This window comes from Puma concolor, chromosome B4 (assembly GCF_028749965.1).
Source record: "Puma concolor isolate L17-30 chromosome B4, mPumCon1.1.hap2, whole genome shotgun sequence".
NCBI lineage: Eukaryota > Metazoa > Chordata > Mammalia > Carnivora > Felidae > Puma > Puma concolor.
Window position 1 is genome coordinate 122,529,637 of NC_141673.1, and position 144,179 is coordinate 122,673,815.

The 144,179-nt window shown below is 40.4% G+C and overlaps 1 long non-coding RNA gene, 1 other non-coding gene and 1 pseudogene across 2 annotated transcripts; 2 read left to right on the top strand and 1 right to left on the bottom strand.

The window, feature by feature from the left end:
• The first annotated feature begins 26,444 nt into the window (after nucleotides 1-26,444).
• Nucleotides 26,445-26,518, top strand: TRNAN-GUU (transfer RNA asparagine (anticodon GUU)). Its single transcript has one exon. It is a non-coding gene; the product is annotated as a tRNA-Asn (tRNA).
• Nucleotides 26,519-27,000: 482 nt separating this feature from the next.
• Nucleotides 27,001-114,161, top strand: LOC147579478 (uncharacterized). Its single transcript, XR_015253176.1, has 3 exons — nucleotides 27,001-27,120; nucleotides 27,758-27,865; nucleotides 114,068-114,161. It is a non-coding gene; the product is annotated as an uncharacterized LOC147579478 (long non-coding RNA).
• A 12,346-nt stretch (nucleotides 114,162-126,507) lies between these two features.
• Nucleotides 126,508-129,164, bottom strand: LOC147579479 (L-lactate dehydrogenase A chain pseudogene; annotated as a pseudogene).
• Between the last annotated feature and the right edge of the window lie 15,015 nt (nucleotides 129,165-144,179).

Consider the following 144,179-nt stretch of genomic DNA (forward strand, 5'->3'; position numbering starts at 1 on the left):
TCAACGTTTTTTATTTATTTTTGGGACAGAGAGAGACAGAGCATGAACGGGGGAGGGGCAGAGAGAGAGAGAGGGAGACACAGAATCAGAAACAGGCTCCAGGCTCTGAGCCATCAGCCCAGAGCCTGACGCGGGGCTGGAACTCACGGACCGCGAGATCGTGACCTGGCTGAAGTCGGACGCTTAACCGACTGCGCCACCCAGGCGCCCCTTTTTTTTTTTTTTTTTTTTTTTTTTTTTTTACGTTTTACTTTCAAGTCAAGTTCACACCTGAAATCTCTAATTCATTCTTTTTCCATTACACCTTGCACTGATAACTTAATTGCTCAGATACAAACACTGGTATAAAATGAAGTGCACTGTAGATCATTTAATGCTACTATGAAACGGGGTGTTTTCTAGGCAGTTACTTTGGACCAGGCCAGATGGAGGACACGGAGGTGGGTCTCTATTCCTCAATAATTCCCATCCTCAGCCTGTTCTCTGTCCCTTCCTACCCCCTGAGTTCTCTTCTTATCATGTTACTCAGTGTCCTGCAACTTTCTCTTCCTTCAACTGACACTTGCTCTGACACTCATTCCAAGGTATAAATAATTGATAACAGCTGAGAATGTGAGGTTTTTTTTTTTTTTTCAGTAGCGCTTTGGTTTTATCTAGGTTCTACCTTGTAAACTATAAAAATGTTGAAAGCATCAGGAAATGGTAACAGAGGTTATTTGGGGAGGGTATCCTGGGGAGGATATACTCTACAGTTGCCCTTGAAATTATACCAAGTAGCAATTTGCCTACCCCACCTGGTAGGAAGGCAGAGGAGAATTCTGCACCAGCCCTCACTTCCCATGAGACTCTCCTTTCTTTGGCATACCCAGAAGATACTGATTTTAATTATCTACCTATTTGTGTCTGTTTCTCCCGGACCATTGGAAGGAAGGACACGCTAAAGGGAACCATGTAACTAATGTATTTTATGCTTCATATTCTAAGTTAAGAACTAAAATCACAATTTGTAGATGCCGGTTCAAATGATTAATTTTACCTTACGTTGCTCATAAGGATGATCTATCACTTTTGGAGTTTTTTCCTACCAAGTGGCTTAGTTAAAAAAATAATTAGGTAATCACTAGTTCCTCCATGGAAAATAAATTATGTAAGGAGACAAAATACAATTAGAAAAACAATTGGAAAGCTCCACTCTAGGCTGCCTTCAGTACAATGTACAGTATGCAAATGTTCATTCATTTGTTAATTTTAGAGGACAGCATTTCAGCGCAATAATTGGAAACAGCTCATAGCCTGTTCTGTGAAGAAACAAAACATTGTTTGCACTGGCGTCAGGTAAGTTAATTATGCTTCATAATCATCAAATGGAGCATATAATTGATTTATGAAATTCTGTTATCATTGTGCTTAGACCCTTGTTAGTAACCAAGAATTCTAGTAGTTTCTTATTATTCCTAATGTACAAAAATCAGCTGGCTATTCTGTAGGTTGAAAAACAATACAATTCAGAACACATGTACCAAAATAAATAATTTAAAACAATATATTAAAATGTACAAAAACCACTGAAAAGGCTTTTATAAAATATTGCATTTATTGTAGTAATCATTTTGTGTTCATTAAAAAACTGTGATTTTTCTGTATTGCTTTGTGGAATTTTCCTTGACACCATTTAAGATCAGTGGCTTGTATACAATTTTTATTTGTGACATGAAAACTATAAAATTTTTGCCAATCAATATTCTTTTGCTCTCTTATGTTCAGGTCTTTATAATTCTCTGAGTAATTGTCTGAAGCACTGGATATATTGTCAAATATTTAGCTGAACACAAACAAAAAATGTTTTCAGGCAAACATGTAGATAAAAAAGGTGTAAGATTACCTCCGCCAATACCACACACGCTTTTTTTTAGTATTTGTGGTATCATATACAGCCCCCCTAAAGCAAGAGATAGTATTAAAATAAAAAGAACACTACTTGTAAATTCCCAGTTAATACAGAATTATAATCCTTGAACTTCCTGTCCTTCAATATTTATTTTCAACACATTAATTGCTTAGGTGATCTTGGACCTCAGTAAATTCTCTCTCTCTGATAAATGAATGCGAGTTTTCATCTTAAGTTTAGATTTAAAATGGTTAGTATCTTTGAACTATATTGATTTTTCATGAAACAAGAAACAATACCAAACATTAAAAAGGGAGATAATTAAAAATTTTCAACTCATTTCATTATCTAAGTGTTTGATCATGCTTGGTATCTACTAGATGTAATCAGAAGGGTATTTAGTGAAGCACTGGACAGGGAAGGGATAGCTAGAGAATTAATTGTATTACTTTTAAAAATTTCAATAGAAAAATAAGGTTGTGACAAACTGGAAATTCACTATGTTTTTAATTAAATGTTCTTAAGATGCCAATAGAATTATAGTAAAATAAAGTTATTTTCTTTGCTGCTTCCTGTGCATGTCTTATTTCAGGCACTTAAATTTGGGCCCTATTAGTATGAAATACCTGAATGTGTGTTCCTTATGCTAATATGTGACAAAATCTGGCATCAAAAAAAAAAATGTACTTCAAAATGTAAAAATTATAGATGTTTAAAATTAGAGGTAGTCATAATACAAATAAGGACCATTTAAAAGACGCTTAATATAACATATCTCAGTGGGTTAAACCAGTTACAACTTGTAACAGTTATGACAATCTAACAAAGCAGGCAATTCTAAAGAAAAGCCTTAACAGTATTCAATAAGTTACCAATATTAAGACTTTGAAAAACGAAAGAGATAAGTAATGCTAAAAATAATAATCAGTATAGTTTTGTAAAGCTTGTATTGTGATAAGTTGATCACTTATAACTTATAACTATCCTATATTGAACATTTCTGAATTAGTTCTTTGCATTTTTAAAGAACTATTTTGCCAAAAATTTGCTCTGCAGGTAAGTTGTATCACCTTATCTTTCTAAAATGGATTTTGAGTACAATATGAGAGTCCTACTTAAAATTCTGCCTCTTCTTTTAAGTCTAAGACAGTGATTGTTTGACTTCTCTTAAATGGTAAATCTGTCAAATAGAGATGCTTTTTCTTCTTAAGTTGCATATTACCCAGCACTATTTAACACATGAAATGCTGGAAGGGGATACATTAAATGGTGATCTTTGTCCTACTTTGAAATTAATCAGCACATGGATTTATGAAAAGAAACCCTAATTTCTCTTCAGAGTTTGAAAAATGCTTTACAATGATTTTTTTTTTTTAAGTAGGCCTTAATACCTAATCAATTGCATTCAGTGGTTAGATGTAAGAGGATAGAGTACTTACCAAATTACAACTTACAACTTTTATTTCTGAAAGAAGTGATCCTGGAGAGATAAGAAAGTAACTTATTTTAAGCTTTATTTGCCCTTGTCTTTAGCTGCCATAAATATCCTTTTCTAAATGGCTTTAGGGTCTGTACTTAAAAAAAGAAAGATCATGACTAAATTGAAAGGAAACTGGTGACTAAAAAGTAAGCTTTCTCATGAAAGAGGAAAACACAAAAGACTGTTGAGTGTATCCAAGAAACATAATATAAGCCTGAGTCTTATGGGCAATGCTCACTCTAAAATTTGTCAAATGATAAATGCCTATTCCAGACTCTGAATGCTTTAATTTTCAAAATGTCCTATAGCTCTATTTTATCTGTCTCAGACACAGAGGTTGGAATGTTATTTGTGAGCTAGGCCTAGAGCTGGTCAATATTTTTACTTCTTAATTTGATGGAATATTCTGAAACCATCACATAGGTGTCTGAATTTGAAGTTTTGATTTTAGTATTTCACACACACACACACACACACACACACACACACACACACGGATCACCTTAACTAGAGATGTCAAGACTCACGTTTGAGTTTAGTCCTCTAGCTTTCGCTCTTAGGGAACAGTTCAATGCTAAAGTAGTTCAAAGCGTGCATTTTAATGCAACTTCTCTAATAGAAGAATAGAAGAAGAAATCTGGGTGGTTTTTGTGGTTTTGTTTTGTTTTGTGTGTGTGTTTGTGTGTTTGCTGTTTGGTTCGTGTAAAGCTGTCGTCTGAAAAACTAGACGTACAAATAATCAACCGTCGATAGTGACTTAAATGTTGTTTCAAATTTTAAAGGTCAGTCAGTAAATACATCAGTAGTCATAAAATAGCAGGGTTATAATGACCGAGGCTCACCCGCAAGTGGGCATGCGCCGTCGGTGGCTTTCAGGGTGACTGGGTTCGAGGGCCGCGCGGCCCGCCGCAGCGCAGCTTCTAAGGCGCCAAGTCTGGGCGGCGCCTGTGATGTATTGCGGGGTCTGGGGTTATCCGAGCACTCCGGGAACCGGTGACACGCACCATGCTCTGCTGTTAGAGTTGGCCGGGCAAGGAGGACACAGTGGTCCGGTGGAACACGGGAGTGAAGACGTTTCCTTTTAGGTGCAGAACCAGTGCAGCGCTGACCCACACGCCCAAGGACAGTGGGGTTCGGTTACACTCTCTGCCTTGACCTGCTGCACCCCATCAGCCTGAAGGGTCCGTCGCTTCCAGCCTCCAGCCACCCCACCTCTGCAGGACGCAGAAGCGAGGGCCCAGGGAAGTAGCAGGCGGCGCAGGGCCATGCGGAACCCGACGGCGCGGGGGCCCCCCGCAAGGATGCCCGCTTCGCTGAGGCCGCTCTGCACCGGTCAGCTCGAGGAGCCGGGCCCAGACCCGCCGTAGCCCCGGGACGTCCTTCCCGCCCCGGCGTCGTCCTGCCCGGGGGGGGGGGGGGGGGGGCCCTCGGAGGCTCGGGGGTGGCGGGGGACAGCGGACCCGGAGGCGGGGGTGCAGACGCCGCAAACCCAGGGCTTCTGCAGCTCCAGCTAGGACTTAACTTTGAGACAAGGACAATGTCAACTACAAAGGGAGTAAGAGAGGGGAGGGGTGCGAACAAAGTGTACTTTGGATGCGTTTGGCACTCTCACCACGGGCAGAGATCTGATTTGACGGAAACCGGCATTTGGCGGGGAGGGGGGTCCGGGGCGAGATGACCTATGATTCCTGAACCGTCGTCAGCTGCTCTGGAACTCAACCCCGAAGGAGCTTCGCGACAACGACCGCACCTAAAATCCCTGGGAATGGCACCACGAAGACCAGTGCTCCGGGGCCGCCTCCTGGACGCGCGCTCCGAGGCTGGCGCTGGCCGGTCCTTCCCTCCGGACCCGCCCGGACCGCGACCGCGTGGACATTCTTCCGGCAGCCGGGAGAGGCCTGGCGGCCTGGGCCAGGCGCCGCGTCGGGCAGCCCGGGCTCCCGGCCGCGCTGGACGCGGGCCCCCGGCGCGAGCGCGCGGCCCCAGGCCGGGCCGCCCCCCGCCGCTCCCGGCTCGCAGGTGGAGGTGGCTCCGCCGGCCGAGTGCCGGCCCCGAAGCCCCCAGCTCCCTCGAGGAAGCCTCTATTTTCGGGCGCCGCTCCCCGCAACCCCCCACCCGCCACCCCGGCGTGCGTGCGCCCCCCGCCTCCTCCCCACGGGTTTAGTTCGTCTTTTTCGGGTTCTTTCTTCGACGCTTCTCGGTTCCCCAGCCAAGCCCGTGGGCCGACCTGGAGGGCTGCGGCGGGGCCCCTGCGTGGCGCGCCCTCCCGGCCCGAGGGGCCGAGGGGAGGCCGGCGCGCAGCGGAGAGGCGCGGGGGCGGGAGGTGCGCGAGCGGCCCCGGCCGGGGAGGGGGCCGCGCGGGGGCCCGGGCCGCAGGCGCTCGTCCCCGCCCGGGCCCTCCGTCCCTCCCCATCTGTCGGACCGAAGCTGCTGAAGCTGCAGAAATGTGCTGGCGCCTGTCCACCGGCTGCAAACAAAACCCAACCAAACGCGGCGAGGGGGAAAAGCGAATATGGCGCTGCTGAAAATGGAGCCTCGGCATCTAAGAACGTGTCTCTTTCCTCCGTCGCCTCTTGCTTCGTCGATTTGGCCCCCTGGTCCTTCAACGCGACGCCTCCTTCGCGGCCCTCCGGGTGCTGCCAACCCCACCACCAGTGTTCCTGTTCTTATCCGCAGCCTCCTTTCCGCCGCTTTTCCTTCTTTTCTTTCCCCTCTCGGTTCCTCTTTCTCCATTTTGTGTCACAGGCGCTTTTCTTCTCAGTTCCCTCTCTGGGCTCGCAGCACCCCCCCCCCCCCCCGTCTCACTTTAGTGTGTGTGTGTGTGTGTGTGTGTGTGTGTGTGTCTGTGTCTGTGTCCGGGAGCGGCGCCGAGGGCAGGGCTGGCGAGGCCAGGTGGTGGGCTGGTTTGGCAAAGAAAGGTCTTCTCCTAGGACCCCAGAATCTCCTGGAGAGACTCGCGCGCTTGCCTGGCAGCTGCGGGGACCTTCGCCTCCTTCCGTCGCCCACGGCGCTGCCCCCGGACTCGCGCGACAGACACCGTGTCACCAGCCGAGGGCCACCCGCCCAGGAGGAGGCTCAGGGTGGACGCCGAAGTGAATACCTTTAAAAGAGAGAGGGGGGTGGGGGGGGGGGGGGTGGGAAGGCTTGGACTCTCGAATCTCGCTTTTGCAGCGTTCGAGGGCACGGCACGGTTTGGGTAGATGTGGAATCTGAATCTCATTTTCCCCGGGGGGACTCCCAAGGACCATTGTAAGAGGAGCGTGCAAAGGACACAGCAATGTGAATCGTATTTTTCTTGTTTTGTTTTGAACAGAGGGAACCCCAGGCACTAAGATAGTTATGTTTCTAAGGATAAACTTTTTTTTTTTAATAACTTTTCTCTTTTACACTTATAGCTGACTTTGATCCCTTAAGAAAAAAAAAAGGATGAACTCTTTCGGGAGACTAATGCTTTTTGAATACCTAACGCCCCCAAATTGAGGTTCTGGCACAGTTTCTCTTCTGATTTTGAAGTTCAAGGTCTCTAAGAGCTGTTCAGTGAAACAATGAGAAATATGTTGCTACATTAAAGGTAAAGAAGAAGGTGGTGTTTTCTGCCTTCTTAGTGGAGACGCTTGGATTTGGTTTGGGTTTTTTTTTTTTTTTTTGGTTTTGGATGGGAACAGTTTGCCTGGGTTCCATGAAGCCACTGAGAGAAGCTGCGTCAAGTGAGAGACTTCATTCAGTCAACACAAACGTGAGAAGCACTGACATCATTTTCTGACCCGAGTGCCTCTTTCAGTCTTAGTAAAAAAAAAGGTTAATCCACATACAGTATTTGAAAACAAAATGATTTTGCCTCCCAGTACGCTTTTTTAACCAACTGTATTTCACTTTGTTCATATTTGCTAGTGCATCATCATCATTATCTGGCCAGTTTGGTCTCCTCACTGTGGTCTGTCAGAACCTCATCCTCCAGAAAAAAAAAGAAAAAAAAGTAATAATACAAATGTTCATCCCTTCTGTGACTCTAAATGCTCCTGGAATTATTTGAAAAGATCAAATTTTTATAAAGAGACGCTTTTTAAAAAATGTATTAAGGAAGTGTTCTTTGAAGGAATCTTAGAATGTTCCTTTTTGAAAAATTAACTTCCTTGGTTTTTCATGAATTGCTTTTGATTCAAGTTAGGTTACGTATCTTACTTTCAGATTATTTCTCTGTGAAAGAAAGGAGAAAGGAAGCAGGTCTTGGCAGGAACTAAACCAGTGTAACTAGGCCTTATTAAGAGCCTAAATCTGTAAATTGGTACCCTCACAATATGCTTATCAAACTGAGTTTGGTGTGTGTTTTCTTCTGACTAAAATAGTTGACTTACAAGTCTTAAAAAAATGGGTTAAAACTTGTTTTAAATTCAGGTCCTACTTTGTTAATGTTTTTCTCCTGGTGGATAAACAAGAGTCTAACTTGAAGGTAGGTAGATTTTGTTTTTTTCCCCAGACAAGATTTCTTAAAATGGGCAAAGTTAGGAAGTTATTAGTACCCTTTAGTTTAATTGGAATGATTCAATACTTCGGCCATGTTAATCCTATTAAGATGTTATTTCCTGTTCAGGGGTGGGGGTGAGGTGGGGGATAAATTAAGGCACAACTTGGATTAATCTACATGGACCATTTTGTATATCCTCTAAGCAGTGGGGGCTAGAAAAAAGTATCAGTTATCCAAAATAATATATATATTTTGAGAACCAGTAACATTCAGAGTCCACTGAGGTAGTATATGGAGGAGGATATAGGTAAATCATGGAGTATGTTGTCGAGGAGTTGACTGATTATAAAGGAGTAATTAATTCTTTATTTTCTTCCATTAGACAAATTCATATTGAAAAACCAATCTTGACCTTATCCCACTCACAAATTAAAATTCGATCTTGATCTTATCCCACTCACAAATTAAATTTCAGACAGATGAAAACCTTAAATTAAAAAAATAATAGAACTTCAAAAATATCGGAGGGGCCCCTGGGTGGCTCAGATGGTTAAGCATCCAACTCTTGATTTTGACTCGAGTCATGATCTCACCATTTGTGAAATCAAGCCCCACGTTGGGCTCTGGGTCACCAACTCGGAGCCTTGGAGCTTGTGTCTCCTCTGTCTCTGTCTCTCCTCTGTCTCTGTCTCTCCATGCTGGTGAGTGCTCTCTCTCTCTCTCTGTCTCGAAATAAATAAACATTAAAAAATATATTAGAATGTAATACAGGAGAATATCTTCATGACCTTGGAGTAAGGGAAGATTACAATAGACAATCTAGAAATGAAATGATAAATTACATATTCTGTAAGTGAGAGTATAGTCTACTGACAGGAAGGATACATGCTGACTTCAAAAAAAAAAAAAAAAAAAAAAAAGATTTCTTCTTAGGGAGAAAGGAAAGGAAGGAGGAGAAGAAGTCCAAAGTGGGTGTCTCTTTGTAAAAGGGCCGGAGGGAACAGTTGCAAGATGTTAACCCTTTGTGTTCTTTGTACTTTTTTATAAGCTTGCTATAGTTCATTTAATATTCTGTCACAGCAATTCCTAATCCAAAAAACAAACCAATGACACATTTCTTTTTCTTAGCCCATTAAATCCTTGTGAGCTGGCGTTCACATGTATGGCAACAAAGTAGACATCATTCCCCTGTAGTTTTCCTGAATAATCTTTAAAGGGTATGTGATGTTCACAGCCGAGATTTTCCCCTCATATGGTGTCTTTCTGTTGTATGCTTGTTTTCTGAGCAGATCTAGTGGGAAGAGAGAAACATGTTTGAAAGTATGACTCAGCATAAAACCATTTATTCTCAAGTGATGAAATCACTCAAATTGTTTTTTAAAAGTGAGCAAATTAAAAGCCCTCCATACCGTTGTAGAAAAACCCTTTAAAAAAAAGTTTCATTTATTTATGTAATCTCCAAACCCAATGTGGGGCTCGATCCCATGACCTCAAGATCAAGAGTTGCATGTTCCTCTGAGTCAGCCAGGCATCCCGCTGTTGAAACACTCCAGAAAAATCTAACAGTTTCAGGCCTAGCCTGCAAAATTTATTATTTAGGCATGTCTAGTATTTTTGTGCAGATCACATATCAGGAATTTGGTCTTTTGGAAGCATATGTGTGGTCCCATTCTCTCATTTTATATGGCAGGAGTTCATATGATGTTAAACTCTACCATTGGTACTTTTCGTGAACAGAAGTTTTGTTTACTTGTAACTTCCTCAGGGGCTATTCATATCTTGGCAGCGCTGAAATGATGTAACAATTCATTTGCTTTGAGACCTTACGTTTGTAGTAGGTCAAGACAAGCATCATGAAGCAACATGGTTATTGTTTGGCTTCCTCAAGCGTGAACCGAGGTGGTTTTCACACCCACTGAGTCACACAGCGGGCACCGCCAATACAATCACGCCCAATAAAGGTCAGAAAGTTAGACAAAGAAGAAGCATCACTCTTCGGCACAGGTGGACCCTGCTAATTTTGCCAAAGTAATCTTCCGAAAGTTCCAAAGCTACTCCAAAACCTTCTATGACCCCCGATTGCCAACACAATTGCAGCCCGAGTCTCTTTTTGGGTATTAGAGGCCCCAGTAGCCTCATTTCATTTGCATTTCCAGCCTCATTTCCAAATACTCCCAAAGAATCTCTGTGTCCTGTAGCAGACAAACTGTAGTGTTTGTAACATGTCCATTAGAAAGAGTGATCGGTACTTACGGTCTGTCTTTTCTTTCTTTCTGTATCAATGAGTGTAACAGAAAACCTAGCTAAAATAGACATTTATATTTCCATATGACAAGAAGTCTAGAGGTAAAGAGTTGCTGGTGTTTTCTCGATGATGTGATGTCAGAGCTCTGCAATTCGTTTGACCTTCACTTCATGGTTGCAAAATGGCTGCTGCAAATCCAGGGATCACATCTTCACCCTGGGTTCGAAGGCGGGAAGGCAAGCAGAAAGTGTATTCTTCAGGAGCTTTTCTCAAAGAGGTAAAATGTTTTCCAAACTATCGCAACCACTAAGGGAGTTCCCCTTCCATACCATTAGTGAGCACTTTACTAGATTATCATCCCTAGTTTAGGCTCTGGACCCACCTTTCTACACCAAAGGGAATCTTCTCCATGCCTAAAGAAAACTGGAATTCTGGTTAGCAAGGAATAAATGGGGGAATGACTGGAGGCAGTGAACACTGCCACATTTTCCAGTCTGTTCCTCAACAACTGTAAACCAGCCTCTCCCGGTCCCTCTCTTGAAACATCTTTGATTAATATCATCAGTGACTTTTAGACCTTTTCATCCATGTTTATTTTTCTAATTTATCACTTTTTGTGGTTCTCAACCACACCCTCCCTCTAATTTCTTCATTCATCACATATCCATTCTTCTCCTCAGTGTAGTGGTGAGTATCCCCACCTGTCATCAAATATCCACTCATCACTTACTGTGTATCAGGCACTCTGCTAGGTGAAGAGGATATAGCAATGAATCATGCATAGTCTTGGCCCTCCACAAGTTTATGGTCTAGTGAAGGAGACAGGTGAACAAATAAATGCAGAAGAATCTCTGTGATCGAATGAAAGAAAATAGAGCACAAAGAAAGGCGCAGTCATTTATGTCACTCAGGCGCTATGCTTCTTTTCAGGGAAGGGAAGGGGGAGTACAGCCATCAACAAAGACAGTCTCACTGTTGCCTGTTACCCACCCTAAGAAAATACAGATCTCTACAGAAAATGGGGAGCAGGATAGGAACCAGGGGAGGGCTACCTCTTCTGTTGCCCTCACAAATACAAATAGCATTCCAAATAAGAGCCAGTCAATTGTTTCTATGCTTTCCTTTCCCTTCCCTTCCCTTCCCTTCCCTTCCCTTCCCTTCCTTCCCCTCCCCTCCCCTCGCCTCCCCTCCCCTCCCCTCCCCTCCCCTCCTCTTCCCTCCTCTCCTTTCCCATACCCTCCCATCCTCCCTACTCTCCTCTCTTTTCTTTTCTAACTTCTAATAATGCAACTCATACAGAGTCCACCCAGTATAGGGTTTATGGAGCGACATCCCTGATTTATTGACTTCATTCTGTGTTCTATCGAAGGGACCAGCTCTTGTTCCTAGACCCTGGATAGACCATGTCTCTACTCTCTTAATGTCAGAGCCTCGTCACTGGGGATGGCAGGAAGGACACATTTGAGGAGATGTAAGCCTGTCTGTGGAGTTGTAGAGTAGGATTGGGGGAGAAGGAAAGGCATGACAAGGAGAGAAATGAGGCTGGAGAGGTGGGTAAGGGCCAGTTCATGGTGTACTGAGGGGCCAAGTGAACACACTTGGTAGGTCATAGGTTCCCCAACTTTCTCAGTTCATTGTACCTTTAGCGTCTCCATGATTTTTTCATGATGTCTTAGGCCAAAGGAAATACCCAACAGTTCTCTTCATGGAGTAGTTATGTTCAAACGACATGATAGTGATAGTCTGGTGTCTAATAGATGTTGCACTTGCCTCACAAACAAAAAAATATCCTGCCGTAACTCCATGAGTTCACCGTGGCACTCTAGGGGTGACTCATGGGCAGTTTGGGAACCATGATACAGGTAATCAAATTTGTTGGCATTTGGTGAATTAAATATTTGCTTTTGTATTTTAGAAAGATCACTCTCTCAAGCGTATTGCCGGGTTAATTGGAGTAAAGTCACGATGGGAGGTAGGGGGACCATGACTTAATGGTAACCATTTAGGAAAGAAATGGTCAGGATGTAAAATGAGATGAATGAACGAGAATGTCATTGAATCTAAGATATGTTACGGTGGTGGAGTGGATAGGCTTGCCTTATCAATTGGTTTGGGAGAAGGAAAGAGGGTGATTCCTAGATTGTAAGGTTGGGTTAAAAGGTACCTGAGGGTAGAGATATAGGAAGAAAAACATGTTCCTGGGAGGAACAGTTCCTGTTTTCATGTTGTCACTGAATTTGATGTCTATAAGGACAGGATGGCTATATCGTGTTGCACATCAGGAATGGAGCTGGAAAAGAAATAGAAATCGATAAGCTATCAGTATGTAGAGATGACAACATGAGAGCAAATGAGAGTAGATGAGATGTAGATCAGAGTAGACCAGACTAGAGGAAGCGTGCCCATATTTAGACTCAACAGAGGAAGAGGGTCCTGCAAAGGAGCTGGAACCAGGAGAGGGGTCATGAAGCTTGTGTAAAGTATCTTGTTCCAATGAAACCTGGACTCTTCCCTACAATCGCTCTGTTGCACTAGATATCACAGTCTACCTTTTCTTCTGTATGTGTTGGAGGGTGTGGTGGGGGTGCCGAGTAAACCTTCATAGAGACAGAATCACAGAGAGCCATGCATGGGCTTCATTCTGCGGTGGAGACTGCAGTGGGGGTTGGGGTGGGTGGGCAAGGGGCAAGGGGAGGTGAGTCGCACACGCTGAAAGGAAGGTTTTGTGCAGGGGCACCTCAGGCACATGTCCAAGGAGCTGCCTTTTCTGAATCCCCAGGAAGGAAGCACCATTTTGATGCTGCCATTTTAAGAGAAAATAAAGCAATGGTCTGTTTGCAGAATCAAATGCAAGACAGTGACAGAATAAGGACTGGAGAAAGCCCCTGCAATCTGACAATTTGGAGGGTTGTGGTGACTTATTTAAACACGTTGCAGTAGAGGAAGGCAGAAACTGGAGGAGATCAGGGAATAGCAGACATGTAAACAAATAATAACAATGTAATATAATAAGATACGTTTTATATCAGGCAGGGTGACCTTCTCCTACTTCTGTATTTACTAACCACTTCTTATCAATGCCTGTTACTAGTAGAATAATTTCTGACCGCTCTGAAAAGTCTGTCCCCAGGGTTCTGTCCTAGTTCCTTTCTTCTGTCTGCTTGCATTTCCTAAGCAATTCCATCCAATTTAGGACCTTAACCAGCACCTACAGACCCACGATATCTCAATTTATATTTCTTTTTTTTTTTTAAGTCTATCTTTATTTATTTTGAAAGAGAGACAGAGAGCAAGCAGGGGAGGGGCAGAGAGAGAGGAAGAGAGAGAATCCCAAGCAGGCTCCACGCTGTCAGTGCAGAGCCCGATGCAGGGCTCAAACTCATAAACTGTGAGATCACGACCTGAGCCAAAGTCAAGAGTTGGACCCTTAACTGACTGAGCCACCCAGGTGCTCCTCTCAATTTATATTTCTAGTTCCCTGACTTTCTGAGCTTGAGTTCTACATGTGCACTACTGGGTACATGCTAGGTATTTAATCAATGTATACCAATTAATTTAAAAGTTGACCCTAAATGCATCGATGACGCAGAAGGAAATTTAAATGTCAAGTCACTGCATTTTACATAGTGAGTAGGGGAGAAGTGTTTCCCGCCAAATTTGTCATACAATTTCAGTAAATAACTGGAAGCTACGTGACAGTTTCAGCATGGGAATTGGGTTAGATCCAGTGAGTCGCAGTGAATCAATAGGTTAAAAGATGCAGATTTGCAAATCAGAATGCAGGTTCTGTTGCTAACTTGGGGCAATACAGCTAATTCTCTGTGCTTCATTTGCAAACTAGTAAACAATTGGAAGGCACAGTTTTGTTTCCTGTTTTTATTTATTTTTACTGAGATGTAGGTCGCCTGCCACCAAATTTCCCCTTTCAAAGTGTACGATTCAGTGTATATACAGAGTTGTGTAGCCATCACTAGTATCTAATTCCAGATCATTTTCATCACCTCCAGAAGAAACCCCAAGCCCTTCTCAGTCACCTTCCAATCCTCCCTCCCCCACTTCCTGCCTTCTCCTTTCCATCTCCACAGTTTTGCTTATTCTAGACATTTCAGATAAAAGGAATCATACCCTATGTGGTCTTCTGTGTCTGGCTTCTTTCCCTTAGCATGAAACAAACAAACAAACAAACAAACAAACAATCAAAAAACCTCAGCATAAAGTGTTCAAGGTTCACTCATCCTACAGCATGTGTCAGTACCCCATTCCTTTTTATGGTTAAATCATACTCCATTCACTGGACACCCCACACTTTGTTGATCAGTTAGTTCATCACTTGATGGACTAGGTTGTTTCCACTTTTTAGCTATTATGAATAATGCTATTATAAACATTGTGCAAGTTTTTGTGTGGCTGTTTCCAATCGTCTAGGCGTGGAATTCCTGTGTCAGATGGTGACTCTGTGTTTAACATTTTGAGGCACTCCCGAACTGTTTTCCAAAGTGCCTGCATCACTCTACGCTCCCAGCAGCAATGTTTAAGGGTTCCAGTTTCGGGGCACCTGGGTGGCTCCGTCGGTTAAGCGGCCGAATTCAGCTCAGGTCATGATCTCGCGGTCCGTGAGTTTGAGCCCCGCATCGGGCTCTGTGCTGACAGCTCAGAGCCTGGAGCCTGTTTCAGATTCTGTGTCTCCCTCTCTCTGACCCTCCCCCGTTCATGCTTTGTCTCTCTCTGTCTCAAAAATAAATAAACATTAAAAAAAAAATTAAAAAAAATAAAGGTTCCAGTTTCTCCACATCCTCATCTACATTTGTTCATCTCTTTTATCATTGACATGTTCGTAGATATGAACTAATAGCTCACTGTGGTTTGATTTGCATTTTGCTGATGACTAATGATATTGAGCAATTTTTTCACGTGTCTGTTGGCCAGTTGTATATCTTCTTTGGAGGAATGTCTACAAATGCTTTCCCATTTTTAAAGTGGGTTATTTTTCTTTTCATGAATGCATTGTAAGGGTTCTTTATATATCCAGATGTTAAACCCTTATCTGATATGTGATTTGCAAATATTTTCTCCTATTCTGTGGGTTTTATTTTCCGCTTTCTTTAAAAAAATTTTTTTTAATGTTTATTTATTTTTGAGAGAGAGAGACAGACAGAGAGAGAGAGCGTGAGCCAGGGAGGGGCAGAGAGAGAAGGAGACACAGAATTGGAAAGAGGCTCCAGGTTCTGAACACAGAGAGACTGACGTGGGGTTCAAACCCATGAATTGTGTGATCATGACCTGAGCCAAAGTCAAGAGTTGGACACTTAACTGACTGAGCTCCCCAGGTGCCCCTCCACTTTCTTGATAGAGTCCTTTGAGGCACCAAATTTTTTAAATTTTGATGACATTCAATTTATCTACTTTTTCTTGCATTGCTTGTGCCATTTTTAAAAAAGAAATTATTGCCTAATCCACAGTTATAAAAAACTACGGCCATTTTTTTTTCTACCAGTTTTAGCTCTTACATAGATGTTCTTTTTTTAATTTAATTTTTTTGAGTAGGCTTCACACCCAGTGTGGGATTTGAATTCATGACCTTGAGATTCAGAGTCACATGCTCTACCAACTGAACCAAACAGGGGCCCCACATTAATGTCTTTAATCCATTTTGAGTTAATTTTTATATACAGTGTGAGTTAGGGATCCAACTTCATTCTTCTTTATGTGGATATGTACTTGTCCCCTTTGTTGAAAAGACTGTATTGTCCCTATTGAACTATGTTTGCACTCTTGTTGGAAAGCATTTGGCCACGGCATTTGAGAACTTATGGGTTCTCAATTCTATTTCATTGATCTTTATGTCTATGCTCACGCCAGTAGCATAACTACAGTTCCAAAACAGTGAAGTGAATTGCATTGAAGAAATTCTCATTCTCAACCTCCTTGGTAATTCAAGGGATTGCGAGTCTGGATTTTCTTTCATAACTTTTTAAAAAGAATTCTCCATGTCAAATCTCCCATTTAAAATAACTAAATTGTATGCACAAATCTAAATTTAAATGCTCACTGGCAGGGAACTTTTATATAATTCTACTTATGTTGATGATGTGGGCTTTGGCAATCTCTTTCTCTGTGTATTCTGTGAAGCAGTTAAAAAGGCAATTATAGGGAGGCCTGGCTGGCTCAGTGGGTAGAGCATGTGACTCTCTATTCAAAGTGCAAGTTCAAGCCCCACGTTGGGTGTGGAGCCTTCTTAAAAAAAAACAAAAAAGTCAATTTTGAATTGAGGTATTCAAATTCATATTGTTAGGATACTTAATGTTAATCTAACTTCGATGCTGGGGTTTCACTTCACACAAAACCCTTCAAATGATTAATTTTAGAAAAAAATACTTTGTTTATCCTATGAATTTACACTAGGAATTTAAAATGCCTTTCCTCTAAATGCAAGAATTCTCAGAAACCCAAAATCTCAACTCTAGCATAATAGAATGTGCTGATTCAGTTGTAGTCTCTGTACTTCTGTCATTGATACATTTCACAGAAAAAAGAAAAAGTATAAACAGTATTCCCTAGGTAGAGGAGATATGATAGCAAGGAGAGTCTGACATGAAGGAGAAAAAATAATTCTCTCGGACTGTCATAGACAGGTGTATTGGATTCTTTAAGAACAACTTTTTTTTTTTTTTTCAACGTTTATTTATTTTTGGGACAGAGAGAGACAGAGCATGAACGGGGGAGGGGCAGAGAGAGAGGGAGACACAGAATCGGAAACAGGCTCCAGGCTCTGAGCCATCAGCCCAGAGCCCGACACGGGGCTCGAACTCACGGAGTGTGAGATCGTGACCTGGCTGAAGTCGGACGCCTAACCGACTGCGCCACCCAGGCGCCCCTAAGAACAACTTTTAAAGGAGTTAAGGGAAGATCTTTTTTCTTAATAAGAAAAGGCTTTTTTTCCCCTAAGTAAAAAGATCAAAAGTTCTTTTTTGTTTGCACAAAGGGAGCACTTGGCACAATGTTTCTGTTGAGATTACTGGTTGAATTGTGCATGGATCCCCTGTTATCTCGGAGAGGATTTTTTTTTTTTTTATCTCTGTGATTAGACAGTGCTAAATCTTTGGCAAAATCTCTGCTCCCCGTGTTTTCTTGGTCATGCTTAAGAACTGTGTGATAGTTAATTTTATGTGTCAATTTGACTGGGCTAAAGGATGCCCCGATAAGCTATTAAAACATTATGTCTGGGTGTGTCTGTGAAGTTGTTTCCAGAGGAGATTAGCATTTGAATTAGTAGACTGAGTAAAGAAAATCCCCCTCACCAATGTGGGCTGGCATCATCCATCTGAGGATGGATGGCTGGAGGGCCTGACTGGAACAAAATGGCAGAGGAAGGGCAAATTTGCTTTCTCCTTAAGCTGGGACAGCCATCTCTGCCCCAGACTTTGGCAGCCCTGGTTGTTAGAGCCTTTGCGTTTGGACTGGAATCACCAGCCTCCTGGGTCTCCAGCTCGCAGACAGCAGCTTGTGAGACTTCTCAGCCTCCATAACCCTGAGAGCCAATCCTTCAAAACGAATCTTTTTCTGTATATCTGCGTATATCCTTTTAGTTCTACTTCTCTGGAGAATCCTAATACAAACTGTGGGAGGCAACCCAGGACTAGAGGAGGCGCCCTTGACTACACCTTGACATATCCCAGCAGGTCTATGTGAATCTTAGAATTGCAGTCTTAGAAATTCAAGTTGATCTGTTCACCAAGGGGCTAACAGGTGTGGAAGACTTGATTGTTCATAAGCAAGTCTAAGAAGGATTTGGTTTTTAAACTCTGCAACACTCAATGACCATTCATCAAGGGTTGCATCTTACCAAAAAATCAGAACCAATTCCATGCAATGGTTACTCCCCTTTCCAGTGGGTGTTTCTCAAAAGACGCAGTGTTGGATCAGAATTCTTTGGTGAATATGTAACTGAAACAAACAAACAAACAAACAAACAAACAAGATGTGGTTCAGGGACTCCTACGTAAAAACTTAAATGATTATTTCAAGAATATTCCTGTTTAAGTGGTTGAGACCATTCACATAGTATGATGTAGAGATACTAAAAGTTCTATTTCTGCTGAATAGAATAGAATAGAATAGAATAGAATAGAATAGAATAGAAATAGAATAGAAAAGTTCTATTTCTGCTAAACTCATGATAACACCACCCATCTTTGTGCTTATTCTAGCCCATTTTATTTTATTTTATTTTATTTTATTTTATTTTATTTTATTTTATTTTATTTTATTTTACTTTACCAGTGTTTCAGATTGATGTTACAATGGCCAGTTTACTAAATGTGTCAGAGGGAGCAAAAGTACCTAACCTGAATCTAGTCATGAGGAAACACCAGACAAGCTGACATTTAGAGACATTTTACAAAATAACTGGCCGGTATTCTTTAGAAATGTCAACACCATCATGTGCAAGAGAGAGAAAGAGGGACGGATTCAAGAATGGTTACAGATTTAAAAAGGCTAAAGACACGACGATTGAATGCAAATCATGATCTTGAATTTTCTTTTGCAATAAAGGACCTTATTGGAACAATTGGTGAATGCCGAATAAGGTCTATATATTATGGCCTAACTGTAACAATGCTGTTACCAATGTGAAAATGCTAACTTTGAAAATTGCACTGTGGTCATTTAATAAAATGCCTTCATTTTAGGAAACACACTGAAGTATTGAGGGGTTATCATGTCTGCAATTTACTCGGAAACAGATGAGGGAAAAAATATCGAGAGAAAGAAAGAGAACAGGGTAAAGTCAGTGTAGTAAGATATTACCATTCTGGAAAATTTGGTTGAATTCTTCCTGCTACTCTTGCAACTTTTATTGGAGTCTGAAATCATGTCAAATAAAAAATTTGTGAGTAATGGGTGACTTTAAAGTTTCCCAATTGTTAAAAATAAGTTTGGGGCGCCTGGGTGGCTCAGTCCGTTAAGCGGCCGACTTCGGCTCAGGTCATGATCTCGCGGTCCGTGAGTTCGAGCCCCGCGTCAGGCTCTGTGCTGATAGCTCAGCGCCTGGAGCCTGTTTCAGATTCTGTGTTTCCCTCTCTTTCTGACCCTCCCCTGTTCATGCTCTGTCTCTCCCTGTCTCAAAAATAAATAAAACGTTAAAAAAAAAAAGTTTAACTGTAAGTACAAGATTCATTGCGTAATTAAAAAAAGAAAATCGAGGGGCGCCTAGGTGGCGCAGTCGGTTAAGCGTCCGACTTCAGCCAGGTCACGATCTCGCGGTCCGGGAGTTCGAGTCCCGCGTCGGGCTCTGGGCTGATGGCTCAGAGCCTGGAGCCTGTTTCCGATTCTGTGTCTCCCTCTCTCTCTGCCCCTCCCCCGTTCATGCTCTGTCTCTCTCTGTCCCAAAAATAAATAAACGTTGAAAAAAAAATTAAAAAAAAAAAAAAAAGAAAGAAAATCGAGGCAGCTTAGCCTAGTGGTTAGGAAGGTAGTGTGGAGAAGGTTGCCTTGATTTGAATCGTTGCTCTGTCACTTACAATTCTGTGATTTTGGGTAAGTTATTATGTTCTGAGTTTTCCCATCTGTTAGACAGTGATGAAAATAATGGAACCTACCTCACAAGATTATTATAAAATTTAAACTAGTAAATATTTGCAAGAGATTTGAAAGAGCCCTTGACACAAAGTACTATGCAGGTATTTGTTAAACGAATACATTTAGGATAGCATTTTAGTCTTCATGGTATCGAAATCACCTTTAAGGATAGCAGTATTTTTTTTTTAACTTTAAAAACTTTAAAATTTACAGAAGTTTTTCTAGAAACAACTGATTTGGATTCTTATTGTCTCTTCTTGAACCAATGTCAGATTCTTGTCATGACCCTTGATAACCTCTTATACTCATTTTTGGCCTGCTTCATTATTAGGAATCTGTAACATCTGCTAATATTTTACCAAAAATATTTAATACAGTTCACTCATTTTCACTTTTATTTTCAATTATCCAATATACTCATCTAACATACTAAGTCAAATGCTACAGGAGGCATAAAGATGGTCTCATTTCCTTTTTTTTTTTTTTTAATTTGTATTTATTTATTTTGAGATGAAGACAGAGAACCAGCAGGGGTGGGACAAAGAGAGGGAGAGAGACAATCCCAAGCAGGCTCCGTGCTGTCAGCACAGAGCCCATTGGATATATTGGGTTAATACTGAATGGTGGGAATGAGTGTGCAAAGGAAATGAAGTGAAAGTTGAGAGAAGTTATGAAGGTGGAATCTGTGACTTTGGGCCCGACCAAAGGTAAGAAAGAAAGGAAACTGAGATGATGTCAAGGTTTCAACTCGGGTGCTGGAAGAGTAGAAGCGTCCTTACAGGGCCACCAGCTACCTTGTCAAGGGCCAAAACCTCATAACTTTGTCCCTCATGAACGCTGGACATTGGGCTAGTACTTTACTCATGTTATCACATATTTGAAAAATATCCTTTTCATGGGTTCCTACTTTAAATATAATAAATAAATACGAGATTTAAATAAATAATTTAAATAGGTATTTCAATAAATGTAATTTAAAAATATAATTAAGGGGCGCCTGGGTGGCTCAGTCGGTTGAGCGTCCGACTTCGGCTCAGGTCACGATCTCGCGGTCCGTGAGTTCGAGCCCCGCGTCGGGCTCTGGGCTGATGGCTCAGAGCCTGGAGCCTGCTTCCGATTCTGTGTCTCCCTCTCTCTCTGCCCCCTCCCTGTTCATGCTGTGTCTCTCTCTGTCTCAAAAATAAATAAACGTTAAAAAAAAAATTAAAAAAATAAATAAATAAAAGATACAGTCATCCTAATGACTTAGTTGACTTTAATTCGAGGTTTCCTATTCATTTTCTGGAAAGCAGCTGCAAGGAGAGAGCTATTCTTGGGGCGTTAGTCTGCACCCTACCCCTATACCTGAAACTCCATTGGAACTGTGGAAACGGGGGGGCAATGGCTTCACCCTACATCTTTCTCTGCCTTTACTGGGAACATCTGGAGTTCACCAGGACCGTGACAGGGACTGGCATTGCTCCTGAATAAATCCTCTTGGCCATAATGACTAGAGGCTTAGATCCTCTGGTTTAATCTAAGTTGCACCTTCTGATTGGATTAGATATTATTCTTCCATTTCCGTTACAGGAGGTCTAAAGAGTTATAACTTTTTGAAAAATGTAAACAGTGTATCTGCATAACGTCTTAAAAGTGAGAGAAATATATTCATGTGTTATTTTGCAACAGCTCTGTGAGTTAGGCAGTGCAAAGATGATAAATTCTCAAGAGGAGGAAGCAGAGGCACACTGACTCCAAGACGGGCAATATTTAGCACTCTTCCTTCTCTATCTTGCTACCTTGCTGAATGAACTCCGTCCACACTGGTTTTCTCCTATTTCTGAGTTCCTCAACTGACTGACCGTTCCCTCCCACCTCCAGGCAGTTCACAGCTGAGAAACTGAGTCTCCCTTTGGCAGTTGCCGATTTTCTTTATTCTTTTGAAGGGAATGGAAAGGGGATATCTGTTCTGATTTTTTTTTTTATGTTTATTTATTTACTTTGAGAGAGAGCGTGCGAGCGGGGGAAAGGGGCAGAGGGAGAGAGAGAATCTTAAGCAGGGCTCCACACACAGTGCAGAGCCTGAGTGGGGCTAGATCTCACGAACCCCGAGGTCATGGCCTGAGCCGAAATCAAGAGTCGGACACTTAACTGAATGAGCCACCCAGGCATACCTCTTCCGATTTTTTTTTTTTTTAGTGTTAATTTTTAATAGGTAAATTCAGACTGATACGCCTGCCAGTTCAGCAGCACATTCACTGTATAGATGGCATAGCAAAAAACTATTGCCTCCAAGTGTTTCTGTGAAAGCATCATGGGAAATACAAGGCTGTGGCTTTTGTATTAACAGTGTTGTGGTCAAGAAATGGACTATGAAGTAGAACCTATCCAAATTACTGAGATAACCGTAGGCTTCTTTTCCCAGAGAAGTTTCTGGCATATACTAAAGAAAGTTAAAATCCATGCTGTCCCCCAACCCCCATAATTTCTAGCTGAGGCCAAGATTCTTTTGGTCTGGACACAGTTGAAATCATCAACACAGTTTGTGAATAATACTTTCCCACTAATGAAAAAAGCAATGACTAAAATTTTAGATCTGTATAATTTGGCAAAACCATACAGATGATTTCCATATACAAACGAAAGCTTTGTGATGAATAAACTATAGTTTTAATAATTTTCGTCCGACACGTTAGGTAGTGTATCAATATATTATTTCTGCCTCTCTACCTTTTCTCTTAAATCATGTCTATTAAATTAAAAGTGAAATGGAGATAATTATCTGAGTAATTTCACAAAACTTTCCCACTAAGTGAGACAATTTTAAAAATGAAGAAGGGGCTCCTGGGTGGCTCAGTTGGTTAAGTGTCCGCTTCGGCTCAGGTCATGATCTCATGGTCCGTGAATCCCAAATAGTAGTAGCATAGAATAATCTAGCATTTCATTGTCTTCAGTAACTAACCATCATACATCTACCATTAATTACTATGAAAGGGGGAACCCGGCTGGCTCAATCTGTAGAGCATGTGACTCTTGATCTTGAGGTTGTAAATTCGAGCTCCATAGTGGGGAGAGAGCTTACTTAAAAAAAGAAAAAAGTTTAAAAGCTAGATCTAGATTTTTATGTTTGAAATACAACATTACAAACAAAACCAGCTATATATAGTATTTTCCGAGTGCCAGAAACTGTTCTAAGTGCTTGTCTGATTTTACCCTCAAGATGAATGCTAAGAATGAATCCTAACATGCACATACTATTATTATCTCCCTCTTACAGTTGAGGAAACTGAGGCACAGAGAGGTTAAATGACCTGCCCAATGGCACACAGCCATTAAGCATAGAGCTAGGTTCCAATCTAGGCAGCCTGAGTACAGCATGCATGCACTTAACCATTACGCTCTTTACCAATTCTGGCTTTAAAATGCAGAAATATTCATGGGTGCCTGGGTGGCTCAGTTGGTTAAGCGTCCGACCTCAGGTCATGATTTCATGGTTCATGGGATCGAGCCCCAGGTCAGGCTCTGTGCTGACAGCTCAGAGCTTGGAGCCTGCTTCGGATTCTGTGTCTTCCTCTCTCTCTGCCCCTCCTCCACTCACTCTCTCTCTCTCTCTCTCTCTCTCTCTCTGTAAACATTAAAAAAGAATGAAATGGAGATAATTATCTGAATAATTTCACAAAACTTTCCAGCAAAGAGACAATTTTAAAAATGAAGAAGGGGCAAGCAGGTGGCTTGGTCAATTAAGCATTCACTCTCTGCTCAGGTCCTGATCTCCCAGCAGGCAGCCTGCTTGGGATTGTCTCTCTCCCTCTCTCTGCTCCTCACCGACTCATGTGCGCGTGCACTCTCTCTCTCTCTTAAAATAAATAAATAAAAAATAAAAGTGATGAAGACACAATATTCTAAAATATCTTTCTTAATTTTCTTAGTTTGTGAGTAGACCCACCTTAGCAGTAAACTGTGGAAGCAATTGTTCTCTGTGAACAGTGTTTTGGACCCTGCCATTGGCCTGCTAACCTGACAACTGGCCCTTAGTCAACAGTTTTGAATGATACTTTTTGTGAGTAGGAAATAGAATTTAAACTTGAAACTGGCCGCAAGGGTTCAACTCTACTATAAGTCAGTTTTAAAACATGACTTCAATGGCTTTGGAAATTGGTCTCATAGTTTTCTTGCTCTCAGTGACACTTGGTTTAGTGTTCTCTTTTAACTTGTTTCCCGGTGCCGCAATCTTCCATTTATTGAGATAATTTCTCCAACTCGCTGTATTTACACAAAAATCCTGACCCACTGGGTTTTTCATTTTTAACCACTCAGTCACCATCTTTCTGAAATACAGTCATTCAAAAGAATGAAGGTCATGTACCAGTGTGTTAATGGGAATCCTGTGAGTTGCCTATTCTGTTGGTCTGAGGCTGGAGGCACGTTATTCGAAAGCATTGGACTTGTGCTACCTGGAAGGTCTATAAATCAACGTGGTCCATCTTGCCTTGTCTGGTAAGACGGGTGGATCCCATTTGCACAGATGTTCTTTCTCTCCCTCTCTCTCTTTTTTCCCCTCTAAGAAGGAAATAAAATATATAGGCCCATTAATCTGCACAGGTCAGCCTCTTTGATAGGGCACATTCTTGGAAGAGGTAAAGTTCAATTGTGTATGATACACAAAAAGGGGGCAAAATGCTCAGTCCTTTTCACTTTTAGTAATTATAAAGACCTAAGTACTAACGAAGCCATAAAACTTGTTTATCTTAGGCTATCCTGAAATTTAAGAAAAGATAATGTATGCTTCTAAAATTACTCCAGTGGGCTTAATTTGGGTTTAAATACTGGGCATAGATAGAAGGCCTAAGAGGAAATAACTGCCAAGGTTTAGAGGACAATACATACTTTTATTTTTGTAAGGGGGCATTTTGCATAAAAGCTGTTTGATAGACAGCTTATTATTGGAGCAAAACACTGAGGTTCCATTTAGTATATTTAATATTTACACGTTCTTTTGAAGTATTTTCAAGAAATGACACCAAAAACAAAAAACACAAAAAACAAAAAAGAGCCAAAGCTAATGAGCCGTGGAAATAGCCATTTATTTTATTAAAAAATATGAACAACAGAACCAGACTCAAGACTGAGTTTAAAAACAAATGTGGCATTCCACATAGACACATTTTTAGCATGCAAATTAATATTCCTTTTTGAATCAGTTTTTCTCATCAGCCGCTTCTCATCGTCTCTCTTTTTAGAAGTTAACCTGTTCGTATGATGACTGAAGTGAGCCAAAGAGCTGAAGGTATTCACATGAAAAGAACAGCTTCCAATATTATTTTAAGCAGGAGGGTTAATGCTGAATGAAGGGGTGATGAGGGACCTCCTTGCAGTTTGCTCTCACTGAACAGACACAGGAACAACAGCAGCCGAAAGGACACTCACTTTGGTATCCACAGAAGTAAAACCAGCACGGTAGTCATAGCTCACAATAACAGGTGCATAAAATACAAACGAAGGTTTCTCATCATATGTGAAGGTAGCAGCATAAAACGAAATAAAACTCATTAGCTATTCTTTAGAAGCGCTTCCTGGATTTTTTCCCCCCCCAAACTCAGAATTTTCGAGTCCATTTCTAAAAAGTTTGTTTAAAGACGACGGGTACAGCTGGGTGTGAATTCACAGCTGTTTCATGTCCCAGTGCTTTCAAGGAATCCTGCTAATTGTTTTCCAAAGCCAATTTAAATTGCCTTATCAAGCCACAGGAACTCCAAATGTTGATTGGACTGAGGATGTAGCCACAACCTCTATAAATCACAAAACGAATTCTTTCTCCAGGCATTCTGGACAAAGCAATGTAGTGACTGTTCAAAATTTAAATACAGAGTTGTCAAGTGGAAACGAGCAGTTATTTGAGGAGAGAAGAGGCAAAAAAGAGTGTTGAGCGTTTTGAAGAGTACCTCAACGGGCATCTGGAAATAGTCACACAAAGGGGAAAATTTTCAGAGAGAGCATCTACAGAGATTTTTGTCAACAGCTAGGGATTTTTAGGAGTTAGAAATCATTCTTTTTTTCTTAACTTCTTTTTCCTCAATTGGGCTATAAATATCCTGCGAGACGTGTGTTTCAAGTGGCATGGCTCAAATGTGCGTATTTAGGCTACATCTTAGGGAGCATTAAGGGCGATTTAGCAATGAACTAGAATGCACAGGACTAATGAATGTTACTGTATGTAGCTTTTTCCTAGAGCTCTTTTCCAATAAAAACATGTCAGTGACAGATAATTGCAAGCAGGCCAGTACGTGACAAGCAAATGGGGATTGCCTATATGCACTTAATAATACCTGGAAAATAAAAATAAAGAAGGCAAATAAATACAATTCAGATAACCTTATGAATGCCACACAAGTAAATCATGAAGATTAGCGAACAAAACACTGGACAAAGAGTTTGAAACAAAAGGCAAGTTTCTCAGCTCACAAGATTAAATTTTTTATTTCCCTATAAAAAGGAAACATCAGAAATAGTTCTCTTCTTGGAACAGAACGTTCCAAACGGGAGCTGGGGGAAAAAACAAACAAACAAACAAAAAAGCGACGGTATTTTAATTCACGCTGCAATCTGAAATTCTGCTCGATCTTGCTGTATTTTATAACTTCCCAATATGCTTTAAAGGCTGAAAATAAAATGAAGACACGTAGATACACTGAGTGAAAGATTCTGATTTTAATAATATGAATCGGGAAACAGCAGAGAAAATAACAGTCGCGCATTGCCTTTACACTTCCCCATAGAAGCTATAGCTGGCGCACCAAGTGGCACCGGAGTCTCTGTGGCGCAATCGGTTAGCGCGTTCGGCTGTTAACCGAAAGGTTGGTGGTTCGAGCCCACCCAGGGACGGCCCCGTCTTTTGCGGGTTTGTCGCCGGTACTTTTGCACAATTCTTGGGAGTTCAGACCTACAGACGACTCGGAGGTGGATATCCGGGGGTTGAGGGAAAAGAAACCGCCCAACTCCCTTCGCCGCCCACCCTGCGTGCGGCTCTTCAGCTTCCGGGAGCGCTGGCGGCCCCTCCCCCAGCCGTCCCCTGCTGGAGACGGGCAGGTGGGCTGTTCCTGCCGTTCCCCGGGGTCGGCGGGAGGGTCCAGCGCCTTAAAGCCCGCGCGTACTTCCACTTGTGATCTTCCAGTTCCCAAACTCGGGCCGCTGGGTGCCCAAAGGAGCCCTCGTCCTCCTCGCTCTTTCCTGAAGCTCAGGCCGCACAAGTCCCTTCCCTGCCTCGCCAGGCTCCCGCGGGCTCCGAGCGGACCGACAGACTGGCGGCGAGCGCCGAGAGCGCGCAGAGCCCGGGCGGGCCCCTCAGCCGCGCGCGCGCGGCCGCGCCGGGGCTCGAACCCGCCTCCGCAGCCCCGAGCGGCCCCGGAGGCCCCGGCGGCGGGAGCGCGGCCCGAGCTGCTCTCGTTCTGCTTCAGGACCCCTGAAATGTCAGAGGTCGCGTGCATGTATGTATTTAAAAGGTGCCAAGTTCAAGCTGCACATTGATTTAAAACTCTTCACGGTTTTTAACACTAATGTTGAATCGTGCGTGCAACGTTGGTCTCTTCCCCGTCCGCGTAAGCATAAACTCCCGTATAATAACTTCAACGTTGACTCTTCCTGGTACTGGTGAATTCAGAAATGTTTGTTCTAAAGCCTTTGAGGGGGCTCGATCGCAGGCGCATTTATGTATTACATTTCACTTTTTATACTCAAGGGCCAGAATTTTATAGAGGATGCAAAGGACCTGCCACATTTCCCATCTGTTCGGAAAGGGAGCAAACCTGCTTTTTGTTTTTGTCTTTTAACAGCTGTGTGACTGTGTTAAACTTAAAAAAAAATTATGAGAAAGATTCAAAGTGAAACTGCTAACATATTTTGCTTCGATAAGCATATACGATGTAGTTCACAAAATGCAAAGTCCTCTGAAAATAGTTACCTTGTACTTCATTCTCTAAATATATGCTGCCTTTCAGAAGTAATCATAGTTTCTTCATAATTATTGTCTTGGGTCTAGATTACAGAAATGTGAAGGATGGTTCTGGAGAAAAGGGATGTTTTATTCCCGCAAATGAATAGTTACGCTTTTCTTTGTATTTTCAGGTGTACATGTTAATTAGGGCTCACATTTAGTGAGTGTTCAGTCCTGGCCAGTCACTGCTCTGAGTGCTTTCATGGAAGAAAGTGCGATCCTTACAACAACCCTTCCAGGTAGGTCCTACTGTTGCCACCGTACAGATGAGCTACCGGAAGCAAGGTGCAGCGGGCCGATTTGCCTGAATCTGCAGTTAGTCACTAGCGTGGTACAGATTTGAACCCAGGCAGTCAGGCTCCAGAGCCCATGCTCCTCACTGTTTTTTTTTCAAATTTTTTTTCAACGTTTTTTATTTATTTTTTGGGACAGAGAGAGACAGAGCATGAACGGGGGAGGGGCAGAGAGAGAGGGAGACACAGAATCGGAAACAGGCTCCAGGCTCCGAGCCATCGGCCCAGAGCCCGACGCGGGGCTCAAACTCCCGGACCGCGAGATCGTGACCTGGCTGAAGTCGGACGCTTAACCGACTGTGCCACCCAGGCGCCCCTCCTCACTGTTGTACTATACTTCTCCTTCTGACTTAGAGCTCCTTGATTAGTTAATTTAAAACCAAAGGTGATATTTTTAATGAATTTTTATGACGTTTCATTAACATTTTGTTCCAGAGTTCATGAAGGAAAAAAGAAACCCATCGAACATTCATGGAATACTAAAGGGCATTGTTAAATTGCACATTCATTGTGCTGCTTCGTTTTATTGAAATGAAAACTGGGTAGGAACATGAAATCTTAATGTGAAATGGATCTTTGGGAAACAATTTGATAGCATTTCCTTGGAGAAGGCAAGATTAGAAACAAAGACAGGCTGGAATAGCCCAGGCAAAATAGGGAAGAAAGATAGAATAGATTCAAGCATGGGGGCTAATGTAGAGCCTAAGGATTCTTGGACTGATGTTTGGCCTTTGGGATATACCCATACAGACCCCGATTTCGGGACCCTTTGGGGAGATAGCACCACGGTTGGCCCTGGACAGGTGCCTAGGCGGCAGTTTTAAATTTGATCCTAAAATTTTTTCCGTATGTTCAATCTCATCCTATTTCGGGGATTAATAGGATTTAGAGGCCAGAAAGTAAAGAGGAGGGATTAAGTGAGAATGGAGGCGGGACAAGGAGTGCCCTCTAATGTAAGTAGTTGATTTTATTATGTAGGCAAGTGCTTAGTGCATTTCCTTGTACTCGCTGTTGCATACAGAGAAGACAGGTGGGAAGCCTTTTAGAAAAATCGCTTAAATATTTATGGAGAAATTGGCTTTGTAAAATTTCAGTGTGTACTACTTATAGATGTTGCAATTCATGCTACTTCTGGGGAGCGTTACTTGGTTTTCAGTGTCTTGGTTCTGTGATACCAACAAAGCCCAGAAATGTGTCGAGATCATTCAGATCATTAATTGAAGACTGAAGAGCCTTTAACAGTCTATGTCGAGCATCTGAATATGTAAATATGTTCCTAATATTGTTATCAAACAGTTGTATCCTTAAACTTCATGTATAAAGTATGAGAAAAACTCACTAAAGTAATGCAGTAAAAGGTGAACATAGGTGCTGTGGCTTACAAACTTATTAGAGAAGGTGAGATTCAGGTAACTTGTAATAAATAATAATTTAAAATATTTTGTATATCACCGCATTTCTTTAAATAATGGAGGTCAGGAGGAAGCCACATGGGTACTATGTCTCTGTTTTCATTTCTAACACCTGTGTCTGATGTCATACGATACAAGGTTTGGGGGGGGGGGGACTTTTAAACTGCCAAAGAAACACAAATGCCTTATTTCTGCATACATGATACATCATAATGAGTAATGCCAACATGATTTTTAATTTTATTTCTCGGAATTTTGCTGGGCTTGAGGCCTAAACAATTCAACTTCTAGCTATAGCCGGCGGAGCAGGAATAAACTGGTGGTAGGATAAACTATAATACGTTTAGCTAGAAAATAGTTTAAGAAGTTGAAACCTTTTAAATAACTAAGAATGTTAATTGTATCGGGGCGGGGCGCCTGGCTGGCTCAGTGGAAGGAGCTTGCAACTCTTGAGCTCAGGGTTGTGAATTCAAGCCCCACCTTCGGTGTAGCGATTACTTAAATAAATTAATTAAAAAGAACACTTGCCCATTCCTGTTAAAAGAATGTTAATTTTATCAGCCGCAGAAAGTCATTAAAAATTGTTTAGACTCATATACTTTAAGAAAACTCTTAAAATATAATTTTATAGGAAACTCTTTGTAACCTACGTCTTGATTAATAAATAGAATAATTATCAACATCCCAGAGACTCCCCCCTTGTTCTCCTCCCAGTCACCAAACTATAACTTTTAAATTGCAAACATACGGAGTCTCAGGTTACAATGAGCATTTTGCGTTGTCTTAGATCGGGAGTCAAAAATAAATCTACTACCAAACGCTATCAGATGAGTACTTACACGTGAAGATCAGGAGAAATGATAGAAATTGAAAATCAGTTTTCCATGCCTGCTCACTTTTGATCTACCATCTACGATAAACTTGGTAAGAATAAATTTGTGCTATTAAGGCGGAAAATATGGGAAATTTACTATCTATCTGAAGTTTTGAGTTTTGTCTGTAAGCAAATAAAAACGGCTCCTACCCCCACCTATTTAAAATCATGAAACATGGGGCACCTGGCTGGCTCAGTCGGTAAGGGGGTGGGGAGCACGGTGGGACTCTTGACCTTGGGATTGTAAATTCGAACCCCATGTTGGGTATAGAGATTACATAAAAGTAAAATGTTTAAAAATATGAAACAATAATAACCTAGAAATTACTGTGACATTTATGTTAATCAAAATTTTACTTTTGAAAACAAATTAAAAAAATAAAATAAAAATTTGAAAAACAATAAATTTTAAAACCAAAATGAGATTTGAGATTAAAAGTGCAGAAAGAAGACGACGCAGTAGTTTTCAAAATAATATATTCTCAAATCTCAAGGATCCAGAGGCCTCTGTTGGAGGAAAACACATAGTCATCCTGTTATTTGGAAACTATAAATAACTATAAAGGAAAATCTAATTTGTGTGGGGAAAAAAAGGCCATGTTTAAAGCCGTGGAAAGTTCAGTTTTTAATACCACTAAGGAGAGGCTTCGCAGAAAGGGTCAGCATGTAAGAATCCAGAGCAAAAATTTTACTTTCTTTCTTCAAAGAAAATTCTTCATTGTTATCAAAGTAGTGTATGTATAAGGTGATAATAATAAATACGTGTAGAATTTACTATGTGATATTTACTATATACTATCTAATAGAAATCATAAATAAGATAAAACATGCAATACTTATGGAAGTAGTGAAATAAATTATGGTATATTATTTAGACATTAGAATACTATATAGCCATTTATATAATATTTTTCAGGAAAAAGGCCTTTGGACAATGTTAAAATATAGAATCAGGTATAAAAAGTTAGATACAAAAACTGTCCAAAAAGCATGATCCTAATTTTGTAATGAGTCTAAATTACCTACATAGGTGATCTCTAAATATTTCTTGATGGTGAATGAAATACACCAAAAGAAGATTATTAGTGATTTTTCTTTTTTATACTTGACTGTCCAAATTATCTGTAATAAGCTTGTATTCTCTTATTTGTTAAATAACATGTTTATAATATAAAATAATACCTGAACTCATACTATGTATATAATTTTGAATTCTACTTTTCTCTCTTAAAACTAACACTGAGGAGTTTAGGGAGCTCATACATAAACCTTTGTGTACACGATCAAATGATTTTCAACAGGAGTTCACAGACCATTCAAGGGAGAAAGGACAGTCTTTTTAACAAATGTTGTGGAGAAAACTGGATTTCCACATGCAAAGAATCAAGGTGGGTCCTTCCCTTACATCATAGACGAAAATCAACTCAAAATGGATCAAATACCTACATGTAAGATCTAAAATTATAAAACTCTTAGAAGAAAACATAGGGGGAAATCTTCATGACCTTGAATTTGGCCGTGATTTCTTGGATATGACAACAAAAGCACAGGCAACAATTTACAAGTAGATAAAATGGACTACCTCAGAATTAAAAACTTCTGGCAAATGAATGACACTATCAATTGAGTGAAAAGGCAGCCCATGGAATGGGAGAAAATATTTGTAAATAGTGTATCTGTTAAAGGGTTAATATCTGGAATATATAAAGAACTTCTACAACTCAACAATAAAAAGCAAACAACTCAAAAGTGGACAAAGCGGTCAAGTAGACATTTTTGTAAAGAAGATCTACAAATAGGGCACCTGGGTGCCTCAGTCGGTTGAGCGTCTGACTTCGGCTCAGGTCATGATCTCACGGTTCGTGAGTTCAAGTCCCACATGGGGCTCTGTGCTGACAGCTCAGAGCCTGCAGCCTACTTTGGATTCTGTGTCTCCCCCTCTCTCTGCCCCTCCCCCACTCACGCTCTGTCTCTCACTCTCAAAAATAAACAAAACATTAAAAAAATTAAATCAACATAAAAAAAAAGAAGATATACAAATGGCCAGTAAGTCCATGAAAAGAAGCTCAACATCAGTAATCATTAGAGAAATGCAAATCCAAACCACAGGGAGATAACATGTCACCTACATTAGGATGGCTACCGTTAAAAAACAACAGAATAGTAACTACAAGCTGTAAATAAATAACAAGTGTGGGTGAGGACATGGAGAAATTGGAATCCATGTGCGTTGCTGGTGGGAATGGAAGGTGATACGGTCACTATGGCAAACGGTGTGGTGGTTCCTCAAAAAATTAGAATTACCATAAGGTCTGGCAATTCTGCTTCTTGATACATAACCAAAAGGTTTGAAAAGAGAAATATTTGTACACCCATGGTCATAGTGGCTAAAGTGTGGGTATAGAGTTTTAGTTTTGCAAGATGAAAAGAGTTTTGGAGACTGCTAGTACAACAATGGGAATGTCCTTAACAATACACTTAACATGATAAAGATGTTAAGTTTTGTGTTCTGTATATTTTAACCATAATTAAAAATTTTTTTAAATTATTTTGAGGGGTTGTGTTCCCCCTCCTATGAAGTATATAAGACAGTAGAGTATCGATGCAGGGATAGATACGTAAAGCCAATGGGAATGATTGAAAACCCAGAACCATACTTAAAGACATTTAAACAATTTTTTGAAGATTTTATTTTAAGTCATCTCTGCACCCAGTGTGGGGCTCGAACTTCCAACCTGGAGATCAAGAATCACACGCTCCACCAACTGAACCAGCCAGGTGCCCCAAGGATATTTAATTTTTTAAGAAGGTGGCTCCTCAGGAAAGGGGGAGCATAATTCCCCGCTCCTTAAGTGTGTGCTGTGCATAGTGATTTTCTTCTAAAGAGTACAGTACGGAAAGGGATGGAGAGAGCAAGGAAAGGGCAACTTTACTGACAAACACTACCTCAGCCAGGTGATCAAGGACAACATCAATAGAAGTCATGTTGGTAGTATGTTCCCTTGATATGATGGCACTTCGCCTCTGTGGTCTTCCTTCTCCCAACCCATGATCTCAGTCTACTCATGATGAACACATTAGACAAAGTTCAGTAGAGGCTCATGTTGTAGAATACTTGCCTGGTCCTCCTCAAAACTCAAAATCCTCAAGAGCAAGGAACGTCAGAAATTATTGCAGCCGAGAGGAATCTAAGGAGACAAGACAAGTAAGTGTAATGTAGTATCCTAGATAGAATCCCAGATGGAAAAGGTCATTAGGTAAAATCTAAGGAAATATGAAGAAGCTATGGACTCTGGATAATAATGTGTTGATAATGGTTTATGATAACGAATGTACTATATTAATGTAAGATGTTAATAATAGGAGAAACTAGATGTGGGGTGCATGAGTACTTTGCACGATGGTCTCAATTTTTTCTGTAAATCTAAACCTGTTCTAAAAAAGCGAGACGATTAAAAAATATAGGGTGGCCCTGCAGAACAGTGGAGAAAGGACTGAATTTTCAATATATGGTATGGGGACAATTGGTTATCTATGTAGAAAGAACGAAATTGTATTCCTACTTCACACTTCACACAAAAATTAATTCCAGATGAATCATAGACTTAAATATGAAAAATAAAGCAGTTATGTTTTTAGAAGATAATGCAGATAAAAATCCTGTGGCCTCATGATAGGGACTTTCTTAAATAAGACACCCCCCCCCAAAGACCCCCAACTCATCACAAAAGATTGATAGGTTTTTAAAAAGATTTTATTTTTAAGTAATCTCTACTTCCAACGTGAGACTTGAACTCACAACCCTGAGATCAAGAGTCACATGCTCACTGACTGAGCCAGCCAAGTGCCCCAAAGATTGATAAATTGGGTTACATCAACATTAAGAGGTCTCTCTCTCTCTCTCTCTGCTGGGAAGGGAGAAGTTCTCCCCCTCTCAAAAATTAAAAAAAAAAATTAAGAACTTATGTTTATCAAAACATTATTTATTTTTTTTAGCAAGCGAGCGAGAGGGAGAGAGAGAGAAGGAGTGCGAGTGGGGGAGGAGCAGAAGGAGAGGGTGAAGGAGAGAGAATCTTAAGCAGGCTCCATGCTCATAGTAGGGCCCTACGTGGGGCTCCCTCTCACAACTGTGAGATCATGATCTAAGCTGAAGTCAAGAGTCAGATGGTCAACCGACGGAGCTACCCTGGCACCCCTCAAAAGACGTTATTGAAAGAGCGAAATGGCAAGCCAAGAGTTATAATTCATAAAACCAACACTGGAATCATATGTAGATTAAGAATCATATGTAGATTAAAAATCATATGTAGATTTAAAAAGAAGAAGAGAAATACCTAATAGAAAAACAGTTAATGGATATGAACAGGAAAGTCAAGTGGCCAATAAATATCTGAAGAGATTATTTCATTAGTAGTCAGGAGACTGTAAATTACATTTGGAATGAGTTACCATTACACAGGCACCAGACTGGCAAACATTTTAGCCTAACACTTGCAAGAGTTGGTGGGGCGGGGGTGGGGGGGTGGGGGGGTGGAGGATAGAAAATAATAGGAACCCTTAAACATGGCTGTATTTGGTGGAAAACAAAACTTTGGAATTATCTGGTAGAGATGGTTTGGTATCTTATTTTTATTTAAAATTTTATTTAAATTCTAGTTAAAATACAGTGCAGTATTGGTTTCAGGAGTAGGATTCAGTGATTCATCACTTACATACAACATTCAGTGCTTATCATAACAAGTGCCCTCCTTAATACCCATCACCCATCTAGCCCAGCCCCCACCCACCTCCCTCCATCAACCCTCAGTTTGTTCTCCATCATTAAGAGTCTCTCATGGTTTGCTTCCCTCTCTCTCTGTCCTTTTTTTCCCCCCTTCCCGTATGGTCATCTGTTTTGTTTCTTAAATTCCACATATGAGTGAAATCATATGGTATTTGTCTTTCTCTGGCTAACTTATTTCACTTAGCATAATACGCTCTAGCTCCATCCATGTCATTGCAAATGGCAAGATTTCATTCTTTTTTTTTTTTTTAATTTTTTTTTTCCAATGTTTATTTATTTTTGGGACAGAGAGAGACAGAGCATGAACGGGGGAGGGCCAGAGAGAGAGGGAGACACAGAATCAGAAACAGGCTCCAGGCTCTGAGCCATCAGCCCAGAGTCTGACGCGGGGCTCGAACTCACGGACCGCGAGATCGTGACCTGGCTGAAGTCGGACGCTTAACCGACTGCGCCACCCAGGCGCCCCTAGATTTCATTCTTTTTGATGGCTGAGTAATATTTCAGTGTGTGTGTGTGTGTGTGTGTGTGTGTGTGTGTGTGTGTGTGTATCACATCTTGATCCATTCATCAGTCAATGGATATCTGGGCTCTTTCCAGAGTTTTGTTATCGTTGAAAATGCTGCTGTAAACATCAGGGTGCGGGTACCCCTTGGAATCTGTATTTTTGTATCCTTTGTTTAAACACCTAGTAGTGCAATTGCTGGATCATAGGTTACTTCTATTTTTTACTTTTTGAGGAACCTCCATACTGTTTTCCAGAGTGGCTGCACCAGTTTGCGTTCCCAGAGATGGTTATCTATTTTATGAGACTGACGCACTGCCCACCGCACCAAGAGGGCTGCTTCATTATTTTATTTTATTTTATTTTATTTTATTTTATTTTATTTTATTTTATTTTATTTTATTTTAATTTTTTTTTAACGTTTATTTATTTTTTTGGGACAGAGAGAGACAGAGCATGAACGGGGGAGGGGCAGAGAGAGAGGGAGACACAGAATCAGAAACAGGCTCCAGGCTCTGAGCCATCAGCCCAGAGCCTGACGCGGGGCTCGAACTCACGGACCGGGAGATCGTGACCTGGCTGAAGTCGGACGCTTAACCGACTGCGCCACCCAGGCGCCCCCTTCGTTATCTATTTTAATACGAACTTGGATTCATTGAGCAAGTTGACACAGATCAAGTTCCTAGGGAAATGGATCCTGATATTGGGGTGTAAGAGATTTTTGAAGATTGCTCTATGGAAAGACACCTCTGAGGGAACAAGGGGAGTGAGATTGAGCAGAGGGCAGAATTGAAATGAGACACAGTTTCAGAATCCCATGGGGAACTCTGGAGCTGAGGAAGCCTTCCCAGAATATCCCAAATCAAGGCACGGGTGCCGGGCTTTTGTACCTCCACGTTAAGTCATCATCTGATGTGGACCATCCATGGGGAGAGGCCGGAACCCTGGGTAAAACCTCTTTCTTTGGCCAAGGGAAATTCTTGAGGAGTGACAAAGCTGGAGTTACCAACATCCAACATTGCCAGCAACAGCACGAATAAGTGCCTTGCTCCGGAGGGTTTCTCTACTGCCCAAATTTACTTGCTTTGTATGGTCAGTTCATTCCATCCTCTCCACAATCATGGACAGCCTCTTTTTCTGGGAAATTCACAAGAGGAAAGTTAGTGGGATGAATCATAGCCCTAACCGTTGTAGCTGGTCTTGAAGCTACAATCGATATTCGTCATCTCTGTCCTGATCCTTTGCTAACACTTCCTCTGGTCTAGGAAGCTTGTCTCGTGGAGTGATGCGGACTTCCAGCCTTGGTGGGGGGGGGGGGGGTTCTGAACTCATGCTCATTGGACCCTTTGTAAGCTGTCAAGTCTGCATTTCTTTATTAACAATCAAAATTGGACAGGTGTCCCAAGAGACACCACAAGTGAGTCACCTGGCTGTGAATGCATTCCTCTCCATACCACGTAATAGCAATCCTTCCTCCTCCTGGTAATCACAGTCAAGTACTCCTTCCAGAAAGAGGACTAGTTTTCTTACCTGATGGTGTCTTGACAAAAGGAGCTTGAAGTGACCTGGAGGCAGCTATGCTTGAAGTTTAATGACAGTCTCGCTGTATCCCTTGGTGGAAGCATTCGGCTTAGGATCGTGGGTACAGGAAGTACAAATTTCTCAAGTAGGTTACTGAAAGGATGGTAAACTGTTGACTCCTACTTATAATCCTTGGTTTTCAGACTCCTGTATTCTATGTATTGGGGACACAGTACCAAATAACAGTCATTGATTTCAGCTATATATTACTATGTCCCATGGAGTGGCCATCCAGGGTATCATTTCCAAGCTGTCTTTGGCTTGGGCTCAGTTATGTCTTTCAGCAGCCATTCCACTCTGCTCTCAGGCCAGCAGCTTCTGGATGATGTGGTCGTGAAAGGCTAAGTTGGTCCCACGGTCATATGCCCCTCCTGTTGCAGTGGCTTAATGCAATGCCATGCCACCGTTTGAGCACCAGTCTTAGATAGGTTTTGTGGGTTGCCAAAGGGAAATCACTGCCCCTGTTGGGGTGCAGGGGGTCCAGGGTAGTCTGTTGGCCACCAGTGACCAGTTGATATCCTTGACTGGTTGCCATATTAGGGGCTTGGTGTTAGTTTCTCTTATTGACAGAATGAAACGTTCAGCAGTGGCAGCAGCTGGCCTGGCCTTAGTGGCTGCAAGTCCGTGCTGTTGGGCCTGTGCATACATAGTCTCATCCCTAGCAGCATGGCTGTTCCATTTATGAGCTCATTTGATCTGCGCTGGGGTGGCTGATGACAGATGCAGGCTGGTGTCAGCTGCCTAAGGTGTTTTGCGAGTGTCTCTTCTTTGGTGGATGTTTTCTTGTGGGAGGTAGCAGACAACACAAAGAACTCCACTTTTCATGCCTACTACCATTTGCTGGCTCTTCCACATTCCTCTCCCCCGGATCTCCCTACCCTATTTTGTGGTCCGTTGCCACATAAAAAGCCACACCCAAACTTAGTTATGACACTTTAGTTGTATCTCATGATTTTGCGGTTTGGCTGGGGGCCCGCCTGGGGCTCCTGTGCTGGTGTTGTGTGGGGTCTCTCACTCAGTTGCAGCGAGATGGGGCTGGGCTGGTCGTCTGGCGTCTCAGTACTCCTCCATGTGAACACTCCATCCCGCAAGATAGCCAGAACCTCTCATATGTTGTCTTAAGGGACAAAGAGGGAGGAAGTAGAAGCTACTTGGCCTTCTGAAAGCCTGGGTTCACGAGTTCTGGAGCCTCACCTCTTGCATTCTGTTGAGCAGCCCCAACCCACATTCATTGGGACATTAGCTTGGTCTCCTGTTGAGTAGCGGTATGTGCATGCAAGGAAGGCCAGAGTTATTAGGGTTGTCCTTGAAGAGTGGCGGCCACAGTCCATCCTCTGGCCACTTTTCATATTCCCCCCTCATATAAAATATGACTCACCCCTTCTTCCAAGACCGTAAGTCTCATCTCATAATGTCTCCACCTGAATCCGGGACTTTATCATTAAAATTAGGCATAGGCGTTGATGGGGCTTCCCAGATGTGTTTCCTTGAATGTAACATCTTAGGTATGGCTCCTCTTGCTCTAAAGAATTATAGAAGAGATAAGTTGCTTGCTCGACACTCACCCAACGATGATGAGGCAGGAACAGGCAAATCAGAATAGCCCAAAGGGGGAGATACAGCGGGTATTGCACAGTTACAGATTCATATAGTAATTTTGAAATCCAGCAGGCAACGTGTTGCCAGTCCTTCATTTTAAACCAGTCCTGATTTGTGCGAATAGCTCCCAAACCTCTTGCCTCTGCCCTGAATCATCCTTCCTTTTCCATAATAAATGGCCTCTCTTTGAAGCTAGACAGCTTTCTTAGTCTGCGTACCGCCTGTGGAAGTCTGAGGACCCAAAGACCGTTTTTCATTACGAACAGTCTCTGTCCCTTTTGGTCCAAATGGATTCAGTTCCCTGAGAGACATCGTGCATTTTGTTTGTATCGAATCATAATCAACTCCATTTGGCAAAAGCCATACCTGCCTTCTTTCTGAAACAGGACTGGGAAGTTGGTCTGGAACAACTTCCTTCTGGTTCTTAGAAGCCCTGTTGGCTAGTTGAGAGGTACTCCCTTCGGATTCTTAGAAGGCTTTTTGTTCCGCCGGAAGGCCCTGTGACACATCACCTAAAATCTTCCTGAGCTTTCAACAAAGTGTCTCCTAGGTCCATCCTTGACCTGAACTTTACGCCGAGGCAGGTTTTACTCTCAGGGTCCTGGATTTGATTTTTTTCTTTTTCCCTCTGGGTCCGTTTCTTACCTTGAGAGGCTTTCTTCATCTGGAGAGACAGCATTGCTTTCAAACCTATTCAATCCTGGTTCCTTTATGTTCCCTCTCAGTTCTGCTTGAAAACTATACTTCCTTTTTTTCTTATCTTACTCTTCATGTACTTTTGTCATAGGCAGCTCAAAACAAAAAAAAAAAAAAACAGTTGGAGCTTTTCCACCGTGCCTACAAATATCCCCAGCCGGACCCGTGAGTTCCTTGGGTACCTTTTCTATTTCCCGCCTCACTGTACATGACAGTTTGGCCTCTGTGTTGTGTGTGTGTTGGCACCACATACTGTTAATACAGAATACTCAGGTCCCCTTGCCTTTAGTCTCCAATGACGATTTTGTCCCTGTCTCTCAAGCCTTCACGAATGGTCTCTTTAAGGAGCTCAGCCTTCTGTTTGCCACTTGGTCCCAAAGCTAATGCGACGTGTTTTCATTTTCTGTCCAGGTAGACACCTTATTTTCAGACCCCAAGTTCCGCTTCAGTCACCTATCGTTGCGTAACACACCACGATAAAATCCAGTGGCTTAAAACAACAGCCGTTTTACTGCATCCCTTGATTCCATGGATGGACTGGGGCTCAGCCAAGCAATACCTTTACCGGCGTTGCCTGGGGTCTCTCATGTGTTTGCGGTCGGGTTGGCACTGGGACTAGATGCCTTGCACCTCGGGCTCCTCCATGTGGCCTCTTTCTCCACCCGGCATCTCATCTTCCAGGGCCCGTCTCTCCAGCAGAGTAGCCTGGTTTTCTTCAAATGGCAGCTCAGGGCTCAAAGAGCCAGAGGGTGGAAGAAGCCAGGCTTTCTTAATGTCTGGGCACAGAGGTCTCAAAATGTTGTTCCTCTGCATTCTGCTGGTCAAAAACAGTTCTCGGTTGTGCCCAGATTTACAGCGAGGGCACGCAGGCCCCTCTTGTTGATGAGTATAGCACCATGTCTGTTGAGGGCGTTAGAGAATTATCTGGGGTCTTCTTTGAGGACTTGCTACCAGGCCTTTGATCTTTTACCTTTGTAGCCCCAGACTAAGCAGCCAAGCCACTCACCGCTGCCATGAGTCTATATGTATACATTACCTTGGGCTATGTCCCTGTCCACAGAGAGGTACCATCTGAGTGAGACTCCGCCCATTGAAAGGCTTTGTCCTCATTGCTGCCTTTCAGGGTCACTCCTCAGGGGGGCAGTAGTATAGTTGGTATACGTTTTTGGCTTGCACCTGCATCCTGAGCTGACCCATTGTGACTACATGCAGCCTTCTTCTTCCTTTGTCCTCCGGTCAGAAGAGACCTCCTCCCACCCCAGCTTCCCAGTATGGCCATAGATGTTGACTGAGGGAGAGGCAATGCTGGTGGGTGAAATGGGGATTTAGGGCCACCTGCCCATGCGGCTTGCTTATCTCCTTTCACCCTGATCCCAGAGGTATCCCTGCCATTTTACAATGGATGGCTGCAGGGCCTGTGCAACCTTAGAACACTGGGGGTCTGCCAGAGCCCAGTTCAGGCTGGGCAGTTCTGGTCTCATGATCACTCAATGGCCTGTGGTCAGGCATTCTGTTGCCAGGGTCCCGGCGCACGTTCGAAGGTGGTTTTTCAATGATAGGCGACAGTTTGCTGCCGATGGCATGGCCTTGGTCCAGAACCGTGGGGGTCTGTATTGTGAGATTCTCATTTTTGGAACTGCCATTACTTGGTAGGCATCTTTGCCTACCAAATAAATAAATAAATAAATAAATGCATGCCAAAAAACCAAGACTCATCTAATACCACAGCGTATGTTGAGTTGTGTAGCCCACAAGGCAGGACTACATGCGTTGCAGCCCAGACTTACTGCAGGGCCCTTTCCTGCCCTAGACCCTACTCACAGCTGTTCTGACGGCCTTTTACTTTATTTATTTATTTATTTATTACGTCACCTAATAAATAGGTAGAAATGGTGTTTTTGAGTCTCTAGCAGACATTTTTGCTATTTTTTTTTTTTTTTTTTTTTTTTTTTTAGCGGTGGGAATTGTGAGATGCAGTACTTTGCCAGTTGCTTTCGGAAGGGACGCTTGAGACCACAGGGTTCCTTATAACTTCACCACTGGGGTGGCCCCTGAATCTCTGTGGGATTCGTTTCCCACGCTCTCTGGATCGCACAGGTGTTACCAATACCTCCGAGGTTTTTTTCCTTCTTTCTTATCTGGTCTGCCTGAGGTGATGTCATCGGTAGAGCCAACCCCGTGATGTTCTGCACAACGTCCAGACAGTCCGGGTCCCCTCTGATCATACTATGACTTGGAGCGAGAGAATGAACATCGCCCCGGAGCTAGACTGGAAACACAGTCTCATGTGTGTCCCACATCAAGGCAAAGTGCTTCTGACCTTCCTTCCTTCCTGGTGGGACGACCACCTGCCATACACCCAGGGCCGTGGTACCAGTGAGGCGACTGCTTAAGAGGTCATCTTCTGGGAATCATGTGGGTTTTGTAAAGGTCGGACCAGTAAATCGAATGGAGATGTGATGAGGACCTCCACTGCATCCTTTGGATGTTCAAGGGTGTTGTTGATCTCTGCCATTCCCCTGTCACATGATATTGTTTCTGTTTACCAGCTAGGCTGGGGACAGGAGGGGACACTTTCAGAGTTTCTGTTTGGCTTTTCCCTCAAGGGTCCCTTTTGCCCCACAGGGCAGGGAACCAATGTGGGACTTTGTGCCAGCTGTCAAGTACATCCATTCCGGTTCTACATTTATGCATTCAGCACTGCTGGTTCATGATGTCACAGTGCCATTTATTACCCGGGTTGTGCCAGTGCCCACTCTGCTGGGAGTAGGGGGCGGTGGGGATGGTGTGAGAGCATGATGATAATTTAGGTCTTTGGGTATTAGTGTTAATTCTGACTCGGTCTACGTCCTTGAAGTGTCTGGGAGTTCCTCTTTCCCCCAGTGTACCATAGCGAATGGCTCTACGTCTCCCTGGCAGAAGGATTGGGAGAATCTTTATCTTATATACTGGACAGGAGTGATAGGATTCTTCCACCTGGGGCCTGGGGTCCATTCTTCAGTCAGTGGGCTTTCAGCCTGAGTAATGACTCAGATCCAGAAACTGGGCAGAGTACAGCAGTTCTTTGTCGGGATGGCTACTCTCTGTCTCTAGAAGGTCCATCCTTACCTTCTTTTGATTGTACGGTTTGACTAATATGCTTATTGGCTGCTCACCCATCTCGTCCCTGACGATGCTGTGTCCTATGAAGCATCTCCTTATCTCAGTGGATCAGACTCCCACACCTTCAATCTAACCTTCCCAGGCATTGCAATAATTGTCCACAGTCTGGCCTCCATTATTTCAGGACTCAATCACCCAGTTGCTACCAGGGAAACCAGTTCTGTCAGAGTATCCCCAGTATCGGTCCGAGAAGTCACTACAGAAGACAGTAGGACTGCCCTTCACCCCGGTGCATTCCCTTTTTATTAAAGAGTGTCCTCTGGGCGCTGCCACTGAATATTGTCGGTGGGTAAGTCTTCTGGCCTGAAATAGTATAACCACTCTAGACGATTTTTCTGAACACCCTGAAACCTTTATTCTCCTGTTTGTTCTCGCATCTCTGGCATTTCCTCCTCACCTAATGTAGCTGTGTTTCCTACCTGATTCTCAGAGCCATCTCAGGCATCATCTCAGGCATCATCTCCCAGGGTGCTTGTTGTAGGTCATAGGATCGTCGGTATTGATCAGCTTTCCTTTATCCAGCTTTGTTTTCTATCCGCCTTGATCTGACACCCAAAAGATCTGTCCCAAATCTTGGCTTCTGCTGGTACATGTTAGCTTGGTCCTATGGTTCCCTTTGCCGGGCATAATCTCTTTTCTCCCTCAGCAAGTTGGGTTCTGTTATGCCTTTTAACCCTACTGATTTGTCTGATGACTAGAGGGGAGGTGGGGTTAGGTCTGAAGGGAGTGCAAGGTCTTGCAAGGCAGATGACTCTGCATCATCTTCAAACAAGGAGTGAGTGCTGGCCATTTACAGGAGGAATTGGGCCGCTCCTGCAGACCCAGAGGCTGAGGAGGGAATGTAGGAAGTCAAGATGTCCTCATCCCATGCCCTAGGGCAGGCTCTGTCCCAACAGGTCCTAACTTTGGGTAGCAGATTGGCCTGGCTTGAGAATTCAACCTCTTCTGAAGCTCTGCTACTCTTAGAATGAGTCCTGGGCTTGACCCTGAGACTTTTCTGGTCTCTACTCATAGGAGATGAGAGTCTCTTTATATGGTGCCAACGAGGCATGACTTTCATGCTGACACTTAATTGGTGATTAAGTAACTTCCACCTTTCATTGTCCTTGCCTAGTTCTTCCATTGTCCTCAGCAGCAGCCAGTTTCATAATCCTTGTAATGACCACCTTCTCTATCTCTCAAACTCCTGAGATACTGCCTTTACCAGTGCATTCCCTCCCACCAGTAACCTACCCCCATTCACATGGTGAGCATTTTAATACTTGCACAACTACCTCGGGCTAGAGACTCTCCATGCTCCGGTTACCACCAGTTATGGGTCTTCATTGCCACCTGGCCAGAGGTTGGTGCAGCTCCAAAATTTCATTTTAAAGCCTGCTTCCTAGGACCCCTTCCAGCACTAGCCGTTGCAGGTTGGATGATCGTAGTAACTAAGATTCTGAGATTTGCACGTGCCAAGTTTGAGAAATGCTCTCAGGAACAGCTCTTTTGAGGGACCAAGGGAGGTGTGGGCAAAGGGAGGAGTTGAACTGCAGTACAGTTAGCAGTAGCAGCCCCAGCTGATTCCATGGGGAGTTCTGAGGCTGAGTAGCCCATCTGAGATGGATTACATCAAGGCATGGGTGGGGGGGTGGCTGGGCCTTTGCACTCTTGTATCAACCAGCCATCGGATGTGGGCTGCCTTTGATGAAGGGGCATAAACTTAATGCAGGGCAACTTCCTTTGATGAGGGTAATTCCAGAGGATGAATTCAACTGGAATCATCAGCCGCCAGTACTCCAAGCAGTGGACTTGAACCTGAGGGGGGTCTGGTGGGGTGGGGCATACCATCAGTGGATGCACAAGTCTAGACATTTTTTTGTGTTGTTTACTTATTTTCCCTTTTATGTTTGCTATTTATTAATTCTTCCTGTTTTCCTGAAGTCATTGCTACTTTTGCTTTTTCTTTCTTTCTTTCTTTCTTTCTTTCTTTCTTTCTTTCTTTCTTTCTTTCTTTCTTCTTTTAGTTACATGCTTGGTTCTTCTTTTTTTTTTAAATTCCAGTATAATTTACATACAGTGTTTTATTAGTTTCACATACGACATAGTGATTCAACAATTCTACATATTTCTCAGTGCTTATCATGACAAGTGTTTTCTTAATCCCCTTCACCTATTTCACCCATCCTCCCCCCACCCACCTCCCCTCTGTATCCACCAGTTTGTTCTCTATAGTTAAGAGTGTGTTACGGGGCTCCCGGGTGGCTCAGTTGGTTAAGTGTCCAACTTCAGCTCAGGTCATGATCTAGTGATTTGTGAGTTTGAGCCCGCGTCAGGTTCTGTGCTGACAGCTCAGAGCCTGGAGCCTGCTTCGGATTCTGTCTCCCTCTTTCTCTGCCCCTCCCCCACTTGTGCTCTGTCTCTGTCTCCCAAAAATGGAGAAACATTAAAAATTTGTTTTTTAAATAGTGTGTTTCTTGGTTCATCTCTTTCTCTTTTTCCTATGCTCATTTATTTTTGTTTCTTAAATTCCACATATCAGTGAAATCATATGGTATTTGTCTTTCTCTGTAGATCTATCCATGTTGCAAATGGCAAGATTTTACTCTTTTATGGCTGAGTAATATTCCGTTGTGCACATACACCATATCTTCTTTATCCATTCATCTATCAATGGACACTTGGGTTGCTTACGTACTTTGGCTAATGTAAATAATGCTGCAATAAACAGAGGGGTGCATCTATCATTTCAAATTAGTGTTTTTGTATTCTTTGGGTAAATTCTTAGTGGAATTACTACCGTATCATATGGTAATTCTGTTTTTAATTTTTTGAGGAACGTGTATACTGTTTTCCACAGTGGCTGCACCAGTTTGCATTCCCACCAACAGTGCATGAGGGTTCCCTTTTCTCTATATCCTCACTAACACTTGTTTTTTGCTATTCTGGCAGATGTATCTCATTGTGGTTTTGATTTGCATTTCCCTGATGATGAGTAACGTTGAACACTTTTTCATGTATCTGTTGGCCATCTACATTTCTTTTTTGGAAAAAATGTCTGTTCACATTCTCTGCCTGTTTTTAAATCAGATTATTTGTTTTATTGGTGTTGAGACATAACTTCTTTGTATAGTTTGGATATTAACCCGTTATTGGATATGTCATTTGCAAATATCTCCTCCCATTCAATAGGTTGTCTTCTGTTTTATTGACAGTTTCCTTTGCTGTGCAAAAGCCTTTTGTATTTTGATGTAGTCCTCATAGTTTATGTATGCTTTTGTTTCTCTTGCCCCGGGAGACATCTAGAAAAATGTGGTGACAGGTGATGACAGAAATGACTGCCTGTGCTCTCTTCTGGGATTTATATGGTCTCAGGTCTCACATGTAGGCTCTTAATCCATTTTGAGTTTATTTTTGTGAATGGAGTAGGAAAGTGGTCCAATTTCATTCTTTTGCATGTAGCTGTCCAGTTTTCCCAACACCATTTGTTAAAGAGACTGTCTTTCTCCCATTGTATATTCTTGCCTCCTTTGTTGTAGATTAGTTGACCATATAATTGTGAGTTTATTTCTGGACTCTCTATTCTGTTCCATTTGTCTGTCTATTTTTGTGCCAGTACCATACTATTTTGATTAGTACAGCTTTGTAGTATATTTTGAATTCTGGGATTGTAATACCTCCAGATCTGTTCTTTTTCAAGATTGCTTTGGCTATTCAGGGCCATACAAATTGTAGGCCATACAAATTGTAGTTCCATACAAATTGTAGGATTGTATGTTCTAGTTCTTTGAAAAGTTACAAGCTTGGTTCTTATATTTTAATTTAAAAAAAAATACTGAAATCATTTAGATCTAAACTTGCCAAACAGAGAAGAATTTTCCGCTTAATTATTTATAGGTAATGTATAATTATTGCTTGCTTTTTTTACTTAAACGTTATTCAGAAGAGGTTTAAAATCTTTTTTCAAGTGGTGTATGTCATATTTTCAAAATTGATTTTATAAATTTACAGTCCTATCATGGTAGTCAGAGAACATGGCCAGTATACTATCTACTTTTGTAATTTATTAAAGTTTTCTTTGTGGGGAGCCTAGGTGGCTCAGTCGGTTAAGCGTCCAACTTTGGCTCAGGTCATGATTGAGCAGTTTGTGAGGTCGAGCCCCGCATCGGGCTCTGTGCTGACAGCTCGGAGCCTGGAGCCCGCTTCCGATTCTGTCTCTCTCTCTCTGCCCCTCCCCTGCTCATGCTGTGTCTCTAAAAAATAAATAAACATTAAAAAAAATTTTTTTTAATTAAAAAAGGTTTTCTTTGTTTCTCATTGAAGTTTTGTTTCCATTTGTTTCCATTTTTTTCACGTAGGCCACGAAAGCTATAAACTAATTGAATGTAATTGAATCTGACAAATACATTTGTATGTAATGAGATACATGCTACGCAGTGCATACAGACGAAGAAAGTCAGAGCGTATACTATTTCTTCTCTTTATATTGCCGAAGTTTTGGGGGAACAAGAAATGAATGACAGCAAGGTGAAATGGTTCTCCTACTCAGAGCCCTCATATAACGATATTAGAAAGGCAATTAGGATAATAAAAAGTTCCGTTTTGTATTTCCTGAAATGTTGACTGTTTACTCATAGATTTTAAAAATTATTTCTGCGTAGGCATTTAGTGCTTTAACAATGAAGCAACAGTTATTTTTGTGATAAGCATGAGGGTTTCCATATATATATGTTTATTTCTTTCTTTATGTTGAGAGAGAGCGAGAGCACGGGAAGGGCAGAGAGGGAGGGAGAGAATCCCAAGCAGGCTCTGTGCCGACAGTGTGGAGCCCAACATGGAGCTCGAGCCTGTGAACCACGAGGTCATGGCCGGCACCCAAATCAAGAGTCAGAGGTTTAACTGACTGAGCCACCCCGCCCCCCGCTCCCCGCCCCCAGGCATGAGGCTTTCTAAGGCAACATTAGATTCTGATTGGCTGAGTCAAGGTAAAGTGAATCAGCACACACACTGTGTTTCTTTGATTCGAAGCTCACGTGTATTCACTTAGCTTTTGGCCTCAATGAAAGAAGCGGTGTTGAGGAAAGTCGTACAGCATTTTGATTACGGTGATTTTTGTAGAAAGGAGATGGGGTGGAAGGAGGACAAGAAGTACTTTGTGGAAGCAGTGATTCCTGATTCAACTTTCAGTGTTTTAAAGCTCAGATTAAAATTTCTGAAGGCTTGGGGGCACCTGGGTGGCTCGGTTGGTTAAGCGTCCGACTTCAGCCCGGGTCACGATCTCATGGTTCGAGCCCCACGTCAGGCTCTGTGCTGACGGCTCAGAACCTGGAGCCTGTTTTGGATCCTGTCTCCCTCTCTCTCTGCCCCTCCCCCATTCACGCTCTCTTTCTCTTTCTCTCTCTCTCTCTCTCAAAAATAAACATCAAAACATTTTTTAAAAAATTCTGAAGGTTTGTACTCTGTTTAATGTAAGTTATATTATTACGACTTGCAAATCGCAACTTTTCATTAAAATCCTGTCCTTCCTCAGCCTTCTTTTTATGATCTCTAATCTGCCTTTCTTTGAAGTTTTGTGTGCCAGGTTGCCAATGATGAAAACTATGGGAACATTTTATCTTTTGTTTCAAAGAAATATTCTAAGCTTCTGAAATTAAGCAACGAATAAATCAGCTATTATATGTAGAATGTTGCCACCTGTGTTTTTTTTTTTTTTTTAATTTTTTTTTTCAACATTTTTTATTTATTTTTGGGACAGAGAGAGACAGAGCATGAACGGGGGAGGGGCAGAGAGAGAGGGAGACACAGAATCGGAAACAGGCTCCAGGCTCTGAGCCATCAGCCCAGAGCCCGACGCGGGGCTCGAACTCGCGGACCGCGAGATCGTGACCTGGCTGAAGTCGGACGCTTAACCGACTGCGCCACCCAGGCGCCCCTGTGGTTTTTTTTTTAAATCAAGAGTATTCCATTCTGATTGTGAGTGGCTGTCTTTAAAAGAGGTTGCCATATTTGATTCTATTTGTAATAATTAAAAAAAAATTTTTTTTAATGTTCATTTATTATAGAGAGACACAGAGCGTGAGCTGGGGAGGGGCAGAGAGAGGGGGAGACACAGAATCTGAATTAGGCTCTAGGCTCTGAGCTGTCAGCACAGAGCCCGATGCAAGGCTCGAACTCATAAACTGCGAGATCATGACCTGAGCCAAAGTCGGTCGCTCAACCAACTGAGCCACCCAGGTGCCCCTATTTGTAATAATTTAAAATATTTTCTTTTTTTTTTTTTAATTTTTTTTCAACTTTTTTAATTTATTTTGGGACAGAGAGAGACAGAGCATGAACGGGGGAGGGGCAGAGAGAGAGGGAGACACAGAATCGGAAACAGGCTCCAGGCTCCGAGCCATCAGCCCAGAGCCTGACGCGGGGCTCGAACTGACGGACCGCGAGATCGTGACCTGGCTGAAGTGGGAGGCTTAACCGACTGTGCCACCCAGGCGCCCCTAAAATCTTTTCTTTAAAAACATATTTAACGAATCTAGATTGGAAGTAGTTGGAGGGGTAAATATTTACTGTAAACGTAGTTGTAAAGCGGAGTTAAGACTGGAGGAAAAATACATCTCATAAAACGGATGGAGGTGTACATGATCACTAATTTATTCTCTTAGATATCATAAGACGTTTCTAAATGTGGCATATTCAAGATGATTTAAAAATAGAAAGAAAGAAGAAAAAAGTTAAGCTTAGTTCTGAGCATACTGTTTCCATAATTTGGGGCTGTTGTTTTTTTTCTTTTTTTTAAATGTTTTATTTATTTTGGGGAGTGAGAGCATGCGCGAGGGGGTGGGGGCAAACGAAGAGGCGGCAGAGGATCCGAAGTGGGTTCTGCACTGACAGCCGCGAGCCTGATGGGCTGGAACTCGGGAACTGGGAGATCATGACCTGAGCCAAAGACTGAGCCACCCAGGTGCACCGTGCTGTTTTTTTCCTGATATCATGTACGTAATAGTAATTTTCCCATATGAGCATGTCCTATATCTTTAGCTGCTGTACAATATTCCATCTAGTGTGTATACCACAGCACTCTTAATTATTTCCCTGTCAGTGAACATTTAAGATGTTTCATTTCTTGGGGCGCCTGGGTGGCGCAGTCGGTTAAGCCTCCGACTTCAGCCAGGTCATGATCTCGCGGTCTGTGAGTTCGAGCCCCGCGTCGGGCTCTGAGCTGATGGCCCAGAGCCTGGAGCCTGTTTCCGATTCTGTGTCTCCCTCTCTCTCTGCCCCTCCCCCGTTCATGCTCTGTCTCTCTCTGTCCCAAAAATAAATAAACGTTGAAAAAAAAAAATTTAAAAAGATGTTTCATTTCTTCAGTATGATACAAAATACCGAAATGTGGGTCTTTATATATAATGATTTTTCCCTCATATTTAGGATGAATTTTCTGGGTAATATTTCTATAGGCAGCACCACTGGGGCAGAGTATGACTGTATTTAGAATTCTTTTTTTTTTTTTTTTTTTTAATTTTTTTTTTCCAACGTTTATTTATTTTTGGGACAGAGAGAGACAGAGCATGAACGGGGGAGGGGCAGAGAGAGAGGGAGACACAGAATCGGAAACGGGCTCCAGGCTCCGAGCCATCAGCCCAGAGCCTGACGCGGAGCTCGAACTCACGGACCGCGAGATCGTGACCTGGCTGAAGTCGGACGCTTAACCGACTGCGCCACCCAGGCGCCCCTGTATTTAGAATTCTTAACACATATTGGTAACCTGCCTTCAGAAAGAGCTGTGCCAGTCCGCACCCTCGCTGACAATACACGAGAACATCTGTTTTGCCGTACTTCTAGCAGCAGTGAAAATTATTATTTAAAAAATTTCCCCCTATTTTTTGATAATAATAGTATCTCATTTATCTCATTTTTTTGATTACTAAGGATGTTGATAGTTTCCTCGTGTTTGTTAGCTTGCTTTCTCTTCTGTGATCCGGCTGTACATTCTTAACAACAACAACAAAAAAGAGTGTTGGGGCACCTGGGCGGCCCAGTTGGTTGAGCATCCAACTTTGGCTCAGGTCACGATCTCGTGGTTCATGAGTTCGAGCCCCGCATCGGGCTCTGTGCTGACAGCTTGGAGCCTGGAGCCCGCTTAGGATTCTGTGTCTCCCTCTCTGTTCCTCCCTCACTTGCACTCTGTCTCTCTTTCTCTCACAAATTAATAAAGATTAAAAAATAATTTAAAAAGATAAGAGTGTTGTTATTATAAAGCTATTTATAATATTGTATATTGATATAGTATGTAGTATAGTGATATCATGTTATATATTGCATATTGAATATACCGTATTGTATACTGTATATTGCCTATTGAATATACAGTACTCACCTATCATATAATTCACCCAGTTGTAGAGTACAGTTCAGTGAATTTTAGCATATTGCTGTGGTGTGGTACAACCATCACCACAATCAATTTTAGAATATTTTCATCAGCCCAAGGAGGAACCTCATATGCATTGGTAGTTGTTTCTCACTTCCTAACCCCCTCCCAGCTGGGCAACCCCTAATTTTAAATTTTCTGTCTGATTATGTCTGCTATTCTGGGTATTTCACAGAATCACGACTGTTTCATAGAATATGATATTTCATATAACTGCATAATCTATCTTCTTTTCTGACTGGCTTCTTTTTGCGTAAGTTTTCACTGTAATATTCCACTGGATGGAAATAACACATTTTATCTGTCCAGTCACGGTTGGTGGTTATTTGGGCTGTTTCCACTTTTTAACTATCCTACGTAATGCTTCTTTGAACATAAATGTACAAAGTTTTTGTGTGGACATATATGCTTCCCTCTCTTGTGTGTATACTGGAAATACAATTGCTGGGCCATATGGTAAATCCACGTTTCAATTTTTGGAGTACTGACAGACTATGTATGATTTTTGCATAGTTATCTGTTGGGGTCTTAGTACTTTTCTTATGGATTTGTGTGAGCTCTTCATATAAGGTTGATACTAATCTGGCATACTTGAAGAGAGTATTTTATCCCAAAAATTGCTTCCCTTTAACTTGAGTATGTTTTTCTGTGTGCGAATTAATTTTAATTTTTATCCTGTCAGTTCTGCCAGTATTTTATTTTGTAACTCCTTTCATTGTTTCTATGCTTTAACAAATTATTCTTCTGTCAAGTTTGAGAAATGTTAATGTTCACTTTCTTATAATTTTTATATAATTTAATCTTTTTAATAATTTTTTAGGTGTTTATTTTTGAGAGAGAGAGAGAAACAGTGCATGTGGAGGAGGGGCAGAGAGAGAGACACACACGGAATCCGAAGCAGGCTCCAGGCTCTGAGCTGTCAGCACAGAGCCTGACGCAGGGCTCGAACCCCTGAACTGCGAGATCGTGACTTGAGCTGAAGTTAGTGCTCAACTGGCTGAGCCACCCATGTGCCCCTATAATCTAATCTTTAAAAGTATTTCATCACTTTATCTCTTTAGTTTGAGTGAATGGTGTAAGATTAAGATCTAAATGGATTTTTAAAAATTTTATTTCAATCCGAGTTAGATCTAAATGGATTTTCACTTTCAAAGATCTAACCAATTATAACATTACCATTTTTCTAACACTTCTTCCCTCTCCTGTTGAATTTGTGTGTCTCTTTCATCATTTCTTAATCTTTTATATGTACTGATGTCTGTTTTGTTCACTGTGTCTATTCCTACAGCAGTAGCATTGTTTAAATTGTTGAAGGTTTGTAGTATGTTTTGTATCTGGACGAACAAGTCATTTTTTCCCCAGCCCTGTACCTCACATTCAATGAGTCATTCTTTTCAAAAATTTCTTAGTGATTCCTATTTTTTCCCAGATGTTTCCCAGGTTGGTTTTGTTATGCTTTCTAAATACTAGTGGAATATTTATTGCACTTGCATTAAACGCTCAATTTGATTTTGAGAGACTTGACATTTTAATAGTATTGAGTTTTGTCATCTAGGAATCTGGTATATGTCTCTGGTTATAGCGTTTTGAAATATTCAGCCAAGTATTGTACTCACTTATGGAAATCATATTATTTATTGCCTCACTGGGACAGATCCGGGTTTTGTGGGGTCTGAAGCTCATGCAACGTTGGAGGCTTACTTTAAGCAAAAGAATACCCCATTACAAATGCAAAATCAGGTGCTGATGTTGGAAGGTGACCACGCAGGAGAAAGCTGAGTTTCACAGTTGACCTCTTGTCAGAGAGGTATATCTTTGTTGCTCTTGTGGATGATACCTCATTAATTATGTATTTTTAGTATTTATTTATTGCCTATAGGAATGCAAGAAACCATTTACTGAACTTAGAAAATATTTTTCAAAACTTTTCTAAAAAGCTTTCCATTTTGGATTTTCTATCCCAATGTTCACACTGTATGCGACTAGCAATAGATCTGTGTTCATCTTGCTATTTCTTCCTACATCTCAAACTTCTTAAGGGAAAGACCTGTATTTGTAGGTAACTAATAAATGCTTAATAGTGATGGCTGATAAATGATCATAATATTATATTGTACTTATCATATTGTGTTCATTGAAGACATAGCTAGATAAATTTATAGTCACCAAATTTCATACTTCAGATGGCACATAATTTTGTCCATTCAGCAGAATGGATGCTGCAGACCTGTAAATTTGCCTTAAATACATATACTATATTGGAACATATAATATACTTTGAATTATAGAGAGGCTTTTAATATAATTTCAATGCTCTAAATTCAGATTATATTTGTAGAGAATTTTCAACAGTTTTTATTCCAGAAATTATTCAAGGAACCTTGTATTTGGCCTAGATTCTCATGCCAAAAATAAATTGCCCAAATGGGAAAGAAGGCTTCCTAATGAAATAGTCTTGAGACTATAAATCAATAACTAGGTTAAAAAAAGTCTCACTGGGGACATATTCTATTTACAAAAAGAAAGAAAGAAGAAAGGAAGAAAGAGAAAGAAAGAAAAGAAAGGAAGAGAAAAAGGACAAGAATAAAGAAACAAAGAATTGTTTATATCTCCTGTGGCTCTAGCATTTTACAAAATAAGCGATCAGATTTTTTATGGGCAGTTTGAAAACTGAATATTTTAGGAATTTCAGAAAGCAAGTAATTTATTTAGCCTCTTTAATGTCTTTGAACTCTGATGTAAAATATTACAGGACAACAGAAAAATGGGCAATTCAAGTTACCTATCGGTTAATTAAACCAGCTGTCTTTTTGTGGCTGGAACAGGTTTTGGAAAATTCACAAAATCCTAATCATACCCACGGAAACCTACTGAGTGCTCTACAGGTGTGCAACACATTATTGTTCATGCCACTGTGAACACCAGCCCAAATTCTTCATTACCCAAAAAATCAATAATACAGGAATATTTTTAGTAAACATTCTCCATTTTGATCACCTAAGACATCTATTCGCAATAAAGAATGCTCAGACTGCTTCGATTATAACTGTTAGTTAAATTCATGTATGTGGGGGCACCTGGGTGCCTCACTTGGTTAAGTGTCTGATTCCTGATTTCAGCTCAGGTCATCATCTCACGATTCCTGAGTTTGAGCCCTGGGTTGGGCTTGGTGCTGATAACGCAAAGCCTGCTTGAGATTCTCTGCCTCCCTCTGTGTCTCTGACCTTCCCCCGCTTGTGTTCTCTCTCTCTCAAATATAAATAAATAAACATTTAGAACATAAGTTAAAAGTATGGTTAACTAAGTGTTGGAACATGGGATTAAGAGGTTACGTGGTAAAATGCATGCACCCTTAAGTGGCATTAATTATCACACCATTAAGATGGAAAGAAGAACTCACGGGCACCTGAAACTCCTTTCAGTCGATCTGATTTGATACCGATTAGATTTTGCTATTGCCTAAACAAAACAAAACAAAACAACAAAAAGCCTAGGGTTTATATACGCTTTCAGAATTGGTAACCACAGCAAAATCCGTGATGTTTTAGGATTCTTGTTTAATGTATGGGGGTTTGGGACATTCCTTCTCATAAATCTTACCTTTCCCACCCCCCCCCCCCCCCCCGCCCCCGACAAACGGACTTTCGGACATCAAGAGTTGATGGCTATTGTGAATCAATGCAATAGAAATAATTTGTTGAGATGCACCGATATACTACCAACATTTAAAAGCCAAAATTTGGAACAACAACAACAAAGGGTAAAACCATGACTGAATAAAACATAATAACCCTTAATTGCATTTAGTGGCTAAAGGAAAGCAAAGAGTGACAGTATAGTTACTGTGTCTCTTCCTTTGGAGAGCTTTCAGTAGAGTGTTGTGATTAGCGTTGTTGTTGCTTCGGCTTTAAGCATTTATCATTGTCTGGTTTTTAAAGCAGGGCATGCAGGATTGTATCTTAAAAGCTCTTTAATTTTTAAAAGCCCCAGAGAGCCTTCAAGTGTGACTTTAATTAAAGTTCAAATCAACCGTGGATGTGTATCCGAGGGCAATTTTCAAAACACACGTACGCGCAGCCTGTGCTCACTTGACTCACCTCTTGACGTTACCTCTTCAGTTGTTCTCGCTGAGGGCAGTGCTCGCTCAGTGCCAGCGAGTTTGGAAATGTGAGGCATTTGGGTCGACATGAGGATTTGCTATGTGGGGGTACCGCTGGCACTTAGCAGAAGGGGCCAGCCATGCTTGATGTCCCCAAAGGCTTCGATCCAGTTCCGCACCATGAAAACTTTTCCCGTGTCTTGCTAGAATATAAAAAGATACACTGAACCAGCATCCTGCTGCGAATATGTCAGTAGACCTTTCATACAAGTGCAAATCAGTAGCCCATCAGTAGAAAGTATTACTGAACAGTTTTATAAGAAGCTACCCCCCAAAGGCTCATAATTTAGGGAGAAGTCATTATGGAGAAGGATTCTTTTTTTGATTTTTTTTTTTTTTATTAAATTTTCAAGTTAGTTAACATACAGTGTAGCCTTGGCTTTGGGAGTAGAACCCAGTGATTCATCTCTTACATATGACACCCAGTGCTCATCCCCAAAAGTGCCCTCCTTAATGCCCGTCACCCATTTGCCCCAGGCCCCAACCACACCCTCTCCATCAACCCTCAGTTTGTTCTCATATGTGACATTTGAGAAACTTAGCAGATGAACATAGGGGAAGGGAAGGACAAATAAGATAAAAACGGAGAGGAAGGGAAACCATATGGAGAGGGATTGTTAAATGGCATGATATTGTGTCAGAATTACCGAAAACCTTAGTCACTCTGTAGAGACTGTGCATATTTAAGGTTCTGTTTCTTTGTTCATGATCGGTTGTCTTGGCATTCATTAGAGGCTTTAGTAGATTGCATATTGTTTGTCTTGATTACGGAGTTTATATCTAAGAAGCCCTTTACCTTTTATGCCCCAAGTGAATGCCTTACTATTCACCCCAGTCCCAGCTTTGCTGCGCACAGTTAGTTGAAAAGGGTATTAATGCAGTCAGCACAGTTACTGCAAAAGCAAAGAGATCCATCACATTACATAATTAAGAAGATTTAAGAATCCCTTTACCAGACTAAGAAATCGAACAATATGAAGAGGCATGCGAAATGCAGGAATCACACTAAATTTGAATAAATATTATTTAAAAATATTTCATATTGTTGCCCTTCCATATACAGTTGGCCCTTGACCTACGTGGGTTTGAACTACGTGGGTCCGCTCACTTGCAGATTTTCCCCCAGTAAACACAGTACGGTGCTGTAAGTATATTTTCTATTCCTTATGATTTGTTTAATCACATTTTCTGTATTGTAAGAATACAGTATATAATACATATAACATACAAAATGTGCTATTTCAGTGTTTATGTTATCAGTAAGGCTTCCGATCAACAGTAGGATATTAGTAAAGTTTGGGGGGTGAACAGTTATATTTGGATTTTCAGCTACACGGTGGGAGGTGTGGGGGGGGTTGTGCCTCTAACACTCAAGTTGTTCAGGAGTTCATGAGTCAACTGTATTTAATTTTTTGGTAGTGAAATAAATTAATGATGTGAAAATCACATTTTAAACTTATTTGAGGATTGCCTGCCACTTTTCAGTTTTGCTCTTTCTCTGACATGTATAGTTTCTACAGTCCTTTTTGTTTACTTCTTAATGGGGCGCCTGGGTGGCGCAGTCGGTTAAGCGTCCGACTTCAGGCAGGTCACGATCTCGCGGTCCGTGAGTTCGAGCCCCGCGTCAGGCTCTGGGCTGATGGCTCAGAGCCTGGAGCCTGTTTCCGATTCTGTGTCTCCCTCTCTCTGCCCCTCCCCCCTTCATGCTCTGTCTCTCTCTGTCCCCAAAATAAATAAACGTTGAAAAAAAAAAAGAATTAAAAAAAAAAAAAACCATCTGATATTCTGTATGGGTATTCAAAGATGTGATCACCAAAGTTTTTTATTTTTAAGTATTGGAAACTGAATATCTGCTTTGACCTGCGGTAGAATTTTAAAATAGTTGATATATTTTCTGTAGTCACATAGGGAATTATTTTGATCTTATGCTTTACAGATAAGGCCCAGATCATTTTGGAAAATATTGTATTTCCCCTCTAATTTATCTTGATTATTTTTGCTTATTATAAACAAAAAAACCTGATGTGTTACTACTTACCCTAACATTTTTGTTGTTCTAGGGTCCTCTTGTGTCTCTGTTCGTTTGGTTTATCTCTCTTAGACCTAGAAGAGGTCTAGAGATGACTTAGTATCTTTTCTTAAATCAGAACTTCATCTCCAAGTCAATGTAAGAATCTAGATGCTTCGTTAGATCTTTTCGTGTAGTCATCGCTAAGCATATACATATTGAAATACAGATTTTATGAATTATTTCCCTTTTATTTCTCTGTTAAACTATTGTTGAGGTGCTATTTTCACTTTTCCAAATATTGTGTGTGTAGTTAGAATATATTATCTAAAAATTTCATTTGAGGATATGTGCTAGATTATTTCCAAAGACGGCCACAGCAATCTCTCTCATTCCACAAGCACTTTTACCATATAATCTTGCCACTCCTACCTATCAAAAGGTATTCTCTTTCTCCTTTCCTTGAACTTGGACCTGGGACCAGTTTTGGGTTTTTTTTTTTTTTTTTGTTTTTTTGTTTTTTGCTTTTTTTTTTTTTTTTTCCCTGGGACCAGTTTTGACCAGTTTTGACAGTGTGGAGCCTGCTTGGGATTCTCTGTCCCTGCCCCTCCCCCACTCTCCTTCCTCTCTCTCTCTCTCAAAATAAATAAAGTTTTACAAAAATGATAGAGTTCTCATATTTGAAATACTGGGAAAACCACTGGTGGAGGTCCCTATGTTTGGCTGCTAATGGATTTGTAGCTGCTAATTCAAACAAATTGCTGTCTGCTGTTTGTTTGGTTTTTGTGGATCTTGAAATCATTTGATTTCTTCCTGTAAACGGAACAGCGAGTATAGGAAAATTAATTTCTTGGAAAAGTTTGAGAAGAAATTTTGGTGGCCTTCCTAAGTTAACAGAGCCTTTAATTAACCATCACAAAGAAATTGCTTCATGGAGCCATTTTTAGAAGGCACAGACTTTTGTATAAAGGCCACTGGTAGAAAATAGAAAAGTTAGTCATTGTACATGAAAGGAAACTTGTAGTACTTTATGGTATTTCGCTTGGATGCTATACACAAGCAAGGATGTTTCTGGAAGTGGCAAAGCAGTAAATATTTATTGAATTGGAGCAAACATTTAAGTATTTTTATACTGCTTTGTAGTTTTCAAAGGACTTTCTGGACTCCGCTCCCTCACCAGAGTGTCATGAGTTATTATTAGAGATATCTAATGAGATATTCTTCTCCCCATTTAGAGGCGAGACACCGAGGGCACAAAGAGGTGAGGTTCCAAAGTGAAACGCAGAGCTAAGACAGGAGTTTCAGTCTCTGAATCCTTATCTAGCTCTTTTAGAGTAAAAGTGATCTTTATGATCAAAAATTATAAAACATGTGTCCTTGTCAGGCACTGACCCTGGGTTTGCCAGCCCCCATTGGTATTTGCTTGAAGTATCTAGCCAGTGAGAACTTACTGGAATACCCATGTGAGCTCTAGGTCTATGTCCAACAAAAGATGGACAAAACCAAGGTGAGAGCATCATAGTTTTGAACATTTTTATATCAAAGCCGTTTCACGTAATTATTGTTCTTATTTTTTAATATGGACAGTTGACATTTTCTGAATCTGGTGGAGGGAATGAACAAAACACCTTAGAGACCCATTAATGCTATCGTCATTAGTTTATAGCATACAAGTAGACAAGGTGCTTACTGTATAATTTCATCTTCATGATGAGTCCTGTAGGCTGCCATTACCGGGTGTGTAGATGAGCCCTAAAACTACCTACCACAGTTGACCTTCAGTTGAGTACTTGTTGCATTTTAAATTACTTTTTGGAGGCATCTGGCTGGTTCAGTTGGTGCAGCATGTGACCCTCAATCTTGGGGTGGTGAGTTCAAGCCCCATGTTGGGCATGGAGCCTATTTAAAAAAATTAAATTAAATTATTTTTTCTTTCATAATTTAAATATACACCAATCAAGAGGTATAACAATGTAAGAAAAAGACCCAGGTTTAAAAGAGCTAAGAGATCTGTTGAGATCTGCTGGTGCAAAAAAAAAAAAAAAACTAGAGGGCCATTTGGAATTAATTTGCATTGATATTGGGAGAAGCTTTAGATATATATCATTGAACAGTAGGTGGTTTTCATTTTTTAAATGTTGGCGACCAATAGAAATCCATCAAATCTTAAATTCTGGTGATAAGAACAATCCAGGGGTGCCTGGGTGGCTCAGTCGGTTAAGCATCCGACTTCAGCTCAGGGCACGATCTCACAGTTCGTGGGTTCAAGCCCCACATCGGGCTCTGTGCTGACAGCTCAGGGGCTGGAGCCTGCTTCAGATTCTCTGTCTCCCTCTCTCTCTGCCCCTCCCCCGCTCACGCCCTGTCTCTCTATGTCTCTCAAAAATGGATAAATGTTAAAAAAAAGAAAGAACAATCCAAAGAAGGAGTTGAAGGGAAGAAGGAAGAGTTGGGAGGGGAGAAGAAGGAGAAGGAAAAGCAAACAGCTATTTTCATCACTGTTTCATGCACGATGGGACACACTCTCAGAGTAAAGACCTGGTGTTTGGATTGGGTCAAGTTGGCTTCATGACAGCCTCACCATTTTCTCTCAATTGGTGGAGATTTAATGACAGAAAAGTGTGGCTTCACCTAGTGGCATTGGTAACCACAGATCTAGGCCCATCTCTTCATTTTACTGATGAGTAAATAAACATTCCTCTTCAAGGAAATCCGAACATACTTAAAGATGCATAGTTAGGTGGTTGGTTGTTTGTTGTTTTCTTTTCTTTTTTCTTTAATTAAAAAAAAATTTTATTTTTTTATTTTTTTATTTGGAGAGAGAGCATGAGCAATGGAGAGGGGCAGAAAGAGAGAGAATCTCAAGCAACCTCCATATGCAGCATAGGGCCTGATGCAGTGCTCAATCTCATGACCCTGGGGTCATGACCTGAGCTGATATCAAGAGTTGGATGCTCACTGATTAAGCCACCCAGGAGCCCCTTCTTTTCTTTCTTTTCTTTTTTTTTTTTTATTATTTTTTTTAATGTTTTATTTATTTTTGAGACAGAGACAGAGCATGAATGGGGGAGGGTCAGAGAGAGAGGGAGACACAGAATCTGAAGCAGGCTCCAGGCTCTGAGCTGTCAGCACAGAGCCTGACGCGGGGCTCGAACCCACAGACCGTGAGATCATGACCTGAGCCGAAGTCGGATGCTTAACTGACTGAGCCACCCAGGTGCCCCTCTTTCTTTTTTTTTAAAGCAAGGGCATCCTGCTTCAGTTTCTCTGCTGGTGCTAGCCACTTGCCTTAGGCAAACGGATGGAAAGGTCCCATAATAATGTCCAGTAGTCACGAGGATTTCTTGCTTATATGTCAAATACAATGCTATCTTTCTGGGAAACACTGGCTTCTTTTCCTTTATTATTTGCTCTGGAGTAGTCCATAAAAAACATGGTTTCCTGATCCCAAACCTGACTTTTCTAGCCACTGACATCACTAACCAGAAAACTCAGGTCACTTGTTAACATTAACTAGGTAGGGGTATGTGTTGAATTTGGGACTCTTTTATTTTATAATTTTTTTCATGGAATACTGAAGAATTTTCATGGTATTTGTACCTTCACAGTGTCATGTCTCCTCTTACGGTTTCTGCAATGTATAGAATTTTGTTTTCTTAATTTTTTTTTTTTTATTCTGGCTCCTTCTGGATTTGCATATATGGGAAGAAAAAGATGAAGTTATCTCTTGAATTATCTCTTGAATGATCACCCATCTATCTTCCTTGTTGGTCCTTCATATTTCACTTTCTCTGCCCCTTCTCTCATTTTTCACTGTACTCCACTCCTCTCGCAACGCATTCCTGCTTCCGGAGAGAATTTCCAAAATTTATCTTTGGAAATTTCAGTTTACCTTAATTTTAGTCCAGGAGTTTTCCTTGTATTAATGCCCTGGGACACAGCTCTTAATGGTGTCAATCATTTACACCCTAGTATGAATAAGTTCATTTGTTTCTCTCCTGCCCATAGATCTATTTTCTTGGAGTGAGTGAAAGAGGAGAGAGATAGAGAGACAGGGAGAGAGAATGAGAGGGAGAAAGAAGGAGAAGAGCAGGGGGAGGGAGGGAGCGAAAGACAAAACATGAAGATAATGGATCTTGGAGAAGGGTGCCATCAAGTGGGGAAAATGGCAAAAGAATGGGGGAGGCTAAAAACATTGAACATGAATTTCATCTACTTTGCAGTTTTACTTAGGACTGAATGTTGCCTCCACTTAAAAAAAAGAATCCAATTAGCTCTTCAGACTTGCCTACAGACAACTTGGAATGGACAAAGAGAAATGGGTGTGATTATGTTAAAAAAGTAGAAAATCATGCTTTAGAAATAATCAGTACCAATACTTCCGGTTAATCATGGTGAATTGGACAGATGCATTTATTTGTGTTCCCTCTGTAAACCACACTGAAAGGATATCAAAGGATTAAAAAGGAACAAACCCACGAGAACAAAGGAGAGGGAGGAAGTGACAGCAGACAAAAGATGTCAACAAAGATTGGGAAAGCGGGCGAGTGACACCTGAGTTAGCAGTATGACTAAGGTTGAAACCCAAGACTGTGGGTGGAGAGCCAGCTTCTCTAAGAACTCCAGAAAGCCACAGGAATTTGGCGGAAGCTGAAACCTCAAGGAGACGAGGGCGTATAGTAGCATTCGGAGAATTGTTTGAAGGACTTTACAACTGGATTCCCAGATCACCTCTCTGTCCTCACAGAGTGGGGCAACTACCTCTCCCCAGCTCTTCAGAAGGCTGGAGGTTTGGTTGTTTTGGAGATGTGTGTGCATGACTCAGGTAGATGTAGAGCAATCCACGCAAGGAAATACCTGGGGGAAAGTTATCATTGAACCTGGTGTGGCTTAGTTATGTAGATTTGTGATCAGAATAATGAATCATAGAAGGTTGACTCATTATGCCATAACTTTAAATTTTTTTTAGTGTTTATTTTTGAGAGGCATAGAGACAGAGAGACAGAGTATGAGCAGTGGAGGGGCAGAGAGAGAGGGAAAGACAGAATCCGAAGCAGGCTCCAGCCCCCGAGCTGTCAGCACAGAGCCCGATGCAGGGCTTGAACTCACAAACGGTGAGATCATGACCTGAGCTGAAGTCAGAGGTTTAACTGACTGAGCCACGCAGGCACCCCATCGTGATGCTATAACTTTATTGGGAGGAGGGAAGAGGCTTTGTTTGGTGGGGTGGGTGGGTGGGAAATTAATTTTCCACAGGAAGAAGTCGAGCAACACTATTAAGAACAGCAAACAAAGTCAAGGAATGGCAGAATATAAAAGTTATTTTGAGTTACATAGTTACTATAAACTAGAAGAAAGCCAAAGGCTGAGGAATGGTATCTCCACAGAGCGAGATCCCAGAATGAGAAGTAAAACTCCTTACAAAGTTTCAAGTGTAATTGAAATTTAAAGAAGAAGTTTAGAAATTACTTTTTTCATACCCTTGTTTTACTCTCCGCTTTTCCGTAGACACATCATAGTGTGAATGTAAGAAAACAAGATGTTGCTTTAAAAATATCCAGGGGCTCCTGGGTGGCTCAGTCAGTTGAGCATCTGACTTCAGCTCAGGTCATGATCTCGTGGTTCACGGGTTTGAGCCCTGCGTCAGGCTCTGTGCGGAGCCTGGAGCCTGCTTCTGATTCTGTGTCTCCCTCTTTCTGCTCCTCTCCCGCTCATGCTTGTCTCTCTCAGAAATAAGCATTAAAAAAATTTTTTTAATAAAAATTTTAAAATATCCGTCTCGCTCTGAACTTTGACATAAATAAAGATGAAACTAAGAAAAATATTTGAGAATGAATCTTCTCTGGAAATGTTAGACTTGATTGCTTGTCTTTAGTCCTTTCTTGATTTTATTGGTTTCTTTGATTTTGTTTGCTTTTTACTCTACTTGGTTCTACTTTCTTCATCATCTTAAGAACCAAAATAGTAACTTTCCAGGTTTTGTGTTTGTTTGTTTTTTTTAAAAAAGAGTAATGACATGTGAGGAATTTAGAAAATCTGAAGTTTTTTGTTTTGTTTTGTTTTGTTTTGAACCTGGAGAGTAAAGAAGGTTAGAGAATAATCATAGTGACAGTGGAGGTTTTGTAACTGGCTGTTATCCTTCAAGCTTAGATAGGTTCACTATTGTTTTCCATTTAAGCAAGGTAGAGAAGTTTAGATAAGAGAGAGAATTAAGAAACAATTGAGAACAAGAAAGATCCTACCACCGAAGCTTCTGCTATGGATTGGATAGATTTTGAAGTTGAAATTTACTCAAAGAAGTAACAGGCCATATGGCTGATGGAGTCCTTTACAAAGGAAACTGATTGCTGAAATGGATGTTGTAAATCAAAAGAATTCATTTATGCACAAAGGAACAAAGAATTGGAGAAGGTACAAATAAAGCTGATAATAGTGGTATTTGTATTGTCCCTAGAATTGTCACTGAGTTTTCTAGCCAGTTTGTGAAATTGGAGTTTGAGTTTTTATCTTAAATTGATAAGCTTATCAAATTCCAGGCTGAAAAAAAATCTGTTATCAAAACCAAATGTAAATTTACTTTAGGAAAAGGAGGGCAGGTACTTTAGATACTGGAAGATGAGTGTGGGAATGATTGTTTTGGATAAACATCACAATATTTATTTTAAATTCTTTTGGAACATTAACTAGGTCATTGGTAAAAAAAAATACAACTATGTCTTACAATTCCCTTTTTGGAGTCTAAGTCAATGAGTTGATTTAGTACTCAGAATTCTCAGTAAAGCACGTGAATGTTAAAGTAAATATTCCCGTACAATGTGTATAATTTTAATGCCTCAGATATACTCAGTGATATACTGAGTGATATACTTAGTAACTGAACACTTCTTAACTCTTTTGTATGACTATCATTTCAACTAAAATACCTAAGAAAGTGTTTTTGGTCTCTCGTTGATTCGTGAGAAACAGAGGATTAAGTGTCTTGTGTAAAAGTGTTTGTTAGGAAGGAAAGCCTGGACAGTCCTTCGTAGTATGCTATTTAATACGGTCCGTGGGGAGCTGTTTTGTGTAGCTGAGACTATGTGATGAGTCCATGATAACGAAGGTAGCATGATGTTTGATCAGGAGCCTTGAGCCAGTCCAGTCATGTGCTAACTTGTAGAGTCATGGACATGCCCTTATGCCTCTTATCCGCTCTGTGCCTTATACCATGAATGTTTGGTCTAGATCATTCCACTTTCATCCCTCAAATTCTCTGGTAATTTTTTTTAAAGTTTTTATTTAAATCCCAGTTCGTTAACATAGAGTGTAATTAGTTTCATTGGTACAATTTAGTGATTCAACACTTACATATAACACCTGGTGCTCATCACAACAAGTGCATTCCTTAATTCCTGTCACCTGTTTAACCTGTTCTGGGCCACACCCCCCTCCCCGGCCCCAACCACCTCCCCTCTGGTAACCATCAGTTTGTTCTGTATAGTGAAGAGTCTCTTTCTTAGTTTGCCTCTCCCCTTTTCTCTCCTATGATCATTTGTTTTATTTCTTAAATTCCACACATGAGTGAAATCATATGGTATTTGTCTTTCTCTGACTTGTTTTGCTTAGCCTAAGACCCTGTAGTTCCATCCATGTTGTTGCAAATGGCAAGATGTCATTATTTTTGATGGCTGAGTAATATTCCATGGTGTATATTTACCGCATCTTCTTTTCCATTCATCAGTCGATGGAAATTTTGGCTCTTTCCGTAATTTGACTATTGTAGATGGTGCTGCTATAAACATTGGGGTGTAGGTATCCCTTTGAATTAGTAATTTTGTATTCTTTGGGTAAATACCTAGTAGTGCAGTGGCTGGGTCATAGGATAGTTCTATTTTTAACTTTTTGAGGAACCTCCGCACTGTTTACCAGAGTGGCTGCACCCGTTTGCATTCTCCCCACCGCCAAAAAAAGATAAATTAATTAAATAAAATAATCTCGTAATTAATAGGAAACATCTGATTATTTAAGAATGAAGGCAGGAGTTGATTTTTCTCGATTAAAGAGTTATTAATACTTATTCAGAGAAATTTCTGAAACTGTACCATGGTTGAAGAGGAACAGTGTTAAAGCTGGTTTAATTTCATGCTGTCTGTAGTCAAGCGGAGATTAAAATGCACGTTAGGTTTGGTACTAATGTTGAGTTTGGATTCTGGAAGATTTATGTGATACTAACATTGTCAGAGCTTGTGAATAAAATATCCCAAATACAAAGTGCATGTTGGCAAAGGTGAGGTGGTTGATTTGATGATGTCTTGGCCATGATGCTGTGCACGCCCTCCCTGAGCTCTTACCCTATGCCACATGCTTTAGGCACATGGTATCATTGACTCTCCTCAACACCGTGAACGGTAAATAGTACTATCCCTGCTCATCTAGTCGGGGAACTGCACAGTGCAGAGCTCAGTTCACTTGTAAATTACCTTCCCTTTAAGTAGGCGTATTCCTTAATTTCGTTATAGCAGACATACATAGAAAAAAGAGTCATTACACATATACCAAGTAAGAACTTTTTCCGAGCTCTTATCTCCGGGTCTTCACCAGGAAGAAATCCTAATTCCTATTATAGTTATGTGAAGTGTGTCGATAACACTGTAGCGCCTTGTTCTTCCTGGGGAATCCTTGAGACTTTCGTAATAGAAAGAATAGGTAGTCTCTTCCTCTAGCATTTCATTCGTCCAACTCTTCTAGAATTAATATGGCTGTCTTAACTGCCCCTGCAAGGCTGTCTTAACCCATCCTTCCCTGCCACACTTCCCTGGACGTGGGGAGTTCTTATTAATGTCCCATGGTTGATCGGTCATTATATTAATTCCCAGTGACTCAAAACACTGCCTCATTCGCTTCCTCAAAGAACTGCCTTTGCCACTAGAGCAAGGTCTGCTCCAAGATGCTTCTTTCAACTTTTCACATGTAGGTTTAATTAAAATGTTTTCGTTTATTTAATTGACTGTTCACAGCATTCGGAGACCTCTAAAAGTGCAGTGTGTGAAACTGAAGGAAGATTAGACAAAATCTTCTGACAGGAAATCAGACCGTGCTCAGTGAGAAAGGCATTCATTATACACTTGGGAGAGGTTCCAAAGGGCTTCCACGCAGTTATTAGGAAATGGTATGTTATATGGTTAGAGAATACTTACACCCTCACAAATTGGTGTATTTGGTTCATATTTTAATATGATTGAGTTAATTGTTAGATCTATATCAGAAAAACTATACATAAACTTAATTTTTATAAATAAGTTTATTTATTAGTACCTTTTTTGTTGTTAAAACTTGATAATTTTATTGGAGTGGAGAAGCCAGGCAAATAATCAATTTTTGGAAAAATCAGCCCTAGTTCTCCTCAGAGGTTTTATTATTTTTTGATTATTTATTACTGACATATAATGGATATACAATATCCTATTAATTTCAGGTGTACATCATAGAGATTCAACATTTTTATACACTATGAAATGATCCCCATAATGTCTAGTTACCATCTATCCCCAAAGTTATCATAATATTATTGACTGTATTCCCTAAGCTGTACATTACAACCCATGACTTATTTATTTTATCCCTGAGGTTTATACCTCTTAATCCTCATCACCTAGTTTGTCTGCTCCCCAACCCCTCTTCTTTCCGGAACCAACAGTTTCCTGTACCGATGAGTCAGTTTCTGTTTTGTTTATTCATTTGTTTTGGTTTTTAGCTTCCACGTATAAAGAAATCATATGGTATTTGTCTTTCTCTGTCTGACTTATTTCACTTCACATAACCCTCTAGACCCTTCCATGCTGCCCCAAATGGCAAGATTTCACTCTGTTTTATGGCTGAGTGAGATTCCATTGCGTATATATACCTCATCTTCCTTATCCATTCATTTATGGATGGACACCCACAGTGCTTCCATATCTTGGCTTTTGTAAAAAATGCAGCAATGAACAGAGGGGTGCATGTAGCTTTTTGACTTGGTGTTTTTTATTTCTGCAGATAAATACCCAGAAGTGGAATTGCTGGATTGTGTGGTAATTTTTTGAGGAACCTCCATACTGTTTTCCATAGTGACTACTTTATATTCTCGTCAACAATGTATGAGGGTTCCCTTTTCTCCACATTTTCACCAATACTTGTTAGTTTTTGTCTTTTTGATAATAGCCAATCTGACAGGTGTGAGGCGATATCTCATTGTGGTTTTGATTTGCATTTTTCTGACGCTTGGTGATGCTGAGCACCTTTTCATGTGCCTGTTGACATATATATATGTCAATATATATATATTTGGAAAAATATCTATTCAAGTCCTCTGCCCATTTCTTAATTAGGTTACTTTTTGATCTTAATTTATATAAGTTCTTTATATATTTTGGATGTAAACCCCTTATCAGATTTATGATTTGCAACTATCTTCTCCCATTCAGTAAGTTGCTGTTTGGTTCTGTCGATAGTTCTCTTCACTGTGCAAAAACTTTTTAGTTTGATGTAGTCCTGTTGGTTTATTTTAGTGTTTGTTGCGCTTGCCTGAGGAGACTGGTTCAAAACAATACTGCTAAGACTGATGTCCAGGAGTTTACTACCTATGTTTTCTTCTAGGAGTTTTATGGATGCAGGTTTTACATTCAAGTTTTTAATCCATTTTGAATTTATTTTTGTGTATAGTGTGAGATACTGGCCTAGTTTCATTCTATTGCAGTTTCTGTCCAGTTTTACGAGCACTATTTATTGAAGAGAGTGTATTTTCTCCATTGTATATCCTTGCCTCCTTTGCCATTGATTAATTGACCATATATGCATGGGTTTTTTTTTTTTTCTGTGTTCTCTCTTCTATTGCTCTATGTGTCTGTTTTTGTGCCAGTACCATACTGTTTTTATTACTGTAGTGTTGTAATATAGTTTGAAATCAGGGAGTGTGATATCTCCAGCTTTTTTTTTCTTTCTCAAGATTACTTTGGCTATTCAGGGTCTTTTGGGGTTCCACACAAATTTGAGGATTGCTTGTTCTATCTCTATGAAAAATGCCAGTGGACTTTTGATTAGGATTGTATTGAATCTATAGATTGCTTTGGGTAGTATTGACATTTTAGCGTTAATTCTTCCAATCTGGAAGCACAGAATCTCTTTCCATTTATTTGTGTTGTCTCCAACTTCTTTCATCAGTGACTTCTAGTTTTCAGAATATAGGTCTGTCAGCTCCTTTGTTAAGTTTATTCCAAAGTATTTTATTCTTTTCGATGCAATTATAAATGGGATTATTTTCTGAATTTATCTTTCTGGGATCTTGTTATTAGTGTATACAAGTGCAACCAATTTCTGTATGTTACTTTTGTGATATCCTGCATTTTTACTGAATTCATTTATTAGTTCCAGTAGTTTTTTTGGTGGAGGCTTTAGAGTTTTCTATGTATAGTGTTATGCCATTTGAAAATAGTGACAGATTCACTTCTTTCTTTTCAAATTGGATGCCTTTTATTTCTTTTTCTTGCCTAATTACCGTGGCTAGGGCATTTCAATGGCATGTTGTATAAAAGGCCAACTCTCACCAGAGTGGGCATCCTCGTCTTGTTCCCAGTCTTAGAGGAAAATCTTTCGGCTTTTCACCATTGAGTATGATGATAGCTCATCACATATGGCCCTTATCATGTTGAGGTACATTCCTTCTATACTCACCTTGTTGGGTTTTTATCATAAATGGATGTTTGAATAGGTTTATTAAAAACATTTCTTTTACATTTATTTATTTTTGATAGAGAGAGACAGAGCACAAGCGGGGGAGGGGCATAGAAAGAAGGGGACACAGGATCCAAAGCAGGCTCCAGGCTGTCAGCACAGAGCCCGACGCAGGGCTCGAACTCACAAACTGCGAGATTGTGACCTGAGCCGAAGTCTGACGCTCAACCGACTGAGCCACCCAGGCGCTCCTGAATAGATTTATTTTTAAGTGACATAAACTACATTTCTAAACCCAAAGATGATCTCTTTGTAATGTGAATATTATGTTCTATAATCGGGTCTCCTAGAAAGAAGCAACTATTAACTTTAATGTTCCCCATGGAAGATATATTAAAATATACAAAAGTTTGCAAATGAAAATATAATACATTTCTTGTGCAAATGTCACATTGTTTGTACCATGGAATTTAAAGTTGTACTAACTAAAAACATTTATGATAGCACAAACCTCTATAATCCTCAGAATTTTAAATCTACAACAAACTTGAAATATTCCAACTTCAACTTATTCAAAGTTTAACAGTCAAAATTTCTTGCTAAATTCTGGAATTAGTGGCTGTAAATGATAGGCTGTTACATGGCTTTAATTTGTTCTGCGTTAAAAGAAATCAAAGAAAATAACTTTTAGAAAGCTGCTAAAATTGATGTTATCTTTTGAGCCCTTGTTTTAAGAATATTTTTTTTTAATGTTTATTTTTGAGAGAGAAAGAGAGAGGCAGAACGCAATTGGGGGAGGGCCAGAGAGAATCCGAAGCAGGCTCCAGGCTCTGAGCTGCCAGCACGGAACCCGACACGGGGCTCAAACTCATGAGCGGTGGGATCATGACCTGAGCTGAAGTCGGACGCTTAACCATCTGAGCCACCCAGGGGCCCCTTGAGTCCTTGTTTTAAAACAAGCCTTAAGATGGCTCAGAGCCTGGAGCCTGTTTCCGATTCTGTGTCTCCCTCTCTCTCTGCCCCTCCCCCGTTCATGCTCTGTCTCTCTCTGTCCCAAAAATAAATAAAAACGTTGAAAAAAAAATTTAAAAAAAAAATAAAACAAGCCTTAAGAAAACTTGCTTCAGCGTGCATCAGAATCATCTGCTTAGACTACAGATGGCAGGGTCTTTCCCTGAGCCTTTCTGGTTCAGTAGCCAAGGTGGGGAACATATAACTTGCACTTACAACCAATTGACACGTGATGCTGATGCTGCTGATATCTGGATCACACTTCGAGAACCACTCACATTTCCCTCTTTATTTCCGCCAATGATGACCTGGTGTTTTTTTTCTGGTTTTCTTTGTTTGAAATCTTCCTGGTTGTGAAAAGTCTGCAAGAACAGTACTGCCTAATGTTAGTATTTAAGTCAAGGAACTTCATGCCAAAGACTTCCATCGTTTCTAGTTTTGATTCTGAAACAGCGATGGGGTAACCCTGCCCACCAGAGGGTCCTGTTACATCAATGCCCGTAACTATGGAAATAACACGTTTGGTCACCCGACTAATGTTAGTTGGATGACTGCTTAACATATCATACCATTTATCCCTGTGGCCCATCTGTTTTTCCAACTTTATTATCTAACAGTGGCAGTGTTTATTTTCCAACGTGTTTGTTTCTGTGTGTACTTAAGTGGTGTTGGTATCTGGTCCACATTCGGCCAATGAACACAGAAACATTTACGGGATTCATCGCGAGGAACTAATAAATTAATGTTCGTGCAAGGAGTAGTTAATTAGCTCTAATCTTCACAGTAAGGATCATTAGCATTTAATGAGAATTAATAATTTCATAAGACATGAAAATATATTGCCCCAAGCCAAATAGTTTATAACCATAGGTTTGCAAATCGCTACTTAAATTTAATGAATAACATTCTCACATATTGTTAGATGATCTATAGTATTTTTATGTCATACCTCGAGGTGCAAAAGAATGTATACTAGGGTCATGCAATTTCTGAGTATTACCATCAACCAGACCTGAGATTCTGTCCTGCTGTGAAATGCTCTTCCTCTTTTCCTGGCTAACTTCTATTTCGGTTTAACTACCACTTTCTTTGAGAAGCTTTCTCTGATTTCCTACGTCCATTCATCTCCTCATTCTCATGACGCTCAGTTCTTAAACTTGCAGGGAACTTACTGCCATTTATACACACGTATTTACTTGCATGTTTTTATGTGGGTAATGTTTCTCTCCCTATTTGATTACGAGTGTCATGAAGGGCCAAGAACAAAGGTGAATGATTTAATGAGCCAAGACTCCAAGTGTGAAGGACACCAGATACCCTCAGAGTCTCATTTTTCTTCATTAGCTATAAATGCAGCGAGGGTCAGTTGGAGGCATCAGGTTGAATCATTTTGAGAGTTTTAACAGCCAATATTGGAATACTCTTAAAAGTCTGTGGCTGTGTTGCCTAATATTACCTCCGACTTAGTCCTTATATACTTACATAAATACTTCTATAGAACCAAATACCTATCCAGTTAACATCATTTGCCATTGATTGCGGTGTTGAATAAAGATCAGTTTTGATTGTTGTTCTCTTTCAGTTACCGTTCTTGGGAACAGAGTGCTACAACTGAAAAACAAACCCTAATGTGTCCTGACTGTGCCATTGGATTGAAGGGTTGAAAATTGTTCCCTCTGCTCTTTGAAAGTAGTTGACATTGCCATGTGTGATTCTCCCATGGTGTCCTTTGTTTTGGCAGAGTTACTTTATGAATATGCTTGATTTTTAAGAGTAACTTAACTTTAAAAAAATATCCTTAGGCTAAAATCCATATTAGGACAGAGAAAATTACCTGTCGTCCAACTTTGAAAACATCACCATTTTATTTATTTATTTATTTTAATTTTTTTTTCAACGTTTTTTATTTATTTTTGGGACAGAGAGAGACAGAGCATGAACGGGGGAGGGGCAGAGAGAGAGGGAGACACAGAATCGGAAACAGGCTCCAGGCTCCGAGCCATCAGCCCAGAGCCTGACGCGGGGCTCGAGCTCACGGACCGCGAGATCGCGACCTGGCTGAAGTCGGACGCTTAACCGACTGCGCCACCCAGGCGCCCCTAAAACATCACCATTTTAAATAAAGCATAGCTGCATGATGACGTGTTGACAATGATACTCTATATGACATATCATCCCTGCATCTTAATTGGGCAGAGCCTCATTTCTACTCCCCTCCCGGCTTTCTACCGCCTTCCATCTGACAGTTGCCATTTCATCTTCCTGGAACACAGCTATGATTGTGCCTCCCCTACTGCTGAACCTTGAGAAGATCTCTCCTGGCTTCACAATCAGTGCAGACTCCTCAGGACATGATCGTGGAGGCCGTCATGACCTGAATGAAGTCAACATTTCCGGTCTTAAAAGTCTCTACTCTTGGGGCGCCTGGGTGGCACAGTCGGTTAAGCGTCCGACTTCAGCCAGGTCACGATCTCGCGGTCCGTGAGTTCGAGCCCCGCGTCAGGCTCTGGGCTGATGGCTCAGAGCCTGGAGCCTGTTTCTGATTCTGTGTCTCCCTCTCTCTCTGCCCCTCCCCCGCTCACACTCTGTCTCTCTGTCTCTCAAAAATAAATAAACATTAAAAAAAATTTAAAAAAAAAAAAAAAAAAAAAAAAGTCTCTACTCTTTTCAGTCAGTCCTGCCCTTGGCTCAAACCAAACACTTGCTTTTCCCCACCCGCAAGCTACATTTCCCCAGCTGTGTGCCCTTGCTCCCTTCGTTAGTGACAGCCCTCTCCTTTACCTCTACGTTCCAAATCCTACTACCGTTCAAGGACCAGTTTAGTTGTCTTGTCCTTCATCAAGCTGTCCCAAGCACCTGAGCCTCCATCTCCCGTCTAGAATAGCATTTTGTGTTCCTGTCTCATGACATGACTTTCTACCCTATCTTAGGCTTATTAATATTCATCGTTTACATCTCTATCTGATTTCCCTTACTGTGAAAAATGATCACTGAGAGTTGGATTTCCGCTTCATTTTTTCATCTCCCGAAGTGCTTAGGATAGTTCTAGTTTGGCAGGATCGTGCAGTTCTGAAGGAATTAACTATGAGATAAATACTATAATATAGTAATGAATACTTCTGGTTTCAGTATGTATCTCTTTCATATTGTGCTCTACGTGGTACACATGTGCTAAAATCTTGATGTATTTATGTTATATTTCACAAAATTGCCTAAGCCAGGGTTGGCAAACAAAGGGGTCAGAACATATTACCCCCCCGAATGCCACTGCAGCATATCGATTATTTTGAGCTGAAGGCGGTTTAGAAATGGCAGGTGCAGGATGGGCTGTCTGCCCTCCTCCTTTCTACTCAGAAGTAAGGCAGAAATGTCCCATGAGAAAGGTGCCCTCCCCATGACAGGAGAAGAACATTCTTATTACCCAAGTCAGGGGATTGATGCTGAAATGAATTTGTGCCAAAACCCTACTAAAATAACCCTTATCTTTCATCAATTTCCCCCTGATACTTCTGAGACACTTTCCCCCAATTTCTTGCCTCTAGCCCAAACCCTGTTTTCCTTTGTCTTGTCGCATCTCCTCAATTTCTCACTCTTTGTTAAAATGGTATATACACTCTCAGTATGTACTTCACTGACTCTTCATTTCTTTTATACGAAGACCTCTTTGAACACAGAAATATTAACATCAGATAAAACCTGCATGCTTTTCTCTGTCTTTTGTCAGTTTAATTGTCAGTGTCAGTCACAGACCCTAAGAGGGTAGGGGAAAAGCCTTTCCTTCCCGACACGGACATTTTATAACCAAGATACATCTTCTTTCCCTAAAACCTCGTGCACTCTGGAGTGTGTATGTGTGTGTGTGTGTGTGTGTGTGTGTGTGTGCACGCGCGCGCGCTCTGTTGTTGTTGTCTGTGAAGGAGTCCTGATGCTAAAGCTTCTAAGTATGGTGGGGGAGGGGATTTGCAGGTACCTGTGCAATTATTATAATTTGCTGAGGGACTGAGATCGGGTACTCACCCCTCAGATCTACCTGGTGTCTTTCATAGCCTCAGTGATCTCTATTCCGATGATTTGCTTACTTAAGTCCTAATGTTACCTTCTGTAGTACCAGTTCTGCCTTTCCCACTCTATGCTGAAACTGGACGTCCTGTCAATAACTTAAGTTCAACGTCTTTATTTTTTTTTTAAGTAGGCTCCGCGCCCAGTATGAAGCCCAGTGTGGGGCTTGAACACCTGAGTCTGAGATCGAGACCTGAGCCGAAATCAAGAGTCAGACATTTACCCAACTGAGCCATGCAGGTGCCCCTAAATTCACGTCTTTAATATTGAATTCGTTATTCCCTATCCTTTACCCCTTACCTACTTATCTTGACCTGCCAAGATCCCATTGGTGTCTCTAAAGAATGTTAGGATAATTGCCTCATTTACGTCTCTCTGCTGCCATCCGTATTATACTCTGCTGCCAGATTAGCCACTTTCCAAACCATGAATCGTATTACCTTTGTTTGCACACTTCCTTTTGTACTGATTCAGGTTTCCAGCCTGGACTTCAAAGTCTTTGATGGGCACAGGGCCACTATGACCCAAGCAGTACATGACCAAGTCTACATGACCAGAATGAAGCTGATCACAGGGCAATTATCCAGTAATTTCTAGAACATTAGCGACAACTTGATGTGGAACGCTGGACACGACCATCACACTGGCATTTTTCTTTCTCTGGTTAAGCTGAACGTGATCAAAAAGGAAACAACCATGCTCTGACTTTTGCAGTGCTTGATGCTTTTGTTTACGGGAAAATATTTAATTTCCACACCATTGTCAGCTCAACACACCATTAAGAAACTTACTTTTCAGTTTTACCCTTAAAGAAAAAGAGTTAAATGGAAATTTAAGACAAGTTTTCCCGAAGAGTAAACCTATGGAGAGGGAAGAAGGTGGACAACGGTGTCAAACAGCTGTTTCTGAGAATTCATTGTCCTTGTGTGATTTAGTTTGGCTCTCTATATTGGTCAAATTCACAAACAATTATTTTTAAGGACGTTAAAAGAGGAGCTCAATTAATGAAAGGAGAGGGGAGTCCTTTTATTTAATTTAATTTTATTTTGATCTTTTTAGTAATCTTTACACCCAGTGTAGGGTTTGAACTCACAACCCTGAGATCAGGAGTTGCATACTCTTCCGGCTGAGCCAGCCACATGCCCCCACAAATGATTACTGGGCTCCGTGTTACTTTACCTGAGGAACCACAGCTTTAGTCTGATACTGACCAATCATTAGGAGAAAATTTTAAACATGATCTGAAGGAGAAAAACATTTCCCATAAATCTCACACTTGGTTTTTACCTCCACTTCCACCGAATCCCTGGTCACATCAGTGAAGAGCTAGGGTGAAAAAAAATACATATTTCTTTGGTGTAGGTGAGTCTCCCATATCACGTGATACATTATTTCAAGATCGTATTCATTGGAGATTGAATGAAAGAAAGAAATGAATGAATGAGAATGAATGAAGGAAGCCTCAGCCTCACCTGTTACCGGTCTAACTTGTCAAAATGTGACCTAAGATTTAGCTTCTTAATCAGATAGCTCCTTTATTACTAAATTGTGTTAACTAATCATGCTTACGTCAGTTATCGAGGATTTGCAAATTCTCAATTACCAGTGAAATGAGAATTGCACTCATTATTAGATGTTCTTGGTTCGTTGATTTTATTCCGTCAATCTAGTATATTTGGGAATGGCTATTCTATTTAAATTTGTTCTCTACAAAGAGAGAGAAAGAAATAGGAGTGTTTATTGTATCCGCCTGCCTAAGCACAGCTTACAAAACCACCTGCACTTTCTTCCTGTTACAGGGGAGGAGGACGTATTGGACCAGGAGCCCAAACCCCTGGTGACAACAGCTTTTCTCTTTTGTGGGAGTCTAGAACTCTAGGATCAGAAATTTTTGTTCTAGTTCTAGCTCTGCCTCCAACTAAGTGTGCTTGCTCGTGTATTTATTACATTTTCAATACTGTAACAAACATCCTCACACCCACTGTGCAAAACAGAAGTTAGGACCTTGACAACCCAAATCTTAACCATAATTTCTTTAATTTTTTAATGTGCATTTATTTTTGAGAGAAAGAAAGAGACAGAGCATGAACGGGGGAGGGGCAGAAAGAGAGGGGGAGACAGATCTGAAGTAGGGTCCAGGCTCCGAGCTGTCAACACAGAGCCCTTCGCAGGGCTCGAACCCGCGAACCGTGAGATCATGACTTGAGCGGAAGTCGGACGCTCAACCGACTGAGCCACCCAGGCACCCCTGGGTGTGTGTTTTCTGTATGTTTTCTTGAAAGAATTTTCTGTTTTAGTTGTTTTTAGCCTTAAAAAGACATTAGTCTAGGATACCTGATGACTCGGTCAGTTAAGCGTCTGACTTCTGCTCAGGTCACGATCTCACGGTTCGTGGGTTCAGGCTCCGGCTCGGGCTCTGTGCTGACAGCTCAAAACCTGGAGCCTGCTTCAGAATCCCTGTCTCCCTCTCTCTCTGTCCCTCCCCTGCTTTGCTCTCTCACACTCTCTCAACAATAAATAAACATTAAAAAAACAAAAAGGGCATTGGCCTACCTCCAGGCTTATCTTTTACACGCCAGTGTGTTTTTTTGTTTAAACCAATACGAGTTTCGTTTCTCTGTACTTGCAACATAAAGATTCATAACGGATTAAATGACAGGCTTAACTGGAAATGAAGGACATGGTCTCTTCACATTTGCTTAAATGAGCTGAGCGTGTTTATGGATGGCTTGGAGCAACATCCTTATGCATTCATGCTTCTTATGTGGAAATGATGGGCTCTTAGAGCTGGAAGGGAATTCTCTTTCCATCCCCTAGACAGGGTTTCAACTAGACCATCAGTGCTAGCATTGCTTCCGTTTGTGGACTTCCCTCACTACTCCTAAATTTAAGGGTTGGGTTGAAAGACGACAAAAGGGAAAGGGAGCAAACTAACTCTCTTACTGCATCTGAAATGCACGTCATATTTTTCTCTTACATTTCTGGAAGTAAACGATCCTGGAACTGAACACTGAAGTAAGCGTTATCTAGACAAGAAAGCGAGTGAAGAGAAACTCCTGCCTAGAAGAGCGCCTGAGTAAAGAATGGAGGCAAGCAGCATGGTTTATACGTAGAATTGCAAAAACGTAGTGTTGAAACTTAAGATCTAAGGTAGAAGGATTTGAGGTTGGAGTTGTAGGCAGCGATGAAGTCCAAGAGGGCTTTATCTTTCTTGAGGTTTTTAATTCTTGTTCCATGGACCAGAGTCACATCGAACCATGTTTGGAGAAATGCACTTATGTACTATGAGGTGGTTAATAGTGCTTATGATTATTTTTTAATGTTTTATTTATTTTTGAGAGGTAGAGAGCATGAGAGGGGAGGGGCAGAGAGAGGGGAGGACAGAGGACCTGAAGCAGGCTCTGCACTGACAGCAGAGAGCCTGGTGCGGGGCTCGAACTCACCACCTGTGAGATCATGCCTTGAGCCGAAGTCAGATACTCAACTGACTGAGCCAACCAGGCACCCCAATAGTGCTTAGTTTTAAAAGAAGACTTTATTCAAGACTATTGCAATAGGAGAGAGAGATTGAACTAACTCCCAGGCAATAGTGGGGTTTTTTTTTTTTCAGCTTTATCGAGATATAACTGTCGAATAAAAATTGTAAGATATTTAAAGTGTTCTGTATATGATTTGACATACATGTACATTGTGAAAATATCTCCTTCTGTCAAGTTAATGAACACGTCCATCACCTCAACGTATTTACCTCTTTTGGGAGGGGGATGAGAACATTTAAGTTCTACTCTCTTAGCAAATTTCGTATATTCATATATAATATATATATATCCAGTATATAATACAATATAGTTATCATGTTATACATTAGACTCTCAGACCATATTTATCTACTAACTGAAATTTTGTGCCCTTTTTACCAACCTTTCTCTATTTCCCCCATCCTTCACCCCCTAGTGGCCACTTTTTTTACTCTCTACCTCTATGAATTTGACTTCTTTTTTTTTTTTCTTTCTTTCGGGTATTAGTGTTTTAACTTACACCCTCCTCCCACTTAAAAAAAAGAAGTTTGGCTGGTTAAACATACTTGAAAATCTCTATAAATTACATTCCTATCAGAAATCCATGATGCCCGTTAGTATGTTAAAAGTCCTGAAGAGTCACAGAATAAAACAAAATTTTGCTTTGTGGAGTTCAGTGACTCTTAGATTTATTTGACCACAAAATGTCTTTCTTCCCCCATAGAATTCAGTACACATCTTGAGAAATACTACAAGTCAGCGGTGACCCACTGAACAGTTTGACACTAGAGAAGGACATTGTTAACTTCGAATCTTATAGATTGCTTTGTATTTGATTCCAGCTCTCAGAAATAGCAGAAATGATAGGAATGGAGAGAAATAAATTTAAGAATTATTTAAGAATTATTTAAGAGATAAAGCAGTGCTTTACTGATTAAGTAGTGGTATTGAAGCCAGATTATGGGAAGCATTACAACATTTTGGGTTTTATGTAACTTTCTGACCTCCAGGTAGAGACATTCATCAGGCAGTTAGGGGGGAGCTTTTGTGGAAGAGATATATGTTTCAAGCTGTAAAACCTTATTTGATTTCACTGGGAAAATTTACTGAGAAAGAAAGGCATTGGACAGAGCACAGACCCCCAGAGAACCTCAGCTCTTAAGCAAGAGAAGAAAGAAGAACCAAGACCATAGAAGGTAAGAAATAGTCAAGAATGTAGGAGGGGTCTCAGAGGCAGTAGTATCATGGAATACAAGAGTGAGAAGTTGAAGGAAGAAGGAGTGACCAACGGATTCCCATGTAACAGAGGGTTTTAGGAGACTTGTAATGGCTCACAGAGCCAACGTTAATTTTTCAGGAGTTTGGGAAGCCAGGGGATGCCAAGTTAGTGACTGAAATCAGCCATGGTGAATGCATTTGTACCACTGAAAGTCTAATACGCTATAGATTCAGGCTGCCAACCCCTGCTCTGAGAAGGTGATTGTTCAATATTGATTGTCACAGCACTGGATAAAGACCAAAAAATGCTCTTCAGACTTGTCAGAAAGTAATTCCAGAGGGGATTCTTTTGGTTGGTGGATCAGTAGCCAGATTACAATGAGTTAAGGAGTGGGAGGTATGAAAATGAAGAGGCTTTAATGAGAAAGGAAGATGTAAATCACAGCCAAGGGATAACATGAAGTCAGGGAAAGGAGGAAAAAGCAGATTTGTGACTCTAAAGGATGTTTATGGAAGAGAGAGAAAACAAGGCTAAGGTGCAAGGTGATGTTCTCAGGGGAGGATGGAGAGGATTCAGGACACAGGTGTAGGGAAGCTTGAATATGAGTGGAGATGGCTTATCATCCAAGACTGGGGGAAAGATGGAATCTCTAAGAAGGAACCAACATTTGCCGTTCAACCTGCATTTAAACATGTGGGACTCCACATTTCTCTTCAAGTAAGCTTGGCTGCTTCTGACTTTGGAAGCTAACAGTTGTTGCCACTTGTATTTCTTTTGGGCAAAAGCCTGGATCTTTCCGTTAGTACAACATACAACACTATTTTAAAACACCTTTTAAATGTTTATTTATTTTGAGAGAGAGAGACAGAGAGTAGAGAAGGGGCAGAGAGAGAAAGGGAGAGGGAGAATCCCAGGCAGACTTAGTGTAGAGCCTGACGCACAGCCTGATCTCACGAACCGTGAGATAGTGACATGAGCCGAAATCAAGAGTCAGATGCTTAACCGACTGAGCCACCCAGGTGCCCCTTTTTTTCACTTAGCATAATAACATTTAGGTCCATCCATGTTGTCACAGATGGCAAGATTTCATTATTTTTTATGGCTGAATAATATTCCACTGTATGTATATAACACATCTTTTTTATCCATTTATATATTGGTGGGGACTTAAGTTCTTCCATTTCTTGGCTATTGTAAATAATGCTGCAGTTAATAAAGGGGTGCATATACCTTTTCAAATTCGTGTTTTTGTTTTTCTTAGGTATATACTCAGTATTAGAATTACTGGATTATATGGTGTTTCTATTTTTAACTTCTTGAGGAATCTCCATACTGTTTTGCATAGTGGCTGCCCCAATTTATATTCCCACCACCAATCCATAAGAGCTTCGTTTTCTCCACATCTTTGTCAACACTTGTTATCTCTTATCTTTTTTTTTTTATTTTTTTTTCAACGTTTATTTATTTTTGGGACAGAGAGAGACAGAGCATGAACGGGCGAGGGCAGAGAGAGAGGGAGACACAGAATCGGAAACAGGCTCCAGGCTCTGAGCCATCAGCCCAGAGCCCGACGCGGGGCTCGAACTCACGGACCGCGAGATGGTGACCTGGCTGAAGTCGGACGCTTAACCGACTGCACCACCCAGGCGCCCCTCTTATCTTTTTGATACTAGCCATTCTGACAGGTGTGAGGTTGATAACTCATTGTGGTTTTGATGTGCATTTTTCTGCTGCTGAGTGATGTTGAGCATCTTTTCATGTGTCTGTTGGCCACCTGTGTGTCTTCTTTGGAAAAATGTCCATTCAAGTCCACTGCCTATTTTTAATCAGACTATTTTTTGGTGTTGGTATATAGGTTCTTTATATAGTTTGGGTATCAATTCTTTGTCAGATATATCATTTGCAAATATCTTCTCCCATTCAGTAGGTTGTCTTTTGTTTTGTTGATGGTTTCCTTCACTGAGCAAAAGCTTCTTATTTTGTTATAGTCCCAATAGTGTATTTTTGCTTTTGTTTCTTCATACAACACTATTTTTAAAAATACTTGTATACAGAAATTAGGAGAGAAATAGCCAATGTGTGAAAAGGAATATGTTGTGAGTGTTGAATTGCTTAAGTCTAAATTCAAACTAATAAAATTTCAACCGTGGGTATTTTAGCTGTTTTAGCTTCTGGATTTGGGTGAGTGAGGAATAATTCCTGTATTTAAAATAGTTTCTTGCCTCAGTTTATCCTGCTTCTTCTGCCATTTTCAGACCTAGATTCCGGCTGCTATGATTGCTTATATTAGTCAATTTCCGACCTAACAAGGTCTTCTCACTAAGGAATATAATGTCGGGGTTTTGGATGCCATCTTGCCCCTCGTTGCCATTTCTAACCCTGGTAAGGAAAACAAATCATTAAGACTGTAAGGAAAGATTTGTGAGTGCATTTTCTGAGCCAGGATTGTGTCTTATTCATCTTTATGTCCTCATTCATCCATTTATTCACTCAATAAATATTTATTAAGAGCACACTATTTTCTGGGCAAAATGCCATAGGCTAGGGATGATGGGATAAACACAGAGAGCTTTTAGTATAATGGGAGAGACATGTATTAAGTAGCCCCACAAATAAACATGGATAATTACATAAAGTGGTAAGTTCTTTGAAAGAAAAATGAAGAGTTAAATGAAATATTAAAAAAGAGAGAGTTGACTGAACTTCTAGAGTCATAGGAGGGCTTCTCTGGGAGAATTTTGAGTCCTAAAGGCTGAGTAGGTATTCTCTAGACACAGTGAGAGGCAAAGAACATTCTAGGCAGAAGGAATAGCCACAGAGAAGGACTTGCAGCAGGAAAGTATTACTGTCTTCAGGAAATAAAAGAAAATACTATGAGGAAAATCTAGTAGCATTAGAAAAGAAGAGATTGAAGAGGAAGACTGTGAAAACTCTGGATATTATTCTAGGTGCAGCTATAAACTAGTGAAAGGGTTAGGGCAAGGCAAGGACATAACCTAGATGTGTTTTTAAAAGGTCACTCTAGCTGTTAGGTGCGGAAGGAATGGAGAGAAACAGAGTAGGACGGGGGAATCCATTCTGGAGGCCAGATGAATTGATCAAGCAAAAGAATGGTGGCTTGGACTAGGAAACTGGCCGCGGAGAATGAGAGAAAGGCAGTATTTGGAGTAGATTTGCAGAGAAACTCTATCAGTACATCATACCTGTTCATCTTACCGTATGTCCCTGGTAAAATAACATAAGAAAAATAAATTACAGACACAAAAAAGTGGAAAGTAAGGAGTCTGAAAAAATGGCCGTCACTTGCAGGTGACACAAGTAGAGACCCCAAAAAGCCTACAGAAAAACTGGAAATAACGTGAGACTTAGGAAGGTGTTTAAGCACAATATCCAATTTGAAAACGAGTAGAAGAGGAGGGGAGTACAGGAGAGCGGTGATGGAGAGAAAGAGGAGGACTATCAGTTCAAAAGATGAAGAGAGAGAAAAAAGAGGGAAAAAAGGGAGAAAGGAAAAAGGAAGGAAGGAAGCAAAACTATTATACTCCAAGTAATTGAACACGAAGGATACAAAGTTGTGGCTGGAAGGGGTTAGTGTTATTGAATTAGTGTTATTGATGTGATGCAGTTCCTGATTACCTGTGTGACTTGGGGGTGGGTATTGATGTGGGAAAGAAGTCGCAGAACAGGAGGCATTCGAAGAACTGAAGGAGTGTCGATGGACCACCCAAGCTTGTGTTGAACGAACTCAAGACGGTGGCAGGAGTTGAGACGGAGGAAGCCTGAGCCACCCGCTTAGTCTTTTATGAATGAGGGTCGTAGGTGACTGCTGTAGGGAGTGGGGGGAGAAGACATAAGCAGATGGTTGATTCTCTGAGGAGGAGAAGTTTAACAAATGTGAGAGGGAATGGTGTGCTGGGGCGCTGGGAGTGGCAATAAGGAGGAGTGAGGATGGACAGACCAAATGGATCCTCCATTTGAGAGGACTGAAGAAGACACTGTATCCCCAAGGGACCACCGTGGCTCAATTATGGCAAGCAATCAAAGTGATCCTTCAAAGAAGATGATAAAAACAGAAGTGTTTCTAGTTGTAGATCAGAATTTTGAACAGCACCTGGCCAAGTGCCCATGCTCAGTAGCTGCTCAAGACGTATGGATTGGTTGAATTAATACAGCAAGCAACCAATGACACATGTGGTGGAGAAACCTGCATCGTATCGAGCCTGTAGCCCAACCTGATTTGCACGTTACACACAAAACAGGCGCTGTGATTCAGAGCCCTTTAGCTTTGATTTCTTTATGTTAGAACTCCATTCGGGCGTCCTGAAAATCGTCAACCCTCAGTTGGAGAAATACCTCCTTCTTGGAATTCTTTGTTCCTACATACGGGAGGGTTGGAGTCAAAGAGGATACATGTCCTTATTATCTTGTAATCGTTCTAGTCACGAGGTTCAATCTGAGTCTCCTGATTTGCCAAACTGAAAGCGTCAAGTGCCTTTAACCCCCACCTCCATACTCCTCGTCTCCAGACTTACCTAGTTCTTTTAATTTCCTTTACTGACGCTCTTAAATACTCTTTTTTTTTAAATTTTTTTTTCAATGTTTATTTATTTTTGGGACAGAGAGAGACACAGCATGAACGGGGGAGGGGCAGAGAGACAGGGAGACACAGAATCGGAAACAAGCTCCAGGCCCTGAGCCATCAGCCCAGAGCCTGACGCGGGGCTCGAACTCCCGGACCGCGAGATCGTGACCTGGCTGAAGTCGGACGCTTAACCGACTGCGCCACCCAGGCACCCCTCTTAAATACTCTTTTGAAACACGTTTCTAAAGTTGTATCTCGGCTTTCAGACTTCGTAATACTCTGTTTCCCCACATGTCAGAGTAAATAGCATTTTAAATGCCCTCGATAGTAGCTATCCTTACTTATAAATCTACTCATGCAGTGTATTTTCTTGAGGGGGGGGGGGAAGTGACCATTGGACCCTAATGAATCTTGGCTTTACCGTGGGGTACCATCTCACCAAACCAGTAATGAATTTTTAAAATAAGACCTACGTGTGTGTTATCCCTTAAATAGAACCTTTGATGAAATTCTAAACGAGTTTGTTTTTTTTTTTTTTTTTTGGCTTTTGCTGCAGACCACTGTGACCCTCTAATTCTTGTGCAAAATGTGCATTATTTCTAATGAAGGCATTTATAGTTCTCTTTAATAAGGTTTTTCTTTTTTTTAATTTTAAATGTTTATTTTTGAGAGAGAGAGAGAGAACGCTTAAGTGGGGAGGGGCAGAGAGAGGAGACAACCCAATCTGAAGCAGACTCTGGGCTCCTAGCCGTCAGCACAGAGCCCGACATGAGGCCAGAACCCACAACCAAAGGCAGAAGCTTAACCGACTGAGCCACCCAGGTGCCCCTAATAAGGTTTTTCTGAATAGCTTTATTGACGTATAAATGATAGACCATAAAGTATGCATATTTAAAGTGTACAGTCACATACTCAAGAGACCATCACCCATAATCAAGACAATGAATTTATTGGGGCACCTGAGTGGCTCAGTCGGTTAAGCTTCTGACTTCAGCTCAGGCCATGATCTCGCAGTCCATGAGTTCAAGCCCCATGTCGGGCTATGCATTGACAACTCAGAGCCTGGAGCCTGCTTTGGATTCTGTATCTCCCTCTCTCTCTGCTCCTCCTCTGCTCCTGCTCTGTCCCTCAAAAATAAATAAATATTTCATAAAATTGAAAAAAAAAAAAGACAATGAATTTATCATCTCCATAACTTTCTTCCTGTCTCTTTCCAATGTAGTCTCTCCTCTCTGCACTCCATCCCCAGGAAATGACTGGTCTGTTTTTTGTCATTATGGATTAATTTTGCAATTTCTAGAACCTTATATAAATAGAATCATAATAGAATCGTACTCCTCTTTGACTTCTTTCACTTGGCATAATTATTTCAAGATTCATCTGTTTTCATTCCTTTGTATGCTGGGTAGTACTCCATTGAATGGGCCGACTACAATTTCTTTATCCATTCATCTATTAATGGACGTGTAAGTTGTTTGCAGTTGGAGTTGTGACAAATAAATGCTGTGAACATTCTCATACAAGTCTTTGTATGAACACATTATTTCATTTATCTTGGGCAAATACCTAGAAGAATTGTGGAGTCACACGGTAGACATAGATTTGACTTTTTAAGAAACTTTCAAACTGTCCCACAAGTGATTATAACATTTCACTTCCCCATCTGCAGTCTATGTGAGTCCCATTTCCTCCAAGTCCTTGCCAATACCTTGTACGATTAGTCTTTTTAATTTTAGCAGTTCTAAGGTGCGGAGCGTTTTCTCCCAGGGGGGTTTACTTTTCCTTTCCCCATCGACTTACGATGTTGAGTATCTGATCATGTATTTGTTTTTGTCATCCACACATCTTCTTTGGTGAAGTGTCTGTTTAACTCATTTCCATTTTTTATTGGGTAGTGTGTTTTCTTATTCTAGGTTTTCCCCACTCGCCAAAAGTAGAGCATGTCCATGAAACCTTTTGTGAGCCAAAATGGCTTAACACAGAGTACGCACCCCTACTTTCCAAAAGTTTGTTTGGACGCTTTGGCTTTACAAAAGACCTACGTTAATATGGTAATGGCCTTTTTTCATAAAAGCTAAAATCCTTTTTAGATTCCTTCAGTTATTAAAAACAGGTACCTGGGGCGCCTGGGTGGCGCAGTCGGTTAAGCGTCCGACTTCAGCCAGGTCACGATCTCGCAGTCCGTTAGTTCGAGCCCGGTGTCGGGCTCTGGGTTGATGGCTCGGAGCCTGGAGCCTGTTTCCGATTCTGCTCTGTCTCTCTCTGTCCCAAAAATAAATAAACGTTGAAAAAAAAAATTAAAAAAACAAAAAACAACAACAACAAAAAAACAGGTACCAACTAACGTAGGTCTTTCCCGAAAGGAAGTGGCATAATGGGAACTTTCGGAAAATGGGTGATATTGGATTGCATTTTGAAAGTTCTTTATGTATTCTGGATGCATATTGTTCAACAGATACATAACTGGCAAATATTTTCTCTCATTCTGTGACTTGTCTTAACGGTATCTTTTGAAGAGCAAAAGTTCTTAATTTTGATGATCCCCCAATTGATCAATTATTTTATAAATTGTGCTTTTGGTGTGTTAGATCTAAGAAATCTCTGCCTAGCCTAAGGTCACAAAATTTTTCTTCTTGAACTTTTTTTTTTTTTAATATAGTTTTAGGTTTTAAATTTATGTCTAGGATCCATGTTGAGATATTTTTTGTAAGGTGTGAGGTACGAGAGAAAGTTTTTTGTTTTTTTTTGTTTTGCATACGGATAACCAAATGTTCTAGCACCATTTATTGAAAAGAGTACCCTTTACCCAATCAATTTTCTTTGCATCTTTCTCAGAAGTCACTGGCTGTATATGTGGGGATTTATTTCTAGAGACTGTTCTGCTCCATTAATCTACTTGCCTATCTTTTTTTTTTTAATTTTTTTTTAACATTTATTTATTTTTGAGACAGGGAGAGACAGCATGAACGGGGGAGGGTCAGAAAGAGGGAGACACAGAATCTGAAACAGGCTCCAGGCTCTGAGTTGTCAGCACAGAGCCCGACACGGGGCTTGAACTCGCGGACCACGAGATCATGACCTGAGCCGAAGTCGGATGCTTAACCGACTGAGCCACCCAGGCACCCCTCTACTTGCCTATCTTGATGACAGTAACACACTGTCTCAATTACTGTAGCCTTAAAATGATTCTTGAAGTCAAGTCATGTACATTCTCCAACTTTGCCATTCTTTTCCAACGTCATTTCAGCTAGTCTAGATTTTTGGCATTTCCACGAATCAGCTTGTCAACTTCTACAACAACGAAGAAAAGCTGGGATTTTTAATATGAATGCATTACTTGGATGGAGAATTATAGCTTAATATCGATTTACCCAGATTAAGAGTACAGTATATCTCTTCAGTTATTTAGACCTTTTTAAACTCCTCTCACCAGGGGCGTCTGGGTGGCTCAGTCGGTTAAGGATCCGATTCTTAATTTCCGCTCAGGTTGATTTCGGCTCAGGTCACCATCTCATTGTTCATGAGACCGAGTCCCGCATTGGGCTCTGCACTGACAGCACAGAGCCTGCTTAGGATTCTCTCTCTCCCTCTCTCTTTGCCCCTCTCCTGCTCAAACTCTGTCTCTGTCTCTCAAAAGAAATAAAATAAATATTAAAAAAATAAAAATTCCTCTCAGCAATATTTTGTGGTTTTCAGGCAACAAGTTTACATATTTCTTTTAATCAGATTTTTTTAAAGTAAGCTTCACACCCACCGTGGGACTTGAACTCACGACCCTGAGATCAAGAGTCACATGTTCTACTGACTGAGCCAGCCAGGCACCAGCCAGATTTTTGATGCTACTCTAATTATTGATTGGTTGATTTTTCCTAATTTTTTTTTTAAATTTCAAATCTCCTTTTCTAATCTGGATGACCAATTTTTTTCCCCCTTTTGGCACTGGTTAGAACCTAGAACCCCAGTACAAGGTTGAATAGAGACAGTATTAGTCAGCATCATTGTTTTCTTCCTGATCTTAGAAGAGAAGATTCAATTCTTTACAATTAAGTATGATGTTAGCTCTGGTTTTTCCTAAATGATCTTTAGCAGCTTAAAGAAACTTCCTTTTATTCCTAGTTTGCAGAGTTTAATTTAATTTAATTTATTAATTTATTAATTTATTTAAATTTACGTCCAAGTTAGCATATAGTGCAACAATGATTTCAGGAGTAGATTCCTTAGTGCCCCTTACCCATTTAGCCCATCCCCCCTCCCACAACCCCTCCAGTAATCCTCAGTTTGTCTCCATATTTATGAGTCTCTTCTGTTTTGTCCCCCTCCCTGTTTTTATATTATTTTTGCTTCCCTTCCCTAATGTTCATCTGTTCTGTGTCGTAAAGTCCTCATTTGAGTGAAGTCATATGATATTTGTCTTTGACTAATTTCGCTTAGCATAATACCCTCTAGTTCCATCCATGTAGTTGCAAATGGCAAGATTTCATTCTTTTTGATTGCCGAGTAATACTCCATGGTATGTATACGCCACATCTTCTTTATCCATTCATCCATTGATGGATATTTGGGCTCTTTCCATACTTGGACTATTGTTGATAGTGCTGCTATAAACATGGGGGTGCATGTGTCCCTTCGAAACAGCACGCCTGTATCCCGTGAATAAATGCCTAGTAGTGCAGTTGCTGGGTCATAGGGTAGTTCGATTTTTCATTTTTTGAGGAACCCCCATACTGTTTTCCAGAGTGCCTGCACCAGTTTGCATTTCCATCAGCAGTGCAAAAGAAATCCACTTTCTCTGCATCCTTGCCAACATCTGTTGTTGCCTGAGTTGTTAATGTTAGCCATTTTGACAGGTGTGAGGTGGTACCTCATTGTGGTTTTGATTTGTCTTTCCCTGATGATGAGTGATGTGGAGCATTTTTTCATGTGTCGGTTGGCCATCTGGATGTCTTCTTTGGAGAAGTGTCTATTCACATCTTTTGCCCATTTCTTAACTGGATTATTTGGGGGGTTTTGGGTGTTGAGTTTGGTAAATTCTTTATAGATTTTTGGCTACTAACCCTTAATCTGATATGTCATTTGCAAATATCTTCTCCCATTTCATCGGTTGCCTTTTAGTTTTGCTGATTGTTTTCTTCGCTGTGCAGAAGCTTTTTATTTTGATGAGGTCCCAATAGTTCATTTTTGCTTTTGTTTCCCTTGCTCTGGAGATGTGCCGAGTAAGAAGTTGCTGCGGCAAGGTCAGAGAGGTTTTTGCCTGCTTTCTCCTCAAGGATTTTGATGGCTTCCTCTCTTATATTTAGGTTTCATCCATTTTGAGTTTATTTTTGTATATGGTCTAGTTTGCAGAGTTTTTATTAAGTATTGATGTTAGATTTTATCAAATGCTTTTTCTGAGTCATTTGAGATGATCATACAGGTTTTCTTTTTTAGTCTATCAAGCTGATGAATTACATTGTTTGATTTTTAAATTTTAACTTGACCTTACCATTCTAGAATAAACTCCCTTGGTCATGATGTTTTCTTTTTTATATATTACTCGATTTGATTTGCTAAAATTTTGTTGACCATTTCACATCTATGTTCCTGGGAGATATTGGTCTGTCATTTTATTTTATTTTTTGTAATGTCTTTGTTTTGGTTACAGAATAATTCTGGCCTCATAGAATGAATTGGGAAGTATTCCCTTCTTTTCATTATTATTTTTTTTTGGAAGGGGGAAGAGCTGTTCTAGAATAGTATGTTTGTCTTTAAATATTTGATAGAATTCACCAGTGAAGCCATCTGGGTTTGCAGTTTTCTTTGTGGGTTTTTTTAATGTTACATATTTTTGAGAGAGAGAGAGAGAGAGAGAGAATGAGAATGAGGATAAGTGGGGGAGGGGCAGAGAGAGCGAGGAGGAGACACAAAATCTGAAGCAGGCTCCAAGCTCTGCGCTGTCAGCACAAAGCCCCATGCAGGGCTCAGACTCATGAACCATGAGATCTGAGTTGAGCTGAAGTTGGACGCTTAACTTATTGAGTCACCCAGGTGCCCCTGTGGGGTTTTAAACTACTAAATAGATATAGGGCTGCTCATATTAGCTGCTTCTTCAGGGATTTTTCATTATGTGTATTTTCCAATACCTGTGTCTATTTTATCTACCTTCTTGAATTTACTGGTATGACGCTGTTTATAATATCCTCTAATTATCCTTTTAGTGTCTGTAGAATCTCTAGAGATGTTAGTTTCTCATTCCTGATATTGGCAGTTTGTGTTTTGTCTATTTTCCCGATTGGTATGGTTAGGGTTTTATCAATTTTATGGATCTTCTCCAGGGTCTATAAGAAAGATTGAACTCTGGATGTATTTTTCCCTACATTTAAAAAAAATCCATTGTTTTCTTCTCTGAATTTTGTTGTTTCTTTTCTTCTGCTTACTTTGAGTTTCATTGACTGTTCTTTTTCTATTTCTTAGGTAGAAGCTAGGTCATTTTGAGAACTTCTTTCATTTCTAGTATTGGTTTTTTAATGCAATACATTTCCTTCTAAGTACTGCATTAGCTGTATGTTGTGTTTTAATTTTCATCCAATTCAAATTACTTTTCTACTTTCCTCTTTGATTTTTTAGATCCATGGATTATTTACAAATATGTTATTTAATTTCAAAATATTTAGGTATGTAAAAAATATAGTTCTATATTGTTAATTTCTACAGCTTTATTTGTATAATTTAAATGCCATAAATTTCACCCATTTAACATGTAAAGTTAAATCCCTTTGTCATATTCACAGAGTTGTGCAGTCATCCCCACAATCTAATTTTAGAGCATCTTTATCACTTATCATCTTTATGAGCCTGATGTGGGGCTCAAACTCAGGAACCATGAAATCATGACCTGAGCTGAAGTCGGATGCTCAATGAACTGAGCCACCAAGGCACTCCAGTACTTCATTCCTTTTAATTGACAAATATCATTGCATGTTGTGGTTATACTGTTTTTGGAATCTCGTTTGGTAGATTGTGTCCAGACGTCATGTTGCATGACTTGTAAACTTTGAGATTTATCAAGACTTCTTTTATGACTCCAAATACGTACCGTCTTCGTATATGTTGCAAGTGCATTCAATAAGAATTTGTATTCTTTGCTTGTTAGATGTTTTCTACTTATCAGTTCAGTCAGTTTAGTTGATTATATTGTTCAAGTCTTCTGTGTCCTTTCTGATTTTGTCTACTTATTCTATCCATTATAGAGAGAGGCACATTGAAACCTCCCATTTTAATTGTGGATTTGCCTTTTCTCCATGCAGTTCTATCAGGTTTTGCTTCACATATTTGGTATTTTTCTATTAGGTGCCTGAACACTTAGGATTTTTATGCCCTCTTATTGCATTGATTCCTTTATTGTGATATATATAACACTTTTTATGCCTGGAAATACTCTTTGCTCTAAAATTTCCTATGTCTGATCTCAGTGTAGCCAGTTTTCATTAGTGTTAGCACGTGAAATCCTCTCCATCCTTTTACTTTTAACTAGTTGTGTCATTGTGTTCAATTTTTTTTTTTTTTTTTAGGTTGTACATAGTTGGGTCTTACTCTTTAAATTTCACCTGCCAATCTTTGCCTTTTAATTTGGTTAGAGCATTATATTTATTGATATGATTTGGCCCATTTGGCTAGTTTCTTTGTTCCATCTGTTCTGTGCTTCTCTTTTTCTCTTATTCTATTTAAAATTATTTGAGGGGGTGCCTGGGTGGCTCAGTCGGTTGAGTGTGTGACTCTTGGTTTTGGCTTAGGTCATGATCTAACGGCTCGTGGGATTGAGCCCTGCATTGGGGTCTTCACTGACAGCCCAGAGCCTGCTTGGGATTCTCTCTCCCTCTCTCTCTGCCCCTCCTGCTCTCTCTCTCTCTCTCAAAATAAAAAAAATAAGAAAAATAAAATTATTTGAGTATTTGGTAGAATTATTTCTTCCCTAAACACTTGGATAGAATTCTATTTTATCCCCTTCGTTGGCATGCTAGCTATATACTTTGTTGTATTATTTTATTTTATTTTTTATTTATTTATTTTTTAACGTTTATTTATTTTTGAGACAGAGAGAGACAGAGCATGAACGGGGGAGGGTCAGAGAGAGGGAGACACAGAATCTGAAACAGGCTCCAGGCTCTGAGCTGTCAGCACAGAGCCCGATGCGGGGCTCGAACTCACAGACCATGAGATCATGACCTGAGCCAAAGTCGGCCGCTTAACGGACTGAGCCACCCAGGCGCCCCTGTTGTATTATTTTAGATGTTGCTTTATAGTTCACAGTATATATCTTTAACCTGTAAGAGTCTTCTGCTAAGTGATACCATGCCACTTCATGCTTAGTTTAAAGAACCTTACCGCATTATGCTTCCATTTTTTCCCCCTCAGTCCTTTGTTGTTGTTGTTGTTTTTACATTTATTTATTTTTGAGAAACAGAGTGAGACAAAGCGTGAGCAGGAGAGGGGCAGAGAGAGAAGGAGACACAGAATCTGAAGCAGGCTCTAGGCTCTGAGCATGTGGTAAGCACAGAGCCTGATGCCGGGCTCGAACCCACAAACCGTGAGATCGTGACCCGAGCCAAAGTCAGACACTCAACTGACTGAGCCACCCAGGTGCCCCTCCCCTCAGTCCTTTGTTCTGTTGGTGTTGTACATCTTAAGTGTAATGCTTCAGCTCCACAGTACGTTGTTTTTTTTTTTTTTTTTTTTTTTTTTTTTACTTTGGACAGTGCATTCTCTTTTAAAGGTATTTAACTAAGAAGAAAAAGTGTATTTTATTTATGCACATAGTTATCATTTATGGCACTCTTTCTTCCATAGTGTAGTTTTTCATCTAATATCATTTTCTCCTTGCCTGAAAGACTTTCGTTAATATTTCCTGTAGTAAAAGCTAGTTAGTGATTACTTTTTTCTGTACGTCTTCAAAGTCTTCACTTTGCTTTTATTTTTAAAAGATATCTTTGCTGTGTATAAAATTCTAGTTTGACAATTTGGGGAACGTCTTTAAATATATTGCTCAAGTACTTTCTGACTTGCATTGTTTCCTATAAGAAATCTGTTTTCATTGTATATTTATTCTTCTCTGTATAATATGTCTTCTTTGGCTGCTTTTAATAATTGCTCTTTGTCAATGGTTTTGGTAAATTTGTTTATGATACAGTTTGGTGTAATTCTGCTCGTTTTTCTTGTGTTGGGGTTCATTTAGTTTCTTCGTAGTTTATTTTATCAAATTTGGGAAGTTTGGGGCCATTTTTCGTAACTATTTTCCCCCCACTCTTGCAGACTCCAGTTACACATATATGAGGCCATTTGAAGTTTTATCATATCTCACTGATGACCTATTCAATTTGGGGGAGGATCTTTCCTCTTTCTGTTTCTTTTTGGCTAATTTCAATTGCTAAATCTTCAAGTTCGTTGATCTTCTGCAGTGTCTAACCTGCCATTTATGTCATCCACAAAAGTTTTCATCTCCAACATTGTAGTGTTCATCTGTAGAGGTGTGATTTGGGTCTTTTAAAATGTCTTCCATATTCAATCATCCTCTAACTTCTGAACATCTAGAAGACAGTTACTATAGTGGTTTCTCGCCTACTGATTCTATATTTTGGTAGTATATAGGTCTTTCTTGAGTGATTTTTCTCTTCATTACATTATAATTTCCAGGTTATATTTTCCTGATGCCTTATATCACTAGCAATTTTTTGCTGGATGCCAACCATTGTGAATTTTATCTTGTTATATGCTGGATATTTTTGTATCCCTATAAAATATTCTTGATCTTTGTTCTGGGACAAGGTTAAGTTACTTGGAAACAGTTTTATCCCTTTGGGTTTTAGTTATAAGGTTTGCTGGGCAGGACCAGAGCAGTATTTACTCTAGTGCTAATTTGACCCATTACTAAGGCAAAACTCTTTCAAGTACTCTGCAAAATATCCCATGAATTAGGAGGTTTTTCACTCTGGAACCGGAACTCTTCCTGGTCCTGTGTGACTTATGAGAGTTTTCCCTCTAATACTTTCTGGCGTTCTTCCCGTGGCCTTTGGTAGTTCTGTCCATGCATGAACAGATCAGTACTCAGCTGAAGACTCAACGGGTCCCTCTGCAGATCTCCAGTGTTTTCTTTCTGAGGCTCTCCCTTTTCTGTTAGTCTGCCTCAGAATTTAGCTGCCTTGGACTCCCTGAATGCCTCACTTTGTCTCCTCAACGTACAGAGATTGTTGGGCTCCATCTGAGTCTTTCCTTCCTGAACTGGGGCCTGGAAACTCTCTCCAGGCAGTAATGGAACTATCATAAGACTCACTTCATGTGTTTTCTACCTCTCAGGAATCACCATCCTTTTTTTTTTTTTTCCTGACCCAATATCTTGAAAACTATTGTTTCACGCATATTGTCTGGTTTGGGGTTTGTTTCGGTCAGGAGGTGTGGTACAGTAAGAAATATATTTGGTCTTTGTTCGTGCTTCTTGGCACAGAACTCCTAAAATTTTTGGAATTTCCTGAGATAGGATTGTTATTCCTAATGGGCTCTTTTCATCACATCTGAGTTTATGCTAATAAAGTGACATAAGCTAAGACCCCTAGAGAGCCTCGGAGATGAGCTGATCACCAGAAAGATCAAGTAATTAGAGACTTGCAATGTTCAGCTACGCCCCCCATTGACCTCCAGAGAGGGAAGGAGGCTGGAGATTGATCTCTGTTAAAAGTCGGGGGGGGGGGGGGGGGGGAGGGGGGGAAGGAGTGGGCGATGGGCATTAAGGAGAACACTTGTTGGGATGAGCACTGGGTGTTATGTTCAAGAGAGTAATCGCTGGATTCTGCTCCTGAAGCCAAGACTACGTTGTATGCTATCTAACTTGAGAATAAAACAAAAACAAAAACAAATCTTGTGCAAGAAATTCAGACAGCTTCCAGGTTGGTGAACACATTGGCTGGCTGGAAGGGTGGCATGCCATCCTCCCACCTGCCCAGCATGTACCTCGTTCTATGCAAAGCTTCCATTTGGCTGTTCCTGAATTGTAGCCTTCATAATAAAGCATAAGCAAACATAACTAAAATATTTAGCTAAGTCCTGTGAGCCATCCTAGCAAATTATCCAGTCTTAGTGGGGTCATGGGAGCCCCTGGTTTATAGTTGGTCCGTCAGAAGTAGTGGTGTTTCCAGACTTGTGACTGATGTCTGAATTGGGGGCCGTCTTGTGGGATGAGCCCGTAGACCTGGGGATTCTTGTTGGTGTCAGAAAGAACATTCAGAGCAGAATAAGTCTGGTCCCTGTTAAGTGATCTAGGCTGGAAGTCAAACTTTCCATTTTCAAAAAGTGTAAATAAATAAAATACTAAATTGAGATGTAATCAACAGGCCCACCGAGTGTGAAAAGACTATCCCAGGGACGCCTGAGGCTCAGTCGGTTAAGCGTCCGACTTCGGCTTAGGTCATGATCTCACGGTTTGTGAGTTTGAGCCTCGCGTCAGGCTCTGTGCTGACAGCTTGGAGCCTGGAGCCTGCTTCAGATTCCGTGTCTCCCCCTCTCTCTGCCCCTCCCCAACTTGTGCTCTGTCTCTCTGTGTCTCTCAAAAAATAAATAAATGTAAAAAAAATAAAAAAAAAAAAGAATATCCCACATCATAGAAGCAGCAATAGAGTTTCTGGACAGGTCTGCACAACTTAAGCATAAGTAAAAAACAAAACAAAATTGTACGGTATTTGAGTAAACTGACTAAATCTCCCACCCTCCCAAGTGAAAACAACAACAACAACAACAAAACTGGAAACTTGGCATGCAAGACAGAGATGAAAAACCTATTCTTGAAGAATATATATAATTAAAAAAATTTTAGTAGCCAAATTTAATTAAAAAGTGTGAAATTAATTTTAATAATGTCTTTTGATTAACTCAATATAACTTAAATATTATTTCAACACATAATCAATTTAAAAATTAGTAAGGAGGTATTTTATTTTATTTTATTTTATTTTTAATTTTTTTTTTCAACGTTTTTTATTTATTTTTGGGACAGAGAGAGACAGAGCATGAACGGGGGAGGGGCAGAGAGAGAGGGAGACACAGAATCGGAAACAGGCTCCAGGCTCTGAGCCATCAGCCCAGAGCCCGACGCGGGGCTAGAACCCACGGACCGCGAGATTGTGACCTGGCTGAAGTCGGACGCTTAACCGACTGCGCCACCCAGGCGCCCCAGTAAGGAGGTATTTTAAATTATTTCTACTAAGACTGAATCTGGCATGTATTTTACACTTGGAGCACATCTCAGGTAAGACTTGTCACATTTTAGTTTCTCAGTAGCTGCTTGTGGCTAGTGGTTCCCATGATGACCAGTGGGGCTACAGAGGAACTTAATGAGACTATGAACTTAACAAGAGAAAATAAGAAAGTTTAAAAAATGAGCTGAAACGACAACACACAGGTTGAGGGGGAGTTTATATTAGTGTCCGACCCGTATCTCCCCAGCCTTGCCCTCTATACAACTATTCTCTATAGAACTGGGAGTCCTGTGGGTACCTGTGACACTGTGCCTGAGGTCACTTTTCTGACCAAAGCAGTAGGCTCAGCCCACCTTCAGGGCAAGTGAGAAGTCTCAGAGTGTGAATGTTCCCAAGAAACAGCCTACATGCAGTGACAGACAGACAGGAAGCTGGTGGGCAAACACTCCAGCTTCTTTGCCTTCAGTTGGGATAATTCTGAGACATGTTCTCGAGTGTCTCAAAGAGTTCCCCCGTAGGTTTTAGCTCTAGCTGCCCACGGCGATTACTTGCTTGACACTATTATTGGATCGCTTCCCTTTCATGCTTTACTTCCCCACTCCTTTGTTAGTGTTTCTTGGAATTGCCTCTCAAATAAATTACTTGCACTCACATTCTTGGGTTTGCTTCTGGGGAGTGCAGCTCATGACATATAGTTTAGGAAGAAATTGACAGACCAAACAACTTCCCCACAAAGCCATTAAAAATTTTTAAAAAATAGTGAAGAGCAGAACAGATACAGTGTAAAATCAATTATTGATAATACGCTTGAGAATCACACAGTCTGTAGATCTTTTTTTTTGTTTTTTAAGCCAAAGCAACTTAAAGAGTAGATATGTAAAGGACAAAGACTAATTAGAATAAAGGTAATTGGGGTCCTGGAATTAGAGAAACTAAGAAATGGATTAGTCATTGTACCTAAAAGTTAGTAAAAGAGAATTTTCCTAATTAGAGGAAGGAATTCACCTAGAACATCTTGCTCCTGGAACAGAATTGACATGTGAGTGGTAAACAGATGTATCCTAATGGTTTTTGCATTTCACTGATTAGGGCAAATTCTTTACATATCTAGGTGAATACTAATTATATACCCGAAAAAAACCAGGGTAGCCTGACTTCTCTAAGAATTATTCAATGTCCATAAAGTGCTGAGAAAAAGAAGGTAAGATCCAAGGATGTTTTTCTCTGTCAAGCTGACATTCAAATATAAAGGCAAGAAATAGACACACAGATAGATAATCTCAATCACAAACAAACCCAGGACCCACATGACATTTTTGAAAAAACAAGAAAAAACAAAGCCAAATAACTAAGAAGTGAACAGGGAAGCCACATTTAAAAGACTGGTAATAAAGACTCAATTCATTTAAATATAAAAATGAAAACAAAACAATTATGGAAAATGGTTACAGAATGTAAATATTATAAACTTTGACAATGTAGGGACGCCTGGGTGGCTCAGTAGGTTAAGCATCTGACTTCAGCTCAGGTCATGAGCTTGTAGTTCTTGAGTTTGAGTCCCTCATCAGGCTCTGTACTGACAGCTCAGAGCCTGGATCCTGCTTCAGATTCTGAGTCTCCCTCTCTCCCTGCCCCTCCCCCACTCATGCCCTGTCCCTCTCTCTCTCTCTCTCTCAAAAATAAACATTAAAAACAATTTTTAAAAAAAATTTTGCCAATGTAATAAAAAAAAGGTAATATAACAAAATCAAGCATGGAGGGGGAGGAAGGGAAGTGAGAAGAGGTTTATTTGTGGTCTTTTTTTTTTTTTTTTTTTTTTTTTTAGTATTCTTCTGTAACTGGGACTCAACAGATGCAGTCTGAAGTTGTTAAATCAAGAAATGGAGAGTTAATAATAGTAAATGAAGTTACCGTGATTTTAAACAATAACAATAACCCCAAACGCAGATTATAAACTTCAAAACTTTTCAAAGAAACACACACACATACCTATAAAACTAAATACAGAAATGGCTATACATTTGGCAATTGGTTGTAATAGAAAACTTAAGGTAAAATGGAATAATAATTACTAAATATATCTTTTATACTAATATATATAAATAAGAATAAGTTTACCCGATTCAAAAAGCTACAGAATAGAAAAAAGAAAGAACTCACAAAATCCAATCATACATTTAGAAGAATGAAATACTATGATTGCAAAATTAGGTGATTTTTTGAAGACATTATAATGAACTGACCAAAACCAGATAAATCCCTGGCTAGTGTAGTAATGATTTTTTTTTTTTAAAGAAAAAGGAACTGGGGTGCTGGGTGGCTCACTTGGTTGAGTGTCTGACTTCGGCTCAGGTTATGATCTCATGGTTCGTGAGTTCGAGCCCCACATCGGGCTCTCTGCTGATCGTGCAGAGCCTGCTTTGGATCCTCTGTCCCCCTTTCTCTCTGCCCCTCGCCCACTCACTTGCTGTCTCTCAAAAATAAATAAACATTAACAAAAAAAAAAAAATAAAAAGAAAAAGGGGTGGATATGCAATACTAGAAATGGAAAAGGGAATATAGCTATTGATATAGAGGAAATTAAAAGGTCCTGAAAAAAATACATTTGAAAATATAAGTGAAAAATATTGGCTAGCAGCAGACAGACGTATCTGAACAGGTAAGTAACAACAGAAGCAATTGAAAAGGTTATAGAAGAATTTCCTCCCTAATATCTCCAGGCTCATATGATTTTCCTGTAAATTCTTAAAATTTCTTAAGAGACAGGTAAGTTGGATAGAATTTAAACTGTTGCAAAACACCAGAAAAAAGGAAATCCTTCAGATTGTATTTATGAAGAAAGCCTAACATTGGCATCAAAACCTGCAAGATAGGGCCAACCTGCTTATCAACATTCATGTGAAAATCCTAACAAATGGTGGAAATTGTAGGTCAGCAGTACTTAAAAAAAAATATGTCCTTAATAATTGGGTTCCTCCCAACCCGCTAACAAGCGTTGGCTAGGATGTGGAAGAAAAGGAACCCTCGTGCATTGGTGGCAGGGACGCAGGCTGGTGTGGCCACTGCGGAAAACATTGTGGAAGTTTCTCAAAAACTTAAAAATAGAATTACCATATGGTTCAGTAATTTCCCCACTGGGTATTTACCTAAAGGAAACAAATGCCAATTCAAGAAGATATATTCACCCTTATGTTTATTGCAACATTATTTACAATAGCCATGATGTGGAAACAGTGTCCATCTATAGATGAATAGATAAAGAAAATGGGGTATGTAGACATATATATATATAATTCCATGGTATGTATGTGTGTATATATATATATATATATATATATATATATATATATATATACATATAAATTCCATGGTATGTATGTGTGTGTGTGTGTGTGTATATATATATATGTATATATATGTATATCCATGGAATTTTACTCAACTACGTAAAAAAATGGGATCTTGCCATTTGCACCAACATGGATGGAACTAGAGGGTATAATGCTAAGTGAAATAAATCAATCAGAGAAAGACAAATACCATATGATTTTACTCATATGTGGAATTGAAGAGACAAAACAAATGAACAAACTAAAAAAAGAGACAAACAAAAAACCAGTCTATTAAATACAGAGGACAAACTGATGGTTGCTATGGGAGAGGTGGAGGGGGGGATGGGTGAAATAGATAGAGGGGATCGAGAGTACACTTATTTTGATGAGCACTGGGAAATGTATACAATTCTTGAATCATTTTGTTGTACATCTGAGACTCTTATAACACTGTATGTTAATAAAAAAATTGGGCTTCCTCTCTGGACTACAAGGGTGAGTCAATATTAGGAAAACTCTGAATATAGTATATCTCGTCAATAGCCCCAAGGGGGAGATGTATATAATTACTGTAATAGACGCAGAAAAAAAAGTTAGACAAAGCCCAACATCTAACATGATTACCACAATAGAGAATAAATTAAGAATAGATGACAACAGCAGATTGCACATATTCCTCAAGTGGACATGGTGCATTCTCCAGCATAAACCGTATGTTAGGCCATGGTAAGTCTTAGTAAGTTTCAAAAGATTGAAAGCAGACAAAGTATCCCTTCTGATCACAGTGGGATGAAACTAGAAATCAATAACCAAAGGAAAACTGGAAAATTCACAAGTACGTGGAAAGCAAACATGTTCTTGAACCACCAGTGGATCAAAGAAGAAATCACAAGGGACATTAGAAAATCCTTTGAGTTAAATGAAAACAAAACACCACAGACCAAAACTTATGGGATGCAGCCAAAGCAGTGCTAAGAGAGAAAGCTATAGCTGTACATGCAGACATTAAAAACGGTCTGTCCTAGAAAGTGTTCCACGTCCAAGAGAAGAATGTGTGTTCTGCTGTTGTTGGATGGAGAGAATGTTCTGTGTGTGTTGTATGTGTGTGTAGTGTTTTGTATAGATAGGTTGTCCATTCATCCAGCCATGCACACACCCACCCACCCACCCACCCACCCTTCCATCCATCCCACCCACCCTCCCACCCTACCCCTCAATCTTTCTGTCTATCTTACTATGGGACCTTTATACCTGTTAGCCCATGGCCTGGAAAATGGCACCCCGAGATGTTCACATGGCTGATTTCTCCCCATCACTCAGATGTGTGCCCCAACATAACCTCAGAGAAGTTGTCTGATCACAGTGTCTAAAACCTACCTTACCATATCCCCAGTCATTCTGTATCTTGCTTCTTGGTCTGTGTTTTCCCAGATTGCTTCTCACAATCTGAAATTATATGATTTATTGAGTTCTTTAGTTGTTTGTTCTCTGTCTCTCCCAGGAGAATATGAGCTCAATAAATGCAGAGACTTTGTCTTCTTCACAGCAAGAGCAGGACATGCAGTTCATGAATATGTGTTTGTTAACATTTGTTAAATATTACCTGCTTTTCAAAATAGCCCACTATTTGCAGTCAAATAGACTTGTTTGAATGGTTTTTCATGCTGGGAGATTTGAGAGGCAGTTCTCTACCCTGTGTAATTTTTCTGTACTTTTTCCTTTGCTGGGGTTGCTACTTTTGTGGGGGGGGGGGGTTACGACTTTTTAATTTCATCGAAATTCGTTTTGTCCTTGGTTGTGTTGGGAGTAAAATGTTGGATCCTCTAAATCCATTTATACTGTATCTTTTACAGTTTTACATGTTTCAGTGAAATCCTTACTAACGTTGATCTGTTTTGGTATTTCGGATTTTAGAGTTGTTTCTATAAAACTTTTCCACAAGCAAGTTCTTTAAAAGCATTGCTATTCTTTTCAGAATATTTATACTACCTATGTTTCAGTACAATAGGTATTTCCTGTGATGATTACTTATTACAGTAAGTAAAAGTATTTGGGTGCCTGGGAGGCTCAGTAGGTTGAGCATTAAACTCTTAATTTCAGCTCAAGTCATGATCCCAGGGACATGGGATCGAGCCCCATGTCTGTGCAGAGCCTGCTGAAGATTCTCTGTCTCTCTCCCCCTCTCCCCTGCTTGTGTTCTCTCTCTCTAAAATAAAATAATAATAATAATAAATAAAGTAGAATTACTTAAGAAAATCTTAGAATTTCAGAGTAGAAGGGAACGTTAATTTATTATGTGGTATTCACATTTTTGTGTATTGAACTGCCTGTATTGAATATACATGTGTGTGAAATTGGGTTGTGTGCAGTTAATCTCACTTTCGGAAGTTTGGCTATCAAAATGACGACTCTCCCATCAAAAGCATGCGTTTTTTCATGTTACCTTTTAGTAACATATAAAGGCAAAGTTATGCGCTGTTTTTACTTTGTCTCTTACTACCTTTAAAGTTCCTTTTCATCAAGGTCTTATGTGTCCGTGTCTCATAACAGTGTCTCTTTACTTTGATCAGTGTCCTCTTCTTTATCCTCTCTCCCCAGAGTCGCTCGGATTCTCATGTGCTTTGAGTCTCAGATAGAGCCAAACACCCCATTGGATCCAATACCTGGCACTTCCTTTCTGTCTCTGACAACACTAACTCTAGGCAATATTTTAGAATCCGTTTTAAACTTAGATTAGTATTTAAGAAGCAAGAAAGCAAAAGAGATTGTGTTACACAATCTGGGGTCAAACTACTACCTCCGTTCTTGTTTTCTCCCTGGGCATATTGCTTTTGTTGGTAATGGAAAAATACTGGCTATGAGGGGCAGACATGGCTCCCATGTCCTGGAAACAAGAGAAAGAAAACTTCCTTAATTAAAAGTGGGATTGTGCTCCACTCAATTTTTATCACATCTTCAAATCCTGCCCCTGTTGAAGCTCAGCTCCTTATTCTAGGAAGCCATCTCTTTTGTCTGGATTCCTTTAAGGAACGGCCATTCATATCACATTACATTCTAGTTTTGTGATTGTTTCATGTTGTAGGACTGTTTCACCCTCTGCCTTGGAAAATGTAATCTTCTTGAAGGCAAGAACATACTTTAATAAAAAAAAAACAAATAAGCAACTATTTTTTAAATAAATTTTTAATGTTTATTTTTGAGAGAGAGAGGGAGAGATAGAGAGGGAGAGGGAGGGAGGGGCAGAGAGAGAGGGAGACACAGAATCCTAAGCAGGCTCCAGGCTCTGAGCTGTCAGCCCAGAGCCCAAGGTGGGGCTCAAACTCACAAACCGTGAGATCATGACCTGAGCTGAAGTCGGACGCTCAACCGACTAAGCCATCCGGGCGCCCCAACAAGCAACTATTTAAATAGTACTGTAACTTGAGGTGATATATCCGGTATTATCATTTAAAATGATCTATTAAGGATCTAGTTTCTGAGAGGGAGTTTGATATCTAGACATAATGCCAATTTCCTGAATTTCCATTCAGTAAGTAGAAAAGGATCATTCTTTATGAGACATTATCATTTCCTTAATGTACTTTTTAAGAAGTTCTATTCTCTGTTCTCACCCATCACTGCCACTCACCCCCATCGTAATAATCGCAGTTATCTTTATAGAGCAGCAAAAATGTGCCAAACAATGTGCTAAGCCTCCACAATATATTACTTAAATCTGACACCAACTCTACAAAATAAACGTTACTATTATAGTTATTACTATTATAATTATTATTGTTAGGGTCTCAGTGCACAGAAATGGATTGAACATAATCCTCGGCTCATTCATGGCTCATATTCGTTTAGTTACTTAATTACTGACTTTTAATAACGTGCTAAACATCTGTGATCCCACCACCTGGAATGAAATCTAGGACCATAAACTCGGCCTGCTCTTCATCAATCAGTTCTCCTGCCTCTTCCCCCCCCTTAGGTCATAGAAAAGTAGGTATTGTTACCCAGTATTTCACAGATGAGGAGTCTGACACTTGCGGAGGTTAAGAGTATTTTTTAGACCACCTAGCTGGTAAATGGACCGTTTGGGATCCAGACCGAGATGGGTCTAACTGCGACATCTAGCCTCGAAGCTGCTTGTGCAGTCTCCCAATTGTTTGCCTGCAAGATGGCAGAGAGGTGGTGTTCAATGAAATAAAGTGGATACTGGGACCTAAGTCACGGAAGATACAGGAGCCCCCTGCGAGTACGCTGGTTCATCCTCAGCCTGGAACTTTGTTTTGGTTTATTCAGCCCTCTCTAGGTTAGTTCACAGCTCAGTTGTCTCATGGCACGACATACTCCAGTTGGTTCAGATTTCAAAAACCAAACGAAAAGAAGATATAATTCAGGGCCGCACTTATAAACTGCTTAGGTGTGGAAGAGAATTTTTGCCAAATGACCACCTTGTTGCACGTGGTAGTTCGAAAGCAGTAATTTCAGCAGAAAGACCTTACTTGATTACTATAAAAAGAACCTTTTTTGGGCCTTCAGTTGATAGTGGCTAATGTGCAGAGTCTGATGTTCTATAGAATGTATATAGGTTTATACTTGGTTGTCTTAATCCTGCTAGTATATTGAATTACAGATGAGAACATGTGCATGTGTGTGTGTGCACGCGCGCTCTCTCTCTCTCTCTCTCTGTCTGTCCTCCTGTAATAGAAATGCAAAGTTAAAGACAGAGACTAATTAGTGTGGCCTTAAGAAATCCCATAAAACAGCATGTGCTCAGATACCCAGGAGAATGCCAATAGAACTGAAAGGCACATCCACTGGACATCACAGGGGTTTGTCCTCAGATAATTATTTCCTTTTTGGATTTAATAGAGAAGAACGTAAAACGTAACACTGGAAACTTGCAGAATGATTGATCCTTCACAACAGAATTAAACAAGAAAGAGTGAATCATCGTAGCAAGGGTGTGTGGCGAATGAGGAAGTGGTTATTATAGCGCAGGGAGAACAAGGTCTCCATTAATGGTGCCGAGCGTGTGAAACGCTAAGGGCAGGATATTCAATTATCAAGTCTTGACCATGACCATTGTGGAATAAATAAGATTTATGTGAATAATTTATTGAACTGTATTTCCAGCCTCCTAAGAGAAATAATGTTACCAAAAGAAAGCATGTCCACAACTTATCTGAGATGCTTTACCTAATTCCCAATTGTAATTAGGTGGGGGGCTTTGGTTTATTTGCACAAATCAATTTAATCACATCTGGTACTTAGGAAACAAGGGAAATGGCTCAAAATTGTGGCTCATACATTCTATTTGTGTTGTTGGTCACCATACCAAGGCTAGAAATCAACACAAGGTATGTTTACTACCTATTTGGCTGAGACTGTGTTCTAAAACTTGAGCCTTGGTGGACACAGTTTTTTTTTTATCTCAGTGATACACATTCATATTTCCCCCTGGATTCCAGTTAGCTGAATTTACTGCCTATGGGGTCCAAATGCCCAGTACTTTCAAACTTCTTCATAATATCTTTGTTCTTGAAATAAAAGAATACAGAAAGTAAGGGTTCCACTTGGCTTCAGATGGAAATATTCTCTTTGAGCAGATATGGGTCTAATAGAGCGCTGAGCAGATATTAATTGGCTGAATACCTCCTAAACATTATATAGAGTGCCAGTCAGGAAGCACAAACCCAGAAGAAAGGAGATCTGTTTCCAACCCTCAGACTTAAGTAGAGCTCAGAGTCCACTCTATGCCTTTTCCGAACATGGTTTCTCCTCTGAACTACCTTCTGAGGATGGTATGTAGCTCGTACTGTTCTAGATGCTTGGAAGGTAAGTCATTTTATACTTACAATGGAGGCCTTCGGGTATTAGGAACTAATTTTCCCTCTTAGCCCTAGCTAAGAAAGGCTGGTGGATTTGAGTAGAGGGGACAGGGAGATAAGTATTGAATAAACATGTACACATGTAATAAATTATAGTTGTGAAAACACATTGTGAGAGACTTTACCTAGGGGTAGACCTTTGGCCAACTCTGTGGGGAGGTAGGGTAGCCTTTCATTCAGGCAAATTTCCTTGTTGAACTCTTTAGTTTAATTTTTAAAATTTAATAGCAGTTTTCTGCTATACAAGTAATACATTATATAAAAAAATTGGGGAAAAAAACTTAAAAAAATATAAGGAAGAAAGAGCATCTCCCTTTTTTGGTAGTTAATTCTTTTACTGTCTTTACTCAGAGTATTTTCCTGAGCTTTTATTTTTAGAATGACTTTTTCCTTCTGCTACCTTCCAGATCCTATAAAGAGTATTCAAATTCTTCCCAAATGTTTTTGTGATTTCATTTTTCTCTTGCTTTTAACTCTTTAATTCAGGCAGTTCCATTTTTCTATGGGTAGTGAATTGTTCCATCCCCATTTACTGATCATTTTTTCTCACTATTTTGAAATGCTTCCTTTCTACTGTAATATTTATATGTATGTGTGCAACTGTTCCTGAACGTACTTTTTTCCATTGAAAAAAATTTCCTATGTTTTGTTGTATTTACTAGGGCAGCTCTAGACTACATTTTGATGACTGATTACACTTAGCTCAAACGTTCCCAGCTATTTACTCTTCGAGTTGAACTTTAGAATCAATGTAACAATTCAAAAATTCCACTGCACTGAATTTATATGTTAGTGTGGGGAACGCTGGCATATTTACCCTTTGAAGTTTTCTGATACAGCAATCGCAATATTTTGTCAAGCATTCTAGTGTTTGTACGTTATTCAAGAAAGTTTTGGAGTTATCCTCTCATAGCTCTTGAACATTTATTATTAAATTTACCCCTAGGTAGTTTTGAAAAATTGCTTTCTTATTTTGAAAAGGATCTGCCTTTAATTGCATAGTCACTGGTTATTATTGGTTTTTTGTATAGTCATCTTATATTTTGCTAAACTTTCAGACTAATTCACATTATTTCTCAGTTGATTGTTTTGGATTTTCTCAGTGGCCAACAATATCATTAAAAATAATGATATTTTCATCTTTTCCTTTCCAGTGTTTATCATTCTTACGATTTTTGTTTTAGAATCGTATCGCCTAGGATTTTGGAATAATGTTAAACAGAGAAGACCGAGTAGGAGTTCATGTCTTTTTTTCTTACACTAATGGGAATGCTTGCAAGAGGATATGCAGTCAGTTTCTAGATCATTTGTTAATTAACAGAGTCTTTTTCAAGCTAGGGAAATTTTCTTCAATTCTAAAAATATATAGCCTTTTTTGTGTGTATGCTATTCTTACAGATGGTTTTGTGTCTATGCTGTCAGTGTTAGGCTAGCCTCACGTAACATGCTAGAAAAGTTGTCACCTTTACCTATGCTCTGCAGTGGTATTGGGAATTATTAAAGATCTGTTTCTTTTTTTTTTTTTTTAATTTTTTTTTTTTCAACGTTTATTTATTTTTGGGACAGAGAGAGACAGAGCATGAACGGGGGAGGGGCAGAGAGAGAGGGAGACACAGAATCGGAAACAGGCTCCAGGCTCCGAGCCATCAGCCCAGAGCCTGACGCGGGGCTTGAACTCACGGACTGCGAGATCGTGACCTGGCTGAAGTCGGACGCTTAACCGACTGCGCCACCCAGGCGCCCCAAAGATCTGTTTCTTAAAGATGTGCTTTCCTTCATCTCTAAAACCACGTGATACAGATGGCTTGTTTTGAAAGTCGTATCTTTAACAACCTTCAGTGCTTTTTATACTTGGTTTTCTATAGCCTGGTTTTCTGTCACCTTTGGAATCAATTCCTACAATGTATGTTTTCCTTGAACTCATCTGTGTGATTTCTTATTGCCATAAATTGGCATGTATTATTCATTGATAGATGTATGGATAAAGAAGATGTGGTGTGTATGTATGTGTGCACATATATGTGTATATATATATATATATATATATATATATATATATATATATATATACACATATACAGTGTATCCACACACAGTGGAATATTATTCAGGCATAAAAAAGAATATCTTGCCACTTGCAATAACATGGCTGGACCTAGACGGTATAATGCTGAGTAAAATAAGTCAGAGAAAGACAAATACCATATGATCTTACTCATGTGTAGAATTTAAGAAACAAAACAAAGAAAGAAAGAGAAAAGACAAAAAAGCAAATTCTTAGAGAATAAGCTGGGGTTACCAGAGGGGAGGTGGGTGGGGCATGGGTGAAATCAGTGATGGGGCTTAAGGAGAACACTTGGAATGAGCACTGGATATTGAATGGAAGTGATGAATCACTGTACTGTACATCTGAAACTAACATAACATTATATGCTAACTATCCTAGAATTAAAATTCTTAAAAATGGAATGAGGTTACACTAAAAGTAATCGGATTAAAGTATATCTAATTAATATCAAGGGATCTACTATATTGACTTAGAGTAATACAAAGTTGTCTTGAAGATAGCTTAGAAAGAACCTAAAATTCTGGGCGAGGAAGGTCGGAATTTATTCTTTTGGTCAATAATGTAGGGGAAGTTTTATAAGTAAAAGAAGGGCACATTCACAAGTGAGGCAAGAAATCTGATGCAATGTGTCAAAGGTCACAGAAAAGGAAACTGTAAGCTGAATGATAAAGAGGTTATTGGATAGCACAGTCTAGAAAGAAGAGAAGTTAGGGTCATTGTGTTCCACTGGGAACATAGATGAGCTAGTTTGGAAAATGCCCTGAGTATATGACATGCATCTGGGAGGTGGCTGTGAACAGAGTATAATAGAAAACCTGTAATACCTGGCCTGGGAGAAGGGAAGGAAAGGGGGAGAGAGTCCAAGGAGACCAAGATAAGAACTATCCAGTGGCTAGGCAAAATTGGTCTTTTGCCTACAGCTGGTTCTCAATCTAACTGAAGACTGATGGGGAAATAAAACATACTTTACTCAGCTTAACACAATCTTAAAATGTTTTCTGCTTCTGTGATTTCAGTGTTAACAGTCAATTCTAAACAAGGAAGCTCCGGTAGAAAAATGTATCCTCTTTTTTTTTCACTTCCCTTAGATTTAGCAGGTGGTACAGAGGAAGGGAAAATAATAATATTTTTTTAATTCTCTTTTTTGAATTTTAAGGAGGCTCCACACCCAACATGGGACTTGAACTCACAACCCTAAGATTAAGAGTTGCATGCTCTACCAACTGAGCCAGCCACATGCCCCTAAAATTATTATTATTTAAAAAAATTTTTTTTAAGTTTATTTTTGAGACAGGGAGAGCACGAGCAGGGTAGAGGCAGGGAGAAAAGGACAGAGAGAGAATGCCGAACAGGCTCCATACTGTCAGCACAGAGCCCAGTGCAGGACTTATACTCATGAACCGTGAGACCATGACGTGAGCTGAAATTAAGAGTCGGATGCTTAGCCCAGGCACCCCTAAAATTATTATTTTAAAAAACATATGTACCCAAAGGAGTAGAAAACTATGTGCAAAAACCTGCACATAGCTATTTATGGCAGCCTTATCCATTATTGCCAAAACTTGGAGGAAGCCAATATGTCCTCCAGTAGGTGAATGGATAAATAAACTATGGTACATCCAGACAGTGAAATATTATTTGCCACTAAAAAGAAATGAGCTGTCAAGCCATGAAACTATGGAAGAAGCTTAAAAGCCTATTAAGTGGAAGAAGCCAACCTGAAAAGGCTACATACTATGTGATTCCAACTATATGACACTCTGGAAAAGGCAAAGCTATGGAGACAATAAAAAGATCAGTGGTTGCTGAAGGGGTGAGAAAATCAGGGCAAGGAGAAATAAATAGGCAGAGCACAGAGGATTTTTTTAGGGCAGTGAAAATACTCTGTAGAGCACTAATAATGGGCACATACAGTTATACACGTGTCCAAATCCATAAAATGTACACCACCAGAGTGAACTCTAAGGTAAACTGCGGACTTAGGGTCATTATGATGTGTCAATGCAGATTCATCCTTGGTGAAAAATGTACCATTGTGGTAGGTGACGTTGATAACTGGGGAGGCTATGTGTGCGTGCGTGCGTGCGTGCGTGTGTGTAGAGGGGGGTATGTGGGAAATCTCTGTACTACCTTCCCAATTTTATTGTAAACCTAAGACTACTCTAAAAAATAAAATCTCAAATATATATAAGACTTAATTAAGGGACAGTGTTAGCAGCGAGAATATCCTGAATTCAGAAGCGCCCCGAAGCTGGAATCCAGACATCTAGGAGTCACTACAGTGGCTGGTGGCTGCCGATCAGCACCCACAAAGCTGGTGCCAAACACTGGGATGATGACTTGGGCCATTGCACTTGCGTTCCCATGACTCCATGAGATTTCTCCATGAGATTTCTTGTCATGGAAATAGCAACAGTGGCCTCCTTTTCTCTGCAGCCATCAAAAATGAAGGAAATGCATTTAATTGGATGGTACTTGCATCCAGAACATTAGCACCAAGAAACCAGGAGATGTAGGTTATTCTTATTTTTTATTGTTTTAGCTTTTCCGCCCCAGCAGTGCCCTAGAAGGTGGGAGGAATGGAGTTGAGGAAGCCAGTCCTCAATTTGTCTTTTTCTTCCCATGTATTTATTTATACAATCATTTGTTCGTATAAGTATGGACTCATGAGTATTCGTTTTGTGCTCTGGGTTATCCAGTACTAATTTATTTAATTGCTCAAATTATTTCAGCCTTGACCCTTGGAACCTCTTTGAGTTGGTTCCTGTGTCCTTTTGACATATGCCCCTCAATTTGGTTTCTGTTGTTTGAGGGGTGTGTGTGTGTGTGTGCATGTGCTTCTGTGTTCTGACACTACAGGGTGTTCTAGGCTTATCTTGTATGTTCCCCAACTCAGCCCTAGAATGAGCCACTGTTTCAAGGACCTGTAGTTCTTTTGTTGGAGAATGGTACTAGGAACAAAGATTGATTTGGGCACTGATTGTCATTCTTTGACCGTTGATCTTTCTGTGGCCTTATGTTTAGATATATATCTTACAAATATCATATACCTAAATTAAAAAAATATGTAGTGTTACAATCTTGGACTTTCAATTATAGAATTTACATTCTTTGCTTGCTGTGATTGCTTATAATAGGACTCATTTTTGTAACACTTCAGATTTGTCCTGTTTCCTTGTTTGGTTTCACTTTTTGATTGATTTTTGTTTTGTTTCTCCTTCCCTGACTTTTTTTTTTTGATTGATTGATTAACTTTGCTTATATTCCTTCTGTCTCATTCTGTTTTTCCCTCTACTTGTTTGAAAATTATATGCTCTCTGTATATGTGTATACTTTTTTTTGAGAGAGAGAGAATGTGCAAGCAGAGAAGGGGCAGAGTGAAAGGGAGAGAGGGAATCCCAAGCAGCCTCCATGCCCACCGCAGCCCCGACACAGGGCTCGATCTTAGGACTGTGAGATCATGACATGAGCTGAAATCAGGAGTCAGACACTTAACTGACTGAGCCACCCAGGCGTCCCTGTATACTCTTTTAGTGGTTACTTCACGCTTTTTTTTTTAAACCTGCATTTAACTCAACAAAATCTGAAGTTAATATACCTCATTCCCAGACAATACGAGGACTTCAAGATGCTCCAAATGTATGATTAGTACCTCTCATATTATAGTCTCTTGTTGACCTATATTTCATTTCTAGCATATTTTCCTCTCAAAAATCAAGCATTATATTATGATTGTGTTCATTCAATGTTTATTTAGCTTTGTCCAGGCATTTCCGAATATCTTTCCTCATTAGTCTTTCTGTGTCTTGCATTTTCTGTCTTCAGTCATTTTTCTTCTGAGTCACATCCTTTAGAATTTCACTTAGTGAGGATGTTTTGACATTAAACCTTGTCAGTTTTTGTTCTTCTAACCATGTCTTCATCTTGCTCTAATTACTAATGTTTCATGATTCACTCGGTGACTGGGCCATGAAGCCAAGGTTAAAAGGCAAATAGGGGGGCGCTGGGGTGGTGCAGTCGGTTGAGCGTCCGACTTCAGCTCAGGTCACGATCTCGCGGTCCGTGAGTTCGAGCCCCGCGTCGGGCTCTGGGGTGATGGCTCAGAGCCTGGAGCCTGCTTCCGATTCTGTGTCTCCCTCTGTCTCTGCCCCTCCCCCATTCATGCTCTGTCTCTCTCTCTCAAAAATAAATAAAACGTTAAAAAAAAAAAAAAGATTGCACATCGTGGTTGTCAAAGGGGTTTAAAAAAAAAAAAAAAAAGGCAAATAGGTGCCACCCAGGGAAGAGACCAGTGTATGATTTGAGGTTGCTGAGAACAGACAACACATTTACAGCAAGAGAGGAAGAGAGAGTGCACAGTGTAGGGACACTCAGGCAATGTAGCTGCACCCGTCCTACTTTACATGGCAGTGGAAAGACCCCACACGCCACCCTGGGGTCTAAAAGACAGAAAGTGGGGAGCATGCCGAAGAGCCGTCGATGCTTTGCTTAAGTGTACATCAAGCCCAGAACAAGGAAAGATATTCTTCCACAAGACGACAAGCTCAGCGCAGGCTGTGAGCACTCTTTAGGACATGTTCTGGGCTCAAGGCCAATGTTATGCAGCCAAGCAGGGGATGAGGCATTGCTCATGGCTGCCTTTCCTTTCAGTTTCTTTTCAGCCGAAATCAGTTTTGCTGTGTATAGAATTCTAGATTGACAGCTTTCCCCCTACTCAGTACTTTGATATATTATTTCAGACTCATTTCGGCTTCCATTATTGTTGAACAGTTAAGTGGGAATTTACTTGTCATTCCCTTGAAGATGATCAGTTTTATTTCTCTAGCTACTCTTAAGACTTTTTTTCTCTTTGTCTTTGGAGTTCTGAAGTTTCACAGTCGAAGGGGCGATTTCTTTATTACTGTCCTGTTAGGGACTCATTAGGCTTTCTTGATCTGAGGATTGGTGTCTTTCCCCACATCTGTTAATTCTCAGCCATTATCTTTTAGTGTATTGCTTCCACTCTTTTCTCTGTTGTCTCTTTCTGGTACTCTGATAAAATGTTTGTGAGTCATTTTTACTCTGTTCTCCGTGTATTTGAGACTTGGCTTCTTCTATATTCCATGTCTCATAAATCTCTCCTTTGTATTTTCCATGTCTTTGTTTTTATGGACTGCATTTTAAGTGATTTATTCGGATATCATTTCAAGTTGACTGATTTTCTCTTCAACTATAGGCTTCACCCATTGAGTTGTAATTTTCACTTATATATTTTTATTATTATTTTTAAAGTTTATTTATTTATTTATTTATTTATTTATTTATTTATTTATTTATTTATTTTGAGAGAGAGCGAGGGGGGAGGGCGCAGAGAGAAAAGGAAGGGAGGGAGAGAGAGGATCCCAAGCAGGCTCCGTGCTTAGTGCAGAGCCCGACTCAGGGCTCAAAGCAACGAACCACGAGATCATGACCTGAGTCCAAGTCAGACGCTTAACTGACTGTGCCAGCCCGGTGCCCCTTCACCTACTACATTTTTAATTTATAGAAGTGGTGTGGTTCTTTTTCAGATTTTCTTGGTCATTCTTTATAGCCTTCTCCCCTCCAACATGTATTTTTTTTCAAACACTCCCAGGCAACTTTTCAATTCTCAGCAGACACTGACTGGTGTCCTATACATTTAACTCAATTTTGACACTGTCTACCTAGAGAGTAGAGTCAGATACCATAGGTTAAAGGCTCAGTCCCACAAGATTGCCTCCCACTGTAGATACCAGTGGCAATTTATGTTATCACCTGTGCTTCTGACTGAGCAGCCATCAATCAGAGGTTCTCACAACCCCTCCTTGGGTTTTGACTAATTTGCTAGAGTGGGTCATAGAATTCAGGAGACCAGTTTACTTATTAACCATTTATTACACGGGGTATTAAAGGGTGCAAATGAATAGTCAGATGAAGAGATACAATAAAGGGAAGTTTGAAAGGGTCCCAAACACAGACGCTTCTGTCCCATGGTTTTTGGAGTGCATCACCCTTCCAATACATGGATGGATTTTGGTTTGCCAACCTGGAAGCTCTCCAAATCTCTTACTCTTGGGTTTTTATGGAGGCTTAATTACATAGACATGATTGATTACATAATTGGCCATTGGTGATTGAACTCCATCTCTAGCTTCTGTCCCCTCCCCAGAGGTCTAGGGGTGAGGCCAAAAGTTCCAACCCTCTGATTACCTGATTGGTTTCCCTGGCAACCATCTTTCATCCTTAGAGCCTTTCCAAAAGTCTCATTAGCATAAACTCATGTGTGGTTGGAAGGAAGTTGATATAAATAGCAAGACACCTTTATTACTCTTGACATTTAGGAAATTCCAAGAATCTTAGGAGCTCTGTGCCAGGAATAGGGATGAAGACCAAATATATATATATATTCCTTATTGTAAATCACAATATCACCCCCCCCACCCACACTATATTGTTTAAGTTTCTATTTTAGTTCTTTAAACACTCTATGGTTAATATTCTGTTTCTGAAAATTTGAATAGTTAAGGTCTGAGTGGGTTTGCTGACTGAATTTCTGCTTGTTTTCCATCAAGATGTCCTGTTTTCTTATGTTTCAACATTTTTCAAAAACTGTCACTTCCCTTGCTTTCATTTTCTGAATTAATAGGCTTCCCTCACTTTTTTTAAAACCAGTTTTGGATTTATACACAAATCAACTGGAAAGTACAGAGAGTTCCCAAATCATCCTTTACCCCCTGCCTGTTTCCCTTATTATTAACATCTTGCATTAGTGTGTTGTATTTGGTACAGTTAATGAGCCAATATTGATACATTACTATTAACTAAAGTCTATAGTTTCTTTAGGGTTCACTCCATGTGTACATTCTGTAAGTTTTGATGAATGTATAATGACGTGGATCCACCATTACATTATCATACAGAATAGTTGCACCGACCCCAAATTCCTTGTGCTCTATTTATTAATTCTACTCTCCTTCCCCAAGCCCTGGCAACTATTGATCCTTTCACTGCCTCCATAGTTATACCTTTTCCAGAATGTCATATATTTGTAATCCTATAGTATATAGCCTTTTCAGATTGGCTTCTTTCCGACTGGAAAATGCATTTAAGTTTCTTCCATGTTCTTTCATGGCTTGATAGCTCATTTCTTTTTAGTCATGAATAATATTCATTGTCCAGACGCATCACATTTTATTTATCCATTCACCTGCTGAAGGATATCTTGTTTGCTTTCAAGTTTTGGTGATTATGAATAAAGCTGTTATAAATAGCTGTATGCAGGTTTTTGTGTGGCATAAGTTTTCAACTCATTTGGGTAAACACCAGGGTGCACAATGGCTAGAGAGTGTGGTAAAAGTATGCTTAGATTTGTAAGAAACTTCTAAACTCTTTTCCAGAGTGGCTGTGCTGTTTTGCATTCCCACGGCAATGAATGAGAATTGCTGTTTGTATACAACCCTGCCAGTGTTTGGATTTTAGACATTCCAACAGGTATGTAATAGTATTTTCTGGTTTTAATTCGCCATTCTCTATTGTCATATAATGTTGAGCGTCTTTTCAAATGCTTATTTGCCATATGTATATCTTCCTTGGTAAGATGTCTATTCAGATTTTGGCCATTTTTAAATTGGGTTGTCTTCTTATTGTTGAGTTTTAAGAGTTCTTTATGTATTTTGGAAATGTTCCTTTGTCATATACTTTCTCCTAGTCTGTGACTTCTCTTTTATTCTCATAACAATATCTCTTATTGAGCAGAAGTTTTAAATTTCAATGAAGTCCAATTTACCTGATTTTTCTTTCATGGATTATGTTTTTTGGTGCTGTATCTGAAAAGTCTCACCAAACCCAAGGTCACTTAGGCGTTGTTCCGTGTTATCTTCTAGGAGTTTTATACTCTTGTATTATGCCTTTAGGCCTATGATCCATGTTGAGTTGGTTTTTGTGAAAAGTGTAAGGTCTTTAAGATCCCTGTGTTGGCTGGTGGACGTCCCGCTGTTCCAGCACCATTGTTGAACAGACTGTCTTTTAAACATTAAATTATCTTTGCTCCTGTTTCAAAGTTTGGCTGACTATAATTGTCTGGATCTATTTCTGGGTTCTTTATTCTGTTTTATTGGCCTATTTGTCTATTCTTTCACCAAAACTGTGCTGTCTTGATTATGGTCGCTTTACAGTAAGGCTTGAAGTCGGGTAGTATCAGTCCTCCAAATCCATTTTTTTCCTTCAATCTTCTGTTGGCTATTCTGGGTCTCAGTCTCTCCATATAAACTTTAGAATCAGCTTACCAATATTTGCAAAATAACTTGTTGGAATTTTTATTAGGATTGCATTGAATCTGGAAATCAAGTAGAGAAGAACTGGTATTTTGACAATATTGTTCTTATTCATGAACATTCTCTCCATTTATTTAAATCTTCCTTGATTTCTTTCATCAGAGTTCTCCTATAAGTCTTATACATTTTTTTTTGTTAGATTCATGCCTAAGTATTTCTTTTTGTTGTTGTTGTGGATATAAATGGTATTATGTTTTTAATATCAAATTCCAGTTGTTTATTTCTGGTATATAGAAAGCAATTGACCTTTATGTATTAACCTTGTAGACTGCAACCTTGCTGTAATTGCTAATTAGTTTCAGGAAATTTTGCTCAATTTGTTTAGATTTTCTATGTAGATAATCATTCTTGCCTTGTTCTTGTTCTCAGTGGGAAAGCTTCTAGTTTCTTACCATTGAGTATGATGTTAATTATCAATTTTCGTAGAACTTCTTAGTCAAGTTGAAGAAGTTTCCCTCTATTCTTAGTTTGCTCAGAGTTTTTATCATAAGTGGGCGTTGGATTTTGTCAGATGTTTTTCTGCATCTATTAATATGATCATGCGAATTTTTAGCCTGTTGCGGTAAATTCCATTCATTGGTTTTCTTTCCTTATTGCTTTGTTATTTTGATAGACTTTATTCAAAAATGTAAACACTCTAAAACAAACATTTCAGGTGGTGGCTGACACATCATTCAGTTATTTGCTCTGCTGAAATGCCTTCAACTCCCCCTCAAATAAAAATTGAATGAAATTCCCAGACAAGCTTGAGCACAAGCTGAGACACAGCACTTTTTATTTATTTATTTATTTATTTATTTATTTATTTATTTATTTATTTTTAATGTTTATTTAGTTTTGAGAGAGAGAGAGAGAGAAAGAGCGTGAGCACAGGAGAGAGAGAGGGACACAGAATCCAAAGCAGGCTCCAGGCTCGGAGCTGTCAGCACAGAGCCTGAAGCGGGGCTCAAACTCGTGAACCGTGAGATCATGACCTGAGCCAAAGCCGGACGCTTAATTGACTGAGCCACCCAAGCACCCCAACACAGCACTTTAGAAATGTCCCGATTTCTAGAATTAAAAGAGACAACAAAAATCACCAAAATTAAAACTAGAAGAGTTAATTCAGGTTCCAGGGTCATATCTTTCTCTTTTCTCTTTTGAGTGTAGTTGATAACACAGTGTTACATTAGTTTCAAGTATATTACACAGTGGTTTGGCAGGTTTAACGATTATGCCGTGCTCCCCACAACTGTATCTATCATCTGTCACCATGTGGCAGTATTACAATATCATTGACTGTGTTCCTTATGTTGTACCTTTTGTTCCAACGACTTACTCATTCCATAACTGCAAGTCTGTCTTTCCCACTCCCTTTCACCCATTTTGCCCATCCCCCTACCTTCCTCCCTTCTGGCAACCATCAGTTAGTTTGTTTTCTGTGTTTAAAGATCTGATTTGCTTTTCGTTTGTTTGTTTGTTCATTTGATTTTTGATAGATTCCACTTATGGGTGAAATCATGTGGTATTTGTCTTTCTCAGTCTGATTCATATCACTTAGCATAGTACCCTCTAGGTCCATCCGTGTTGTTGTCAATGGCCATGATCTCGTCATTTTGTATGGCTGAGTAATATCCCATTGTACATAGATGTCACATCTTTATCCAATTGTCTGTGGACAGACACTGGCTTTGCTTCCACATCTTGGCTATTGTAAATAGTTCTGCAATTAACCTAGAGGTGCATATAACTTTTTAAATTAGTGTTTTTGGAATTTTTGGGTCAATACCCAGAAGTGGAATTATTGGATTATGTACTATTTCTATTTTTAACTTTTTGAGGAAACTCCATACTGTTTTCCACAGCGGTTGCACCAATTTGCATTGCCACCAATGGCACATAAGTGTTCCTTTTCCTCCGTATCCTCGCCAACACTTGCTATTTCTTATGTTTTTGATTTTAGCCATTCTGACAGGTATAAGATGATCTCTCATCGTGGTTTTAATTTGGATTTCCCTGATGATTCGTAGTTTTGAGAATCTTTATGTGTCTTTTGGCCATCTGTATGTCTTCTTTGGAAAAATGTCTATTCAGGTTCTGTGCTCATTTTTAAATCGGATTATTTCTTTTTTTTTGGTGTTGATGTGTAGAAGTTATTTATATATTTTGGATATTAACCCTTATCAGATATATCATTTACAAATATCTTCTCCCATTCAGTAGGTTGCCTTGTTGTTTTGTTGATGGCTTCCTTCACTGTGCAAAAGCTTTTTATTTTGATGTAGTCCTAATAGTTTATTTTTGCTTTTATTTCCCTTGCCTCATGAGACATATCTAGAAAAATGTTGCTGTAGCTGATGTCAGAGAAATTACTGCCTGTGCTCTCTTCTAGGATTTTTATGGTTTCAGGTCTGACGTTAGGTCTTAATCCATTTGGAGCTTATTTTTGTGTATGGTGTAAGAAAGTGATGTAGTTTCATTTTTCTACATGTAGCCACCCAGTTTTCCAGCACCACTTATTGGAGAGACTGTCTTTTCCCCACTGTATATTCTGGTCTCCTTTGTCATAGATTGATCGACCATATAAGTGTGGGTTTATTTCAGGGCTCTCTATTCTGTCCCATTGAATGTGTCTGTTTTGGTGCCAGTACCACACTATTTTGATTACTACAGCTTTGTAATGTATCTTGAAATCTGGGATTGTGATGCCTCCAGCTTTGTACTTCTTTCTCAAGATTGCTTTGGTTATTTGCAGTCTTTTGTGGTTCTGTACAAATTTCAAGGTTGTTTTAGCTTTGTGAAAAACGCTGTTGATATTTTGATAAGGATTACATTGAATCTGTAGATTGCTTTGGTTAATATGTACAGTTTAATTATATTAATTCTTTCAATCCATGAGCATGGAATATCTTTCCATTTGTTTATGCTGTCTTCAATTTCTTTCACCAGTGTTCAGAGTACACGTCTTTCCCTTCCTTAGTTAAGTTTATTCATAGGTATTTTATTCTTTTTGGTACAATTGTAAGTCAGATTTTTTTTCTTAATTTCTCTTTCTAGTACTTTGTTACTAGTATAAAGACATACTGCTGATTTCTGCATATTAATTTTGTGTTCTGCATCTTAATGAATTCATGTATTACTCTGAGTAGTTTTTTGGTGGAGTCTCCAGGGTTGTCTAAATACAGTATCATGTCATCTACGAATTATGACATTTTTACACTTCTCAATTTGGGTGTCTTATAACCTTTTCTTGTCTGATTTCTGTGGGTAGGATTTTCAGTATTATGTTGAATAAAAATTGAGAGTGGACATGCTAGGCTTGTTCCTGATCTTAAGAGAAGACCTGTCAGTTTTTCACTAGTGAGTGTGATGTTCGCTGTGGGGGTTTTTCATATATGGCCTCTATTATGTTGAGGTATGTTCTCTCTGAACTCACTTTGCTTAGAGTTTTTATCATGAATGAATGTTGAACTTTGTTGAATGCTTTCTCTTTATCTATTGAGATGCTCATATGATTCATATGATTTTTATCCTTTGTTTTATTCATATTGATTGATTTGCAAATATTGAACCATTTTTGCATCACTGGAATAAATCCCACTGGATGGTGGTGAAAGTTCCTTTAATGTATTTTTGAATGCTGTTTGCTAATATTTTGTTGAGGATTTTTGCATTTATGTTCATATTGGCCTATAGTTTTCTTCTTCTTCCTCCTCCTCCTCCTCCCCTTCCTCCTCCCCCTCCCCCTCCTCTTCCTCCTCCTCCTCTTCTTCTTCTTCTTCTTCTTCCTCTTCTTCTTCTTCTTCTTCTTTTTCGTGGTATCTTTATCTGGTTTTGGTATCAGGAAAATGCTGGCCTCATAGGATATGTTTGGCAGCTTTCTTTACTCTTCTAATTTTTGGACTAGTTTGGGGGAAAATAAATATTAACTCTTCTTTAAATGTTTGGTAGAATTCACCTGTGAACCCATGTGGTCCTGAACTTTTTTGGGTTTTTTGGTAGTTTTTAAAATTTTTTATTCGATGTTGTTACTAGTAATTGATCTGTTAGGATTTCCTATTTCTTCCTGATTCAGTTTCAGAAGATTTTCTACTTCTAGGAATTAACCCATTTCTTCTGGGTTGTCCCGTTTGTTGGTATGCAATTTTTCACAGTATTCCCTCATAATCCTTCACATTTCTGTATTGTCAGTTGTTAGTGTTTCTCATTTATGATTTTATTTACTTGACTTCTTTATTTATTTACTTTCCTTGGTGAGTCTGGCTAAGAGTTTATCAATTTTGTTTTCATCTTTTCAAAGAACCAGTTCTTGGTTTCATTGACTTTTTCTATCGTTATGTAAGTTTCTATCTCATTTATTTCTACTCTGATTTTGTTATTTCCTTCGTTCTATTCACATTGGGCTTTGTTTGTTATTCTTTTTCTAGTTCCTTTAGGTGTAAGATTAGATTTTTTTATTTGAGCTTTTTCCTGTTTATTGAGGTAGGCCTGTATTGTTATATATTTCCCTCTTAGAACTGCTTTTGCTGTATCCCAAGGACTTTGAACTATTATATATATATTTTCCTCTGTCTCATTGTATGTTTTTCTTTCTTTTTTGATTGCTTCATTGACCTGTTGGTTGTTTAGTGTCATGTTGCTTAACTTAGCCTGCCTGAGTTTGCATTTTTTCCAGTTTTTTTTTTTCTTCTGATTTATTTCAGGTCTCCTATCACTGATTGGAAAAATTGCATGGTATAGTTTTAATCTTAAATTTATTGAGGCCTTTTATGTGGCCTACATGTGATCTATTCTGAAGAATGTTCCATGTGCACTTGAAATGAATATATATTGTTATTTTTGGATGGAATGTTCTGTATATATCTGTCATATACAACTGGTTGAATATGTCATTCAAAGACACAGTTTCCTTATTGGTCTTCTACCTGGATGATTTATCCATTGTGAGGTGTTAAACTTTCCTACTATACTTGTATTATGATTAATTTCTCCCTTTATGTCCATTAATATTTTCTTCATGTATTTGGGTGTTCCAGTGTGGTGTGTATAGATATTTATAATTGTTACAATCTCTTGTAGGATTAATCCCTTTATCATTATGTAATGCCCTTTTTTGTATCTTGTTATAGTTTTTGTTTTAAAGCCTATTTTGTCAGATAAAAGTATTCCTACTTCTTTTTTTTTTTTCATTTTTATTTACATGGTAAATGTTTTCCCATTTCTTCATTTTCAGTCTGTATGTGTCTTTAGGTCTGAGGTGAGTCTCTTGTAGGCAGCATAGAGATGGTCTTGGGTTTGTTTGTTGGATTTTTTTTTTTTATTCATTCCACCACCCTTTTTATTGGAGCATTTAGACCATTTACATCTAAATTAATTATTGATAGGTATGTAGTTATTGCTATTTTGTTATTTTTTTCTATTTTTTCTTGTTCATTTTTGTAGTTCTTCTCTGTTCCTTTCTTTTTCTCCTGCTCTCTTCTTTTTGTGATTGATGAGTTTCTGTAGTGTTATGTTTTACTTTTTCTTTCTTTTTTGTGTGTCTATTATAGGTTTTGGGATTGTGGTTACCATGAGGTTCATATCTAATTTCCTAAGTACATACCAGTCTGTATTAATCTGATGTTCATTTAAGTTCAAAATGTTTATTTATTTTTGAGAGGGGCAAAGAGAGAGGAAGAGAGAATCCCAAGTAGGTTCCACTCTCAGAGCAGAGCCTGATGCATGGCTCGATCTTACCACCATGAGATTATGGTCTGAGCTAAAATTAAGAGTCAGACAGACACTTAACTGACTGAGCCACCTAGGCACCCCTAAGTTCAAAACACATTCTTTTTTTTTTTTTTAAATGTTGATTTCTTTTTTTTTTTTTAATTTTTTTTTAACGTTTATTTATTTTTGAGACAGAGAGAGACAGAGCATGAACAGGGGAGGGTCAGAGAGAGAGAGGGGGAGACACAGAATCTGAAACAGGCTCCAGGCTCTGAGCTGTCAGCACAGAGCCCGACGTGGGGCTTGAACTCACAAACCGCGAGATCATGACCTGAGCCGAAGTCGGACGCTTAACCGACTGAGCCACCCAGGCGCCCCTCAAAACACATTCTTAACAAAAAATTTTTTCTATTTTTTCTTCCTTCGTCTATCTTTAATGTATCTGCTGTCATATTTTACATATTTGTATTCATAATTCTTTTACATCTAATTATGGCCATTTCTTTTCTACTTCTTAAAGAAGTCCTTTTAACATTTCTTGTAAGTCTAATATAGTGGTGGTCAACTCCTCTACCTTTTGTTTGTCTGAGAAAATTTTGATCTCTTCTTCAAATATGAATGATAATCTTGCCGGGTAGAGTATTCTTGGTTGTAGAATTTTTTTCCTTTTGGTACTTTGAATACGTCATGCCACTCTTTTCTGGCTTGCAGTGTTTCTATTGAAAAATCAGCTGATAGCCTTATAGGTTTTCCCTTGTAGGTAACTTTTTACTTCTTACTTGCTGCTTTTAAAATTCTCTGTCTTAAGCACCTGGGTGGCTCAGTCGGTTAAGGGTCTGACTTCGGCTCAGGTCATGATCTCATGGTTCATGGGTTTGAGCCTCGCATCGGGCTCTGTGCTGACAGCTCAGAGCCCGGAGCCTGCTTCGGATTCTGTGTCTCCCTCTCTTTCTGCACCTCCCCCACTCACGCTATCTCTCTCTCTCTCTCTCTCTCTCCCCCAAAAATAAATAAACACTAAAAAACATTTTTTTAATTCTCTCCCTATAACCTTTGACATTTTAATTATTATGTCATGGTATGGACCTCCTTAGGCTCATCTTCTTTGGAGCTGTCTGTGTTTCTTGAACCTGGGTGTCTGTTTTCTTCCCTAGGTTTGGAAAGATTGCAGCTATTATTTCTTCAGGTAAATTTTCTACCCCTTTCTCTCTCTTTTCTTTCCCTTATTCTGGGACTCCCATATTGTGAATGTTTGTTCACTTGATGTTATCCAACAGATACCGTAACCTATCATCCTTTTTAAAACTATTTTCTCTTTTCACTGTTCAGCTTGAGCGCTTTCCATTACACTGTCTTCCAGATTGCTGATATATTGTCCTGTGTCCACTAGTGTGTTTTTTATTTGTTACTGAATTCTTCAACTCTGATTCGTTCTTTTTAATACTTTCTGTCTCTTTATTAAAGGTCTTACTAAGTTCTTCCACTCTTCTGTCCAGCCTGGTGAGTGTTTTTATGACCATGACTTTAACTTCCCTATCAGGCATATGGTTAATCTCTATTCCATTCCGTTCTTTTGCGGAGATTTTTGTCCTGTTCTTTCTTTCAGAGCATATTCTTCTGTCTTGCCATTTTGCTTAACTTTCTGTGTCTGTGTCTATGGATTGGGGAGAACAGCTACTTCTCCAAAACTTGAAGGAATGGTCTTATGTATGGTCATCCTCTATGTGTGGGTGCTTGGTGACTTTTGCTGGCTGACCGGAGCTATGGCTGGCATAGGCTGGAGGTCCTGGACTTGCCACACAGTGGACACCCTGTCAGGAAGGCTAAAGCTGAAGTGGGTGCAGGTGAGGGTGTCTTGACATTCATTGATTTTCAAATGTTGAAGCAGCTGTGCTTATCTGGCATGAATCCCACTTGATTGTGGGCTATAATTCTTTTTTTTTAATTGTTTTTTAATGTTTATTTATTTTTGAGAGAGAGAGAGAGCATGAACAGGGGAGGGGCAGAGAGAGAGGGAGACACAGAATCCAAAACGGGCTCCAGGCTCCGAGCTGTCAGCAGAGCCCGACACGGGGCTCGAACTCACGGACCGCGAGATCATGACCTGAGCCGAAGTCGGCCGCTTAACCGACTGAGCCGCCCAGGCGCCCCCTATAATTCTTTCTATACATGGTTGGAATCAGTTTGCTAAAATTTTGTTGAGGATTTTTGTATCTGCATTCAAATATTGGTTTGTAGTTCTCTTTTTCATCATGTCTTTGCCTGCTTTTGTTATTAGAGTAATGCTGGCTTCATAGAATTTCTGCTTCTATTTTCTGGAAGAGACTGTAGACAGTTGTCATAATTTCTTCCATTAATGTTTGGCAGAATTCACCAGTGAATCCATTTGGGCCTGATACTTTCTGTTTTGACAGGTATTCATTATTGATTCAATTTCTTTAACAGACGTTGTCCTATGTAAGTAATATATTTCTCCCGGGTATATTGCATCATTCAAGATTTTGGTCCATTTCATGTGTATTACCAAATTGCGGGAATACATGTGTTCATAATTTTTTTATTGTCTATTTTATATCCATGGGGTCAAAGATCAGGCTGTCCTTTCATTTCTGCCATTGTGTCTTTTCTAGACAGAAATCCTAGACAGAATTCTTGGGTTTTACAAAGCCAGCTTCACTCTCAGGATGTAGACATTCTGATGAGATCGGAACTATATTCCAAATGTTACTGGATACCGAATTCTAGGTTGGTGGCATTTTTCTGCAAATACTCTAAGTATTTCACTCCACTCTCTTCATGTTTGCATGGTTTCTGAAGAGAAGTTGTAATAGGAAAAAATGACATTCTTATATTTGTTCCTTCATAGTAAGGTTCCCCCCCCTTTGGCATCTTTCAAATTCTTCTCTTTGTCTTTATTTTTCTGTGGTCTGGATATATGACAAAGTGTGGATTTTTTGGTATTCATCCCATTTCTGCTATCTGAGCTTCCTTGCCCTGTGGTTTGGTGTCTATCGTTAATTTTGGAAACTCTTGGTCATTATTGCTTCAAATATTTCTTCTGTTATTTCCTCTCTTGTTTTCTTTTTATTTCCATTATGCATATGTTACACCTTTTATAATTGTCCCCCGGTTCTTGGATATTCTGCTCTTTTTCATTCATTTTTCACAATGCATTTCAGTGTCGGGAGTTTCTATGAACATTTCTTCAAGATCTTTCTTTCCTCAGTCATGTCCAGTCTGTTGACGAGCCCATCAGAGACATTCTTCATTTCTGTTATGGTGTTTTTGGTTTCCGGTATGTCCTTTTGATTCTTCCTTTGAGTCCCCATCTCTCTGCTTACATTAACCATGTTCTTGCATCATGCCCACTTTTTCCATTGGGATTCTTAGGACATTAATGATAGCTGTTTTAATTCCCAGTCTGATCACTCCATGTCTCTGCCATACCTAAGTTTGGTTTTGGTGTATGCTCTCTCTTCAAATTATTTGTTGTTGAAAACTAGATATGATGTACTGTATAAAAGGAACTAAGGTAAATAGGCCTCCAATGTGAGGTTTTATGGTTATGTGGCTAGGGGTTAGACTGTTTACTGCTCACTGTGGCTGTAAGTATCAGAGGTAAAAAGTTTCTCTGGTGTCCTTGTTTTTGTCTCTGCTGTTTTCCTTGGGTTTCCCCGGAGACTTTTCCTTAAATAAGATCTGGGACATGCAGTTCTTTCTGTTCTGTCCCCCCGTTATTATACAGAAGCCCTGCTGATGAGGTGGTGAGCTGTTAAGGGGAGGGTCTGCATTCCCTAGTCCTAGGATTAGGTCTCAGTCTTTTAGAGAGTCTGTGCCTCTGGGCTGTGATCTTTACAAGTGCTTCTCAGTTATGGGTTTTTGTTCCATTTTGTTTTGTTTCCTCTTTTTTTTTGTTGTTTTCAAATGTTTATTTATTTTTGAGAGACAGAGACAGAGTGCAAGTAGGGGAGGGGCAGAGAGAGAGGGAGACACAGAATCCAAAGCAGGCTTCAGGCTCTGAGCTGTCAGCACAGAGCCAGACGGGGGCTCGAACTCACGAGAGCTGTGAGATCATGACCTGAGCCGAAGTCGGATGCTTAACAGACTGAGCCACCCAGGCGCCCCTGTTTTGTTTCCTCTTTAGGTGAGATAGTCATGCTAGAGTTGTCTGGAATTAGGTATTTCCCTTCTCCTGCATTGGCTAGACTCTGATGAAATCCTAGTTAGTTGGGCTCTGGTAAAATAGGTTATCTTGAGGGCAGGCCTCACGAAAAGAACAGAATTATCTATGCCTTCTTCAAAGTGGTGGCTGTTTGCCAGAAGCAAGAGGAGATTTTTCTCCAGTCTTCACTGAGAGAGAGTCTGGTAAGACTCTTGGAGGTAAAACTCACAAAAAGCATGAAGCTCCCTGCCTAAAACTGGATCGCCCTGCAATTTCAAAACTTAAACTTGCCTACATTGAGCTTCCCGCAATTCATCCATTACAGATTAAGTTTTCCCATTCTGGTACTGGTCCTTGTGGGAGCTTCTTCTCCTGCTTTGGTAAGTTGTGATTGTCTGTATCTAACTGCCTGTCTGTTCGGTTGCAGGGGGTGGGGGTGTGTGGCAGTGGATTCCCCTGTGATCTCAGTTCTCTGGGGATCTAACAAGAATTGTCGATTTCAGTTTGTCCAGCTTTTTTCTTATCGCGAGGGAGTGATGACTTTCAAGCTCCTTACATGCTGGGCTGGAAACTAGAAATCCTTTGCTTTAATTTTCCTATATTTAAAAACATTTCTTTAATGTGTATTTATTTGAGAGAGAGAGACAGAGACAGAGCATGAGCGGGGGAGGGGCAGAGAAAGAGGGAGACCCAGAATCCGAAGCAGGCTCCAGGCACAGAGCCCGATGCGAGACTTGAACCCGCGAATGTGAGATCATGACCTGAGCTGAAGTCGGACGCTTAACTGACTGAGCCACCCAACCGCCTCTAATTTTCCTGTATTATTTTACTTGAACTGCGCTTTATTTATATTCTAAAGACTGTGGGATGGATTACAAAACTGATTATGTGTAGGTTTTTGAAATGGAAATTAGATGTGAAGCCGTGAAGAGAATGCAGCAAGAATGCTGTTCATATGGGCTATTAGCATTACTGTGCCTGAGCGTCACATTGGACCAGGGATTTCCTGCTAGTGACATCAGAAGAGGGAATTATCGTAGGTTCCACAGTTATATTTACCTTGCTGAGCAAACATACCAGTTTTGGAATAAGGACAACATTCTCCTGCTGCTAAATTCTAAAGTAAATTTACTATGTGGGATAAACAAGGAGAGCATTGAGCAACTGACATAACAATAATGGTTTTTTTTTTTTTTTAAATCTTTTAAAAATCTTTTGTTTGTTTTTGAGAGAGAGAGAGAAAGAGAGAGAAGGGGAGGGGCAGAGAGAGAAAGAGGAAGAGAGAGAATCCCAAGAAGGCTCCACGCTGTCCGCACGAGCCCGGTATGGGACTGGATCTCACAAACCCCAAGATCATGACCTGAGCCAAAATCAAGAGTTGGATGTTTAACCGAGTGAGCTACCCAGGTGCCCCTTCAATATATTATTTTATTTTTTATTTATTTTGAGAGAGACAGAGAGAGAGAGGGTGCATGCACACAAGCAGGGGAGGGGAAGAGAGAGAGGCAGAGAGAAAATCCCAAGCAGGCTCCCGCTGTCAGTGCTGAGCCTGACGCAGCCCTCGACCTCACGACCATGAGATCATGACCTGAGCCAAAATCAAGAGTCCAGTGCTCAACTGACTGAACTACTCAGGCACCCCCAGATAAAGTTTTTAACAATCAGCGGATACATATGTTATTTTACACATCCCTTTTTCATTGTGACTTCCAGTAAAAACCAACATTAACGTATGATTCAGTAGGCATGTTGGGTGAAAGAACCGGAAGTTCTGAGTGTTTAGGGAGGCACCAGCAACATTTACTCCACTCCGTGTAGGCACTCTAGAACCTCCATGCTTCCCAAGGACCCACGCGTGATGAAGCTTAATGGGAGGACTCCCAGCCTTCCTCCCATTAGATAATGGAACCAGGCTGAATCCAGATTGCAGCCACTTCCAATAACATGGTTTTGGGGAAAGCCACATAGATCCAGATATCCCCTGGACTGGAAACAAGCAACTTGCAGTTTGAGCTGGTTTTTACAGTATTAGGGATGATAAATTGAGAGATGTTTATGTTACTTTGGGCCAAATTAGGATGGTTTTCTCCCTCCTGCTGACGTGCCCCGGCCATGATAATAACCAGCTTAGAGTTTGCAGTCCCGTTATAGCCTTTGCCAGAGACAAATTTGGGCGTTCTACGGAAAAGGCTGCTGTGCTGGAGATCCATCATCTCTCCCTTCAATTTGTCTTCCATGACCTCAACAAGAGCATGTTCATCTGCCAAGCCCTTCATTAAGGTAGCGATGGCCCAGGCCATGCCAACAGCACCAACCCAACAACTGTAATCTTATTCTGGGGGTGGGGTGAGGTGTGGTCTTCCTTAAGAAGGTTAAGAAGGCTCTGAATCAGCTGTTCCTTAAGAGTTGCCACATGGGGCTTAGAATCGAAAGGAATTGAGAGTGCAAGTTGGGTGGGTGGGTGTCGGTGGCATGTGGCATTGGGTCTGGACTTGGTGGCAGTGGCTCTGGTACTCTGTCATATCTGCATTTCTACTGTGAAAGTTGAGAGATTTATTCAGTTCTTTATGCAAAGAGCCTTTGATAGCTCTTTCTTATCCACGGAATAACTCCTATAAAAGCAAATTTGTTGAAAGAATTCAGGCCTTTCATAAGAGATTTATGCTGCCCCACCTTGGCTTGAGCTTGTAGACCTGTGAGCAAAACCAAATTCCTCTTCAAGAAGCCCGGACTAGTGTTCGATCAAGACTCCACACCTCTACACCATAATACATAAACAAAGGGATTTGGGGTCTAGAAAACAACACATTGTCTGCTTTTACAGCTGTACCAAGAGGTCGATAATACCTGGGGGGGGAAATGCCAGGTTCTAAGCAGCATAAGCTCTTGGTATGAACAGTGGGCTGAAAAATGTCCCCCCCGCCAGGTAATGAACACAGTGACTTCCTGAATCAAGTAAACAGGGAATGGAGAGTTCTGAAATAAAATTCATTTTGGGGATAGTTGGAGGTTTTGTGGAAAAATACGTTGTATTTTGAAGAGAAAGATGAGAAATCAAGATAATAGATATACAGGGTATACTTTCTGTTTTGCTGCCTTGCTAAGTTGTGTCTTATTAAACAACTCAGTCATTTATTGGGTTAAGCTAATTAGCCACAATCAAGTTTTAGTGTCAGGGCTATACCACAAACAAGGACTGGAAACTATGCACAGCAAGTGGTCGGAGCCACTTCAGAGTTGAACTTGAGCAGAGTTGCCCAGAGCAGAATTTCTACCTTTTGCAGCTTCCCTCTAAGGATTCCACTGGGAGCTTGGTAAGAGCAGCTAAAAAGTGTGAGTAACTTATACCTCCATTTCCCTCAGCAAAAGGATTTAATTATACTCCATTATACGCATAATTCACACATCTTTGATTGTTCTTTCTAAACCCCTTTCAATATTGCTTTGGCTGCTAATTGTAGTTTGCTTGGGTTGAGGAAAAAGATTAATGCAGGGCAACCATATTGAGTATCTTTGTTTTTATTTAATAAATATGCAGCAGATAAATACATCCAATAATTAGAGGAGACTGTACATTAGATACGTATGCCATGGAAGAAGGAGATTTGGGCAATAGTAATTTCATAAAGTTAGCAAGAGTCACTGTTGTTCCATACTTACTGGCCCATGATGAACTAGATTCTTATTTCTTGGGGCACCTGGATGGCTCAGTTGGTGAGTGTGCGACTTTGGCTCAGGTCATGATCTCATGGTTTGTGAGTTCAGGCCCCACATCGGGCTCTGTGCTGACAGCTCAGAGCCTGGAGCCTGCTTCAGATTCTGTGTCTCCCTCTCTCTCTGCCCCTCCCCTGCTCCTGCTGTGTCTGTCTCTCACTCAAAAATAAATAAACATTAAAAAAAATACTTATTTCTTCATGTTTGTTGGGGGTGCCATAGGTTACACTGCTTCTTAGTCGGCATTGATTCAGATTAAACTGAATGCTAAGTTCTTTACTAGGTAAATACATTGTAAAGGAAAGAAGAGAACTGACTTTTTCTGTTGAATTCCCATTATCTATAGATCCTACTTATTGTCCCCAAACTTACATACCTTAAAGCCAGATTTTGTATCATTTATCTACTAAAAAGCCTTTGATAGCTCTTTCTTATCCACGGAATAACTCCTATAAAAGCAAATTTGTTGAAAGAATTCAGGCCTTTCATAATTTGGCCTGATTTTATCTCCATAGAGACTGAACATTTTTATTAGCATGTAGTCACATTAATCAATGGCTTTTCTTCAAACACTTCATGTTTCTCCTTATCTGCCATTGTTTGCTCAATCAATTCTTTGTGCGTGTGTGTGTGTGTGTGTGTGTATGTTTCTTCCTGAACTTAGAGAAATACTTCACAAATAGAAGGACTTTGAAAAAGAACCTAAAAAATGGAAGGAAGGAAGGGAGGGAGGGAGGGAGGAAGGAAGGAAAAGACTTAGGAAAATTTTTTTCCCTTTTGTTTTCTCCTTTTTTCTTCTTAAACTGAAGTATAGTTGACACACAATATTACATTAGTTTCAGGTGTACAACATAGTGATTCAATAAGTTTATACATTTTGCTATGCTCACCACAAGTATAACCCATACAACACCATTGCAATACTATTGACTATATTCCCTATGCTGTATCTTCCTGTGACTTTTCATTCCGTAACTGGAAGCCTGTATCTCTCACTGTCCTTCCCCCATTTTGTACCTCCCTCCCCTCCGGCAACCACCAGTTTGTTCTCTGTATTTATGGCTCTGTTTCTGCTTTTTGTCTCTTCTTCTTCTTCTTCTTTTTTTTTAGATTCTACATATAAGTGAAATCATACAATATTTGTCTTTCTCTGACTTATTTCACTTAGCATAATACTCTCTAGGTCCATTTATGTTGTTGCAGACGACAAGATCTCACTCTTTTTTTATGACTAATATTCCAATGTATGTATGTGTGTGTGTGTGTGTGTGTGTATGTCTGTGTGTGTGTATACATCTTTATCCATTCATTTATCAATAGACACTTGGGTTCCTTCCATATCTTGGCAATTGTAAATAACGCTGTGATTAACATAGGACAGAGGTGCATATATGTTTTCAAATTTTGTTTTGTTTTCTTCGGGTAAACACCCAGTAGTGGGATTACTGGATCATATGTTTTTTATATGTTTAATTTTTTGAGGAATTTGAGTATGGAGGCATACTGTTTTCCACAATGGCTGCACCAATATGCATTCCCACCAATAGTGCACGAGGGTTCCTTTTTCTCCACATCCTTGCCAACACTTTTTATTATTTGTTTTTTTTATTCTAGTCATTCTGACAAGTGTAAGGTGGTATCTCATTGTGGTTTTGATTCGTACTTCCCTGATGATGAGTGATCTTGAGCATCTTTTCATGTGTCTGTTGGCCATCTGTGTGTCTTCTTTGGAGAAATGTCTGCTCATGTCTTTTGCCCATTTTTAAATTGGATTATTTGTTGTTTTTTGGGGGGGGGTGGTGGATCAATAGAGACTATATGTGAGCACTCTGGGTGTACACAAATCCCCTAATCTTGCTGTGCTCACTGGGGCTTCCCTCTTGGTTTTCTTATTTGCACAAGGACCTGAGTCCTCCATGAACTTCAAGTCAGTTGACCAACGTTCTGGTGCTTTTCTGCCTAGCCTTGAGCATCACTGTTCCCAAACATTATGTTCCCCAAGAACTGGCTGAGATTTTGTTCTTTTTTTTTTTTTTAAGTTCATTTATTTTGAGAGAGAGAGAGAGAGAGAGAGAGAGAGAGAGAGAGAGAGTATGTGAGTGGAGGAGGGGCACACAGAGAAGAAAAGAAAGAGGATCCCAAGCAGGCTCCACACTGTCCACGCAGAGCCTGATGCAGGGCTCAAACCCACAAACTGTGAGATCATGACCTGAGCCAAAATCAAGAGTCAGACACTTAACTGACTGAGCCTCCTAGGCGCCCCAATAAATGCTTATTCTTAATATGTGATCATTTTTTATGTGTCCTTTATAGTTGAGATTTTGTTTTTAACCAGATATACCACTACCAATCATGATACCACCATGGTTTGGTTGCCATTTTCTACCTACTGAATTGGATACCAGCACAGCCTAGATCAGTTCTGGGGCCACTACATACTTTGAACCCTGCCCATTGCGGGGGGGAGGGGGGGTGGTCAATCCTGTGTCCAGGTTGGCTTTTTATAGATCATTTTGCCCATGGTAGATTAGCCTGCTGCGGATACACCAGCATACGGGGAGTTGGTGCCTGCTCAAGACTCTGCAGCTGAGTTTACCCCCTGGTCTATCTGACCCTGAGCGTTCTTCTTTAAAAAATATGTGGAAAGAAAACAAGATATTTCTTTATAGGCTGGTCAAATATTAGGCAGGGGTCTACCTCACTTTCAACTCTTTGTCCTATTTTATTTTAACGTGTCATTAGTGAGGATCTGTAACAGCCTTTTTTTTTTTTTTTATTTTTAAAAAAAAAATTTTTTTTTTCAACGTTTATTTATTTTTGGGACAGAGAGAGACAGAGCATGAACGGGCGAGGGGCAGAGAGAGAGGGAGACACAGAATCGGAAACAGGCTCCAGGCTCTGAGCCATCAGCCCAGAGCCCGACGCGGGGCTCGAACTCACGGACCGCGAGATCGTGACCTGGCTGAAGTCGGACGCTTAACCGACTGCGCCACCCAGGCGCCCCTGTAACAGCCTTTAAACTATTTTAGGTGTAATAGTAGCTTAAAAAATCTGTTTTGTACATTTCAGGTATCTTCAGTTTCCCACAAGTGTCATTCAAAATCCTTTCTGATGGGTTTTAATTCTTTTGTTGTTGTTGATAAGTGTATCCCTTTAGTCATTGGCATTGTACAGCCAAGCTTAATAGATAGGCTGAAGTTCTAGGAGTTGAGTCTCCCAGGTGGCTCAATAGACTCAAAGAGCCAGTGCGAGAGCTGGGACACACAAGGGATGTGGATCCCCACTGGGAACATTGCAGTTAGGTTCAGTGACTTTTTTGCTTGAGGACTTGCTGATTCAAATGTCTGTGAGTTAGTTAGGGACTCTGTTGCATTTGAAATGCAATGCTCTAGTGCCTGGGTGGCTCAGTCGGTTGAGCGTCCGATTCTTGATTTCAGCTCAGGTCGTGATCCCGGGGTTGTGGGCTCAAGCCCCATGTAGGACTCCATGCTGAGCATGAAGCTTGCTTAGGGTTCATATTCTCTCTCTCTCTCTCTCTCTCTCTCTCTCTCTCTCCACTTCTGCCCCTCTCCCCCACTTATACTCTCTCTCTCTCTCTAAAATAAACAAAATTTTAAAAAAGAAATGCAGTGCTCAGTAAGCAGCGTCCATCATTATCACCATCATTACGAGCTGATAATCTTCAGGTATGAGCCTACACTTCCGTGGATATTCTATTTTAGGAATCTATGCTCTATGAATAAAATGTTATAGGATGGGATAGAATAACTTTGTTATAGTGAATGGGTTTTAACTTTTTATGTACAACTTTGGTTCTAGAAGATACGTGAACCAAGCATCATGGTGGAAGGTGTCCATTCCAAATATCAGGGGTGCGCTGTGGGAAAGCCCGCCAGGATCTGGAAATTGGGCTGGATGCTGCACTCCCCAGACTACCTTCTCACTGCAGATCTGGAAAGAGAATTCAGCCATCACATACGGGAGAAGGACAACGCACACAGCTTATCCAAGTTTAACTAGGACTTGCCTTGACTAAGGAGGAGTAAAGAAAAACCCAGATATATTTATTAAAGCTGAATTGCGTGGAGTGTTGCCCAGCGTGAGCTACTATGCCAGGCATGTTATACAGAGCAGCATATTTATTCCTTCTAAGAACCTGGTGATGTAAGCATTCTGCTTGTCCTTTTTATAGATGAGGAAACTGAGACTTAGAAAAAAAAACAACACACCACAAATCCTTACCTACTAAGCAGCAGAGTTGAGCTTTGAACCTTTATCCCAGAAAAAGAAAGAAAAGGAAAAGAAGAACACCATTTGGAAGAGTCCAAGAAATCTCTGAAAATAACCTGTTGCAGAATTCAAAAGAAAACTGCTCCTTTAGTTGGCTGCAAGAACACATGGGTCCAGTGGCTGGATAGAGAAGTCATAACAATAGTCAAGATGAAATTTTAAGAGTAAAAAGGACATAGAACAAAAGGAGACAAAGTGAACCGGAATAAACCATCCAACTTCTTCTATGCATTTTGCATCGATTTCTAGACTGTGAGTCTGCCATTGTTCTGTCTATCCCAGTGCGAGTACCACATTCTTTACTCGAACTTTGTAATGCGTCAATATCTGGTGGGGCAAGACTTTCTTCACTATTCTTCAGGATGCATTTATGACTAGAAAGTATTTCTCAGCAAAGTGCAATGAAAGGGAGCCTCTCTATTCTGATAAAGGATCTCTAGCAGAAGCCAGCCGCAAGCATCACGTTTAATGGAAACGTTTCAGAGCATGCCCTGTAAAGTTAGGAATAGAACAAGGATGCCGGCTCTCAGGGCTGCTATTCAGTGTTGTTGTAGAGGTCCTACCCGGTTAGACAAGAGAACTAAACAATAGAAGGATTTGAAAAAATATAGAAGTAAAACCAGCGCCAGATGCCCTGATTCAAAGCACAGGCATCTGGAGGGAATCTACTAGATTAACTACTAGAACCAATAGGAGTGCTCACCAGCCTTCCTGAGTGCAAGACCAGAATATCAAAACCAGTTAGGTTCCTATACAATCAAGAAGCATAACTTTTGAAAAGCTTCCATTTACAAGCGCAACATAAGGTATAAGATACCCTTAGAGTCGGGGGGGGGGGGTGGGTGCAGGTAACACACCCTTACCTCTCCCTCACACCTGGGCTTGGAAACAGTTGAAAGGTGGACAAAGTCAGAAAGAGGGACGTCAACACGTAAGTAGAGACTTAAAGGAAGCGAGGGGTTGAGACTTGGTAGTGTCTAGGGAAAGAGATCTCCAGTAGAGGGGACAGAGAGTGCCAAGAGTCTTAGGTAGGAGCATGTGTGGTGAGCTGGGCAATTGTAAGGAGGGCTGGTGTGGCAGGAACGAGGGCTGGGGAGGCAGCAAAGTAGGTGAGGTTGGGGAGGTCAACTGACGTGAGGAAGGCCGCCAGGGACTCAACTGATCAGTCAATCCATTGATACATCATTTAGGGTCTCGTAAGATTGGGGGGAGGAAGGTGACAAGAGGCAAGGCTTTACATAAGGTTTTTGAGGAGGAGTGTCATGACCACATTTTTTTCCTAACAGGCTTCTTCTGACTGGTGGAGAATGAACTTTAAGGGGCAAGAGGGGAAGCAGGGAGCCTGGTGAGGAGCTGTGGAGGTAGCCCAGGCGAGAGAGGTCAGTGGCTACATTTGGATGGTAGATGTGGAGATAGCAAGAAATTGTATCAAACACCAGTGATTCATGCAAATAATTTAAATTGGCGTGAGTGCTAAAAAAAAAAAAGTTAAAATGCTCAAAATGAACAGATTAGGAAAAAAATATTTGGTGTAGTCTGGCAAAGAGTGAACAACCTGCTACATAAAGAACTCTCTCAAAAAAAAAAAAAAAAAAAGAACTCGCTCATGGCATCTGACGGGAAAACACGACGTCCACGACTGTTGAAGTGTCCACTCTGCTCGCCTTTGTGAACCGAACGGTGTCCATTCGCGAACTTCAAAACAGATTCCGGACAAGTACGTTGACTTAGAAAAATCCAGCGACATTCAGAGAGAAAAGGGAAACCTGAAAAGCAGATTGAGTTTATCCACTGGACCAGAAAGGGTCGAACTTCACTTCTGAGAGAACAATTCCCAATACTCACAAGTTAGAGAACACAAATAGATCTAATTCAATCTAGGTGCGATAGCTAGCATTTTCCATCTAGATTTAAAAATCTTCCCAGTGGAATATTTTACATGGAAGAATCTAGAAAATGGTAAAGGAGGACATGCTTGGGTTGCTGGGCCCAGCTGGTGACGCCAGGCCTGACAGATACCACACTTCCCAGTGGAAGAGGGCAGGAGTAGGTCGTGTGGATGAAGAAAGAAAGAGGAATGACAGAAGTCGCACATCAGCTACCCAGACATGGGGCTAAGCTCTTGGGAAACACCCCAGGCGCTCTGAGACATCTTTTTTGGGAGATTTTGCTGGAAGGTGAAATTGCTCCTTTATTAAATTTCCCACTCGGGGAATAATTTTCAATGGAGTAAAACACCATTGAAAATGAAGGTCATATCTAGAGAAGCTCAGGAGCTTTTGCAATCCAACAAAGCAAATGCTTGTTCACCTCTACAGGCAGTGTGAAAGTGTGATTCGTACCGACAGCATCAGTACCTGCCTGGTTACAAGAGGCCTTCTTCACACTTAAAAAGGAGGCAGGAGGCAGATGTGTGTAGTACAAGATCCATTTATGAGTCTAGGGCAGGTAGAGAGTCATAATTAAATCCTTCTGGGCCCCTGGCTCACCCACTTACTAGGGGTGTGAGCGACCACGGCAGCCTAACCCCTTTGTTTCCAACTTCTTGTTGTGAATGTTACACTTGTAAATCAATATATAGTGCTTAGAGCACGGCTTTAAAAAAAAAAATCTTTATCATAATTAAAATTAGCTATCGAGAAAAGAGGTGGAGCTTGCAGAGGTGGCCCTAAAAAACCCAGAAAACAATATATATGAATATATATTGTATAAATAACAGATGTGTTATATATAAACATACACACATGTTATTTGTAAGACAGTGTAAAGGTTACATTGGTCAGGGAGTCAGGAGAAACGGAATCCTACGTGTGTGCATCAGGAAGCCGTCTTTTTTTTTTTTAACGTTTATTTATTTTTGCGACAGAGAGAGACAGAGCATGAACGGGGGAGGGGCAGAGAGAGAGGGAGACACAGAATCCGAAACAGGCTCCAGGCTCTGAGCGGTCAGCACAGAGCCCGATGCAGGGCTCGAACTCACAGAGCGCGAGATCGTGACCTGAGCCGAAGTCGGACGCTTAACCGACTGAGCCACCCAGGTGTCCCAGGAAGCCGTCTCTTAAAGATCCCTGTAAATCTGCTGTCGTCATCTTGCGGGAAATCAAAATTAACTGTGAGCAGTTCTTTATTTCATATCGTCTCCTCTGAATGGGCATTGTTTCTGATTTGGTCTGCCTCCAAAAAAGAGAGAAGAATCCAAGGCACCAAATTGTGCCTTTGAAGACAGGAGCACAATGCTGGTGATGGTGCGGAGACCCGAGCGATGGTAGGGCCTTGAGGTCCACCTAGTGTTTATGCCGAGACATCCGTCCTAGAGGCCAGATTTGGACCGCTGCCCTGTGCACAGTGCTCTGTTTCCCTGGCTCATTACAAGCAACAGAAACTGACCCTGGGTGATTGTCTAAATGTGTGGAGATGATGCTGGAAGCCCTGCGTGGTTGCTCAGGCTGCTGGAGAACTAACTGTGTCCCTGCAATGCAGCACCCCGTCTGTGCCCTCGGCGCCCCTCGGCCAATACTGCCAGGCCCTGGCTGCTGTCCCCCACTGCTGGGTGGGCTGCCTTGCCATTGTATCTTTAGTACTTGATTTACGTCAGGGTGGTTCCGTTGGTCACGCTCAGGCCGTACGTCTGCCCCGGCTGCAAAGGAGCCTGGGAAGACAAGGATCACAACTTCTTAGAGACGTTTTTCCCCATGACGGTCACAAGATAGGGAATTCCTCACGCGGAGGGGTCCCATGCTGGGCTATAAAAAACAAAAACAAAACACAGAAGTAACCCCCCTCCCCAAATGGCCACAACACACAAGGTTTAAGGTGCAGAATGCAGTTAATTGCTATCAAATTCAGAACCTGGCAAAAGTTCCCATCAAACTGTTCAAACTCCATGGCTGCCGGTGGAGGGGGGGAAATCCAATCTACAGTTAGGAACGACGAGCCTTTTCCTTAACGCTGCATTGGTGTTCATATAAGTTCATGAACAGCCATCCGTGCCCCCTTGTTGACTGTCGCTGCCATGTGTGAGGGAAAACTGCCATTCACCCTGCGAATCAGGCTCTCATCAAGTTCCACTCAGATCTTAGTGGGTGGTTGTGGGAACCTGGAACGTGGGGTTCGGGGAGAGTGAATGTGGGGTCAACGTGCTTGAAATGACACTGCATGCAAATAAGACACAAATTCAAAGGCCAGACGGAAAGAGGTTTTCTTCCATCTTCACATGTTGTAAACAGACATCGAGATGTTTACATTATTTGCAAAAGAAAGAAATCCTTCAGCAGAGCTACGCGCTGAGCATTGACCCCCCCCCCCCAAACCAACCCATTTACAGCACAGAAGATCAGGACTCAAAATAAATCTGGATGGCTCCGGACGGCCTCTACGCGTCTCACAACAATTGAAATGGGAGAAGAAGAGGAAAATAAAGGGAAAGTACGACTCCGTAGAAAGGTGAAACTATTTAAGCGAGCTGACTGATACCACGCGCACTATCCAGCCAAGCAGACCTGTTCTAGAGGGTTTCCTCGCTTGTTTTTGTTTTTCCCAACGGAAGTGGGTGTCTGGATGCCTCCCACAAACCTCCCCACGATTTGTGGGATGCCCCTAGAGCGCTGCCCCTACCCTGAGCGGTCAGCCGACTCTCCGAAATTTTCACTGGGCGGTTCATCTTAACGTCTCAGTCCCAGAAAGGCCTCCCAGCCCCTTTAAACGTGTTCATTTGCTGTTGCTTGCAGCTGACTCATGTCAGTGGTCACTTAGAGTCTGTTTTCCTTGTTTACCCAAGCACTGGAGAGGTGTCTTGCACATGGCAGATTGTTTTAATGTTGGCTTATAACAAGTCGTGTCAATCAGTTTGCACGTCACATATCCTGAGTGCCCACCGAGCTGGAGAAGGGTTAACTTTTGGGGTGAGAAGCCTTTACGGTATTTTCAGGGGGAAAAAAAAATTATATTGGCCTTAAAAAATAAAAAAAAAAAAAGCAAAACTGTGCTTTCAAAAAAAAAAGAGAGTACTTTTTTCAGAGCCCGGCAGTAGAGAGAGAACACTGGAGTAATTCAGTTTAGCTACTTAGGCCTGGGGTTCCTCAACAGACGTGATAACAGAATGTAAATATTGATATCCAGCTGTCAGCCTATTGGCCTTCTTCGCAGAGGTTAGGAGAACTTGGCCTGTCTTGCTGAGAGCTGGCTAGGGACAGCCAGGAAATTCAGAAGAGAGTATATTCATCAGGGTTTTTTTCCCTTCTAAGTTTGAGGCTTAAAACAAAACAAAACAAAACACACACGGAGGAAATATAGGCCTTCCTCCCTGGCGGGTCTTAGCCCTACTGCTACCTTCCCATCTGTCACAGTTCCAAGGGACTGAGCAGTTGGTGCTGTCTGAGCATTTTTCTAAGAGGTTAAATTTGACTCTGAAGGGGAGTACCTGAGCTGACTCCGCTGTAAGGCACAGAGCTTGACCTTGAGAGCTGCAAGCTCACCACTGGCCTCCTTGCCTCCCCCAGGCTCCCCCTGCTTTTGCTTCGGGCCCACCGAGGTCTGCCTTCCCCTTTACGGCCCTAGTGAATCTTCCAGGATGCCAGTCCTGTCATGGTGGCCTGTATTTAAAGCTCTCCGACTGGGTCCATGCTTGGCGGGATCTTTCCATTGGGTTTATACTCTGACAGTACACAAATAAACAAAATACTGGGTGAAGGTAAATGCTGTGATGGGACAAAACAGGAAAGGGGGAGAAAATGACTGTTTATCGGCTCAGGGAAAGGCGACATTTTTGCCAGGACCTGAATCAAAAGAAGCAGCCAGCCATTTGAAGATTTGAGAGAAGTCGAGTCTAGGAAGAAGGAATAGAAAACGGTGCTAGAGCAGCTATGTGGAGAACACTGGAGCCAGACGGAGCGCAAGGGCTGGGGTCCAACGGCATTAGTGGCACGGGCACAGTGGAGCCCTGGCGTCTATGGTAAGGACTGTCGATCTTGCGTCTTCAGTGAGGGTAGAATTTTAAACAAGGGAGTTATGTAACTTGGTGTTCTGTTTTAAAAAATCTCCGTGGCTGCTAGGTGGAGAATCAGTTGCGTGTGTGGAGGTGGAGGGAGCAGAAGCAGCGATCTCGGTGACCAGACTGTCCAGGAAAAAAGGTGCTTGTGGCTTAGGTTTCCGTGGTGTCGGTGCAGCCGGGACAATGGATGGATTTGGGAGGTGGTTCGAAGGTGGAGTTGACAGACCTTGCTGATGGATTGGATGTTGGAAGGGAGAGAGAAAGAGAGGGCTGCAGTCACGGACGGGTTTTCGGTTTGAGCGGCTGGGGAAATACAGGGCCGTCTACTGAGGCCAAGAAGACTAGGGAACAGCAGACCTGTGGAGGAGGACACAAAATTTCTGATGCAGCCGTGGCAGCTGTGGGATGCCTGTCGGAAACCAAAGCGGGTGTGCTAAGTAAGCAATTCTATGCGCGCTCCTAGGGTTTATATTAAGAACTCCAGGTCAGGTTGGGGCTGTGGCGTGAGCTTAAAAAGTAAAATAAGAAGGTGCTGAAAGAAGACTAGGGTGACAATTTTATGATCTTGGACTCTTATGGAAGTATTAAATGAAAAGACTAACATTTGACTATATTACTTTTTTATTGAAGTATAATTGGCATATAACGTTATATTACTTTCCTATGTACAGCATAACGATTTGATATGGCATATAGTGCAAAATGATCATGACAGTAAGTGTTGTGGACATTCAGCACCACACATGGTTACAAAATCCTTTTTCTTGTGATGAGAACTTTTAAGATCTACTCTCTTGGCGATTTTCAAATTGCAGTATAGTAGTAGTAACCGTAGCCGCCATGCTATACATTACAGCCCTATGGCTAAACTTACGTATTTTATAACTGGAAGTTTATATCTTTTGACCCCCTTCACCCATTTGGCCCTCCCTCCGCCCCCACCTCTGGCAACTACCAACCTATCTTTGAGCTTGGGTTTCTGTTGTTGCTAGTTTTAAGTCCACCTATAAGTGAGATAATATGGTGTTTGTCTTTCTCTGACTTATTTCACTTAGATAATGCCCTCACGGTCCATCCATGTTGTTGCAAATGGCAAGATTTCATTCTTATTTATGGTTGAGTAGCGTGTGTGTGCGCGCGCACGCGTCGCATTTTCTTCATCCTTTCGTTTACTGATGGACAGTTAGGTTGTTACCATGTCTTAGTTACTTTAAACAGTGCTGCACTGAATATGGGAGGGCAAATACCTTTTTGAGTTAGTGTTGCCATTTGCCTTCCAGAAATGCTCAGAAGTGGAATTGCTGGATTATATGGTGGTTCTATTTCTAATTTTTTGAGGAAACTTCATACTGTTTTCCATAGTGGCTGTACCAACATACATTCCCACCACAAGGGCTCCCTTTTCTCCACATCCTTGCCAACACTGGTTATTTCGTGTCTTTTGGATAATAGCCATTCTAACAAGTGTCGAGGGACAGCTCATTGTGGTTTTAATTCGCATTTTCCTGATGATGCTTGATGTTGAGCATCTTTTCATGTGTTTGTTGGCCATCTGCATGTCTTCTTTGGAAAAGTGTCTATTCAGAATCTCCGTCCACTTTTGAATCAGATTTTTTTTGTATTGAGTTGAATGAGTTTCTTTCGTATTTTGGATATTAACCACTTATCAGATATTCAGCACATTTTCTTTTTATTTTGTTGATGATTTCCTTTGCTATGCAGAAGCTTTCTAGTGTGATGTGGTCCCGCTTCGTTATTTTTTCTGTAGTTGCCTTTTCTGATGCCTCTTGGTATCAGATTCAAAAAACTATCACCAAGACCAATGTCAAGGAGCTAACCACCTATTTTTCTTCTATGAGTTTAATGGTTTCAGGTCTTACGTCCAAGTCTTTAATCCATTTTGAGTTCATTTTTGTGTATGGTGGTAAGATAATGGTCCAGTTTCATTCTTTTGCATGTAGCTATTCAGTTTTCCCAACACCGGTTACTAAAGAGATTGTCTTTTTCCCACTGTATATTCATGACTCCTTTGTTGTAAATTAATTGACCCTATATGTCTTGGTTTGTTTCTGGATTCTTGGTTCTGCACCATTGATTTATGTGTCTGTTTTTATGGCAATACTATACTGTTTTGATTACTATAGCTTTGTAATATAGTTTGAAATCAGAGAACATGATGTTCTCCAACTTTGTTCTTTTTTTCTCAAAACTGCTTTGGCTATTTGGGGTCTTGTGGTTCCATACAAATTTTAGGATTGTTTGTTCCAGTTCTGTGAAAAATGCCATTGGAATTTTGATAGGGTTGTTTTGAATTTCTAGACTGCTTTGGGTCATATGCACATTTTAACAATATTAAGTCTTCCAGTCCATGAACATGAAATCTCTATTGACTTGTGTCTTTGATTTCTTTCATTAATGTCATACAGTTTTTAGTATGCCGGTCTTTCACCTCCTTGGTTAAATTTATGCTTAGGCATTTAATTCTTTTTGATGTGGCTGCAAATGGGATTGTTTTCTTAATTTCTCTTTCTTATTAGTCTATAAATTAATATATAGAAATGCAACTGAAATTCATATATTGATTTTGTTTGTTTGCTTGTTTTTTAATATGAAATTTATTGTCAAATTGGTTTCCATACAACACCCAATGCTCATCCTAACAGGTGCCCTCCTCAATGCCCATCACCCAGTCTCCCTTCCCTCCCACCCCCCATCATCCCTCAGTTTATTCTCAGTTTTTAAGAGTCTCTTATGATTTGCCTCCTTCCCTCTCTGTAACTTTTTTTTCCCCCTTCCCCTCCCCCACGGTCTTCTGTTAAGTTTCTCAGGATCCACATAAGAGTGAAAACGTATATTGATTTTGTATCCTGCAACTTTACTGAATTTGTTTTCTAGCTCTAATGGTTTTTTGGTGGAGTCTTTAGGGTTATCTCTATATAATATTATGTCGTCTGAAAATAGTGACAGTTTTACTTCTTACTTACCAATTTGAGTGGCTTTTATTTCTTCGTGTGGGCTAATTCCTCTGATTAGGGCTTCCAATACTATGTCAAATAAAAGTGGCAAGAGTGGGCATTCTTTTCTCCTTCCTGGTCTTAAAGGAAAAACTCAACTTTTCACTGTTGGATCTGATTTAAGCAGCGGGTTTGTCTTGTAGAGGCTTTATTATGTGGAGATATGTTCCCGCAATTCCCACTTTGTTGAGAGTTTTATCATAAATGGATGGTGAATTTTGTTAAGTCCCTTTTCTGCATCTATTGAGACAATTGTGTCATTTTTTAATCAATCATTTCGTTACTGTATTGCATCACATTGATTGATTTGCAAATGTTGAACCGTCTTTGCTTTTCTGAAATAATCCCACTTGATCATGGTGTATGATCCTTTTAATATATTGTTGAATTTTGTAAATATTTGTGGAGCATTTTTGCATCTATGTTCATCAAGGATATAATTTTCTTTTCTGGCGGTGTCCTTCTCTGGTTTTCGTATCAGGGTGATGCTGACCTCATAAAATGAGTTTGGGAGTATTCCCTCCTCTTCTGTTTTTTTTCGAAGAGTTTGAAAAGCATTGGTATGAAATCTTCTTTGAATATTTGATAAAATTCACCAGTGAAGCCATTTGGTCCTGGACTTTTGTTTGTTGATATGTTGATAACTCATTCAATCTCCTTGATAGTAATCGATCTGTTCAGATTTTCTATTTCTTCTTCATGATTTAGTCTTGGTCAGTTGTATGTTTCTAGGAATTTCTCCATTGGTTATCCAATTTGTTGGCATATAATTTTTCATCGTAGTGTCTTATGATCCTTTGTACGTCTATGGTATGAGTTGTAATGTCTCCTTTTTTATTTCAGATTTTATTTATTTGACTCCTCTTTTTTTCTTGGTGAGTCTAGCTAAAAGTTCATCAGTTTTGTTTATCTTTTCGAAGAACCAGCTCTTGGATTCATTGATCTTTTCTATTATCTTTAGTCTCTATTTCATATTTCTGCTCTGATCTTTGCTTTTTTCTTCCTGCTACTAACTTTGGGCTTTATCTGTTCTTTTTCTAGTTCCTTGAGTTACAAAGTTAGGTTGTTTATTTGAGATTTTTCATGTTTTTTGATGTGGGCATTTATCACTGTGAACTTCCCTCTTATGACTGCTTTTGCTGCATCCCCCCCAAATTGTAGTATTTCCATTTTTGTTTCTCTCAAAGTATTTATCTTACTTTATTTATTATTATTCTTTTTTTAAATTTGCATCCAAGTTAGTTAGCATATAGTGCAACAATGGTTTCAGGAGTAGATTCCTTAATGCCCCTTACCCATTTAGCCCATCCCCCCCTCCCACAACCCCTCCAATAACCCTCAGTTTGTTCTCCATCTTTATGAGTCTCTTCTGTTTTGTCCGCCTCCCAGTTTTTATATTAGTTTTGCTTCCTTTCCCTTGTGTTCATCTGTTCTGTCTCTTAAAGTCCTCACATGAGTGAAGTCATATGATATTTGTCTTTCTCTGACTAATTTCACTTAGCATAATACCCTCCAGTTCCATCCACGTAGTTGCAAATGGCAAGATGTCATTCTTTTTGATTGCCGAGTAAGACTCCATCGTGTATATGTATCACAACTTCTTTATCCATTCATCCTTTGATGGACATTTGGGTTCTTTCCATACTTTTGCTGTTGTTGATAGTTCTGCTATAAACATGGGGGTGCATGTGTCCCTTTGAAACAACACACCTGAATCCCTTGGGTAAATGCCTTGTAGTGCAATTGCTGGGTCGAAGGGTAGTTCTATTTTTCATTTTTTGAAGAACCCTCATACTGTTTTCTAGGGTGCCTGCACCAGTTTGCATTACCACCAGCAGTGCAAAAGAAATCCACTTTCTCTGCATCCTTGCCAACATCTGTTGTTGCCTGAGTTGTTAATGTTAGCCATTCTAACCAGTGTAAGGTGGTATCTCATTGTGGTTTCGATTTGTCTTTCCCTGATGATGAGTGATGTGGAGCATTTTCTCATATGTTGGTTGGCCATCTGGATGTCTTCTTTGGAGAATTGTCTATTCATGTCTTTTGCCCATTTCTTCACTGGATTATTTGTTTTTTTTTTTTTGGGTGTTGAGTTTGATAAGTTCTTTATAGATTATATATATAATAAGTTATATTTATATATATAAGTTATATTATATATATATTATATTATATTATATTATATTATATATATTATATTATATTATATATAAGTTATATTACATATATATAAGTTCTTTATAGATTATATATATATAATCCTTTATCTGATATGTCATTTGCAAATATCTTCTCCCATAACATCGGTTGCCTTTTGGT